At 40.0% G+C, this 144179-nt stretch overlaps 1 protein-coding gene across 1 annotated transcript; it reads left to right on the forward strand.

Annotated features, from left to right (window-relative positions):
- The first annotated feature begins 12919 nt into the window (after nt 1-12919).
- On the forward strand, nt 12920-88284 carry Otoa (otoancorin). Its single transcript, XM_003478198.4, has 28 exons — nt 12920-13010; nt 13355-13383; nt 13476-13506; nt 13624-13651; nt 15072-15159; nt 19393-19524; nt 23301-23536; nt 28671-28774; nt 33087-33187; nt 38082-38221; nt 40291-40414; nt 43679-43894; nt 46452-46619; nt 47396-47536; nt 48938-48996; nt 49153-49270; nt 56398-56471; nt 58918-59053; nt 60029-60219; nt 63771-63864; nt 67229-67358; nt 70168-70355; nt 73326-73481; nt 80013-80155; nt 80441-80577; nt 81098-81195; nt 84229-84424; nt 87596-88284. Exons 1-28 carry the CDS (start codon nt 12920-12922, stop codon nt 87673-87675), a joined length of 3429 nt encoding a protein of 1142 aa, XP_003478246.2. The 3' UTR covers nt 87676-88284.
- The last annotated feature ends 55895 nt before the right edge of the window (nt 88285-144179 follow it).

The raw sequence follows: 144179 nt of genomic DNA on the forward strand, positions 1-144179 counted from the left end.
ATACAACAGTACAAACAGAATAAAGTCAACTAAGATTGTACAGTGAAATTGGTACAGAACTTCACAACAGGTTACCAGGATGACAGTAATAGGCATCACAGTATACTTCGTTATCTTTACAATAGTTGTTCTTTCAATCACGTATATCAAAATGAAATACAGAACATTATAGAACTTATCAAAACAGAATATTGAATAGAGCAATACCATTAATCAGAATACAGTAAAATAATAATAAAAATATTTGCCTTCAAAGAGATGGTAGAAGGAAATCCCTCTTATTTGCTATGGTCAACCTCCCAGGAGATGCTCAGATTTCTGGTTCTCATTTGCTAACGGGGGCGGAGGGGCAGAAGGAGGAGGGTAGGGGAAGTGGGATGCTTGACTCTAGGCCATGCACCAGTAGGTTCACTACTGCTTAGCAGGGAGGCAGGCTGGTTGCTTGGTTTCCCAGCTTTGTAAGTTCCAACATGGCGCAGATCTCAGGAGACACTGGTGGTTCTCCCCCTGGAAGGGCTGCAGTCTGCCACACCGCTGCCACTTACCAGGGAGGCGAGCTTGCTTGGTTTCCCAGCATCCTAAGTTCCAACATGGTGCAGATCTCAGGAGCTGCTGGTGGTTCTCTCCCTGGAAGGGCCGCAGTCATTTTAACTTTTAAAGTAAACATTTTGGAATAATTTTAGATTTATGGAAATTAGCTGTTTTCTCTAACTAGTTTTCTCTAGTGTTACCATTTTATATAACCATGGTACATTTCTCAAAACTAAAAATTGACATTGGTGCATTACTATTAAACTTCAGACTACTATATTAGGGTATTAATAGTTTTTTTTTTTTTCACTTACTACTTGTTTTAGAATCCAGTTCAGGATACCACACTCAATTTAGTTCTATGTTTTAAATTACTAATGTTCATTGAAACAGAGTGCCCATTTCCAACAGCGAATTGATAGAGGTGTTCAATGTAGCAAAATACATGTAACAAAACTGAGCATCTTGACCATTTTTGTTAATATTAAATATATTCATATTGTGCAACTGTTACCAACCCATTCTTCGATCTCACAAAACTGAAACTATACATATTGACTCCATTCTTCCCCCTCTTCCAAGGAACCACATTTCTGCTTTCTATGACTATTTTAGGAACCTCGAATAAGTGGAATCATACGTTGATCTTTGGCCAATTTTACTTAGCATAATGTCCTCAAAGTTCATCCACGTGCGAATTTCTTTTCCTGTTAAGGATGAATAACATTATATTGCATAGACATATTTTCCTTACCCATTTTTCTGATAGCTGCTTGAATTGTTTCAGCTATTGTGACTAACGCTACAGTGAATGCAGGTGTACAAGTATTTTTTTGAGACCCTGTTTTCACTTCTTTTGGGTTGATGCCCAAAAATGGAACTGCTGAGTCATGTGGTAATTGTAGTTTTTTGAGGGACTGCCATGCTGTTTTATTCAATGCCTGCACCATTTTACATCCCCACCAACAGTGCCCATGAGTTCCAATTTCTCTACATCCTTGCCAACACTTGTTTTCTGTTTTAAAATAGTAGTCATCCTAATCGGTGAGGTGTTATCTTGTGGATTTGGTTTACATTTCCCCCATGCATAGTGTATCATTGTTTTTGTAGTACAGTTTATACTGTATTTGGCTTCATTTACTAGTAAAAGTGATTTTTGTAGCTTGCTAGCTATATTGCTATCACTGAAGCAGAATCAGTATTCATTGATAATAAAATACTTTCTTCATGAAATTTGACACTTAAGGAGAATTGGGAGAATATTATTACATAACTAGAACTTAAGATTCTCTTGGGATATTAGAATCAGTGTGCTGTAGTCACATGGATTCAATAATATGTTTTCATTACAAAGTCACTTAAAAGTACTTTTAGTACATGTAAAATGAAAAGTAGAGATTTTTCTCCAAATAAATGAACACATAAAATTGAGGCATCTTATATATCTGCACTTCTTAAGCCCTGGAAAATAAAGAATGGGTACCTTTCATTTTAAAATTTGAGACTCTCTCCATGTTGCTTAGGCTGTCCTCAAACTTCATGATTCTCCCGGCTCAGCCTCCTGATTAGCTGGGATTATAGACATGTGCCACTAAGGCTGACTTCAAATCCTTTTCTTTTCTGTCCTGTTCAGGAGTCAACACAGAACATTGGTTTGCTGATTGACACAGGGTCTTCCTATGTTGCCTGGACTGCTCTTAGACCCCTGAAGTTGCATGATCTCCTCACGTTAGCCACCCTCTTCATGCTCAGCAGAATGAAGCTGGTTTCCCAGTACTTGATTTTTGCTTTCTTTGTATTATTTGTAAGATAAATATGACTGATCATAAAGCCTTGTTGTTTTTTGCACTGCAAAACATGCTCATTGTAGAATAAGTGGGAAATGCAGACAGCCAAAATGGAAACAGAGTTTACCTATCCCATGATTCAATACAACTACTGATGTTTTGGTATTTACCCTTCCAGATTGTCAATGCATATATATCTACCATACATTTATAAAATTTTAAACATGAAAATATATAAAATGGAAAGATAGTTTTGTTTTTCCAAGATGATCATGTGAGACTCACTGGTAACTTACACTCTAAATCCGCACTTGACAAAGGATGGAAGACATTTCCCATCATTTAGAGCTTGACTGGGAATTGAATGATGTTTTTGAGGATGCTCGACACTAGTATTGATAAATAAATATCAGATGGGCAACAAGACACTATAATTATTTCTAAAGAGAATGTTTAACCTTGCTGCTGATTCAGTAATATCAGCATCAGATATTTGAATGTGTTTGGTAAAACATAGAGATTGAGATATTTCATTAAATGGGAAGGATTATAAGAAACTTCTAAAGTCTGCAATTATATTTTCAAGGTGCAAAAACAGGCAGACTCTTACAATGTAAACATACTATTTTAATGCATTTCCTTCCCATTTTACTTTTAAAATAATTTTAATTTTGAATTTTCAGTTAAAAAGGCCAAAAAATTATGTAGTTTTCAAGGAATCACAAGATGCACCTAAACATACATAAAACACAAAACAAAACAACCCAAATGTTAGTCTATAAGCGTGTCAAGATTCTTCCCATTTTAATAAAAAGTCATGAATATATGACTTTTTTGTTTTGAATATAAAAACTATTTCCTTGCTAGATGTGGTAGCACATACCTGTAATCGCATCCCTCAGGAGGCTGAGGTAGGAGGAGCACTGTGAGTTCAAGGCCAGCCTGGGCTACAAAGTGAGTTCAAGACCAACCTGAACTGCATAGTGAGACCCTATCTCAAAAAGACCAAAAACAAACAAACAAACTAAAAAACCTCCTTGTATTTGTATCATATGGTCTTTGTTAAATGATCTTTCAGGGGAGAGGTGCTGGATATTGGATATAGGACTTCACACAAGCTAAGCACACACCCTACCATGACACTCCCAGATTTAAATGACCGTGTTAATGCTGTGTAATCTACAGGTTGATGTGTCAGTTTATTTAACAATTTCCTTGGTGGATCTTTTCCTAACACTCTTTGGACGTGTGTGTACAAGGAATGAACAAAAAATAAGAAGTTAAAAATGTATTATGATGAAAGACACATTGCCATTGATCCCTCCTGAAATACTTTCCTTCCTTGGGACATTGGTATTGCATTTGTCATTGCCACATTCTTAAGCAGTTCTGGAAGTCTTCTTTTGTAAGTTTCTTTACCCCAGGCGTGATGAAAACTACATGAATGTTGCTGCTAAGTGCCATCCAACAGAAAGGCAGGCTGGTCAAAACAGGAAGGTGAGTTCTCATTCACCTGACTCACCGGGTCAGGCTGCACTCTGCAACTTCGGACTTTTCCCAAAGCCAAAATGACCATGAAAAGTAAATGCTTTGACTTGGATCAGGACACCGAGGCAGCTACAACAGTGCAACTAAAGACACAGAAGAGGACTTTCAGAGCTGCTAAGGGAGATGGGATAAATGATTCTAAGGAAAGGGAGTACTTGAGAGGCACTGATGACAATGTGTCTTTTCCCGTAATATATTTTTAAAATTTAAACACACACAATATTCGTCATTCACACCACATATGTACATCTGTTAGAGGACTTGCTAGTTAGTTCCAAGCACATAAAACACACACACACGCACACACACACACGTACACACAGAGGGAGAGAGAGACAGAGAGAGAGACAGAGAGACAGAGAGAGGTAATAATGACCCTTTCTCATCGGGCTTCAGCAATGATCCGTACAGGGCTGATCTCTTATAGCCACAATCTCGCCATTCCTTGATTCCCACCATTTCCAAACGCACCCCGGATTTCACACCATTCATTTCAGTGTCATGAGTATCTTTACAGGATAGGGCACTCTTAGAGCACCACTAATGACCACGCCTTGAAAGACTCTAACCCTAAAATACCCGCTGACTACATTTCTCCAGTTGTCTCGCAGTTCTCTAATGGCTGGTCTGAATCCACACCCTGGCCCCCATGCAGCTGGTTGATGGGTCTTTAGCTCTCCTAAGGCTCCGCCGTGCTGATCAGCAGCGCAGCTCAGCGTGCCGGTCTCTGTCGCTGTTTTGCACGCATGGTTGGAAGCGCCCGGCAGCCTCTCAAGGCTTTTCGGGCTTTTCGCTTGGGGAGGTGCAGGGAGGAGACTGCGGAGATGCAGGCTGACTAGGGGCCCACGGACTAGTGCCCCTGGTTCTCTCAGGGAAGAGCACAGATGTGCAGGGGTAGAGTGTGCACAGTTACTGGAGGGCAGACAAAGTTCGGTAGGAGGCTTGCTGGGCTCCCGGGATGAGGACTTCCAGGGTTACACAATGGTGGTGGAACTTTGAGGAAAGGGATCCGAACCAATTTAGTAAGACTTAATAGTAGCAACAGCAGTGCGAACTGGCAGTTAACACTGCAGAGGAAACAGCAGTAATATCTGCGGCTCACTGAATTCTTGTAAGTGCCAGTACTGGTTTCTTTACGTATTTCACCTATTTTATGATCTTGTGAAGAAGATATGGGAAAAACTGCAGGAAAAGCAAATAGCATGGATGGTGCATGTACTGGATAAATGTATATACTTTCAAAGAGTTCATACAGTGTTTGTGAAGGAGGCACAGTAAGTACCATCTGCATTGTACAGGGGAGGAAATGCAAGCCCAGAGAAGTTAAGGAATTTGCGCAGGAGTGCACAGCCACTAATGTGTGGTCCGAATTAAAGTGATGCTCTTATTCTTGGGGTGGCACTGGCTACCTGGAGCTTCCAACCCAGGGCGGTTTGAGCTGAGAGGTTGGAGAGTAAAGCTAAACTCATTTAGCTTGGAGTTCACTACCTGGCTTAGCTGTGTTGTAGCTGAGTGGCCTGGGGCAGGTCACTGGACCTCTTAGAACTGGTTTCTTATCTGTGAAATACGGATAATGATAACAATTGTAAAGATTCTTCAAAAATTAAGCAGAATGATGCATGCAGAGGAGCATGTCCAACCAGTTATCTATCACTCAGTAAGGGTAGCCAGGATCATGAATACCAGGGAATCCAGCAACTCTGCTTTGGAATTCACTCTCTGCTATTTGCTTGCTATGTGACCTTTTTATGTCCACAGAACTCATTTGTGAAATGAAGAGAAAATAAACCTGTAAGTTTTATGGAAAGAGTAAGTGACAGGGAGAGCTCTGTGCAATGCACAGTCAAATCAGTTCCTTTCGCTGTCCTTCCTCTCCCAGTGAATCCAGAGCCTCCCCTTGGTTTCCTGAGGCTGATGGAAGACAGAAAGGAAGAAAGAAGGAAAGAAGGACTGTGTGTAGTCTCACTGCTAGTGACCGAGATGGGACAAGAGTTCAGGTCTCCTTATCTCTCCCTAGTCCAGGAAGCCACCGTTCCCTTGACTTCTACAACCCTGAGCTGGGTGGTTCCAACACTAAGCATTTGAAATCAAATCCAGATCTAGTTAGATCAAGCTGCTTTCTGCAAGCCAGGCACGTTGCCTATTTTGCATTAATAGCTATGAAACAGTATCTTTTATTTTTGGTGGAAACTCTGCCAGTTAATATTTCTGTATTTGTACTTGTTTGTTCATGATACAGGCTTTCAGGGGAGCTGCTCTGTAGGCAGAGAAAACACTTAGATCTGTACATTATTATTTGTGTGTGTGTGTGTTTACATGGTGGGGTTGGGGGTTCCAGTCTCTCAGCATCTTTGCAAGTTTCATAGAAGAACAAGTGGCAGATCTATATGCTGGTTAATTGTGGTTTAACTGTGACTTTCTGGTTTTAAAATTGAAGGTTCCATGTCCTGGGGAACCCTCAGTCCCAGGAAGCAATCGATCACACCATTCATCTAGATACTTACTGTGTTCATTTCTGATCTGTAGCTATTATTGCTGTTGTCACTTTGGGTTCCTCCCGAAGAGTCCTTGCTTGTCTGATTTCCATGGGGGAGAAGGGTGCTTTTGGTGGGTGAGGGCTAGGGCTGTGGAGAAAACTATCGACCTTGAAATCACCATTGCTCTGCTCGGTGCTTTCAATCCTTTTGGCCTGTCTCCTAAAAGAGAGTGACCCAAAGTGCTTGTAATTAAAATCAAATCTCAAATTGGTGATGGGCTGGGGTTTTTCTGGAAGACGTTATGTGCTGCAGAAAGCCAGGCATTTGTTTGGGTAATTGTAAACCTCTTGTAGAGTTAATAGGGAGAGTGTAGCAATACACACAAGAAACCTCATTGTGTGGGAAACTGGAGGATTATGAATGAGGCCAGTGCCCCAGGGCAGCTGGCCAAAGAAGGCCAAATAAAAGACCTGAGGTTCCCCAAAGCCAAAAAGACCCAACTCAGGAAGTTACTGTTAGTGTGGAGCATAGCAGCTTCAAGGCGCTGTGGGTTGGGGTGCAAAATGGTCTCTAAAGTGCTTTGGTACCTGCTTGACTGCCAGCCTGTTAGAATGTAGTGCCTTTTAGTGCTTGGAAGTTTCAAATTTTTCATACTGTATTTTGATTCTGGATAGTAAAATGCGCATAACTGTTTCCAAAGCTGGCTGCAGAGGTTTCTTTGGTGGGAAAATAATCCATTTTCATAGCACATTAGGCAATGTAGAGGAAATCTGTACTAGAAAATTATGGAATCCCTATAAAATAATTTCAAGAGACTATAGATATATGTTATGGGATTATTTTATTTGTTTGTTAATTTATTTTGAGAAAGGGTCTGGTTTTGCAGTTCAGGATGGCCTTAAACTGTGTAACCAGGCTGGCCTCAAATTTGTGGTACTCCTCCTGCCTCAGCCTTGGAGTGCTGGGATTACAGGTGTGCTTAGCATGGGGTTCATGCCATAGTTCTTGTTAATGCTGAAAGAGATGCAATCACTTAATTGAGGTGTAATTATGTTAAAACTCTCAACTTCTTTGGTTTTCTCCATTCTCAACTTTTTACCTGCTCAGGCCCACATCCTTGGATGCAGCTCTGATTTCTGTCTTCCTTTATTCTCTATATCCAGTCTGTTGGTTCCACGGTTGAGATACCTCCAGAATCCAGCCACTTCTCATTGGCTTCACTGCTGTCTGTGCCAAGTCACTGGCGTGTAGATTTGTCTCCCTGTTGCAGCCATTGTTCCCTGAAGATATTCTCAATGCAGCTGTCAGTGGGCTTAGTCCAGTTAAAACACAAGCCAGAACATTCCAATTCTTGTGTTAACATCCGACCAGGGGCTCCCATGTCTTCTTAAACTCCAAGTGCTCACAGTGGCTCAAAAGGCCGTGCTCCTCTGGCCCTGATTCCCCCCCAACCTCATGTCCCATCTTCTCATCCTTACGCCTTTTACCGAAGTGTAACACTTGGAGTGAGGAGGGGAGAGACCAGCAGCAGCCACCAGGCTTGTGTAAAGGCAACGTGGCATGGAGTTTATTGTGCCTGGGTGCAGGCAGACAGAAAGTGAAAAGACCTTTTGTGGGGAACAAAGAAGAGTGTCTTTTATAGGGATGGCAGGAGGCCAAGGAACATTAGGCTGGAAGGTTTTAGTAACCACCTGTGGTCAAAGTTCCCTGGCTGTCTTGCACCTCAGTGGGCAAAGTGCTTGAAGTGTCTAGTGTAAAGTTTTGGGTGTCTCCAGATGTCCTGGAGCCTGCAAAATTCCGTGTCCTATCTCATCTCCTCCACCACATCCCGTGCTTAGCCTTGACAGCTATGGTGTTGAGCTGAGTTCCTTCTTAGAGTAGTGCTTTTGTGGGCAAGCAGGCTGGGAGAGTGGTCCAGTTGGAGTCTTATGTAAAGAACGTGCAATTATGCGTCTAACATCAAGACCTTTACACTGTTGTTTTTTCTTTTCCTGGAAATTCCTGTAATTTATTCTCTCATCTCCTCAGATCTTCCCTGACCATACTCTACCACAGTCCCCATTCCTTTCCTGTCTCTCTTTCTTCCACCCATAATCTTTTTCTCTGTAGCATTCATCATTCCCTGGTATAATAGAGTTACTTGATTATTATTTCCTGACTGCCTTCAACACACCAGCAGAGAGTTAGTTTTGCAAACTGCTGTATCATCAGAGTATAGAATAATGCCTGATGCACAGTGATAGTCAATATAAGTTTGATGAGTGAATGCATGAAATAATTACATAGATACACACATGAATCATAGCTGTGCCTGGTGCTGTAAGAGAGAAGAATTGGCCTTTTCTTCTGATTAATTGTCTTGTCTTAGAGAATTTAATTTGCATCTCTCAATAACCAGTGGTCTTCAACGTATTTCCATATATTTATTTGCCATTCCACTTCATCTGAGAAGTGTCTATTTCAGATGCCCATTTTTGGATTGGATCTTTAAATTTGGGAGCGTCTGATTTTTTCTTTTGACTCTTTATATGTTCTCGATAGTAGTCCTTTGTCTGATGAACATCCGGAAAATATTTTTTTTCTGATACTGTGGATTGTCTCTTCCCTCTGTTGGTAGTTCTGTTGCTGTACAAAAGCTTTCTAAGATGAAATCCCAGCTGTTGATTTTTTGTGATAGTATCTGTGCAATCAGGGTTTTATTCATAGAGTCTTTGTCTACACTAATGTCTTCCAGAGTTTTACTTATTCTATCTTCCAGAAGATTTAATGTTTCTGTTTTAATATTTAGATTTTTGATGCATTTTGAATTTAGTGTAGTACATGGTGATAGGTATGGGTCCAATTTTAATCTTTGGCATATGAAAAACCAGTTTTTCCAGCACCATTTATTAAATCTGCTGTGATTTTGATGGACTTTTCTTTATAAGTGATTTGTTTCTTTTCTCTAACAGCAGTTACTATTGTTCTTATATTGAATTTCTGGAATCTTGACCACTATATCCCTTGTTGTACATGTTTTTGAGTAGGGCTAATTGGAGCTCTAAATACCTTACTTATCTGAATGTCAGTTCCTTTTCCCTGCTTGGAAAATTTTTGGCCATTACTTCTGGAAACATTATTTTTAATGTCATTTGTGCTATGTCTTGCTTTTTCATTGCTCTGGATCAATCTTATTGTTTTGGTTACTTCTCTCTCATTGTTGAGACAAAATGCCAGACCTCCAAAATTAGGGAAGGAAAAGTGTATTTAGCTTATAGTTTTTGGAGGTTTTGGTCCATACTCAGCTGGCTCCAAGGCAGGATGGCATGGCATGGGGGTGGCCATTCATGGCAATGGCAGGTACCAAAGGTGAGAAGAGCAAATAGGCCAAAAAGAGAGGAGCAAAACTCATTCCCTTCCTTATGTTGTACGCCAGCTACCTACCCCAGTGTGGCTGTGGTGCTCATACCACCAATCCTAGTGCTAGACAATGAACTAATCACAAATGCTAGACTCAGTTGCCTTCAAAAGGCCAGGCCCCCATGACTGCATGAGGCTTTGAGGGGACATCCAAACACAAACTATAACATGTTATTTTTCTTTGCATCACCTAGCAGCAGTTGGATGGATTTTTTATCATCTATTGCTATTTTTTATGGTTCCTTTCTTTTCATGATCACTAACCACAATCATGTCTTCTATATCTGAAATTCTATCTTCAATTGGCTCATTCTGGTGCATATAATTTCAGTGGAATTTTTTTTATCTCCTGGAAAATTTGGATAATCTGTTTTTTGGATTCCATTTCTTTTCTATCTTGGTTGTTCATGATTTCCATCATTTTTCTATGCTCCTATTTTTTTTCTTAAGTCAGTATCTGCTCTAGAGTAACTAAACATATTTTTCATTATGGTCATCATCTGTGTAATAAGTGAAAAATTATGTCTGATTTGATTTTTTTTTCTAGAGCTTATTCTGCTTTGTTTCTTCTGCTGTTACCACTTCAGAGTCCAGGTGAGTGACTTTTGGATTGTTTCACCTCATTGCTGGTTGGCTTTGCCTTTGGTGAGCTGGAAGTCTGAGTTGCATCTTATATAAATGTTTTCTCATATCCTATGTTTTTTAGTTCAGTTCCTGGGTTTCTGTTTACAAATTTCTTATACCACATAGCTTTACTGTTAGTATTTAGAACCCTGAAGAAATAACTACTCAGAGATGTCTTACATGGCTCTTGGGTTTTAAGTCTGTTGCAGTATATCCTGCCTCTTAAATTTACTGGGGATGAGAGGTTGCTGCCTGCTTGGCCCAGCCTCTGGTTCTTTGGCACTAGCCTAAAATATTGCTTATGATTCTTAAGCAATCTCAGTCTTGGTATACAGAAAGAATAATTAGGACAGTTATGTTACCTTGGTTAAAGTAGCATAATCAACAATAACATAGCACCAAACACAGCCTAGAAAATGACATATGTGGTAACTATTAACTTGGCACCTTTCATCAATATGAACTAGATGTGTGGTTATATAACAAAATATAAAACAACCTAGGAAATTTTATACTGTAAATAAGCCCTTAATGTGGTGATTTTATACTCTGGAGAAAATTTAAAAGGAGTTAGGGGAATAAATAGAGAAATAGAAGAAGAGGAAGAGATTAAAAACAAGGCTAGAGTGGGCTTGGTGTGGTAATGTTTATTTGTAATCCCAGCACTTAGTAGGCTGAGGCAGGAGAGCTGCTGTGAGTTCGAGGCCAGTCTGAACTATACAGGGGGATACTGTCTCAAAAAAAAAGTAAAGAAAAGAAAAAGAAAGAAAGAAAAGAAAGAAAGAAAGAAGGAAAAAGAAAGAAAGAAGGCTTGAGGATAAAAGTAGATTATAAATTTTGGGACACTGGTAAAGAATATTGGAGGGAAAGTGAGAAGGAAGAAATAAAAAGAACAGAACAACAAGAATACCCCTCCTCCCCCGGAAATCATGTTCACATTCATAAGAAAACAAAAAGAAACAAAAAAGCACAAAACAAAACATGGAAAGTAAGAAAAAAAGAGAAGCAACTAGTTTTTACAAATGTCTACTCAAGGCGTGTCTCTGCTATCATTGATAGACAAAGTGCGCTGTTTGAGTCCAGATCCAATTTGATTAGTCTCAGTAAACCAGCCATAGCTTTAAGGCGGGGTAGTGGATAATCCCAGGAAGCCTACACCTTTCGTTTTCACTGAAGTTCAGGCTGGGCCCTTGAACTGGGCTCCCTGACTGAAAGGGTTTTGGCCCAGGCCGGATACTGTAGCCGGTAAAGCCTGGAAGCTCCTATCTCCCCCACCCTTAGGAATTACCTCTGGCGCCAAACTAAGACCAATGGGCTACCTGTGCATCCCTAATGCCCCCTTGGGTTCCACCCCAGGCCTAGGCTACTTATGTCCCTCACTCCACGTGTTCCACGGAGAGATCGCTGGCCTGGGGTGGAGATGCCATGCCCCAGGGAGCCGGGAGTGTCTCTCCCCGCATTCTCAAAATAAAGGTCATTTATATTTCATACTTCTTATCTTTTCAGCCCCGCAGGTCCTCCTCCCCCCACAGTTCTATCACGGACCTCCTGCTGAGTTGAGTTCTGCAGCCTCACCTTGACTGGGAGACACTAGAGGGCGCCATCCTGCAGTTGTTCTGAGTTTTGAGCTCAGCTGGCCCCTCTCCAAGGTGGCTATCACCCAACTGACCTCTCCTGGGTGTCTTCTGAACCCAAATAACCCACCAATCAGTGTAATCTGCTGTGTTGACTGCTCCATTCCACAGGAGCGTTTCTCCCTGGTGACCTCTGAGGTTGCCAGTAGTCACCATGTATCTGCAGGTTCAAGCTTTCTCTTCCATGAAATGAATCAGGGCTCAGGGAGAAAGCAGTGCATACTACATTGATTGAAGTCTTTCTCTTCACCTTCCTGTGAGCTTTAGTTCTTCAGATCCTTCCTGCGTGCCAGGGACCCACTTTGATCCTTACTCTCTTCCTCCTGATGCTATATTGCAGCATCTGGACAACCGAGTCTCACAGGGGCTCTTTCTTTGCTGTCCACCCCTCCACCATCATTCTGGAAGGCATATTGTCACTCTAAGTTTTAGCCATTCTAGCGAGCTTTTAGTGGTCTCACTGTGGTTTAATTTGTGTGCTCTTGTAACTAATGCTGTAATAATCCTTTGTGTGATTACTAGACAATTGTATATTTATTTTAAAGAAGTTTACCTTTATATCTTTTCTTTCATTGACTTGCTTTTCTTTTTAATTATAAGGGTTTTTTAATATTCTGGATATAAATCTCATAGGAGATATAAGAGTGTCTGTCTTGTAACCACTCCTCTCCACTGGCATCCGTGGAACAGAGACAGGTGGTAGAATATAAATAGGCCATTGTAGTCATTAAGGAGAGAGATGAATATGTCAGGCTAGGACAGGGGGCTCAATGGAGTAAAGTAGTTGGAATTTTAAAATTATTTTTTAGAAAACTTAAGGAACTCTGGGTATCCATACTCCCTTTTGTCTTTTGAATGTTCTTAACCTTGTAACAAAACAAACCTGAGCCACTTCTACACTTGGATTAACTGCAGGAGAATGTCTCAGGAACCTAGGACACGCTCCCTTTTCCTGGTCCTTTTCCTGAGCCATGGAGTGGCAGGTCAGAAAACTTCAAATTCCAGGCAGGGTAAGTCCTGAGGGAGGAATCCCTCCCACAGTTTCCATGCGTGTTAGGGAATGTAGTGGGGTAGATCAGTTTAGGCCTTCAGGAATTTTGAGGTGTACTCATGTGTGCATTGGTGAATGTGTGTGTGGGCTGGTGGTGAGAAGTGGTAGACGTGTAGGATTTTCAGGGTTATTCTAAAAGTGTTTTTCAAACCGGAGTTTTCTCACATTTGGTGCAGGTAAAATTAAAATTCACTAAACATTTCCTTTATGAGTGACTTTTCGGGGGGCTCTTCTCATGCATATTTGTATTTTTGAAAGTCACACAGTTCAATTCTGATTATACATTCAATGGCTTTCTTACAGATTTGGATCCATTGTTGCAAAAAATGGCGGTGAGTGTTTCATTTACTTCTAATCAAAATTCCCTCCAATGGCACTACTAACTTTTGAATGTTATACCTGATGTTATCTCTTTGCCTTTTAGGAAGAAATAATAGAGGGAAGCTATCTGAATGGTAATGTACCCACTGTGTTCCCACCTTGCATCTTTTACAAATTTCATACAGAATGCAACTGTGATCTCTCTGGAATGGTTCCTTTAAAGTTGTCTTTTCATTTTATTCCCATTGTAGCATTTCTGGATCTTATACAGTTTCAAAGGTAACTTGCCCTAGAGGGGAGGGAAGGGATGGGATAGATTTTGAATAATAATTTTTAAAAGTATGTTAATTGTAGGAAGTAATACATGTTCATTATAGAAAATATCAATCAGTGCACAAGTGTAGAATTGACATTATGGTTTAGGAAACATTCATTCCTTCTCTGCATTAGAGTAAAAGTCAAAAATTTTGCAATGCTTATAACACAGCAGGCACTATTCCCAGTGCTTGGTGCACAGCAACACACGTAATTCACACAAGTGGTCTGCAAGGTAGGTCTGGTTGTTATCTCATTGCACACAATAGTGGAACTGGGGCTCGGGGAGGTTGAATGGAGGCCACACAGCTGGAAAGTGGTGAAGCTGGGATGAGACTTCATCCAGAACCTGGTTCCAGAGCTTGCCTGTTCCTTCCACTGTCCTGCTGTGTGCTGCCCACAGGTCTGTGGTAGGTGCTCAGGATATGACTCCTGGGACCAGGCATGGCTGACATTAACCAAAAATAGGGTTATTTTATCCTATTGTAAATACATAATCCTATTGTAGTAATAGAATTGTTATAACAAAGGAGAAGAAATGGGGCCTTGGAGTCCCATGACAAGGACACTCAGTTATGTTGAAGTGCAAGACCTCTGTGAATGTTTTTCTTCTTAACAGAACTCCTGTTGGTAGTTTTGGTGTATTTTCTCAGGCTGAATTACTTATTTATCCCATTCAATCATGTATTTATATGTAACAAATGTGGGATCACATAAACTTATTTGTAGATCTTGGAGTGTAGCTCAGGGATAGGTGTATGCTTGGCATGGACAAGGTTTTGGGTTCTAATCCCAGCACTAAAATAACAGTGACAACAGCAACAAAAGATTACTTGTACATATTGATTAGGTATTGGGCACTGTTTTGAAGTGCTTTCCATCCACTTTTGAATCCTTGCAATTGTTTGCCATATTTCATAAAAGGGAAATAAAGCACTAGAACAATCTGCAAATTGCCTGAGTCTATGCGGCTAAGAGTTAGAGTCAGGATTCAAATCCAAATTTGGAGCCCATTCTCAATTACACAGCCTGTGGGATATCTCAGCTTCTGCTTTTTACACATAATATAGGGAGGATTACATTTACAATCCAATTTGTTCAACTATAAACAGTCCACCTGGATTGTTATGGGAATCAGAATACTGTGCACGGCTCAGAAATTGATAATCATTTTGAGACAATGGGATCCAAGCAGATTCTTGAATTGGAAATTCCCCCAACCTCTGTTCTAGGTTAATGTGGCTTCTTGTTCCAAGTGCAGAGTTCCTAGCATCTAGGCCATTTTTCTATCCTCTCAGCTAGGACCCTGGGCACACAACTAGTGTAGTGCTCCATGTAGGGGAAGTTGTCATCATAACTTTCTCCCATCTGTCTTTCACTGAAGTGCCCATGGGTGGACGACTGACCTGTCCTACCAAGTCCTGGACTACCTGAATTCCCGGAATGTTGCCTACACCCTTCCCAGCCTGCAGGTGTGTATTGGAGAACCATCTGCACTTTCTACTGTCAGTGCTCATGGATCGCAAACCCAGGGGTCAGGAAAGTGGAAGAAGTATGCCAGGTATAGACACAGTGTGCACTTCCACAAATAAAAATATTCTGTCCATTTTTTCTTGAAAAATAATACAAGATCTTCTGTCTCTCATTTTCTTACTTTTGATGGAGACATGGTATATAGTAAGGCATAGACTAATCTGCTGTAACCAAGAGACCCCAGAGCTGTTGTAATGTGGACTTTAGTTTATTTCTTTTTCATACAACCCTGCAGAGCTAACTGGGAGACCCAGAAAGAAAAGGCAGCTCTCTTTCAAAAGACTACCCAGGAGCCTGAGTGTCTTTTGTCTCTTTTTGATCTGTTATTCTGTAGAACTTGTTACCCCCATGGTGGAAGAAATACATCTGCCCTTCAACCCAGAAGAGGGAGGTGGGAAGAGGAAGTGAAGCATGAGTATCTTTTAGACTGAGGCTGTAACTTGAAAGTTACACAATTCCTTCTGTTCATATTGCATTGGCTTACATGCCATGGTCACAGCTTACTGCAAAGAAGCCATGCACACAACTGAAACTTGAGGACTTCTGTAGATAAAAAGAAGAAAGGAATGTATTTTTCAGTTTTCTATTACTGTGACAAAATATCTGGGATGTATAGTTATAGAGAAAAGAAGTTTATTTAGTTTACAGTTTCAGAGGCTAACAGTCCAGACAGCATAGTGGTGAGAAGTCATTCATCGCACTGAGGGCTCCCTTGGCTGTGTGACCTAACAATGGTGGATTTGAATGTGAGAGGGAGAGGTCACATGTTAAGACAGGAAGCAAGAGCACAATTTAAAGTTCAGGTTCAAACTTATAACAAACCTTTTATAACATGAGAGCTAACCGGCTCCCATATGAACTACATCAATTCCTTCCAAAGTCAGTGACCCTATGACATCCCACTAGGCCCTACCTCTTAAAGGTTTCATCAGCTCTTAGTGCTGCCACACGAGGGGCCACCCTTATAATACATGATGCTTTGTGGGAGGGCGGCCCAGACCACATTCAAACTACAGCCAGGGAAGTGGCTTTCAATCACGGATCCAAGAAGTATTCTTCTTTGCCTCTAACATTAACTATAAAGGAAATAACAAGCATAACAATGTTGATAGGTGGCAGTGGATATCACCCTGAGAGTGCTGAAGACTGTGGTGAAGGACAGATTGGCATAACTGTCAATAGCACACACATTTGAAGAAATAGTATTTAAAAACTATTATCTAGTTTAAATATGCCTCCAGCCACAGTTTTGATGCATTGTCATCTTCTGACTTCCTGGAGTGCCCAGCCCTGTCTGACTGCCTACTAGATTTCTGTTTAGCTGTTTTTAATATCCCCCTTCTAATAGTTTCCTGCCAAGCCTATTTGGCTGGAGGGCTTTAGGTCACAAAGGGCTCCTTGACCAGACACTCCACAAACTTTCAGATCGGGAAGTGTTTATGGCCGGGTGAAGTGACACATGACTACTGCCTGCTGCTTTATCTGAAGACAGCGAAGGCAACTTAGTGAGACTGTCTCAAAATACAATTTAAAAGATGTGGGGATGTATTGCAGTGGGAGAGCATCTGTGGATTCAGTCCCCACTACAGAGACAAAAACCAAAGCAAAACAACAACAATAAAAAACCAAAAGGTACTTGATGCCTCCTGATGACAACACAAGAGAAGTGGGTCCCATCTTTTGGAAACATATATCCAGGCCCTTAGGTTACTTTTATTATGTTCCTACATTGTTCTGTTTCTCGCTATCTCCCTTTCTCAGTCTCTCTTGCAATTAGTGAATTTCCTATATTTGGCTATTTTTGCATTACAGTAATCAGTAACAAAATTATAATACTGCAAAAAATTTCCCCCCCTGAAGAGGTATGCCTAACTGCTGTTAGGGGAGAAGGGATGTAACTTCCATCTAGCTGCTTGAGCTGAGAAGGGTTGGTAGATGGAGTCCACAGTCAGGGGCCTTCTCCAGAGAGCTGATCTAATGGGCCTTGGCAGTTACAGGTTTAGCAATTATGAACTTCCTTTACAAGGCTGATCTAGTGTATCCCTGTAAAAGTAGTCTGGCACATTGGTCACTGGTTCCATCTGCACGGTCACATAGAGTTTGGAAGCCTTAAAGTTGTAGGATCCTGTGAGAAAGGTTCCCTCATGTCCTGGGTTCTCACTGAATTGGGAGGACCAGGGTCAAAATATTGGCTGACTTCTTAGCCCAGTTACCTTTCTAGTTTTAATCTCCAAACACCTTCCAAATATCTTAGCGGGGCCTCCAAGATGATACAGGGAAATGCTAGGTGTCAGATACAATGAATTCATGTTCTCCAAAGTCGAAGAATGAATTCTAAGAGACAATGGGAGTTAAGAGTAAGAAAATTTATTGGGGGAAAGGAATGGAGAATAGAAATAGCTCCTGAGAGATGGGGGCGGGGGTTTGCTGGCATCTGTTTTTATCAGTCACAGCAACCTGAAGAAAATTAACCTTTGCTGCTTTCTCTGCCAGTAATATTTCTCATGAGATGCATCTATTTTGGTAGATATATATGTTGGGTTTCCATTGCCATGATAAAATACCCAGGAAAAGTCAGCTAAAAGAAGCTGTGATTTATTTTGGCTCATGGCTTCAGCGGTTTCAGTCCATTGTCAGCTGGTTCCATTGCTTTTAGTGCTTTTAGGCCTGCAGTGAGGCGTAAACACTGTTGGAGATGGATGTGGTGAAGGAAAGGGGCTCACCTCATTTTAGCCAGAAGGGAAGGATGAGAACCAGAGTAAAGATATACCTTTCAAACGCACACTCTAGTGACCTACATCTTCCAATTATGCTTCACCTCCTAACAGCCCATTCAGCTACACACTCACCAATGGATTAATGTCTTAATCCACTGATGAGGTTGGAGTCCCATGGTCCATTGACCTTCCAAAAGGAAGTAACATGGAACATGGAAGCCTTTTTGAGGGCATTTATTTTATCCAAATCATAACAGTATGTACTATTTCTTCTTCCTATGTACATGCTCATTTATTCATTCACAGTCTACTTAGCATTGGCTTTCTACCAGTCACAGATCTTGACACTGGGACCTTGTTGGAGAACAAAATAATCACGATACTCTCTGTGGGACTTTTATTCTAAGGGGAGAAACAGTAAGTAAGTCATTGGTCTTTCATTCAGATTAGATAAAACTGGCTGTCATTGTTGAGTGCTTATTGTGTGCTAGGCACATACTTTATGCACTTAAACCTCACAACAATCCTACATCATAAATCTTGCTATGATCTCTATTTTTCAACTGAGAAAAATGTAGCCCACAGGTAATGTTGCTGATTTAACAACTAAAAATACAGCATTTTCAGTTAAGTTAGAATTTCAGGTAAAAAAATAAATACATTTAAAAATTTTAAGTATAGTCTGTGCAACTTTTGGGACATACTGGTACTAAAATATGATTTTATATTCAAATTCAAATTTAAATGAGCACCTTGTACTTTACTTTACTTCTCAATCCTACTTAAGTGGCTTACCCAAAGCCACACAGCTAGGAAGTGTCATGGTGGAGATCTGCCTGTGTTGTCTGGCTTTAGTGTGCACTTCTTACCTACAAATACTGTCTTCCTAGAGCACTTCTGTTTTAGGAAGACTTAGAAAAGAATTCCCCTGACAACAGAGGGAATCTCTTTTAGATGATGTTGGTGGTCTCTCTCCTCGCTCTGGAGGCAACGTCATGGACAGTTAGTTTGTTCTTGTACATAAATTTTGCTCCTTGGTTTATAGCTTGATTTAGAACAGCAGCACATCTGGGGTGCTCAATGTCCTGGTGTGAGACCAACCTCAATTACCTGAAGGGACCAAATGGGCAATGTAGTGGGGAAATCAGGCTGGCTAAGTGTATGGTGAGGAAGGAGCCACCCCCTGGCCTATTGGTGGTCATCAGAAAAGGGATGCATACCTAATGCTGCCCAATCTTTGCATTTTCAAGCTGAAGTTGGAAATTTGGATTTTTGAAAGAATTTTCTGACTCTTCATCATTGACAGCTACTTCAAAATTTTGAAATTGGCCACACCAAACCCATTTGCAGACTCTTGGTGTGTGGACTCTGCAGGGAACTAGTGGGAGACAAGCCAAGCAGCTGGCCATGGTGCTGACCAAGCGCTCTGGTCCTTCTGTGTCATCTCATATCCAGGCAGCCATGGAAAATCATCTGCAGCAGCGACTGTACCAGCCGCAGAAGCTACTGGCAGACCTCAGAAGCACTGATGCTCAGCAGTTCCGCACTGCCATGAAATGCCTCTTAGAAGATAAGCAGGATCACTTGGTGAGTTCTCGGCCCCTCTAAGCAGAAGTCAGGGCCAGTTGGTGCTCGCTGAATTGAATCAAATTGAGCTTATCCAGTCCTTTGTCTTTTATTTCTCACTTTCTTCTTCCTTTAACCCACCAGGAACTTAAGGACCTAGGTTTCCTTCCTTCCTTTTTCCACAGTTCAAGTTAAGAGCCTTATAATTTGTATTCTTGTGGCTTCTAGGACATGAGAGGGCATAAAGATCTAATAGTATTTATTTATTTATTTTGAGAAAAGTTCTTACTACATAGCTCAGGATGGCCTTGAACTCACTTTGTAGTTCAGGATGGCCTTGAACTCAAAGCAGTCCTCTGCCTCAGTCTCCCAAATGCTGGGATTACAGGTGTGTACCACCACACTTGGCCTAATAGTTTTGCTTAATAAACATATATGAAAAATTGCAATGCCCCAGTAGATACAGAGATAAAAGACTGCCCCCACTCTCAGGGAGTTTAGTGTCTGGAGTGCAGACAAAAAGCAGAAACAGATCATTTCCACAAAATAAGCTGAGTGACATGACGTCATCACAGAGCAAGCCCTCTGAGACTCAGAGAGTTCTGGGGAGCTTAGCATTTTCTTTACTGCAGGCAGTTTACTATGAAACAGTGTTTTCCAAAAGGAAATGAACCATTTAAACATTTTGACAATTATTGATTGATTGATTACAGTGCAGGGCCTCATGCATGCCGGGCAGGCTCTCCACCATTGAGCTACATACCCATCCCATAATCATGTATGCACTTTAATGTCTGTTATTAAAATATAGGGCTGGGGATTTAGCTCAGTGGTATAAGTGCCTGCCTGGCAAGTGTGAGATTGTTTGATCCCCGGTGCCAAATATCTATATCTATATATCTGTATATCTACATTTTTATATATAAAGGATATATCAAACCAGTTTGGTAGGAATGTAATTTTTGCAGTGAATTAAGATTTTCAAAGAAGGACTCATGTTAGAAAAATATGAGGTATGTCATAGTAAAAGCAGTGAAAAAATATGGCAAAAATGGGCACATGGGCTATCAAAATGATATTGGTTAAAGTTTGTTGAATCTTTAGTGTGTGTGAGGCATTATTCTAATGAAATAATCATCAAACTTTTTTAAGGGACCGGGTAGTACATATTTAAGGGTTTGTAGTTCATACAGTCTCTGTCACACTTATCTCTGTCATTGCAGCATGAAACCTAGATCCTTGGCAATAGATGAATGGGCATGAATGTGTTCCAATAAAACTTTATTTACAAAAGCAGGCAGTGGGCTAATTTTGACCTTTGGGACAAATAGCTTGCTGATCACTGTTCCAAGGATTTAATATGTATAGACTCATTGAATCTTCTTCAGAACCCTTGGAAAGAAGATGAACAGAAATCTTAGTATTTCAGTATTGGGGAAACTAAGACATGGAGAGGCTGATGAAGTAACTCCAGGTGACACATCTTGGAAATAAATCTGAGGTTTGAAAACTGCGCTTCTGACTCTAGCTATAAGCTCTGATGGCACCTGATAAAGCTTGTGGGCTCTTTTTCCAAGTCACATTTTGTTTTTATTTTAGTTTGGGGTTTTTTGGGACAGTTTTTTGTTTGTTCATTTGTTTTTGCATAGTTCAGGTGGATTTACTCCCTGGGTAGCCCAGGCTGGCCTTGAACTCACAGCGATTTTCCTGCCGCAGCCTCTTGAGTGCAGGATTACAGGCATGTGCTGTCATGCCCAGCCAAATAAGGTTTTTTAAAATCTATTAATTAAAATATGAAAGATTACACAGTAAGCCAACTAAATTGAAAACATTGATCAAAATATTTAAAACAAGCACATTTGGGAAGAGTAATTTATGGGATTCTTTAACTCATTAAGTAAAGCAATTTAGCAGCACTTCTAATAACCTCTAGTTTTGAGAAAGTATTGAATGAACAAGATTGCAAGATTTCTGCAATAAATGTAATGCATTTTGAAAGTGACTGTGAGTTTGACTGGTGACTAAGTCAAAGATTCTGCTCCAACTGGGGTTCCTTGCTGCCTGTCTTCATCCCAGAAGGAAATGCTACATGTCAGCTCAGTGTAGGAAAAATGACTATGCAATTTCTTCCAGTCTTCACAGATGCCCTAAGTTCTAGCCACAGGTCCCTGTTTAAGGACCTCTAAGTGCAGTCTTTTGGGGAAGCACTCAGACTGCTGCAGAACTCAGGGACATCTAAGGACACCTGATAACATGAGCCCAGTTGTCTAGCTCAGGCACATGGTGGGACACAGTTATATAACCATGACTTAGCACAGGTAAACACATATGTGCTTGTTTTGGCATTATGAAAGGATGTAAATATGAGATAACAACCTGTATAAGAATTACACAGTAAGGATGCAGGCAGCTCTTGCTCTTGCACTCTTGTGTTCTGCTTCATGCTGCCCCCTGCTGTTGCTGATGTCTTGCACATGTGCATTCTTTTACTCGGGACCTCACCCTCAAAAATCTCCATTGGCCCCTAAGCAGGTGGACAAGTCTTAACTGTTTAGCCACCATTAGCTAATGATGAAATTAGAAGACACTTGGTCAGGATTAAATCATGGGGTTGAGTTCAAATACATACCTAGGATCTCAGTTGTGGGTATGTTTGAGCCTGTTGCGTATTGTTTTGTTTTTGTCACCTGTGATGCTGAGATAATGGTAGCATGGGATGTTGGTCGAGGATTACCAGGTACCAGGCAATTGACATTCATTGTCTTGTTCAAGTCTTTTACAAATCTAGGAGGTGGGTTATGCTTTTATCTCCACTGTATAGAAGAGGAAGCTGAGACCTTTTACAGTTTTCTCAAGAACACACATAGAAAATGTGAGGGCTCTGGAATTTGAACCTAGGAATGCCTGACCCTAGTACCTAAGGAGCTTATCTTAAAGGATTGTCATGAGAATTAAATGAGGTGATGCACATGATCTTTGGCTATTACTGGAGGGTGCATAGGGTGAAGAACAGAGAGATCAATCAGATTGTGACTAAACCTTGTGGCTCACATGATCCATCCTTCATTTGAACTGGCTATTTTTCATTGCCTTCTAGGTAGCAGGTACACCACCATCCACATGGTTTGGGCCTCAGGACTTCCCTGGCTCAACCTTGGATAACAATAGAATCAGATGCCTGTCTGCGCTCTCCCCCCAACCAATTGAATCAGACCTTAAGTAGTGGCATGGAGAGCAGTACTCTTTAAAACTCCCCAGGTGACTCTGATTTGCAGTAAGAATTGAGAACCATGGGTGTAGAGAAAAGGCAGGTTCACAAGCATCTTTAGGAAATCAGAGAAGAACAGAAGAGACTTCATGGAGGTGATGGTTAAGATGAGCCTTAAAGATGAACTGGATTTCAGTAGGAGAAGAGGGAGTGGTGAGAATTTCAGGTAGACTAAGGGCCTCAGGTTTGATGGTCAAGGTGCATCTAGAGAATGAGAAGTTATCTAGGGTAGATGGAGCTGGTAAAGACCTTTGTCCCAAGGTGACAGAAAGTTCTAGAAGATTTCATATCTTGGCACTTTGGGAAACTGAACCAGGAAGATCACAAATTAGAGTCCTAGCCTGGGTAACTTCAGCATTTAATGTAGGCCCCATCTTAAAATATAAGATGAAAAAAGACTGATATTTAAAAGGGCATGGTATTCAACAATGATCCTGAATTGTACCCTGCCACAGTATGTGGTCCCTCCTAGGACTTATGAATGGAAAGGAGACTCACAAAGTGACACTGGTTTCTCTTATTCCTTTAGGACCTGAAGGACATTGTCATTGACTTGAGGCAGATACAGGAACAAGCTTTGCAGAGTCCTGGTGTGAACCGCAGCCTCTTTCTCGTCACACTGGAGAGGTGTTTCCAGCTGCTGAGTTCCCTGGAGTGTGTGGAGATCCTGGGCAGGCTGCTGAGGGGGTCCTCAGGCCATTTTCTCCAGCCAGATGTCACCGAGTGGCTGCCCCAGCGCCTGCATGTGGATGCATTTAGGAACCTGTGAGTGCTTCCTCCCATCCACTTACTTCTGTGCTGTTGCTCCTCAGGGCTGCCATGACCATTCCAGGAGGTGACACCTGGAAGAGAGACCAGATAGGGCACAGGCTGGTATACACTTTCTGGAAAAGCTTACTCTTGGTTCCTCTTGTTGAATAACAGTCACCCGTACCGTATTTTCCTAATGATAATATTTATTTTACCATAACAGTATGTTGTCTCAGTAGCCGCACTGGGGGAATACAGGAAGCGATCTTTGTGTTCACCTATGTGGTGGACGGATGGCAAGGTGTATACATGTGTATCAGTGTAAGCACAGGTGAGTTTTTACCCACTTCACACTCAGTGTTACCTTTCTATGCATTTATAATTTGTTTTATTGAATGTCTTCTTTTGATTTTTCTTGTAGGGTTAGCCCAACTCCAAACAATGTCACAAAAAAATCTGCCCTTTCAACTATTGGAGGTGGTTGAAAGGAGTCATCAGGTGACTCAGCTACAGATGATGACTTGGATTATGGAAGCCAAAGAAGTTGTGACAGTGAGATGGAGCAAGATATGACAGATAGAGAAGTAGGGAATGAAGACTGATTCAGATGAGGAAGAAAACAGTAATGTAAATAAACATTTGACCAGTTGAAACGCTACAAAATGATCACGTACACCTAAATGATCCAACATTAGATGTAGGTTGGAAAATGTTATTAGGTTCCTGTCAGAGGTGAAAACTGTTGGATGGAATATCAACCCTGCAATTCAATGTTGGAAGTTGTTTGTGACAGATAATATGCTACAAGATGCTGTGAAATACACGAATAATGAAATGCAATTTAAACATTCTATACGTATGAATAGTAACACTCAAAACATATGTATCCCGACACCTCACTCTCTGAACTAAAAGCCTGTATAGCAGGACTTTATCATTTTAATCATCAGAATTAAAGGATTTATGGAGAAGTTACAGATGTGGCACTGAAATTTTTAGAACAAAGACACTCAAGAGATTTGGTGTCCTTCAAAATTGTCTATGTTTTGATGACAAAAAAAGCCCACCAAAAAAAGAAAAAATCCGACAGTTTGACTGCTATTCGCTCATTTTTGAAAGCTTTGTTTTGAACTGTTAAACAATTACACACCGTTCAGATCCATGACAGTTGGTGAACAACTTGCATCATTTCATGGTTGTTGCAGCTTTCAGCAATATATGCCAAATAAACTTTCCAAATATAGTATAAAAATATACGCCCTGGTAGGCGGAAAGACATTTCACACCTTGAATTGAGAAATTTATTTTGGAACTTCGCCATCAGGTCTTTATGTAGTAACAAACCATGTGAGGTTATGAACAGACTTCTTGCACCTATTTCAAAAAATAAGGAGAGGGGAAAAAGTACCTGAAATATCATATTTGGTTAACTCGTTACCGATTGATGTTACATTTGCTAACAGTTAACCAGCACAGGAGCTATTCTCAAGAAATCAAGAAATGCAAATTAAAACAACACTGAGATTCCACCTCACTCCAGAAACAATGGCTGCCAGCAAGAAATCAACCAATAACAAATGTTGGCAGGGCTGTGGGGAAAAAGGAACCCAAGGGCTGGGAACTTAGTTCAGTGGTGTTAAGTGCCTGCCTGGCAAGCGTGAGGTCATGAATTTGACCTTGGTACCCCCTCTCTCCAGTAAAGGAACTTATCTCCACTGTTGGTAGGGGTGTAGACTGGTACAACCACTGTGGAAATCAGTGTGGAGATTCCTCAAAAAACTAGGATTGACGGTCCCATTCAATCAAGCTGTTTCCTTTCTGGGTATTTTCCCAGAAGAATTGAAAATATCATGCCACAGTAATATATGTGCACCATATTTATTGCAGCACAGTAGCTAAATCTTGGAAGCAACTCAAATGCCCATCAACCACAGAATATATAAAAAAGATGTGGTATTTTTATACAGTGGAGTATTTCTCAGTGATAAAGAAGAATAAACTTGAGGCTTTTAATGGTAAATGTGTGGCACTTGAAACCATGCTTGTAAGTGAAGTAAATCAGACTTTCATGTATATATATAAATCGTATTGTCTCCCTAGTGTAAAAGAAACCTGAAAGAGTAAATAAGATCTAAAATCTACAATAGATACTGTGAAAATGAAAGGGAAAGTGTTAAAAGAAAACAACAACTGGGATGGGGAAAGGAGAAAAGAAAAAAGGGAAAAGATTATATGTATATATGTATACAAATATATATGTGTGTGTGTATATATATATATATGTATATATATATGACAGATACCTATACTATTAATCTGTTAGTTCACCAAAAAGAACAGTTGTGTTTTCACTGTTATTTGATCATTATTTTATGCTTAAATCTTATAATATGAACAACTGCTTTGAAGATAACAATATGTAATATATTAACTATGTTAACTTTCTATTATTTTGTTTTGAAATTCTAAATGAACAAATAAACAAACAAATAAAAAACAAAGGGGAGATTACCAGAAAAAAATGTTGCAACTTCACAATACAGAAATGTATAGTACAATCTGGATTTCAGAAAGACATAACATGGGCCTTGTAAATGGCAAAGAAAAACAGAGTAATGCTGATACTGTCAGTGTTACACAGTGATGATAAGATTGATTGTGAAGCTGGATGTGGTGCCCACTCAAGCCTATAAACCCAGAAGTCGGGAGCCTGAGGCAGGAGGATCCAGTGATTTCAAGTTCAGCCGGTGCTACATTGTGAGTTCAAGGCTAGACTGGATTACATAGTGATACCTTGTCTCCAAAAACAAAAACAAAAACAAAAACAAAACAAGTCTGGAGCAGAATTCTGTGCACAGACAAGTGAAACATCACAAGAACCTCCTAACAAAACAGCAAGACCAGCAAGATGTCAAGTATGTGCTACAAAAAAAAAAAAAAAAAAAAAAAAAAAGGACAGGAAAACAAAACACATGTGTGCTTAAGTATCAAAGTATTGCTCAGTGAGGGTGAAACCTTAGATGTGCTAATTGAAGTAAAGATTATTTTCATTGTAGACTTATTTGTATTTTTGTTGTGGTTCATATATGAATTTATTTGTTACTTTTTAGATTTGATAAACAGAGTTGATGTTGAAATTTATTCTAAACCATTAGTGTATATTGAAGTTTAGTATTTTATTTTATTGATATTTTATTGTCCTGTTAAGTACACACTGAATGATAAAACTCATAAGATTAAAACAAATAGAAATATTCTATAAATAATAAATGTGAGCGTTATGCACCCCTTAGTGCCCCTTTTCAGGAAATTTAACCTGATGTACTGGGATACAGTCTGTAGAGTTGGGAGACACTGATTAAAACAGATTCAGCCAGGCAACACCCTCACAGCTTTTGCCATCTGTCCTCCGTTTAGACCATGATTTATTTCTTGTTTTTTTGTTTTATCAACTCACCTTTTTTACTTAAAAATATTTATTTTAAAAGTAAATTTGAACTGAGTGAGGTGGTGCACAGTTGTAATCGTAGCATTCTGGAAGGCCGAGGCAGCAGGACTGATCTCGAGCTTGGGCAATCTAGAAACTTAGTGAGACCTTATCTTAGAATAAAAAATAAGGTGGTTGGGGACATAATCAGTGTGATGGGTGAATTGCCAGTAACACACACACGCATTTACACATGCACAGTCACGCATGTAAGTGTAATATTATCATAAATGAGAAATCAGTATCTATTATTTTAAGCAAAAGTGGTAATAGGTTTTTTACTTTGTTTTTTTTTTGTTTTGGAACTGGAAAAAGTAATCATAAAATACATATAGGAAACAAAGTGTCTCTAAATTCTAGATAGATTGGATGCTTACTTACGTATCTTAATCAGTTTGAGTTGCTATCATAAAAATACCATAGTCTTGGTGGCTTAAACAGCAAAACATCTATTTCTCTCAGTTCTGGAGGCTGAGATGTGCAGGAACAAGGTGTGGTAGGTGTGGTGTCACATGAGTACCTGCTTTCTGTTCACAGAAGGCATTTCCTTGCTTTCTTCATGTGGTAGAAGGGGTAAAGAATGCTCTGGACTAGTCTCTCTGGAGTACAGGGGCATTAGTCTCACGAGATTTGACCTAATCTGACCTAAATCTAGGTCTCCTGAACCCTGGTTTGGTGTCTTTCCCACTCTCCCCTGCCATCTCTCTTCTTCTTATAAAGGTGATGCCATTAAGTCCATATTCATTTTTCAGACAAGAAAGCAGGCACAGAGACTAAATAACTCGTGTTAGGTGACACTAATAGGAAATAAAGAGCCAGCATTTTTGCAATTGGGAAGCTTTTTCTTTAATGATGCTAACTTTTTTTTAGATGTACATCTTTCCCCAGTGCTCTTTAAAAAGAATAAAAAAGGGTTGATAAGTGCTGTGACATGCATGAACCTTGAAAACATGCCAAGTGAGAGTGGTGATCTATGCATATATCCCTGTATTTGGGAGGCTGAGGCAGAAAGATGAATTTGGGGCCAGCTTGAGTACATGCACTGTGAATTCAAGGCCAGCCTGGGCTTAATAGCGAAACCTTACCTTAAAGCAAAAACAAAACAAGAACAAAAACTCTAAAAGAAAGAAAACATCATGCCAAGTGCAAGAAGCCAGACACATAATATATTTGTTAATCCTTTTATAGGAAGTATTCAAAATTGGCAAGTCTGTAATAAGAAGTACATTACTGGTTTCTGAGATTTGGGAAGACTGAGGGTGGAGGGTGTGAAAGCCGAAGATACGACATTTCTTTTCGAAGTGCTTAAAGCAGTCTAAACTAGTTAAGGATGATGATTATATAACTTTGAGAAAAAACTGGAAACCACTGAATTGTACACTGTAAGTGGGTAAATTATGGGGTATGTAAATTATATGTCAATGAAGTTGTTTTGTTACAAAAACAAAAAAGGACCAAGAGGTGAGGAAAGGGAGTTTGTATAGACTACTCTTTGCTTAGCTGTGAAGGGGAAGAAGAGAAGCGAGAAAAATAGCTATGGCTAGCAGAGGAGGAGGGAGGGTCTCAGCACAGGATGATTTTTGCCCATTTATCTCTCTGACTCCCCTTTAGAGCAACCCCCACCTGTGGGTTATTAATGGATGCTTCTGTTTGCATTTTCAGATCTGCAGTATTCAAAGATCTCTATGATCAAACCTCAGCTCACGCTCAGAGAGCTGTCTACTCCTGGATGACGGGGATCTTGCGTACATCCTCCAATGCCACTGGTGAGCCTGTGTTGGGGGCACATTTGGGGGAAATGCACACTCAGAATCGATGCATGATCTCTGAAGCAGGGCTTTGATTTCGTCTCTCTTGTAAGTTTTACAGCTGTCCTCCCCAATTCAAGAGAGTTTGATGTGGCTTCTGAATGAAACCCCATTTCACATGCACATGCTTCCTATATTGAAATGTCTGATATTAGGATGTATCTCTATCTTACAGTTAATGATGTGTCCTACTTTTTTAGTGACATCTTAGATTTGGTTAAGAACTGTTGGAATAGGGTCAAAATAAGTATAAAATATATAAAATATAAAAGGTATAAAATATCTACAAAAGGTATAAAACTATCTATATAAAAAGTCTAAAAATATCTGTATTAAACAGAGATGAGATACTTGTTTAGAAAATCTAGACAATAATGCACAGACACTGGGCTCTGAACTTGATGGCAACCAAATTGAAAATAGGTCAGGATTTATTTATTTGACAAATATGTATTAAAAGTCTATGTCTTAGTGTAGTGAAGTTCATAAAAAGAGAACTTGGAATGGTGGTAGAGTTTCAATTTTGTTAAGATGCAGGAAATTCTGGGTATGGATGGAGTGGTGTTCGACAGAGGGGATACACAGTCAACTCTCTGCTTGTGAATTTCACACCTGTGGATTCGACCAACTATGAATGAAAATACTTGAAAAAATTCCATCTGTACTGAATGTGTACAGGTATTTTTTGTCATTATTCCCTAAACATTGCAGCAGAACAACTATTTAAAACATTTTTATTGTGTTCAGTATTATGACCAATTTAGAGATGATTTGGAGGATAGAGGAAAGGTGTGTGGGTTACCTGCAAACACTATACCGTTTAAACAAGTCACTAGAGGAGCTGAGGATTTTGGTGTCTGCAGGAGTCCTGGAACCACACCCCAGTGGATCTGAGGAAGGACTCTATTGAATGCCACCAAAGTGAACAAATTGTATCGAAACACTGAACTTTATGTTATGTATATTTTATCACAGTTAGAAAAACATGGAAAAATATGAATATGTAGATTAGCAATGCAATTTCTTGGATCCTTTCCACTTGTTAAAGGTTTAATGTCAGTCATGTAAATAGATTAAACTTTTAAACACTTAAAAGTGCCCTACTGTGTGTCAGCTGCTGAGATACAGAAGAAAATAAAATATCTGCTGTCGTGCACCTATTGTTTTATTGGGAAGGGTAGATGGAGAAAATTTTTAAATAAGGAGAGAGAGAGGATGAGCAGAGAGAACTAGATGTGAGAAGCTGCTACGAACAGGATTGTCTAAGTGGCTTCCTCAGCACTGAGACATAACACTGACACTCATAACTGAGAGGAGGAGAGGTTTGCTTTGGCTCATGTTTCAGTCCATGGTCAGCGGGTTTCTGGGAGCCAGAGTGACATGCTGGGGGAAGGCTGTGCATGTGATGTGTGTGATGTTGGTCAGGAAGCAGAGTGAGAAGGGAGGGACTAAAAAGGGAGGGAGATACATCCTTTCAGCTCCTGCCCACAGTGACTCAGCTCTGCTGACAAGATGTCACCTCAGAACAGCAAGTCAGTTATAGCGCCCCCATAATCCAGCCACCTCCCAAACTCCTGAGACCTTGGGGGCCATTTTATATCCAAACTATAACAAGAATAAAAGAGATGGCTGCTGCAAGAAGGGTTACTGTTTGAAAGTAGTGCTTGGCAAATACTTTCTGTAAAGGGTATTTAAAAGTTAAATAAATATTTATAGGGTTTGATGTTGCATTTTGAAAGCAGCTGTGGGCGATAGACAACAGGCAGGGCTGTGTTCCAATAAAATGTTTCAATGAAATTTGAAATGAACATAATTTTCATATATAATGTAACATTAGTATTCTTTTGATTTTTCCCCCAACCATTAAAATAATAGGAAAACCCTTTGGCCTATTAGTCTGGTTTTCAATCTATATATATATGATGATTAGCTTGATAAAATCTTAGAAGGTAAATAGGGGCCTGGGATTTAGCTAAGTGACGTAAGTGCCTGCCTGGCAAGCACAGGTTGTAAGTTTGATCCCCAGTCCAAAAAAAAGAGGGTAAATCAATGAATCTGATACTGGGAAAATAAAAAGTGAGTAAAAATTGAGCAGAGGGAAGGGGAAGAGGGAGTTGAAATGTGTTCTGTGCATGTACCAATTCCTTACAGTGAATGTAATCATCTTGTATTGGAAACATACTATAATAAAAATAAAATCCTTACCAACCATAACAAACAAAAAGCCCCATTCTTGTTTTCTAGCCTGTAGAAAAACAGATCATGGACTGTGTTTGGCTCTTGGCTAAAGTTGGCCAACACTGGATTAAGGAATCTCAAGTAGGTGACATTTGAATTAAGACCAAGATGAGATGGAATCAGTCATGTGAAGTTCTAGGGGAAGGACATTCTTGGTTGAGGGGCCAAGAAATACAAAGGCTCTGGGATGGAATGAGCTTAGTGTGTTGAAGAAGCATAAAGGAAGTCAGTAAGGTTCCAGCAAAAGGAATGTCAATTAATACTCTTGCCTGGAATTAAACTTTGAGATTTGTAAACAACATAATAACAAATGTCTTAAGTACGTAGTGAAAATCCCTCTGCCTATAACTGTGGCTGCCAGGAATCTGACTTTCATACTGAGAAACCCTGATAAAGTCACTCAACCTCTACACTTCCCTAAATCTTTATTACACTTCCCTAAGTCTTCCCATGATTTAATTAGGCAAACTTTTTTCTTCTAGAACTCTGCTATGGTAACTTTCATTATTAAACTCAGTGAATTAAAATTCATTCTATTTGAACTTTAAATTGTTTTTTTCTATGATGGTCCTTGAGGTAGTTTGAAATACTTTGGCTACTAAAGATGTCCCAAGCTTGGATACTGTTGGTCTTCAGAAATAGAGTTCATGCTTGATAATTAGTAGAAATATGAACAACTCAGCATGGTTCTTGGGGAATTTTGTAGTTCCTCTTCCCCATTAAATATCCAGAGTCTCATGTGCCCTGCACACATCTGATTCCTGGCTGGGGAGGCACCCAGAGGTTGTTGTGAATCAGCCCATGTGAAGCCAACTTCGCCAGCTCACTGGAGCATCAGACACTGCCCACACCTCCTGAAACATCTCTTGTAAAACAGGTGACTGTTTTACATGCTCTTTTCTCTTCTCCTTTTCTTTTTCCTTTCCTTTCCTTTCCTTTCCTTTCCTTTCCTTTCCTTTCCTTCCCTTCCCTTCCCTTCCTTTCCATTCCCTTCCCTTCTCCTCCTTTCTCTCTCCTTTTCTCCTCTTCCTTTCCCTCCTCTTTCCTTCTTCCTCTCCCTTTTATTCCTCCTCTTTCTCTTTCTCCTCCACCTCTTCTTCTCCCCAACCCCAGGAGAGGGAATTGAACCCAGAGCCTTCACATTAAACTACATTGCCAGGCATTTTGTTTTTTGTTTTGAGACATGTTTGGCTAGATCACTATGTTGCTTCCACTGACCTCTAACTTGCCCTCTCCCTGCCTCGCCTCCTAGAGGCATGTGCCCACCAGAATCTCCCTTTTTCTTTGCCCCAAATGCCATCCAACTCATTTGCAGTTGGGTCTTAGACAAGATTGTTCTTAAAGCCCCACTGATATGTCATAACGGGGAACTTGAAATGCCAGAACAGAATGACAGAGAGGGTCCTCTGGGAATTCTGAGGAGGGAGAGATTATTTCTAGCTAGAAGGCCTTAAGGAAGAGAAAAAGTTTCAGTTTAGTCTTGAAGATAGGACTTGGACACAGGTTAAGGAGTGGCATTTGAGGTGGCCAAGAAGGCCCAAGTGAGCAGAGATTTGGAGAACATTTGTGGTGCATGTGGGAAAGTAAGAATGGTTTGGTTTGGTTCAAGTATAGTAACATGGTGATGAGTATGGTAATCCACTAATGCTTATTACTCAGTGGATTGTAAAGGAGATAGTAATAAAAGCCAAACATATTTCACATTGCCAGATTATTTAATAACTAATTGAACTAATAATAAATGACTACTTTAAAATTTTAACTGTTAAAAAATAATCTGTATATGAAGTTCCAGATAATGCTGATGCTGTTAGTCTGGGGACCATACCATTGGGTAGCAAAGTCTCAGGTCACGAGCATCTATGATTATTGCCTGTGTGTAACATAATATTTCACAGATAGGCACTCAATAAATTGCTGTTAAAAACTTAATGTAAGAATGGACTGACACCAAAGATGCTGCTGGTCATTACAAAGCAGTCTAAAAGCTTTTTATTTAGTCATTCACATGTGTTTTTTTTTTTTTTTGTAGATGACTCTATTTCATGGGTCAGTGCAGAAAACTTATGGATTTTGGGCAGATATATGGTTCACCTATCACTTGAAGAAATTATGAAAATTAGTACTCTAGAAGTAAGTTGCAAAAATATTTTGTACATCCCATTACTAACACAGTCAGGGTAAAATATATTCTGGTGGTTTTTTTTTTTTTTTTTGAGACAGGAACTCATGGTGATTCTTCTGCTTTAGTCTCTCAAGTGCTAGTTATAGGTGTATGCCACCATAGCTTGGCAAGCTGTATTCTAAAATTTCAGCATTTAGGCAGCTGGGAAGCTGGTCGATCAATAAGCAGCAAAGTAAAGAGCCTCTCTGAGAGAAACAGCTCAGATTCTGGAATAAAATATCCTACAGAAGACCAGATGGAAGAAGATGGATCCTCTTGACCCAGGAAGAAACTAAAGGGGAAAGAAAGAAAGAAAGAAAGAAAGAAAGAAAGAAAGAAAGAAAAAAGAAAAATGTGGATGGAAGGCTGAAGCCAGATGCGCTCTTGCTGGAGGAGGTCCCATTATGTACAAAATGCTGCTGGAATCCAAAGATGCATGGTCACAGTGAAGTTGGGGATTGATGAGCCCGGCAGGAAGATGTGGTTGCAGAGGGGAGCATGGAGCGAAGAACAGCTCCAGCTCAGAGATCTGCATTGGCTTGCGGTGAATGCGAGGAACTCAGTCCTTCTGTGGGAGTGGGCGATTGACCAGGTGACATTTTGGAGTCGGGCGGGATAAGCCTGGAACCAGAATTGCAGCAGCTTCAGTCAGCCACTCCTAGCACAGAGCAGATTGGTGAGAATTGTTTGGATTGAGTCCCACCCTTGTGCACAATCCAATAGCCAAGGACGAGGTCTCCCTAAAGCTATCCCTAACTGGCACCCTCTGGGCAGCACACACTAACATGGTGAAGACTCCCAGTGGTTGACCAGCTGAGAAGGGAGGGGCCAGCCTGCTCCACCCCACTTGTACTTCAATGGTCATCAGCAGACTGTGGAGGGCAGCAATCCCTAGCCAGCATGCTTCAGAGTAATCATAGCCAATACAGGAAGTGCCAGGGACCCTCAATATCCACTTATCTGGAAGAAACCAGGAACATGACAAGAGGAAGAAGCAAAAGGAAGTCTCCAGCCCCCAACCAAACAGTACTGGCCCAGGAGAGTAAACACAGAAGAGATCAGGGGTTGCACACTCTGGTTTCTCAAAAAGTAGCATCTGACACAAAAAATTATCTTTGTGACATTATATAAGAACTCAAAACAGAAATACTAATACAAGTAAAGGATGATATAAGAAAAAATAATAAAAGAAATGCTAAGTACCTCTCAGGAAGACACAGATGGAAGAATGGAGGGGCATAGAAAAAGGAGAGAAACTTTCAATGAAGAATATAAAAAAAAATCTAGAAAACATGAGACAGATTCAAAGAGACTACCAGGAAATTAAAAACTCCACTTAAAGCTGGCAAATCTGCTTGAGAGAAACTAAAGATAGACTATCAAACCTTAAAGACAGGTTTGCAACATGTGATCATGAAAGGAAAGATCTCTTAAAAATAACAAAGAACCAGGAAGTAACAATACAAAGGCTAGAAGATGACAAGAGGATCGATAACTTAAGAATAAAAAATGTGAGTGAAGAAGCAGGAGTAAACACAAATGAAATACAAAGGCTATTCACAGAAATAATTAAGGAAAACTTCCCAAGCATAGGAAAAGGAAATGATATTCAGATATATGAGGCATACAGAACTCCAGCCAGCTATAACCAAAATAGATCTACACCCAGACATATAATAATCAAGATCCCAGAAATTCAGCACAAGAACAGAATATTAAAAGCTGTCAGAGAAAAGAAACATAACCTAGAAAGGAAAACTCATCAGAATCACGACAGACTTCTTGACTCAAACCATCCATTCAAGATGAGCTTGGAGTGAAGTATTCCAAGCCCTGAAAGAAAATAACCTCCAACCCAGATTGATGTGCCTGAAAAAACTCTCTCAAAATTAATGGAGAAACAAGATGCTTTCATGACAAAAAGGAACTGGGGGAGTTCATGACCACCAAGTTAACCCTACAAAAAGTCCTGAAAGACATTCGAGAGAGAGAGGAAAAAAGACCGTGGTTTCAAGAACAGCGACAGAGGGGACTCACTGAACAGGGAAGACAGTGGAGTGAAGGGGAAAAGGAGACAACTAACAGCAGAAAAATAGCATGGCAGAGATGAGGCAGAGATGGCCTCGATACGGTAATGAAAAGAAACACAGGCAGAGTAGATCAGGAGAAAGGATCTATCAAGATACTCTAGATAAGAAATATATTTAACCTGAAAGAGGGCTTATGGACTGAAAATGAAAGATGAGAAAATAATGCTCTATGTGACAGGGAATCAGAAAAAAGTGGGGGTATCTTGCCTATCAGCTGCAGATTCGTTGGAAAGACGTAACACTTTTATTCAATGGAGAACTACTCAGCTATAAGGAAGGAAAACCTTGAGGCTCTTGTAGGTAAATGGATTCAACTGGAGACCAAGCTCAGGGTTAAAAAGGTTCAGAACCACTAAGTAAAAAGCTTGTTTGCCTCTTTAATCTAAAAACTAAAGGAGTTAGTGGGATACAAAATGTACCCTGTGAAAACGAAAGGGGAGGAATTGTCTAAATAGGGAAGACAGAGAACACTGTTAATTTTTTATCATGATTTGAAACCCATATTGCTTTCATCACTCTGTTTAGTTTGGTTATATTCTGTTCCAGTTTGTCTACTTGTACTAGATTTGATGGCACAGACAGCTATTCCAAAGATAGCTGGATATAGTATGGTAACAATTTTTAATTTCCTGTTAACTTAATCTGAAACCCTGTATTGCTTTTACTGTCTTGTTTTGACTGATTTTATTTTGATCTGTTTTGTTTGATAGTATTAAGTCTGAGAGTATAGGCAATTACTCTGAAGACAATAAGATTCACTATGATACCCACTCTGGTTTGACTGTTTCCTTTTTTTGAAGTCCTGTAGTGCCTCCAATGTTTTGTTTTTATTGATTTTGTTCTATACTGCTATGTTTAATTTTATTGTACCTGATGATGAGGGCAATTCTATTGACAAATACAAGAGACATTATGGTGACCATTGTAGATCACCTTGTATTGTGGTTTTAAATTATGTACTGTGTCCATCCTTTTGTTTTGAATCACCCAATTTTTTTCCTCATTTGGTTTTATTCTTTTCAAAATAAAAATAAAAAAATAAAATATCAGCATTTAGTCAGCTAGTCAAAATTCCCTGGAAACTGTACCAGTGACTTAGCTTAACATACCTTTACCTTCTAAAGAAAATTCTTGTTAAAAAGCCTCAAGCATGCAGTAAGAGAACTGTGTTCTAGCCTAGGATAGCTAAGAACAGAAGAATTATGGACAACTAGGAGTCTGGTACAGACAACCATGATATAAAGGGAATGCTGACTGTGAGCTGAAAGAATCATTTGAGGGTATTTTTATACTCAAGAAAGGCCAAGGACAATAGCTATGGGGTTTACCGTGCTTGGAAGCACGAACTCAAAACAAAAACCATTGGTATTAATACATTTGTGATGAAGATTGTATTTTTGCAATTTCACGTATGTTACCTAGAAAAATTCAAGAAACAAAATTTTAAGAGAAAAAATTTCATTATGTTCCACTGTGATGGGCATTCCTAAAAGTAACACTAGGCATTGAAGGGTTAATAACTACTTCTATTTGTAGTGACTTCTGGTAATAGCTACTTCAGCAGGAGCAATGGTTGGATTTTGACCCTAGAGTTTACAGTGGAGGAGGAATGTACGTGTCTAAAGTTGACTTCCCAACCAACTGTCTCTCTCTTTCTAAAGTTAACTCAGTGATAACAAAAAACTCCGGGGCACCGAGAAGTTGAAACACCCTTAAAGAATGCTGCCAATACAGAGGTCTTTTCTTTTCTTTTATAAACATATGTGCCATGACTTTTCTTTGGCCAGTGAGAGAAGAATTTGTATCAGATGACTGACTGTTGGAAGACCAGCTGACTCAACAATATCTGGTTATGAAATGAGAAGCACAACTAAATTATTCTCCTTTTTTTAGGAGAGTGGGAGTACTTTAAACATCTTTCAACTTTTAAAACCCTGCGTCCTAACATTAACACTTTTTTCCCTTCCATTTACTCTCCTATCGTTAAGTGATTTTTCAGGAAGTAGATAGTTTGTATTCTTAGAAATCTGAGCTCTTGGAGGAACTCCTAAGATCAAGCATGATTTACAACTTATCATAATCTGAAAATTCAGAAAAGAGTGGGAAAGCCATAGAGCACAAACAGTAAGAAGCAATTTTATGTAGATGAAGAATATGATGCACAACAGAGAGATAACTTCATGAGTTCTTTTAAAAGAGTATATCACAATATACAGCATAAAATCTGTTAGAAATGCAAAGAAAAATTGATGCATCTCAGAGTAGTAGAAGCAATCAATGTGATATCCTTGGACACATAAGAAACAGGAATAAGGGTATAGAGAATCTCAATAGTACATTTAATATCATTGAATATATATGCACTGAATTGTGTATCTTACAAAGAGAATACTTTGTTTCCATCACCATGGAGTTATTTATAAACTTGCTTATCTTCTAAAAAAGTTCTAATTCCTCAAAGAATTAATTCCCTAATTCCTCAAATTTGTGCACTATATTCTCTGACCTCAGTACAACAAATCTAGAAATATAGGTACAAAGATTAGCTTAAAAAGTTTAAACATTAAATATTAAAAATACTTTTAAAAATCACAGCAGGGTAAGAGAGGAAACCAAAGAGAAATTGCAGACCATTAAGAAGTCAATGACAGATATCAGTGGAAAACTGGGTAGTATCACTAAGGGTTTGGGAGAGGACACAGCACAAATCACCAGGATGGGTCCAAAATAGGCTACTTCCGTCCAACTCACTGCTCTTCCCATCTTTGTTCAGATTGGGCTGTTTATCAGCTATGACAATGCCACCAAGCAGTTGGATACAGTCTATGACATCACTCCTGAACTGGCCCATGCATTCCTGGAGAAGATTAGCTTGTCCAGCTTCGACGTGAGGAATATCTCGACCATCCACAGGCAAGAGAGTGAGCCCTGGGCCCTCTGGAATGTCTTCCAAGATGCAGTCCTGACTTGGGAAAGGAAGGGAGGTGGTTGATCCCTCTCTTAATAGTAATGAAGTGGGGCGGGGTGGGGAACGACAACATTTCTGGAGCACCTTCTGTGGGCCAGTCATTTTGTGTCACCTTCTCAAGTGCTACTTTTAGCTCTAAGCATGGAAATGGGCATTTTCAGTACCCAGAACTTGGTCTACTCCAAGGTGAATGTACTATTTACATTAGATTGTATCAAGCCTTGGACATAGCTGATGGATCTCCATTTTCAAGAACTTTCTGTTACTAAACTTTCATCTGGGGAGCCTCTGCATGAAATCAGCTATAGAATTTACTGATAGTATAATGATTCCCCAGAATCATTTCCAGGGAGTTGGGCCAGGAGCAGGCCACTGGAAGGGGTGGGACCACGGGAGCACAGGCAGTGAGGAAAGGGTGGTGAGCAAGCATCTCCTCTCTGTCCCCCGGGGTCTCAATGTCACACTGCTCCCTCCAGCATCCCATATTACCTTAAAAGTTTTCAAGTGAGTTACTTTCAGTGTGTGTATTCATAAAGCTGTTTCACCTTCCCTCATCTCTAGTTATTTCCATCCACTATAAATGAGTTCCACTTTTCTATGGTCACACACACACACACACAAACACACGCAAATAGACTCATGTACATTATTTGACCAATATTTCCTTTCTTTTTTCTTTTTTGCACCGGGGATTGAACTCATCGAACTTTCGGGTAGACACTGAAACCCCTGGCCCTGACCAACATTTCTTAACCCTTTCCCCATCGCAGACCATTCATTCTGCTGCTTCTATGCCATTAAGTTTATTAGACTCTGTATGTAAGTGACATTATGTAGTACTTGTCTTTCTGTGTCTGGCTTATTTCATTTAACATAATTTCCTCTGGGTTCATCCGTAGTGCTGACAATGACAGGCTTCCCTTCTTTTTAAAGGGGGAGTGGTCTTCCCTCAGGGAGCTAAACCACTTTTTAAATCCATCCATCCACTGATAGATATTTAGGTTGATTGCATACACTTGACTCGTGAATAATTATTCGTAATGTGGTCACTGATCACCCTTCACTCCCTGGTCCTGGTTTCTCTCTTGCATACACATCCAGACACATCAGTATCTTTCTAAGATGTTGGGGTCAGGTTGACTGTGGTCAGCGGGGCTGTCTGGCCATGCTAAGCTCAGTAGTTTTCATATTAACTCTAAGAACATTCACTCATGAAGGGGCACTGATGCCCACTGTGAAGCTCACTTACCGTTTGGTATGCTGCTTCTTATTTAACTTTCACGGTTGTCTCCTTCCTTCACTCATATTTATCACGGTGTGCCATGGTGAACAAAGCAAGTCTCCTTTTATTCAGTGTTCAGAGAGGTGGGGCCACCCTGTACGGTAGGACAGAGTGTGTGCTGAGTGCCTGTATGTAGCGCCCTTGCAGAGAAGTTGTTACTTACTGGAGAGCAGATATCTCATAGAACTGTGTTTTCGACTCGAGTTGGCCTGAACCTACATTCTTAACCACTGGGTGCACTGCTCCCAGCTAGGGTTTGAATCCCTCTGTCCTTACATTATTCGGCCTGTCCATATTTCTTTTTTTTTCCTTCTTAAATCTTTGCAACCTGGCAATCTCTCCTTCAAGGTAGATGAATCCTGTATCTCCATGTGAAAAATGAGGAGTTCTCTGTGGCCAGTTCAGCACCATCTTTTACTTACGACTTTTCCCCACCCTGAGGTGAGAGATGGGTTAGTTGTACGGATCTAGATAAAAATCACAGCTCTACTATTAGCCTTAGGCAAGTCATGCCATCCCTCTGAGTCTCAGTTTGCCCTTCTGTGAAATGGGACTGAGGAGAGCTCCTACCTCACAGGGTGTTGTCCTGAGATAGTGCATGTTAAAGGACACAGAACCACACCTGGTGTGTGGCAGCCGCCATGCTCTTGACCCTCTGGATGGGGACTAGGGGTGGGTATGGTTGCAGCCCCAGATGTGAGCCTTCCACCAGCATCTTGTTCTTCCACACAGGCTGGGACTGCTGGTTTGTTTCTACGATGACCTGGAGCTGCTGGATGCCACACTTGCCCAAGTTCTCCTCCATCAGATGATCAAATGCAGCCGCCTGCAGGGCTTCCAGGCCAGGGTTCAGAAGGTGCGGATGGGGTCTGTAGTTCCAGAACTTGGAGATGTTGAGGCAAGACAATCATAAATTTGGGCCCAGCTCAGGCAACTTAGCAAAATCCATTTGAAAATAAAAAATAAAGGGCTGGGATATAGCTCTGTGTGAAGGTCCTGAGTTCAGTCATCAGTACTGAGAAAACAACATGCGTACAGATTGATGTCTTTTGGGTCCTGGCCTCAGTTTTACCAGCCAGAGAAATGGGGAGCACACACTTGCCTGGCCTTGAGAGAAAACATCTAACATTAATTAGGATCTAAGTTCAGCCATAGTAGATGAGATCTGAAATCTTTGGGTGAGCATAACATCAAAAAGGAAGGATGACAAAAAAAAAACAATAGGAACAAATCTTAGGAAGATGAAAATTAAATCAGCTGTGTGCAAATGAGACATATTTAAGGACTGCCTGGGGTCTTTGAATTGAATTGAATTGAACTGATTTTGTGGTAACAGGTTTGAACCCAGGGCCTGCACACTGACTTATATCTCCAGTTCTTTTTGTTTTTTATTTTGAGGCAGGGTCTCTCTAACTGCTAAGTTGCCCAAGCAAGCTCAAACTCACCATCTTCTTGCCTCAGCTGGAAATACAGGTTTGCACACCTTGCCTGGCCACTTGGGCTCTTAACTGTAGATCCGGACTCAAGAGGCCTGGAGCGGGCTGTATGTTCCTCTTCTATCCGGCTTCCAGAGGATGCTGAGCTGCTGGAACAGTGCAGACTGAGCATCGATTCCAGACTTAGCTCCAGATGAGTAACAGCCTCTCTACAGCCTAGGGTGAGGCCTGAGTATGTGTGGTGTAAAGCACCTCAGGCGACGCCATTGCAGCTGGGGTAGAGAGTCTGGATTGGTGGTTTTTTTTTTATTTTTGTCTTTTTCATTTTTATCGGTACCGGGGATCGAACTCACGACCGCCAGCTTGCAAGGCAGGCGCTTATGCCGCTGAGCTAAACCCCCAGCCCCCCCCCCCCTTTTTTTGTACAAGAGATCGAACTCACAACTTTGAGCTTTCCAGATAGGTACTTTGGCCACTGAGCTAAATCCCTGGCCCAGGTGGGTTTTTTTTTTCTCTTTTTAACTTTTCTCTAAAGTTAGTTTTTGCTCATATTGCATATACTTCTGCAAAATTTGCTTTATCCACACCTGAGTTATTTGGTTAAATTCATACCAATCTTATCAGTCCATTCTTTAAAATTCCTGGACTGAATTTCTGGTTGTGACTCTACCGCTGGAATTTGAATTGTTTTCAACATTTCATGTACGAAATCTCCAGCCCTCCAGTGTCTGTATCAGTGATCATTTAAAAATTTCCCTGCCTTAAGTAGACAATGAGGACTCACTTCTCCTCATGTTCTCAGTATTTGATATTATACTCTGAATTAGCATCTCTCACTTACACCAAGTTTTGAAAAATTAGCAAATTCAGGTTCTCTCATTCTCTCTCTCCTCCATCTCTCTTTTTTCTTCCTTTGAAATGTTTTCTGTGGTGCTCCCCTTCATTTGTTGGGAGAGCCACATTGGGAATTGAACCCAGGGTTTTTGTGCTGAGCTACACCCCTAGCTTTTTAAATTTTAATTGGAGTCAGAGTCTGGCTAAGTTGCCCGGGCTGGCTCAAACATGTGATCCTCCTGCCTCAGTCTCCCAGAATGCTGGGGTTACAGACGTGCACTCCATACCCAGGCTCAATATTTTTTTCAACTGAAAAGATGTTATGAAAGTAATATTAAAGAAAAGTTTGATAAAGCCATCAGTAATTCTACTGCAGTTTTTCCACGTATAATCCTAAAATTCCCAAGCACATTTGACAATTTACATCGTGGTCATCTATCTTGGTCTTTATATGTGTGTCTTTGTTTTCAAGGAAAAGAATTTTGCCTCAAATTCAAGCCAAAAATAAGAAAACAAATACATTTTATGGCCACAAGGTGAGGTGAGAGGTGGCAGCTTTGACTGAGAAGAAAGGAGAATGCAGCTAGAGTTGGGGAGCCGGGCTAGTTGGCATCGTCCAGCCCAATAGGTGCACTGGGGTCATTGCGCAGGATTATTAAAAATATGGATTTCTGAGTTGAGTCTGTTTCAGCAAACCTGGGGTGGGATTTGAGAATCTGAATTTCTAACAAGTTCCCAGTGATGCTGCTGCAGCTGGTCGAGGGCCACTCTTTGAGAACCACCGCCCTGGTCCGCTCTTCCTTTTACGGAGGAGGGACCAGCTCCAGGGCAGCTGATCCGCTAGAGTGCCGAAGCCCGGCACCACCACCGTGGTTTCTTCTACTTCACTCTGCTGCCCCCCGGTGGCTGTTTCCATATTGCACAGAACAGTCGGGTGCACCTCTCTGGAATGAATACATTGTTTATACCGGTTTAGGTGTTACATGCACTGTCCCCACTGTTTTCGTATCAAGGCTATGCTGGAGTTCATTGCTTTCCTTATCAGGAGCAGTTGGGAAACACACTTGGCTATAACTGTGCAGACATATTGCAACAAAATAATTAAAATGATCGTAGTTGTATCAGACACAATTTTAAGAATACAGACCAGATAATTGTACTTTTGTTTATATTGCAACCATGTAAAACTGACTTAGAAGGGGATACACCTAATTGCTAACTGTAGTTTTCTCTCCCCTTCTCCCCCCCACCTCTCCTTTTTCCTCTAATCCCCTTCTCTCCTCTCCTCTCCTCTCTATTCCCTCCCTCCTTTCCTTCCTCTCCTCTTTCTGGGTTGGGGATCAAGCCTAGACCCTTTTTTTATTTTAGACAAGTGCTGTACCACTTAGCCACACCCTGGCCCCTTAGTTATTTTTATGAGCTAGGGTTTTCAGAACATTTTAACTTTCTTGTATGGGTGAGAATTATTTTTTCACAGATTACAAATTATCATGAAAAAGCCTTCAGACATTTCATACAAGAAAAATGGTTATATTTATGGATATAGAGTTCAAGGTCACAAAAGGAAAATATATGCTACAAGAATTCGGTGGAGTTATAAGGGAGCAAAATTCTCTCCTGCCATGCTTTAAGGTTGATTTAATAACACATGAATATTTAAATGAAACTCAAACTGAATTTGCAGCGCATTAAAGCCAGCGTGAGAGATGTTTGGGCATGGCAGGAGCTCCATCCTCTCTCTAGGGGCTTTGATGGGGCAGGGTTGGGGGGTGATCCTCCACCCAGAAAGCAAGTGAGGGAACCACTGCCCTGTTTTCTACTAATGCTCATTCCAGTTTGCTCTCCCCTAGCTCAAAGCTGACCTCCTGGACATTGCCACAGAGAACCGGACCCTTAATGAAACCCTGGGCTCTTTGTCAGACGCGGTTGTGGGTTTGCCCTCAAGTCAGCTGGAATCTCTGTCCCCTGAGGCTGTGCAGGCTGCCATCTCTACTCTCAACCAGGTCTCGGGTTGGGCCAAAAGCCAGGTCATCATCTTGTCTGCCAAGTACTTAGCCCATGAAAAGGTCAGTTGGAACTTTGAATTTTTCTAGAATACTCCAAGACTCGAGGGTCAGTGTATTTGTCAGCCCAGGCTACAAAATAACAGAGACTTGAGTGGCTAGAACAACAGAAAATTAGTTCTTACAGTTCTAGAGGCTGGGAAGTCCAGGGTCAAGGTGCTGACAAAATAAGTGTCATTCTGAGGCCTCATTCTTGGCTTGGGGGAGGCCACCATCTTGCCAGTGTACTCACATGACCTTCATGAGGCCAAGTGATCTGGCGTCTCTTCTTATAAGGGCACTGATTCCATGGGCCAGGGCCCCACCCAACTCTAATTACCTCATAACCCATCTAACCTAGTTACTTCCAAAGGTCCAACCACCAAGTACCATCACACAGTGATTAGGGTTTCAACATATGAGTTTTGGGGGACACACAATTTGTCCATAAGAGTCAGTTACATACATATACAGCAGGAGCAGCTGGACAGTACGAAGATCACGTTGAGGAGGACTGCCCGAATTTGAATCCTCACTCTGCCACTTACTAACCGTGGACAATGTACAATTACTTACCTTCACTTTACCCCAGTTTTCTGCTTTGTAAAACGGGGCAGCAATAGCAAGTTGCTGCAGTTTTTTGTATTTTGGCCAACATAAAGATGTTTGACCACCAGGTGGCGTAGTAGTGTGAGGAAGTGCGCTAACAGTCATTGAGTTGCTGATCAACCTGTGGGACTCATTCTATGGTAGTTTTGTTTTTATTTTATTTTATTGGGGCAGAGTCTTGCTTTGTAGTGTAGTCTGGTCTTGAACTCATTATGTATCCCAGGATGGCCTCCAACTGGCAGTGATCCTCCTGTCTTGGCCTCCCCAGTGCTGGGATTATAGGTGTGCATCTGTACACCCAGAAGTTTCTTGCTTATTATTGAGGCTGCTAACATACGCCACAGGGTAAGATCAGAGATGACACTATTCTTTCACTCTTTTTTTTTTTTAATCGGTACTGGGGATCGAGCTCACGACCGCCTGCTTACAAGGCAGGTGCTTATGCCACTGAGCTAAATCCCCAGCCCAGAGATGACACTATTTATTCCAGTCTTGGGGTTTAAAGAAGGGACACTTAAGGCAGAAGTTCCTATTTGGAACAGGAACCTTAGTCTATTCTCTGTCTGCTTGTGGGATAGAAAATATCCCTTCTTTTGCAATAATTTCCCTATGTGGGGAAGAGCTCCAGACTTCAGAGCTCTAGTCCGAAGCATTTTTGTGCCCTGTTCACACATGAAGCCAGGATGCCAAGTGGCTCATAACAATTAGATTAAGACCAGTTTCAATACAACAACAAAAAGGAAATATTTATTAAGCACTTAGTGCATGCCTGCCTCTGCTCTAAATGACTTAATCATTTAATCTTCCTGCCAACACTTTGAGGTAATAGTGTTATCATCTTCAGTTTTCAGGTAATTTATGTGAGACACAGGGAATGTAAGGGGTTGGCACAGCCACATAAAGGACAAAGCTGGGATCGAAACGAGAGTCTGCGTGCTGAACTCCCACACTGTGGCTTCCATGGCATCCTGGCCATTGTCCGCCACCCACTCACCATTTTTGACTGAAGGCCAAGGCTGGCCCATGTCTTCTTCTTTATGGCCTCATGGTGACTGGACTTTGAAGGCCTTGAAGATCTTTCATGTTACTGGGACTTTCCATAGGTCCACCTGCAAATTTTTCTGTGGATTTAACATGAGGAAGCCGAAGGAGGCTGTTTTGTTCTCTAATAGCCTTGGAAAAAGTAGTTTGTCTCTTCTCTAGTGTCCAGTTATTTCTACCAAAGGATGAGAACAGTTGACTCAAAAGTTAAGCACTTTAAAAGTTTTGCTGTTCTTGGTGACAAAAGACTATTCATGCCTCAGAGAATAACTGAATGAAACCACTCAACTATTTTTTTGTAGGACCAAGTTTTGACCCTGATTATATGGAAAACCACCTAGCAGTTTTACTGTAAGGGAGAGAGGAGAAACAAGCATAATTTCTGAAAGGACAGACAGCTTCAATCATACTCATTTGTAACTATTGGACTTGTAGTCTTTGTTTTAACCACCTGGAGATAGAGGAGTGTGAGGCCTTTTCTTGTAGATTTCTGTTAGGTTACAGAAATGGGGGACATGGGAGGCTGGATAAACTGAGAATCCGTGTTCCACCTAAAGAGGTGGCTGCTGTTTAGCCCTTATGAACTGTAGCTAGGTGGAAATGTGAACCTTGTGTTCCCTGATGTTTAGATTTCTTTTTTAAAAACAGGAACTCAAATGTGGACTTTTATGGGAGTTCCTTCTCATAAAAGAAATTAATCTAAAAAGTAAATATAGTTTTTAAATGTTATCAGTTCAAATTAAACACACTCAGACCCACTGGGCCTCAAGGGCACCATTTCTTAATATGTATACTATGGGTTTGAATGACACAGTAATGCCCCCAGCAGATCCCTTAACGTGTGCCTGATACCCGACATGCAGACAGGCCCAGTAGGTCTGGGAGGCAAAAGACCCAAAGCCAGGCTCACCCTTGTGCCGTCCTTTGCCAGGTGCTGTCCTTCCACAGTGTAAGTCAAATGGGGGCGCTGCTGGCAGGGGTTGGAACCCAGGCCTTCTACAACATGGACCGCAAGGACCTTGTGCAGGTCCTGAGAAGCACAGTCTCCCAGCACATGTCGGATCTGTCACCTGCCCAGCAGCACGGTGTTCTCAGCAAGGTGAGAGGAAGACGTCTGGTCCTTGGCCACCCGGTGGCTCACCGTGAGTGTGAGATGGGGCTTTTGTGAGTGGACTGGAACACTGAGCTGTTTGTCCACAGGTGTGGGTATCTCAGTTACCGGTGTACTGAGTTGTTCTGAACCCCAAAAATGCCTTCTCCTGAACACTAATCTTTCCTTTTCTCAGACAGAACATTTGACCCTGCCATAGTTCTTCCCAGACAGACCCTGTCTTTCCTCCAACCAGTCTAATTTGGAGGCTTTTTTTGAACAAGATTTCATGATCTAATAACTTTAAATTAAAAAAAAAACTTGTTTGTCAAGTCTAAAATGAACCTGAAGTTTTCAGAGTATTTCTGAAAGGCCCCTTCCAGAGTCCAGAGTCAGGCCTATGTGCCATTCTCGCTTGGCAGTGGGACTCTTAGGCATCTTCTCTTGAGTCTGCTGGGTCTGATTGCAAAAACAGTTAAGAAACCAATGCCAAGGGCTTTAGCCTGCACATAAGCTCCTTGTGGACAGTAGGAGCAGGTGTGGTTAGAACAGTGTGGGTTTTGAGTAACACGACTTCAGCTTGAATCTCATGTATTGGCTTTCAACCAAGCACTTTTTAGCCTTAATTTCTCCACCTCAGCATGAAGGCAACAATATTGTCTTCCTCATGGAGTTGCCGAGTAGATCTGATGGAGTTTATTGCCTGTGGAGCAGTGCCAGTTCTTACCCAAATCTCCAAGCAGCTTTTATAAGGTTCTCACTGTCTTTCTTCTCACTTGGGACAGCTGAATGAAGCCAGAGACACGGCCCCGGGCATTGTGGAGTTGCAAGGGGCTCTCTTCAAGGAAGTGTCTCTCTTTGATTTAAGGAGAGAACTCCGATTCAACTCCTCAGTCCTGAAGGAAAAGGAGCTTCGGAGGAGCCAGGTACCAGCAGGATCTGCTCAGATCAGTCCTGTCTTTCTGTTTTCTGGGAATGCTTTAGGGTTAATTTGGTAAGACTAATTTTTTTTTTCTGTGTGATTCTACCCAGAAAGCAGAATAGCCTAGTGTTAAGAAGTGAGACAAGAGCTAGCATGAATTCTGGCTCCTATTTGTTAGCTTTGGGGAAACTGTTTCTCTGTGCAAAGTGGGGCTAATTTCTGGTGAGGATTGCTGAATCATGGCACCTGACCGGGCACAGCGTGCTATGCTAGTGGTCACGCTAGCACTGAGGTGGCTTGTGGAGACTGATACCTGGCCATAGAGCTTTCCTGTCCAGTTCGTCTATTCCATTTCATTCACTCCTCAAATGTTTATTGAGCACCTAATAATTACATGCCTCGTGTTGCTCATGGTTCTGGAAAGGCAGATATGAACTAAACAGACCCTCCCCCGAATCTCTCTCTTTTCCAGAGAGTCTGGCTCAGGCATCTCACATGGTTGGATGATATTACAATGGTTGATAGCGTGTAACAAACCACCACAAAATTCAGCGGCAAGAGCAATTATTTTACTCTGAAAAATGTACTCTGCTGGCAATGACTTTTAGATATTTTTGTCCTGGCAATTGAATTGATGGAGCTGCCATTTCTTGAGATGGGGAAGATCTTGAGAGGATCCCTGAACCTGACCTTGGGCCCTAGAAAATCTCCAGGGTCACACACAGAGTGCCCAGAGATTCCCTGCAGCCCTCCTCCTCTTACCTGGGCCTTTGTGATATTTGAAGGCCCTCTGCTGCCATGTTACAAAAGCTTCTGTCTAGTGCTAGCTCATAATTTACTCCGTTCGGGGAATTATGTTCAAAGTTTCAAAGTCTATAAAATAGATGAATGTCGTACTTGATTGCATCTGCAAGTTAGGTATTCTGTAAAATTACGCTCCTTAAAACAAATGAGTCCCCTGTCGCCCATGTATTGTTCTCCTAGAGTGCTCATCTGGGAGGGCTTGCGGGAGCGCACTGCAGCAGGCTTCCCCTTATTGATGGCTCTTCCAATCCTGGGCTATTCAGCTGCTTTGGCTTTGGACGCCTGTGCTCATGACTAGCAGGCAGGCCTGCAGAGCCCAGCGGCTTCTTAAAACTCTAGCTCTGCTGCTCTTGGCTTTGCTCCTATTCGTCCTGTACAATTGTAGAAAATGGTCTGGAATATAACCACATGACCTCTAGGATTGCTCTAACACCAGTTCTAATAGTCATGGCCACTTAGCAAGCATTTAGTTCTGAGCTAATAACATACTTTGTTCAGCTTGTTTCCACATCTGTAAAATGGGATCATAGAGCACCTTCCCTAGGCGCCTCATGGTGGTGGTGGGGCTTCATCTGCTTTGACGACCTCTCTCTTCCCTCAGGCCTTGTTTCTGTATGAATTTCTGTCAAAGGTGACTGGACGGCCTGAGGAACTCCTGAGGTAGGAGCACATGTCTTGGTGCCAGGCTGAAGAGCCTTGTGGAGGGAGAGCGGGACAGTCCTACGTGTACCTATGTCAGAATGAACCTGCTTTCTCTTCTTCCTTTCCTCTCTCCTCCCTACCCCTTCTGCTCCCCATCCTGGCTTTGTTTCCTAGTGCTGGGCAGCTGATCAAAGGCGTGACGTGCTCCCACATTGATGCCATGGATGCCAACTCCTTCCTGGCCCATTTCCGGTATTTTGAGAACAATCTCTCTCTGCTTTCACCAGATCAGGTATCACTGAAGCTTCTTCCTGCTTCTAAATCTCACTCCTCACCTGTTGGGCCTGGATTGATTGTGGTGTCTGAAGATATCTGTGCCAGAGTTACTCAGCTTCGAGCAATGATTTGACATCAGATATTGAACAGAGTTGTCTCCCTTTCTTTTTAAAGTCTCGATGGACTTACATCTCTACAGCCAAAGTTTGAACAAGTTGGGGTTTTCACACTCATACGTGAACCTTAGAAACGTGTCTGTAAGGCATACTGTCTGGATGTTCCTAGTATGTCCTCCTGGGATGGAAGGTCACCCCTCACTGATGCTCCTGTCCTTTTCCAAGGGTTGCTGAGAATGAAAACAATTCTCTAAGAGCATTTTCTTTCTTTTTTATTTTCTAAATGGTTCCACAGACACTTTAGCCCTTTGTGGAAACTAGAGGCTGCAACTGACTTTTTATAGTAGACCAGTTAGTATAAAACAAGCCTTCGGGACAGTGTTTGGGGGTTCACTGTCAACTGTTGGCTGTAGAGTGTCTTGAGAGGGAGGCAGGTAAACACCTGGGGCCTCTTGTGATTCAGACCCAGATTACAAAATCCATACAGAGAATTCTGTCCACAGTCCCCCGGGACGCCTGGCCTACAATCCTTTGAAATCCTTTAATGGGGTCGGTAGGGGGCGCTCGGGAGGAGGAGTCCTGGACAAGCATGCGGGAGTGGGGGGTGGGATGGGAGGAGGTGAGGTCCAGCATCCGCGCGTGCAAGGACAAGGATGGGGGCCCCAGGAGGGCGCCCTGAACATTCCGGGGACTCACAGCCTTTGTGGGAATTTTGCATTGGATACATTCCACATTTTTTGAGAACTACCGTCTTTTTTTCTCACCTCTTCACTTTGGAACGGTCGGTAGATGTCTTTTTGCAATAAAACGGGACTTTATTGTTCTGAATTCAAGAACACTACTGAAACACCTTCATGTATGGAAGGCCTGTGGATGATTATGAATGACAGCCTTACTGAATAGGGCTTTGTAATTAGGACAGCGAAACGACTCTGTCTCTATCCAGAGGTAGTCCTAGCATACTACTATTGCATACACACAGGAGTTATGAATTTATTTGGGGTAGACACTAAGGCCTGCTGGAAGGCACCAGAATGGGGTTTTCTGGTGACACTGAGAGCTGTGAAGGATTGGAAGCTCTGATTATTTTTACGTGCTTGTGATTTTTATCTTAAATGGACTAATGATGGGATTGCTCTTCATCTACATGCAGACTTGTGTTGGAGTCAATTAGGAGGTGTAATTACTGTGCTGTGCCACATTTTTGATCATGGAGAGACCACTCCTGTGATGTGTACGCCACCTCTCTGATAAAGCTTTGCATTGCCATTGCAGGTGCTTCAGATGGATATTTTAACTGTGATTCTCAGGACCTCCAACAATTACGGAAGACATTCTACTGCCAGTATATACATATAATTTTATTTTTTTACACAGATAGCCTCATTGTTTCCCATGTATGTTATGGGTACACCGATCAAAGCAGATGTCAGAAGATCATTTGTATGAATGCGGTTTCAGTTATTCTCTGTTTTTTTTTTTTTTTTTTTTGTCTTTTTCATTTTTATCGGTACCAGGGATCGAACTCATGACTGCCTGCTTGCAAGGCAGGCGCTTATGCTGCTGAGCTAAATCCCCAGCCCCCAGTTATTCTCTGTTTTAATTTGATGTTTGGAAATACAGTGTCCTTGTCTTGCTATTATTCTTTGTTAATGACATGGGTAATAATTCTAGAGAGAGGTAAGATCTATAGATTGGAAGTATCTGAACTCAGCTTTTGACTAATTCAAGGTTGCAGTTGGTGGCTTGGTATAACCATGTCAAAATTTCTGACATCTAAAATCGTAGGTGTTCGGACCAACTTAACCTGAAATCTTATAGGAACCAAACATATGGAATACAAATTTTAATACCTTATTGTACACATGTGCTCCTAAATCTTACTTCATGGAACAAGTGACTCCACTGAGATACACAAAGATGCTATTGCTTCCAGTTGTTTTAATGATTACTTATTATCTTAGTTATTTTCCCCTTGTTGCTGAGACAAAATACTTGATGCCCAAAATTAGGGAAGGAAAGATTTGTTTAGATCACAGTTTGTGGAGGTTTCAGTCCGTATTCAGCTGGTTCCAAGGCAGGATGGCATGGTTAAGGGGCAGCGGTTCATGGCAGTGGCAAGCAGCAAGAGCAAAAAGGCCAAAAGAAAAGTGCCTGCTTCCTTCTCTCCCTTATGCTGTATGCATGCTACCTGCCCCTGGGTGGGTACAACACTCACACTGCTAATCCCAGTGCTAGACAACAAGCCAATCACAAATGCTAGATTCAGCCAGCTCCATGACTGTGTGAGGCATTGAGGGGCCATCCAAACACAAACCATAGCACTTCTTTTATCCTTAAAAAGAGTATTTGTGACATTTTATGCGCCATATCTGTAAACACTTATTTAAGAAGCAGCTCCTTAAACACAGCGAGGTGGCTTTTCACACACTGTAGTTGTTAGCATTTGCATCCCTTGCTGTTTTGATTTTGAGGCTGACGCCATTTTTGACACCATATATACATTGATGGCTTCTGGCATCTGTTCTTTGACTCACTTTTTCAGAGTTAATTTAGAGAGTGTTATCTTTGGCATTCTAACAGTGAGGTCAATACAAAGTTTTGCAAATCTCCATTATCAATGGAGCATAATGGGACATTTTACCAATTTGCTTCCAAAAGCACTTATAGAGTGGATCAAATGCAATATCAGACTAGATAGTGTTTTCGGGGGAGCCATGTGGACAATAGTGTGCCTCAAACTGTCCACGCTGCGCTGATGGTGAGCCAGTGCTCAAAAGGATGTAGACTTGAGGACTGAACGGAAATAGTTGAGAATATGCAAAAGCGAGAGATAAGAGCTGGAGTTACATGTGAATGATTCTGTTTTAGAAGAAGCATGGTATATTTGGAGCACTAAGCCTGATTGCAGCATCCTGGGAATCTGGGATGTGAAAGACCCTCGCAGTGCAACCATGCCCTTGTTTGGCAGCAACCTGCTCTCGAATGCAATGCCTTCCTTCACCACTGTTTCAAAACGTGGTACAGAGAACTGAAAATTAAGCGAGAAACACATTATTTCAGTACTTTTAATGCAAAGAAGGTGCTGCAAAGAAGGCATTAAAGACACAGGCTCAACATTCATTAAAATCTCAGATTTTAATAACAGATGCTTAAAATAAGAGACTAAGAATGGCTTAAAGTTTTTCTGATTACTAAGAGCAGATTTATTTTTCTCCATTGAATATCAGCCTTGTTAAGCTTGTCACAGGTAATTTTGCTTACACTAGGAAAGATCTATAATTTTCACTGTTTTTAAAGATCCTTTCTAGGGAAGGTGTTTTTAAAAGCAGCTTATTTTGTAATGTTTTGGGTCTCTAGAAATTTGCTTATCCAACAAATTAAGTATTTCACCTTGATTAGTCCTCAACCTAAGTTCAACAGGTATTAACTTGTCTTTAGAACTCAGTGGTTTTCTCTGAATATCTGGATAAAATGAAAACTGGTAGCTAGAAACAGCATGGTACTGGCAAAAAACAGACCTGAAGATCAATGGAACAGACTAGAAGATGCAGAAACAACTCCAGACACACTCAGTTACCTTATCTTTGACAGAGGAGCCAGGCACATTTGCTGGAAGAAAGATAGCCTCTTTAATAAATGATGCGGAAAAAACTGGTTTTCTACATGCTAAAGACTAAAACTAGACCCCTACACTAATCTATTCACTAAACTAAAATCGAAATGGATCAAAGACCTAAATATTAAAACAGAAACACTTAATCTGCTGAATGATTAAATAGGTAGAACTCTTGAAGATATTGGTAGAGGAAAAGATTCATGAATAAAATCCTTATCATATAGGATCTATCACAAAGAATCAATAACTGGGATCTCATTTTATTTAAAAGCTTTTTCGCAGCAAGAGAAACCACCAACAGAATGAAGAGACAACTCACAGTGTGGGAAAAAATTTATAGCAGCTGATCCTCAGACAAAGGGCTGCTATCTGAACTAAATAATTAAAAAAATAAGGCCTCCTAAATTAAAAGACCCAATCCAGAAATGGGCATCTGAAAAGAATGGGCATCTTTTATAGGATGAAGAAGTGGATACAACAAATAAATATATGAATAAATGTTCAACATCACTGGTTATTCAAGAGATGCAAATTAAAACAAAAGTGAGATTCCATTTCATTCCAGAAAGAATGGCATTATCAAGAAATCAACCAATAACAAATGTTCTTGAGGCTGTAGGGAAAAAGAAACCCTTTTCTACAGTTGGCAGGAGTGTAGACTGGTGTAAACACTGTGAAAATCAGTGTGGAGATTTCTAGAAAAACTAAAACTAGAGGTCCAGCTCAATCCAGCTATTCCCCTTCTTGGTATCTTCTTGAAAGAATTAAAAGCATTATATCACAGGTATATATGTATACTCATGTTTATAACAGCACAGTTTGTAATAGCTAACAGCCCAAATGCCCATCAACTGATGAATGGATAAAGAAGATGTATTTTTTTAATATAATGGAATACTACTCAGCCATAAAGAAAGCTAAACTTGAGACATTTCTAGGTCAAGACACCTTGAGACCACACTCTTGAGTGAACATGTAAATACCACATTGTTTTTCTGGAATGAGGAACCCGGACTATAAATAAGTACTAAAATATAGAATAGATATTGTGAAATAGGAAGAAAATGTTCAAATGGGGAGGAGAACTAGGGAGGGAAAAAGGAAGGAAGGGAAAAGGAAAAAATGAGAAAAGAAGGGAAAATGGGAACAAAGCTTTTGTAAATAGAGGGGCAAGAAGGACTTTAGAGGAGGGTGAGAAAAAAGAAGCGTCAAGTTGTATCACATATAGATATAAATTCTCTATGATGACTGTGATCATTGCCTAAACCTAAATGAACCAATAAACTTAATTGATTAAAAAAGAAAGGAAAATCAGTTAAAATCATGATGTTACTAGATGCTAAATCTTGAATCAAGCAAAGGCCTTTCTATTTAATGGCCCTGGGATTTTTGGACATAGCCTTTGTTTCTAGTCAACATTTTGTAATACATATGTTAAGTCCTCATTATGTTTGATTTTGGATAAGAAAGCTCATGACTTATGAATCTTTTCTCTCAGTAAAACCTACCTAACATTAATACTTTGAAAAATGATATTTGTCTTGAAGCTATAGTAGCCAAATATAGACTAGTACTTATTCTTTTTCTTTGCCAGGCAAATACTAAATATGCTGAATCTGTAATATTTTAGTATATCTTTAAGTTAATTGTTTTGGAGTTTTTAGACTTATACTTCCTTTAAAGCCTTGGCCCTCTATCCATGGGGTTACAAAATACTTTAATTCCATTAAGTTAGTTCACTTATAGTAGACAGGCAATCATATACAGAAAAAGAGTGAAGTTATGTTTTAAACCTCTACAGTTGTAAAATGTTCTAGTATAGGATGCAAAAGAGCTAAGAAAGAATGCTGCATTTTATTTATTTTTCAAATAATTTGTCTTGGTGTAAGCAAAGAAGAAATTTGTAAAATTAGACAAACACACTTTGGATGGTGTTTTCATAGGGAATATTTTAAAGAAGCTGGCAGGATTCAACAAAAAAGAATGAGCTGTATTAACTCATAAACTATTCCAAATGCAAAAATAAATAAGTAAAGAGATTAAAAGAATATGCAAAGTTTTAATACAGCTCAGGCATTTCTTTGGATTATTTATTCTACAAGTGCTTCTCAGATTTGAGCTTGTATCAGCGAGGCTTATTAAACACAAATTGAAAGTCTAGGGGTGTCGCTCAGGGTAGAGCTCTTGCCTAGTGCTTGCCTAATGTGTAAGGCAAGGTTCTCCCCCCAGCATGGCCAAAAGCAAAACAAACACAAACTATGGATTGCAGGCTCCAATCTCAGAGTTTCCTATAAATTAGGTCTGGGGTGAGGCCTAAGAGTTTTCTTTTTTTCTTTTTTAGGCACTGGGGACTGAACCCAGGGCTTTGTGCATGCTAAGGAAGCATTCTACCATAGAACCACACCCCTGGATAGCAGAATTTGCATTTCTAATTAGTTACCTGGTGAGAGTCATCAAACTACATTAAAAATCCTGCCCAGGCAGGGAAGTCAATAACTGAGTAAATGAATGGAGGTCAGACCCACTTTGAGGAAGACCTGCATGTTAGAGTGGGAGCAGTTTCCCCAAACAGGTGCTGCTTAGAGTCCCAGTGGTCAGAACCTTCAAATACCAGTTAATTAGATAATTTATCTGTATTGTTTGCATTTTACCCAGAATATATAATCATTATGTGAAATAATATGGAGAAAGTAAAAATTCCCCCAATTTCTCTAGAGCAGTGGTTCTCAACAGGAGACCTCTTGGGGACCTTTTGAGTATGTCTGGAGACACTTGGTTGTCACAACTGGGGTGTGGATGTGGACGGATGCTACTGGCATCTAGGGGATGGCAGCTGGGGATGCTGCTGAGCATCCTGCAATGCACAGAACAGCTCTCACTGCAGAGGTATTTGATCTAAAAAGTTGGCAGTCCTGAGACTGAGTGTCCCTCTTCCATAGGTCTATACAGGGAGATCTTAGAGTTCTTTTTCTTGCAATGTACAAAGATATTTACATGGGAGGTAAAAAGTACAAATGAGGGGCCAGGGATATAGCTCAGCAGTGCAGCACCTGTCTGGCAAGCAAGGCCCTGAGTTAAAAAAAATACAAATGAGTTTATATCATCCACTGTGTAGCATTCCATTGCCTGCATATGCTATAGCTTACTGAACTAATCTCCTCCTGCTGGACATTCATGTTATATCTCACTTGTAAACAAAACTGTGATGATTGTCACACTTAAACTTTTGTGTTCATCTTTATTGTCTCTGTTTCCTCATCTGTAATGTGAGCACAGTAGCAGCACTCATGCCATAGAATGATAAGTGAATATCTAAAAAGCATTTAGTATGGAGCTTAGCACACAGATGGTGGCCATCTGTGTTTGCTATTATTATTGAACTAAATTCTAAAAGCACTTATCTTTCAGGTTAATTGTTTGGCGTCGAAATACTGGGATGTTTCCAGGTCTTCTATGCCACTGTTCCTCTTGGTCACACTTCCGTAAGTGATCCTGGGCCCCTCTCTTCTGGCTTGGCAGTAGGATGGGTGGGATCACCTGAACCAAAGTGATTCTTTGTTGCTGTGTTTTCCAGAGGATCCAGGGGCAGAGTGGAGAGTGCCACACACAGCTAAGCCCCAAGTAGATTACATGCCTTTTTGAACTCTCTTGCTTTTTCTTTTATTTAAAAACCAAAGGCAAAGTAACCCTTGCCTGAACGATTACCAGTGAAGCAAGTCTCATTTAGGTTGGCTTTTGAGGTAGGCCTGATAGAGGGGACTTTCTGCTTCTCAGTCATGGTCAGGACGCTGTTTATCTTTTCTTCTTTCTGCCTCTTTTTGCTATTATAGTCTTAGTTCATTCAAAAATATGTAATTGGGTACTTACTGTGTGCTAGTTCTGAGAGAGAGCTGAATTTCCCCCTTACAGTCTTTGGGGAGAGAGACAAGCATGAAGCTAATTATAGTATCAAATTGATATTTTGTTGAAACTGACAGAACCTGATTCAGATGACTCAGGGATACAAAGGAATTTTTGGTTCTGGTAGCTGGAAATTCCCAGAGCAGGAGTAATTCAGGCATGGCTGGATCCAGGGACTCAAAAAACGTCATCTGTCTCTTGGGCCAGCTTTCTTCTGTTGGCTTCACTATCAGGCAGGTCGCTTCTCTCCTATGCCCCTTGGAAGACCCAAAGTTACATTTTCTGAGTGTCATATTCAGGGAAAAGAGAAAGACTTTTTCTTCTCTTCATTCTTAATGAAAGTTTTGGGTTTGACTTTCACTGGTCTTAATCGGGCCAGTTTGGCCTTCTTGAGTCAGTCAATGGGAGGATGAGTAATTTTGACTGGAGCTGGAAGTGAAACTGGCCACACCTCAAATCACAAAGATTAGAGGGAAAGGATTGGTTTTCCTAGATCCCCCAGTCTGCTACTGTGACAATGGGGAACAGGAAGTGGGCATGCAAAAGGGAGTATTGTTTTTGGGCTGGAGAGTCAAGAGGGCCTGAAGGAAGAGATGGGGTAGAGATTTAGACGGACACTCCAGGGAGAATCATGGGGACATCTGATCCAGTGGTGGAAGAGGCCATCAAACTACATGGTGCATATCTGCAAAGCAGGTGCAGGGAAAAGGCCATAAAAGAGGGGCATCAAGTCATGGGGGGCTTTGTGTGATACCCTGATGTGTTCCACTTATGTTTTGGGTGCAGTGGTCATGTTTATGTTTTAGAAAAGTCATCACCATCATCCAGGCAGAAAACAGGGGCTGTGTGGAAGGAAGAAGATGATGGAAGCTGATTTCAGTAGCCCAGATATACACATGGGTGGCTCCGCCCCCTCATGTCTCTACACAGATAGTCCTGGCTTAGAATGCGCCCTTTTGATTACCCCATCATCATTCTCTGTATGGCAAAGCCGTTGTATTTTCTCCCTTACATTTGTCATTCACTGAAATAATCTGTCATTTCAGTTTACCCTGTTTGGCTTCTGTGTTTCTTCTCCCTCCTAAAACTAAGCACCAAGAAGCCAGGGAGAACTTATGTCTTGTCGTTGCTATGTCTGGGTATGAATGCAGGGCCTGGTTGCAATAAACACTGTAGATATTTGCTGAATGAATGAGGAAACAGAGAAGACTTTTACTGGAAATGGAGAGATGAGAACAGACTAGATTAATATTAGGGAACAATGACAGTTTGGAAGTAAAGCGGAAACAGATCCAGAAGCAACATAGAGGAGAAAGAATATGTTTGAAGGAAGATATTCAATCTGGTTTCGGAACAGTTAAGTGGCTAGGATGAATACTCCATGTGGATCTTGGCAACCTTTGTTTCATTTTTGCCTTTCAAGGAGAAAACTTTAATTTCATCCTAATAAGAGAAATTATATAATAGGAAAATATTTTACTGAATAGTGTTGAGCTTTGGTGAGTCAAAAATCATTGTAAGATCCTTCCCTGACCCCATCAAACCCACAGTCAAAGGTTTAGGAGAGGACTCTGGGCTGGAAGGAGACACAATTGGGGATCATTTCTCTTATTCTTCTCACTTTTTGTTTCTATTTTTTACTTTCCATTTTATTCTATTTCCCCTTTCTCTATCTCTTCCTTCAACTAGTCCATCAGTCATCATGTTTATGGAGGATGCAGCCTCTGATCAGTATTGCTGAGGCTTAGAAGAGGAGCATTTTGGGAAGTTCGCTTCCTGCCTCTAGAAAAGAAGTACCGTAGGAAGTTTGTTTCCCTCCCCATAAGAGAAGCACGATGAGCGGAGACTTGCACCAGGCCACAAGGAGCCACAGCATCACTGGGGAGAACACACATTACTAGGGAGAACACATATTTGAAGCATTTGAATCGTTCTTGTGATGAACTCTTGTGTGTGGGACCCTGATTTCAGGAGCAAATGCAGAGCAACCACTCTCTTCCTCTTCTCAGTCTCCCTTTCCCTCTCCAGGGCACGCTTCCTGGCTTCTGTCCCAGCCTCCAAGTGTGCGCCCTTTCTGATCAGCCTGGGGAAGAATCAGTTGGACTCCTTGGTTTTAGATTCTTACAAAAAGAATTTGGTTCTCAGGAAGGTGCTGAAGTGCCTGGTAAGGAAATGTCATAAATGACACTTTCACTTAGGTCCCTTCCCCTTGTGATATCTGTGCCTACCTAGGGAGCCTTTGAGAGGATCTGCCTGGGATCTCGAGCCTGCTGTGCTGCTAAGAAATCTAACTCCGGGCTTTAAAACCACTGGTTGGAACCATTTTAAGCCATTGGTTCTGCAGACTGCTGTCCAAGGTCCTGAATGGGAAAGGCTACCCTGGAGGACTGGGAAAAAAGCAAGGCTTACAGAGTCTGAGTTCTAGGCATGCTTTAGGAAAGTCACTTCCCTTCCCTGAGTCTCAGTCTTGTCATCTATAAGATGGGTGCCTCCTGGAGTTCTGGAGGGCATAAAGTGGACAGTGCTTAAGGCAATATCCTGGGGTCAGGCTGCCTGGGGAGCTGTCTTTAAAAATTGGATGATATTAGTGCTTACCTCTGACAGTTAGTAGGAACATTGAATGTATCAAGACCTGTGGACACTTAAGGCAGTGGCTGGAACATAGCACACAATAAACATAAGGTATTTTTGCCATTTAGAGGAAGAACTTTGAAAGCTTTTAAGCTCCATACAAACTTTCAAGTGTTGTTTTTTTTAAATACGTTATGCTAATTTTATGATGCTTGTTAAACTCTGGAGAGTCCCTAGAGCTGTGACAATAACAGCTCTTATCTCCTGAGTGCTCAGGATGTGCCCAGCTAGGTTTTCTCAGATTTCTGAGGTCACTGTCCCTGGGGAAAATCAGGCTCTTCTCTATCTCTGGTGGTCCATGTGGGAATCTTTAAGAAGTTTGGGGCAGGAAGTATTTTTCTTTTCCTTTTTCTTTTTTATTGGTACCAGGGATCGAACTCACGACTGCTTGCTTGCAAGGCAGGCACTTATGCCGCTGAGCTAAATTCCCAGCGGCAGGAAGTATTTTTAAGGAGTCATGTCCTCAAGCCCTGATAGATGTCTCATAAGCTTCATTTGTTGGTTTCAGGGCAATTCCATGGCTGATGAGTACATTGTGGACATCGTGGGAAAACTGCTCTGTCATTTACCAGCAACCTTTATTGAAAGAGGAATCTCCCCCAGGGCTTGGGCCACCGCTTTGCCTGGCCTCAGAGCTTGCCCAGACCTCAGCCCGGAACAGAAGGCTGCAGTGAGGCTCCGGCTCCTGGAGCAGTGTGGGTGAGAGGGCTGGGGCTCAGCTTTGTGGGGCTGAGCATGCTGGGTGAGGGGGAACTAAAGCTGACTCTCCTGCCGTGTCATCAGAGATAGTTTCTAGTGTAGGATATGATCAGATGCATACACCTATTCTGGAAATGTGTACTTCCTTTTTTTGGCTTCAGATTCCCTGTGAAGTGGGAACAATTGTAGCTGCCAGCAGGTCTTACATGGTTGCCACTGACATCCAGCATATGGGAAGGGAAAGAGTTTTGAAAATATGGCACATTAAAATGTGAGGTTTGGTATTGCTTTAGGAAGTCTTTCATTTGATGATTGCTAACCTCAAACCTGTCTTCTGGGTCTGATATTCTGTTCCCACACTGACTGATTCTGTTTCATATAATTTCAATAGAATTTTTAAGCTCATTGGATATCTGCTCAAATCTCTTTCATGGAATCTAGTTTTTTCCTATGTTGGGTATTTATCACTTTTGTAAGCTCCTGTCTTATTTTATCTTTGTCTATTCTATATTCACTAACCAGGTCCTTATTATGTTCACCATCTTTTTAATTATTAAAAAAAGTGAAAGTATTACTGATTTGTGTTTTTCTAGAGCTTCATTCATCTTTGTTACAATTTTTGATGATACCAATTCAGAAAGTTCAGCTGGGTGGCTTTTGATTTCTTCTGCTTTAATACTCCCTGGATTTGCCTTGGGCAAGCTGGAGGTCTGGGGTTGCATCTTGGTTCTATGTCTTCTTCTTTTTCTATGTTTTGACATTTATTTTTGTGTTGATTCTTGTGAATTGCTCATGGTAGGCAGCTTTATTACTAGTATCAAGATCTCCTTAGGAAATGACTACTTTTCAGAGATGTCTTGTAGGTGCATCTGCACTTTGGCTTTTGAGTCTGGCTCAAGATCTTGCCTGTTCAATTTATTAGAGATGAGAAGTTGCTGCCTAATTGGCCCAGTACCAGTTCTTTGGTGCTGGACAATGGTATTGGTTATGGCCTCCAGACAATCTCTGTATTGACATATAGGGGGAACAACTGATCACAATCACTATGTCACCTTGGCTAAAGTAGCACAATCAGTAATGACAATAGCATCAAACACAGCCTTAAAAGTGACAGCGATAACTATTAACTTGCCACATTTAACTATATGTATAAGGTTTTATGTATAGTTACGTAAAAAGTCTAAGACAAATCAGAAAGTTATATACATTAATATCTTCTTGATAGGACAGTTTTACCCCTGGGAGAACATTTAAAATGGATAAGTGGAAAAAATAGAGAAATAAAAGAAGAGAAAGAGATTAGAAGCAAAGATGAAGGACAAAGAAAGATTACCCAGCTTTGGGAAACTGGTGAAGAAAAATGGGGGGAAAGAAAGAAGGAAAAAAATCCCCCCAAACCAAGAACTAAGTAAAACAAAAAAAAAAAAACCCTCTAGAAACAAAGTTGACACTCGTGAAAAAACAAAAACAATAACAACAACAAAACAAATGCAAAGAGAAAGAGAAAAAGATTTCTCTGTGATTTCAAGCCTGTAGTTAATCTTCTGGGGTCTACAGTTTTGTGGTGGTGTTCAGCTTAGGTTGTGTCTCCACCGTTATGGTACACAAAGGAGGCGGACAGAGTTCGGCTCCATGCTGGATGCTCCTGGCAAGCCTGCAGCAGGATTAGGATGGGGTACCAATTCTGTTGGTTTCAACTCCACAGAAGTTCAGGCTGATTCTGGCCAATGGTTGTGAGGCTGGGGCCTGAGGTGTTCAGCCGACAGCACTCGGGGTGTCTCTTGCTGGCCTGACCTCAGCCCTTGACCCTGGATGTCTCCCATGGTTGTGGTTTACCCAGTCATGGGAGCCCTGAGAGGAAGCCACCCATAGCTGCTCCAAGTCCCAGGTTCAGTTGGCCCCTCCCTAAAATGGCTTCCTGCCAAGAAGAAAATGCTGGGCTGGAATGATTTACCAGCTGTTGTAGTTTACAGCATCTGCTGCTCTGTTCCACTGGGGCGTTTCTTCACGGAGGCCTCTGGTGTCATCTGCCTTCACCATGTCTAGATTTGAATCTCTCTCAGGTCGCAAGCAGGAGTCAGGGAGAAAGTACAGTTTGCCTCTTCTCTTTTTCTGTGTTGAGGTCCATCTCCTCATGTTTCCTGTGGGTTCCAATTCTTCCTTCAAATCCTTTCTGGGTCCTGGGGATCTACCTCTCTTCTTTTCTTCTCCAAGCTGTTATATTCCAGTTTCTGGATTCCTAATCTTGAGGATGCTGACCACTTTTTATTGTTTTAAAGAGTAGTTTTGGGTTCTTTATAACAAAATTGAGAAGAAGGTACAGAATTCCCATATATCACTTGTCCCAAAATATCTATAGTTTTTCCATTGTCAAAATCTCCCAGCAGAGTGAGACACTTATTCCAATTGATGAATTGACATTATTTTCATTATATTACCATTGAGACTCAGTCAGTAGTTTACATTCGGGGTCACTTATGATATTGTGCACTTTATGGGTTTGGATAAATGTATAAAGCATATTCACCATTAAATGTCATTCAGAGTGGTTTTACTGCTCTAAGAATCTCCTTGATACATATATTTATTCCTTACTCCTCCTACTCTCTGATCACCACTGATAATTTTGCATTTCCCAGAATGTCATGTCACTGGAAGCATATAGTGCATAGGCTTTTAAAGATTTGCTTCTTTCATTTGGTATTGTGTATTTAAGTTTTTCCTCCACATCTTTTAATGGCTTGGTAGGTCATTTTGCTTTGGTGCTTATTAATATTCTTCTGTCTGGGTGTGCCACAGTTTTGTACAGATCTACTGCTGAAGAACATCTTGGTTGCTTCTGGATTTTGACCATTCTACATAAAGTAGCTGTAAACATTCATGTCAAATTTTTGTGTGAATGTAAGTTTTCATCTCTTTTGGGTAAAAACCAAAGTGTGCACTTGCTGGATCTTGTAAGAATGCATTTAGTTTAAGAAGCCATCTTACTGTCTTCCTGGGTTAGTGCTGTTATCCTGCCAAACTTAAAAGAAAAATTTTGTTTTTGTAAGAGAAGACAAAATTAAAAAGGAAAAAAGTCTATCATTACTCTTAAGGAAGGAAAGGAAGGAAACAGTGTGATATAAGTTGCAGAAACTTGACAATGCAACTCAAACTTACAAAAGTAGAAATTTATTGAATTAAAAAATGAAATATAATGGAAAACTGAATGGTGTTGACTTCATGCATGGCTGGAGTCAAAATCTCAAATATTCCTCAGCTCAGAGTTCTTTTGAGTGGCCTTTATTTTCCCCACTTGGCACAGGATTGGTCTCTAATGTCCTCCTTACTGGGAGAGATCTCAGAAAAATTAGGCCCCTTTGATAGTTCCATTGGATGTCTTTGGTCAGGCTGTGTGCCCATGTTTTTTAAGTCAGAAAAATGAATCCCTGATAGCCTTTCAAGATATTGAGAATGATCTGTTCTTAAAAGTAAAAATGCTAGGGTACAAGGACAAAAGAACTCCACCACTGCATGGATATTTTATGCTATTGTCGGTTATCTCCTCTTAGACCTCCACAGAACTGGACAGCAGAGACTGTGAAGGACTTGGGACCATTTCTCATACTCTTCTCAGGAGATGAACTACGTTCTGTTGCCACAAAGGTACTTCTATGCCTCCTTTTATGAAGATTGAAGATTGAAAGTACGGTCAGTTGTATTCCTTGAGAGCTACAGTCTGTGGTTCTGAAAGCTTCTTCCTTGCCTGAGATATGTACAGCTTCATTTCAGGTTGCCCAGGGATCAGAAACAAGCGAGTGAGGCAGGAGCTAAATGAACTCTGGACTGCCGCCTTGGTCTTTCAAGCAGTTATGAAGTCTGGGAACTGTCACTTAGCTTTTATTTTATTTTTTGGGTACCAGAATCAAAGTCAAGACCTCATACTTGCCAGGAGGGTGCGGTGCCATTGAACTAAATCCCTGGACCCTGATTTTATTTATTTATTTTTTCAAGACAGGGCCTTATATTGCTAGATTGTGGCTGACCTTGGACTTGTGTATACCTTGAACTTGTATAATTCTAGGCCGATTTATATCTCCTCATGTCTTAAGCATTTTTGTTTATTTGTTTGTTTTCAAGTTGGGGTCTCTCCAGGCTGATGTTAAACTCCTAGGTTTAAGTGATCCTCTTGCCTCAATCTTCTGAGTATCTGGGACTCAGATGTGTGCCACTGCACCTGCTTTCATTCAAAGTCTTAGAGCCACCAGTTCCATATGATCATGCACATGTATGCCCAGGTTGTGTAATTGTGGTGCAAACAACAGGAAACAGCTTTACTGAACATCAGATTTGGGCAGAGCATTGTGCTTGGAGTGATGCTCCATGATTTAGAAAGCCTAAGCCAGGAGACATGCAAGCCAAGCAAAAATTTACCCTCCTTCTTCTGTGTAACAAAGCCACACGGTTTCACTGGTATCTAGCAAAGAGTCTTTGTTTCCGCCTGCCTGGTCTGTGGGTCACTGGGGCAGCCATAAGTCTCCATAAGTCTGTCTCTAGAGCCCTTGATGTGTCTTTTCATAGAGAAGGTCTAAAGCTCCTGAAAATGGAGTGGAAAAGTATAATTGGAAAAATGGCTCACTGTCACTTTGACAACATGCCAGGGGCCAAAGCAAGTCACATGAGTAAACCTCTATGGGACGAGAAGTAGCTTCTTTTCATAAAGCTGGAGGATGGAAAAGGAGTGAATCCACACACTGCCCATCCTGTACAGAAATGTATGTACATTACACCTCTTAGCGGGGCTCTCCAGTAAACACACATGGCTCCAGGGCACGTGTGTGTCATGTACTTGTCAACCCATCTTCTGAGAATTTAAACATATAGTCATGAGCAGTAGATATATAATAAATATTATATGCTGGTCTAATCTTTTAAAAAACCAACTTCAGGGATGGGATGGCACACACCTGTGATACCAGCACTCTTGGAGGTTGAGGCAGAAAGATCATGTGTTGAAGCCCAGCATGGGCAATGTATTGAGAACTCACCTCAAAATAAAAAATCATACTAGGCTTGGTGATTTAGCTCAGTGTGAAGGACATGGTTTCAATATCAAGTTTTGGATCGAACTCATGACCATGTGCTTGCAAGGCAGGCACTTAGGCCACTGAGCTAAATCCCCAGCCCAATATGAAGTATTGAAAAAAAAAGGAAAATTCTAAAACTTCTATATGATCTTGTATAAACATGATGAGATTTCAAAAAACGTGGCATAGAATTTAAAAATTTCCTGAGTTACAAAGAATATGCACAACAGGACACTAAGTATGTGAGAAAGTACTAGCTAAATTAATTTTAAGCACATGGAAACCAGTGTATATAAAGAAAAATTTAAAAATTCAGGAGAATGGTTAATACCAAATTCAGCATTGCAGTTACTTCTGGGGAAAGGGAGCAGAAAAGTGAGGGGAGGACCGATCAATTATATCTGTGATGTTTTATTTCATAAGCTGGATTATGGGTCCATGGGAGTTTTGTTGTATTATTCTCTATACTCTTTTCTTATGATTTGAATGTTTAATAAAACAAGTAATATATGCTCCTGGATAAAAAAAATCCCAACTGCTCCAAAGGCTACAGCATGAAAAGAGTCCCTCCCACCCAGATTTCTAGCTCCCCAGCCTCCCTCCTCAGAGGTGATCACTGTTCTGTTTCTTCTGTATCTTTTCAGAAAAATCCTACTCACTTAAACAATGACCCCCTTTAAAAATACAAAATTGAAAATACCAGTCACTCTGCTACGTACTTTGCATTTTTAGAAGTTAACCGCAGTCATGTCTTGTTTAGTGGTGGGGATGAATCCTGAGCGAAGCATCATTAGGTGATTTTGTCACCATGCAAACATCATAGAATGTTTTTACACATGCTAACATCATGAGGTGATGTAATCTCCGGGGCTACTGCTGTATATGGAGCTTGCATTGATGGAAAGCATTGTTAATTGATACTTGATAGTCCTTTTAGATGACAAGCAGTGCAATAATTTGTTTATACCAGCAGCACCACAAACACGTGGGTAACGTGTTGCATTAGGATGACGATGGTGTCACTAGGAACCAGGGATTTTTTTGAGCTCCATTAGCATTTTATGGGACCAGCACTGTGACTATCATTGACTGTAAGGTCATTATGCAGCTCACAGCTGTGTTTTAGAGCTGCTGATCGGCCTGAGATACCCATGAGAATCAACTAAAGAGACTCTGCTGTGGATTTCTATGGTCTCCAACTCAGACCAACTGATGCAATCTCTGGAGGCAGGTCCTGGATAGAATCTCTGGAGGCAGATTTCCTAGGTGATTCTGAAATCCAGCCAGAGCCCCTGAAAATTAGACTAGAAAAAACTATGTGAGCTTTCTTTCTGGAAAATCTGGGACACAGTGGTGCATGACAGGGTGAACACTTGATTCATTTCCAGGCTCATGGATGGGGTTCTCAGTAATACCCTAAGTCTCAACTAAGTGTATTAATTCCAGATGAGAACTGACACCTTCTCTAGGGCAACCAAAGCTTCTAATGCCAATCTCTATCTGAAACCTGAAGCTAACCCTTTCCTGCTTCTTTTTATGGTAAATATTAAATTAAAAACTTTAGAATAGCACCAAGCCAACAAGAGGTAGACAAATAACATTTTTGTAGGTATTATCAGACACAATGCACCATTTACCCAGTCTCACAGAAAAGTGAGTGTATGTCTCCTACATTTCAGTCAATGTAAAGTATTATGGCTTTATTTTTGATCTATCTGATCAGTGAAAATGACATATACTTATTTAGCATTTAATGGATTATTGTGGCAATCATTTTATAGGATTCTTTATAGAGACCACATTAGTTGGGGTAGGGATTAAATTAATATGGGAAGCTGCAATGAAGAAAAAATCCAGAGGCAGTAAGTGGTGTTACTGTGGAAATTCTGATTTAAAATGTGTGTAATGTGCTTTGATTATGATCTGCTCCTCTTACCCCACAGTTTCCTGATACTCTTCAACAAACTGCTTCTCAGATGATTGGGAAACAGCTTCCTAAAGAGTTCCTCTGGACTGTCCTTGAATCTGTTCGGAATAGCAGTGTTGAGAATCCTCACTTTCATCCCATCCCTGGTGAGTGTTGCTGGGATATCTGATCTCATGCCAGGGTGGTAGTGTTCTTGGTTGAGTCCTGACATTAAAAAGCCTCTTTGCTCAAGGGAAAAATGAAGTATTGAGGAAGAAATATAATGATGAAAATCCACAGGCCAAAGAAAAACACCTTTGTAAAGAGATTTGGAATCATATTTTACATTTTTTACTGAGGCTGTAGGTTTAATGGATGAATATATGTAACAAGCATTTAAATAGGATTGTCTTAAAGGACTGACATAGTTTAGCAGCTAAATATTGCAAATATGGGGGCCCAAGTCTGTCACTTACTTACTACTATTGTGTGACTTTGCAGTAGTGTTTTAACTTTTCTGTACTTCAGTTTTCATCCTCTGTAAAGCAGGAAAAAAGAAAACCCTATAACTCACTGGGTTATTTTGAGGATTAGTAGGCTTAAACCTACAAACATATCCACAGTGGTGTATGGCATGTAGAAAACATTCAAGAAGTGCTAGATATTTTCATTATCCTTACTGTGTTCTATGTGCAGACTTGTGCCAGCCACGAGGAAACAGTTAATCAGACCTAATAAGAATTGTAGAAGTCACTGTTAACAATCAGTGATTGCTTGCTTTCATCCATTCAGCAAATATTTATTGAGCCTCTATTATAAATGACATAAAGAGAAAAAAAAATCCCTGCTCCTCATGAGCTCACTTTTAAATGAGGCATAGCCAAACGATAAATTCCATACATAAACAAAATATATAGTACATTGTACGATGCTGGATGTCAAGAAGGAAAATACAGCTGAGAAAGGCAGCTGAGAGCCTCTGATGGGGGATCATGATGAGAAAAGAGCGTCATCAGGAAAGGTCTCATGGTGGTGGTGATGTGTGAATGAAGCCCCATGGAGTGTGGGCCATATGGACACTTGGGGTTAGAGCCTTCCAAGCAGAGAGAGCACAGTGTCTTTGTTATTTTCTTGTCTCTGGTACGAAATACCTGACATCCATAAGTTAAAGGGTGAGAGGTTTATTTTGGCTCACAGTTTGTAGAGGTTTCAGTCCATAGCAGGCTGGCTCCGAGGCAGGATGCCATGGCAGAGGGAAAGTTCATGGTGTGGCATTCAAGGGAGGAGGAATATATAACCATAGTGATCCACCTCTTCCCATCAGCCTCCACTTTCCAATATCATACTCAGCTATAAATCCATCAGGGAACTAATCCAGTACCGAACACCCATGATCCAGTCACCTCAAAATCTCACGTATGAATGCATCTTATATATCACATTTCATCTTCATCACTGCCCAATAAGATGAGCACTACGATCTTTTCATTTTCTTGAGGAGGGAAACTGGGGCTTAGAGAGATTAAAGGTTGTGGGAAGAGTCACAGAGCTGGTATATGGCAGTCCTTGGACCTATGTCCAAAGCTGGTGGTATTTACCACTGGCTCAGTTGCCCATAAAGCCTAGCAGTTCAGGTGTCCCTGTATTGTTCTTCCTGTGTGCATGCAGGACACAAAAACAAGACATTTCTCACTCAGGGGAAGAAGCTCTGTTGAACATAATGAATTTTTATTAGTTGGTGCTGGGTGTCATCTGCTGCTCTGTTTTTAGTCATTAATGCATCAACAGGATCACTACTTGGTTTTATTTTAGTTAATGCACATACATGTGCTCCTTCACTTTACAAATATTTGCCGAACACCTACTGCGCACCATATTCTCCCCTAAGCCCTGGACATCCAGAGTACTACGACCAAGCTCCTGCTGTATTGTCACTGATCCTGGGGAATCAGGAAGGATGTCTTTAATTTTCTGCAAGTGGGTTGTGATAAAGATGTTTAGGCCCTAGTTTTGCCTCTTGATTAGAACCCAGTGAGTTAGCACTGAAGACACAGTGAGAAGGGAGTGGTCACAGAGCTTGGGAAATGCCCTGGCCTCAGATTGTGCTTGTGAGTCAGTCCATATCAGTCATGGTCAGCTACTAAAATGAAAAAAAAAAAAAATCCAGGGCTGCTCTTAAAGAGCCTTGAGTTTCCTTGGAGCCAGAAATGATGCTATTTTATTTGAATTTTGGTGGGTAACTGTTCAGACAAGCCTCAATTTATTCAAATACTAAAGTGGGTGGGTTTTTCCTGTGGCCCAGGAAAATGCAATAGGCCCTTTCCTCTTCTTTGTTGGAGCAGGGAGGCTATAACCTCCACTGTGACTTCTGTGGACAAGAAATCATTCTCTCAGTTGGATAGGAGAGGTTTTTCCTCTGGAACCATTAATGCTGGATTGGAAACTCAAATGTTTAAGGGGCCAGGCAGACATCAAATAATAATAACAATAATAATAATAACGGCAAATAATTACTAAGTGCTTACTGTATGCCTGGCATTGTTCTAAGTGTTTTCTATATTGACAGTGTTTTCAATTTTCTTTATCATCATACAAGGTGATTTTTATGCCTATTTTAGAGACAAGGAAATGAAAGCACAGAGGGCTAAATGCTCTGGATTTGAACCCAAAGTCATGCCTGTTTGCCACAAGTGATTATCCTTAAGGAGTTTGTAATTAAGTTAGTGTTGTGAAGCTCCTTCATTTGCATGTGGCTATGCAAAAACCTGGCATTTACGTGAGTTTTGTTACCAGGTAGTTAACAAAAATGTCAGAAGTGGAGTTTGAATTGGCCCTCAGGTCTGTGCCTCAACTCCTGTGCTATCCTGCCTCTTGAGAATCAGTCTGACTGGTAAAGGATTTTATTTAATAAAACTGACATTCCTTTAAATGCTCTTTCCACTGTTCCTCCTCTGCATTCCTTCATTCTGGATGGAGGTTGCCATGGAGTCCCTGCTCCTTCTTCCAATGACATCTTTAAGTTGGCTGAAGCCAATGCCTGCTGGACTCCTGAGGCTCTCCTCTGCATGGGAGAAGACACATTCATTAGGAACGTGGAGCTGCTGGGGGCTGTCAAGAGTTTCAGTTGGCCTCAGCTAATGGCCCTGAAGGAGAAGGCGATCCAGGTAAAGCTTACCTTTGGAAGGAAGCATCAATCAGAAAAAGCAATAAACAAAACCAAAACTCAGCCCTAGAATCTCTGTGCATGTAGCCCTCCTCAAGGAAATTACATGTACCTTATTTGGTTGAAATGTCACTGCCTGAGCTTAACGATATAGTTGTGAGCTCCTAATCTGAGAAGTGGAATTATCTCCTGCCTCTTAGGACAGTGGCAGAAAATGGATTGAAATGTGTATTGGCCTCCTGTAATCAGAAAATCAAGTTCGGTGCATATTCTGACTTAACCTGCTTCCTGGAATTCTGCCTTTCCTTTCTTTGCTTAGAGTACCCTAATTCCTGCCAACAGAATTTGTTCAGTATCTATTGCAAATTTATCTGAAAACTGCAGGAAAAAGTAAAATGACAACTGGAAATATTTTGCCATCTTTAAAAAGTTCCCAATGAATGGGTCATTTTAGATGTTGGGATATTTGTGGAAGATCTGATAACCTTCGTGGGGTTAAAAATTAAGTTGCTTAAAACTGTGTGTCTTAGTTACTTTCCTCTTGTTACTGAGAAAAAATACCTGACACCCAAAATAAAGGAAGGAAAGGTTTATGTAGCTCACAGTTTGTGGAGGTTTCATTCCATAATCAGCTGGCTCCAAGGTAGGGTGGCTTGCCTGGGGAGCAACAGTTCATGGCAGCAGAAAATAGCAAAAGCGGTAAGAGTAAAAATGGAGGAGAGAGAGAAAGAGAGAGCAAGCCTCTCCCTCCCTTATATTGAATGCAGGTTCCCCTCACCAGAGCAGGTGTAGGACTCACACTCATAACTCACAATCACAAGTGATTCATGGTCCCAGCCTTGGACCATGAATCAATTACAAACTATTCTAGAAGCTCATCCCCATGACTGCATGAAGCTGTGGGGGGGACATCTAGACACAAACCATAACACTATATGTAGAACTGTATGATTCGACAAGTAATCCAAGCTTATTGAAGAAAAGTCAGAAAATAATAAAATAATACCAATCTTTTACCCAGAACTAAGCATTTAAAAAATTTTGGTATGTTCACCTGAAACCTCACAGACTTCTGTGTGTGTGTATAAAATATAGAGTTCATACATGTATGTCACATTGATGGTCATTCCTTATTGCCTATGGAGAAATGACTCCTGGATCCCTACAAATACCAAAATCCATGAATGCTGAAGTTCTTTATATAAAATGATGTAGTACTTACATATAACTCACAATATCTCATAACATGTAAATGCTATGTAAATATTTGTTATACATGTTGTTTAGGGAATACTGACAAGAAACATGCTTTTCAAATTCAATATAGATACAATTTTTTTGGTGTGGTGCTGGGGATCAAATCCAGATCCTGGTGCATGACAGACAGCCACTCTACCCCTGAACTACAATTCCAGCCCCAGATATCGTTCTTTTGGGGATATGGTTGATCCATGATGGTTGAATTTGAAGTTTTCAGAATATGCAGATAAGGAGAATTGACAGAATTCACATATGTATGTCACCAAAAAAGTTATCATGCACACAGTTCAATAACTTGCCATCTACATCCAACGTTAATTTTTTAAAATATCAAAATGATAAATCATTTTTATATTTTTTGCTTTTTTTTAGCCAAGTGTAAGGTTCTTAGACTGTGGTACATCTTTGTATATATGTCTTTGGGTGCTTGTTTCATAATTTTCTTAGGCTAAGTTCCCAGAAGAAGAATTTTTGGGTAAAAGAGTAAAAATCTATAAAATCTTTTTGATACCCATAGACAAATTTCCCTCTTAAAACCAAGTATCCATTTATATTCTCAGCAACAACAAATGAAGGTATCCTTTACCTCATGTCTTTACAGTTTCATAAATGATCATTCGTTTTACTCTTTGTCAATATGATGGACCAATATGGTCTTAATTATTATTTTAAGAATTATTTTAATTATTTTTATATACATGTATATGAACATTACATATACATACACATATACATATGTTGTTACTTTCAACAGCACAATGTTTACATATGTGTGTCTTATTTATTTTACTAATAGGTATGGCCTCAAGTTGCATCCATTTATAAAAGTCTCCAGTTTATCATTCTTTATGGCTGAGTAGTACTCCATCTTAGAAAAATACTGCATATTTCTAATCTTTCCTCGGTAGATGGGCATTTAGGTTGTTTCCAAGATCTAATATTACAAATAATTTAATTATTTTAAATCAGAAATTCATTAATTATAATTGAGAACTAACTTTTTAAATGTTTGTTTCTTTAGACAAATGTCTTTTTTTCTTAATGATTTGTAAGATAGTTATATATTAAGGAGACTTACCTGATGTCTTTGTTATTTTGTTTTTTCAGCACTGAGGATTAAATGAAGGGCCTGGCACATGCTAGGCTATCACTCTACCACACCCCCAGACTTTTTTATATTTTACTTTGAAACAAGATGTCACTAAGTTGTCCACGGTAGCCTCAAACTCATGACCATCCTTTCTCATCCTCCTCAATAACTGGGATTACAGGCTTGTGCTATTATTCCAAGTCCTGTGTCTGTTTTAAATACTGTTTTATCTTGTTTCAGCTGCTATAAGAAAATACCTTATAGCAGGTAATGTATAAACAATGGAAGTTTACTTTACACGGTTTTAGGAGCTGAGAAGCCCAAGACCAAGATGCTGGTAGACTGATTACCTGGAGAGGGCTTGTTTCTCATAGATGGCACTCTCTTGCAGCATCTTTATACAGCGAAACAGGACAAGAGCTTTTGAAAGTTTCTTGTATAAGGGCACCTATGCCACTGAAGAGGGTAGAGCACTCATAACTTAATCACCTCTCAAAGGCTCCACCTTCTATACCATCACATGGTGAACTAGCTTGCAATGCATGAATTTTGAGAGAGATATAAACTCTCCGACTATAGGAAATGGTGTCACTAACATTCTGTTATTATCCTCACATAAAGGTTTGGAACTCACCTTCCTGCTGGAGAGGACACCATGTTGTCTCCCTGGGGCGAATTGCTCTGGCTCTTAACGAGACTGAGCTGACACAGCTGGACCTCAGCTCCATAGACACTGTAGCTTCTCTGAGCCAGCAGACAGAGTGGACCTTAGCACAGGTAGGTAGATACTACTGGGTCTTTTAAATATTCTCATTTTCTCTGAATTTTGCTTATATCTTTCTTGTTTATATTGAGAGCACTTATAATGGCATTCACATCCTTGCTACTAATTCAATTATTGTTATTTTTGAATCTCTTTCTACTAATCTTTTTTCTCCTAGTTATGAGTCATATTTTCTTGCTTATTCGAAAGCCTAGTTACCTTTTTTTTTGTCTTTTTGAGATAGGGTCTTGCTGTGCAGTTCAGACTGGCCTTGAACTCACTTTGTAGCCCTGGCTGGTTTTGAACTTACAACAATCCTCCTGCCTCAGTCTCCCAAGTGCTGGGATTAAAGGTGTGCACCATCACACCCTGCTAAATCTAGTAATTTTGACTAGTTGATGGGCATTACGAATTTTACACTGATGATTTTTTTTATTTAGTTATATTCCTTTAAAGAATGTTGGGTTTTGTGCTGGTCTGTATTTAATTACATTATTTCCTTTTTGAGCTTTCTTAGGGAAAGTCCAGAGCAACCTTTATTTTGTGGCTAATGTATCTCCATTATCGGGACATGTTTCATCCAAAGATCCTGCTTCATACACCATGTATTTCAAGATCTCTCCACTCTGGCTTGTGGAGATGTGAGCTTCTTTCCATCTCCATGTGTAAGCTATGGGAACTGATTAACCTGTTGCCTTCTGATATCTCTCTTGCCTCTGTGGAGTTTCAGTAAAAACTTTGTGGAGTTACTTGTGCACATCAGGACTCAATACCCAAGCAGACATCTTTGCAGATTTCTACAACTCTTGCTATATAGTTTCTTCCTCCCTCATACTTGCCACACAAACAGTAGGTGTCATGGCCTTCTGCATGCTCTCTGTCTCTGTCTCTCTATCTGTCTCTCTCTCTCTCTGACTCTCTCTCTGTCTCTGTCTCTCAGTTATTTATAGAAAAATGTAGATTGTCTCTTCTCTGAGGCTGCTTATGTGGAAAGAAAACACTCGAAGAGTTTGATTTCATTTCCTTTGGGGCCACCTGTGAGATTTATACTAGCTTAGAATAGAGCTTGGGCACAGAAATTGTATCTATAAAATATGACTAGGACATATTTTTTCTTTAAAAATATGGTTAGACATACATGTTTTATCACATAGGAAATATTTGTTGAATAAATGAATGCTGAAACATTCTCATTCCAGAGGGGTCAGTGGGAGTAGTTGCTATTTTTTGAGTATCGAGGTGAAGTCATGTTGAAGAATAGTTTGCTAGGTTGTGTGTGTGTGTGTGTGTGTGTGTGTGTGTGTGTGTGTGTGTGTGAAATTTTGCCCTTGGATCTGTGTCATCAACTCAGCTAGATCACTGGGCTTCTTTGGTCCTCCTAGAAATCGTCTCTAGGCAGTGAGCAAGGGCACTTTCTGAGCTCATCTTATTTGTTTTCCTTCTTTCAAGATCACTGTCCTGTGCCCCCTGTTGTCCAATATCTGAATGTAGTAGTTTCATATTTTGTTCAGTTATTATAGTTGTATTTTTTGTATGATTGCTCCCCCCTACCTCCAAGTTATTTTAGTTGTTTGTGGTAGTAGAAAAATTCCTGTGATGGCTAATACTTTATGGCCTAAAGAAATGGTTTTCCCAAGAATTTTAATAGTTTTCATTGGAAGAGATGTTTAGGGTGTCTAATCCCCTGGGTTCTGGAGAGGGAAGTCCTAACTCCTTCATGTTACCTTCATTCAAAGAGACTTCACCCTCAGTGGTCATTTTCAGTAATAGTCTTGCATATTATCTAAATAGAAACTTTACAGAAATGTATTTTTCTTCACCTGTGTTTTACAAAGCTGCATCTTTAATTCCAACAATGTGAGTGCCTTTGAACGACCCTCAGGTTAGGGGTAGAATATACTGGTTGGACAGGTGTGTCGGCTAGTACAGTCTCTCTGCCCAGCATTACGTGAACTGAGAGTGAGGAAGGGCATGTGGATTGATTAAATAACCCCTAAAAGATGTCTATGTAATGGTTTGTATCTGGATGTTCCCCCAAAGCTACATGTGGTCATGGGGGGACCACCTTTTTGGTGGTTGAATCTAGAGTTTGTGATTGATTCATGCATAATGCTAGGATTAAGGGTGTGAGTGCTACACCCCCTGTGCCATGTGCCACCTTGCTTTGGAGTCAGCCACTTACGGACTGAAATGCTACAAACTGTGAGTGAAATATCCCTTTTCCCCTTTAATTTTTGGTGTCTGATATTTCATCTCAGCAATGAGAGAACTGTAAGTAAGACAGTCTACATCTGTGACCCATAAAATATAATATGTTGTCTTATGGGACTTTGCAGATGAGATTTATTTAAGGATCTTGAGGTGGAAAAGACACCCTGGATCATCCTGGCTCCAGCATGATTACAAGGGTTCTTGTAAGAGACAGTTAAGAGCACCACAGCTACACAAGGTGATGTGACAGTGAAAGCAGAAGGAAACAAGAGATAAGGAGTTGCTTTGCAGTTGGTTTTCAAGATGGAGGAGGAAGCCTCTAGGAGCTAGAAAATGAAATGTCTTTGGAACTTCCAGAAAAAAAGTGCCTTGCCTGATTTATTTTCGGGCTTAGGGTCTCCAGAACTTTAAATGAATATGTATTTTAAGCCACTAAGTTTGCAGTAATTTGTTATAGCAGCAGTAGAAGACTAATACTGAATAATTCTTGGAAGTAAAAGTGTGGTGATATTAGTAAACTTATAGACATTGGGTGCTGGGCAGGCAAAACCAATGTTTTTCCCCTACTCTTATGGGCTTTTTGTAATCAAGGTTTTCATATTCCACAACTCTTCAGTGTCATCATTTAGGTGGAACACAGTGTGAAGGGTACTCCCTTGAGCTGGGTGACATGGAGATCCTGGCCATGGATTGGATGAAATAATAAAATAAAGTACTTTGGGTAATGTCTGATACAGAAAGATCAATAAAAATCAGTTGGTTTTTTCATTTTCATCATCATCATCGTCATCATCACCATCATCATACTTCATCCTTCCCCCTTCTGGATTAGTTTCTTCATCTGCAAGATGAGAGGGTTAAATCCAGAAATCTAGAATTGTTTCCATTTCAGCATTCTACAATCCCGTGGTTCTGTATCTCTAAAACTGGCTTTGACTAGTTTAAGAAGTGCCACATCACACATCCGATATTAAAATCATTCTATTTGCAGTCTGAGGGAAACAGAAAAATATATCCAACTTAGAAACTAGAGTGTCTCTTTCCCTTTGCACCAATTTTAATTCCCATGGATGGCAGCGAGATTTATCAGTATGTTCGAAGAGGATATGAAAACCTAACATTTGCATATATCATTTGCAGTCAGTTCCTCAACTTTAGCTCCCAATCAAACCCTTAAATGCATTTTTCTAGATTAATAGTCAGACCTGGAGGAACTATATTAACAGATAGTTCAGCTTAAAAACCAATATAAGAGGAAAAAACTATTACAGAAGCCAGAGGGATGAAGAGAGAGATTGAAATCTTACAGTTCCTCATTTTTCAGTGGTTAATATTGCCTATAAAGTGTTGGTATTAATTGTCTTGGAATCATTACATATACGCTGGTCCAGTCATTCAGTGAAACATTTTGACTTATCACCCTGCAGGCTGAGCTTGCATTTTCTGGGTTCCAGAGGCGAGGACAATTTAATACCACATCTTCAAAGCAATTTTGTTTGAATTGTACTTTTGCACTTTCATTTTAAAGTGGGAATGCCTCATACTTGGGGAGAACAAATTGCAATGAGTCAACTAGTGAAAGTTGATTGTGAAGACTTAATAAGAAAAATTCAAAATCTATCTTGAATCTTCATTTTTTCCCTAGCCAAACACCTTCACTATAAGAGTACAAATTCTTGATTCTGATTGTCTGAGCTTTGATCCTAGAACCAGTATTTTCTAGCAATGTGCTATGGCTTATTTAACCTCTCTCTCTGCCTCAGTTGCTTGTCTGTGAAAGAAGATTAATATTGCTTAACATTAATACTTATATTAATACTTAGGATTGTGACATTAGATAATACAAAGTTGTTCAAATAGTTCCGGCACACAGAAAGCATTCAGTGTTAGCTATTATTGTTTTGTATGTACATTATGTGTTAGTTGAAGATATTTACATCTTAGAAGAGCATTACTGAAATCCCCTATAGTAGCTGTGAGTTTAGTAATCACTGAAGGAAATTTAATAAAGAAACTGATCAGTCAGTTTACAGAATCATGGGAAATCTCCCTGGGGTCAATTCATTATGTGAAGGCAGCAAAGTGATGCTATTTCAAAGGAATACATATTGCCCATAACTTCTCTGCGTCACTCACTCAGATGTTCATTCATTCATTTATTCATTCATTTAAAAAGTCCTTACTGGATTCTCACAGTGTGGCAGGTATTACGGTAGATGGTTGGGGCAAAATGGTGAACTCTTGATGAGGATCTTGTTTGTGGGGAGTTTACTGGTAATACAGACAAAAATGTCAGTGACGAAGATGAACATGCTTAAAAAATTGTGGTAGGTGATAAATAAAATGGACCAGATACTCATGGGGAAAGTGGGGAAGGAGATTGTTTGAGCTGATGGAGCCCAGGGCATAGTCTTCTCTGAAAAGGTAGTGCTTCAGTGAACCCAAGGGATGGAAAGGCTACAGCTGCATGAACTTTGAAACCTTTCACAACGTTTCTTTACACTTTTCTTAACACTGTGGTGATCCATATTGTGTGATGGGAATGACTAACATTAAAAAGTGAAGGGAACCTGATTATATTATTGTGACCTTTCTCCCACGAAGGGGATGCTCATTCTTGGAAGTCTCTTTCTCTTCCTTGCCTTGTGATTTTCTGTAATTCTTTTCACCTGCTCCAGTGAATACCAAATGAGTTAGACTTAATTATAAAGCTCATCTCCAAGGGAGTGGTTTGGATCCTTCTTCAGGTCAACACAGGTAAATCAAGTGAATCAAGGCTCAATAATGTAGCAGCAGACTAGTTTGTACAAAAGAATCAATTTATCAATTCCCCATAATAGAAAAGTTTAACTTTAGAGTTCAGGAATAGCTCAACCCAGGAGCTTCAGCACTATTGTTGGGAGTCTAGTTCTTACCAACTTGGGGGGTCCTCTGCTTTCTTTTGTATTGGGGTGAGGCTTTCAATGTAGTAAAAGGTCTTTCCATCTAGCAGTTCTGCATTTAACTCATTCCAAGGATCGATGTGTGTATCCTTCTGAATTAAATCCAACCTCTCTCTTAATTGATCTGATCAATTAAGATGGTTCTGGCTGAATCACATGTCTACTCCAAGACCAATCACTGCATCCAGTTCAAACACAACTTGGTTGGACAGGACTAGGCTGTATCACTATATCTCTGCAGTTAACTCAGACTGAATTACATGAAATAAGAATATAGGAGGGCGATGGATTAACTAATGGTCAATTTGGAATACCCAATTGAACCAAGCCAGTTGTTCTGGGTGTGGAAGACCTACATGAGGATTTTTGCCAACAGCATAAAAGGAGAACTGGAGGGGAAGAGGGTGCATTGTTGATTCTCCTGGAGAAGCATGTTGCACTGGCTTTCCTGATATGAACTCAATTGTTCTCATCACTGGAGGGCCTCAGGTTCTCACTGTCACTGAAGATGGCTGCTGTTCTCTCTGGGGGAGCTCTGGTCCTTACTTTGAGGGCTGCTTCCTGACTCTAGTGCAGTTCCCTCAGCCTCATGGCACAGATCCTTCACTCTGATGGTGCAGACTTTCCAGCTTCCCCTGACTGTTGGGCCTTCCCAGTGCAGATCCTTGGTACAGACTTGCATGAGACATTGTTGTGGGCTTAGGCCTCCAGCTGGCCTCTGCAGCACATTGATATAGGATCCAGAGCCTCAGCTGGATTCTTTGGGTCTCTAGTCTGTGGACAGATGTTTTTCACTCCTCTGCATTTGACTTTTTGTGTGGATAATAGAAAATAACCCTATAAATTATGTGTCCTGTGTTAAATCTATTTCCTTGCATACCCTAAGTACAACAGGAGTGGTCCTCCAGGTACTCATGAATAATTAACAGCCACTATGCTGAATATCAGGGATCTTACATATCACTGCTCTTCAGTCAAAGCTCATTGGAGATATGCCTCTGTGATTTTTAACATCAAAGCATTTTATGTACTACTCTCTGGAATAGAAAGAGTGAAAGCAAGTATATTTCTGTAGAAAACAGAAAGAAATATTCATTCTAGCTGAGCAGGACAGGAAAAAGTTCTTTAAGAAGGTGATATTTGAATTGAACCAAAACATAAACAGATGGCTAAGCTGTAACACTTTGGAGCACAGAAGGGCATTTTGGATAGAGGGGCTGGCTTGAGCAAAGGCAGAAACAGGAAACTATTGGCTATTTTTGGAAAGTTGTGGAAACAGAGACTGGAAATATTTGGGTTTTGATACAGAAGAACATGAATGTCCAAAGTAACTGAAAATGATAAAAGTTTCTAAAGGAAATAAACAAGAAGCCATTTCTTATTATTTTATAGGCTAAATCCATCCTTCAAGGGTTCCTACAGGATTCAGGGTATAGCATTCAAGATCTGAAGAGCTTTCATTTGGTAGGACTTGGTGCCACTTTGTGTGCTTTGAATGTCACCGAAATCCCACTTATAAAGATCTCAGAATTCAGGTAACCAAAATACTAGTGTGCAGAATGACAAATGATCTGCCCATCCATTCATCCATCCATGCATCCATCTGTTATCCATCCATCCATCCATCCATCCATCCATCCATCCATTCATCCATACATCCAGTGTTCCCCATTTTCTGATGCTTTGGCTCTTTCTGGGCTAGAATAGTGAGTGGGATTAGCTAGATCTTGTCCCAGTGCTGGTCCTATTTATCTTCTGCACATTGGTTTTTGCCTGGAGATTTCCCCAAACTCATACTGTATCCTTCTCTTTCTAACAAGGATGGTGGTTTCCAGAATTGGGAAATTACTCTGTAGTAACCATGTCTTAGCTGAGTTTAAGAAGAAGGCAGAAGTTGTGTTTGGGAAGCCCACTGAATGGACCAGCTGTGTCTTACAGGAGCTTGGGACCATTGCAGGTAAGAGACCTGTGCAGCATACCTTTCACTCCTTTTCAAACTTGAATCTAGTAATAAAACTAAAAAAATAAAATTAAATAAAATAATAATCCTTGGCTACATGTGAGCGTCAATGGAGTTACTGTAGTCTAGACTTGAAGTTGTAGAGTAGGGTCTGTAAATGTGCTTTCAAAATAAGATTTCCTGGAGATTCTTGTGCATACTGCAGTTTGAAAAGCACTGGTATAGAATGTGATTTAATTGGCCTCTAAATAGATTTATACACAATCTTAAAGTGTGTAAATTGAAGCTCCTTCTGGGCATACATTTCACTGTAGGAGGCCAATCAAAGCTAATGTGACCCACATATTTTTCTGAGTTGATTAAGGAACTTGATTCCCTAGTGTGATTTTCTGGGCCTTTTGTAAAGAATGATGATTGTTCAGGACACGCAGATCTGTACATTATACAGCACCATTAATAAAACAAGTAGAGTTCCAATGGCTTGAACTAAACCCTCATAATTCCTTTTTCTCCCCAGCTGGATTAACTAAGGCAGAGCTCCAAATACTCGACAAGGAATTGATGCTGTATTTTCGGCCATCAGCAATAAAATGTCTTCCTGATGAGATCTTCAAAGTAGGTGCTCAGATCTTCAAGGAGAATTGGGAGCTTGACCCTGTTTCAGATCACATAACTAAATGGGTAACAGGCCTTGGATTCTTGGGGCTTGTCACCAGGCTTCTGGTAGTAGAACCAGAAGATATCTGTATGCCCACAGTGGATCATTACAAAATAATTTTATGGGTTTGAAAAAGTTTTAAAAAGGTGTTTATGTTTTAATTGGGTTTATTTTTATGGTCACTTTCTCTTGATAGCAAGAGATGCTGATTTCCTACTTATGATGATGTGGTAGGTTCATAAGTCCTTCTATAAAGCCCTTAGGGACAGATAAACTCAAAATTCAGATTTTTTTAATTTTAAAAGGATTGCCTTGTGCATGTATTATGTATCTTAACACCTCCAGTACTGTCTGAAGTAATTGTAAGCAAATGCATTACAATTTTTGTGAAGAAATCTGCGACAAGTCACACTAATTGGAATAAACTAAAAATAGCCTCACACCAATTCAGGTCAAATTTTGCTAGTAAATAAATTTGTCTTAAACTTTCGTGAAAAAAACCCAGTTTTTGGACATCAGATTTGCAGATAATAGATTTTGGAGCTTTATAACATTTCCTTTCAAATAAAAATATTATGGTTGATTTAAAGAAAAGTGTTAGGTAAATCACAATAGGACAGGTGATTAATTGGTGTGGAAAAATTGAAAGAGTGAAAATGGATAAGTTGAAGCACGTGAAGCAGGAAGCTCATTGAGAGACCCTTGCTTCCTGTCAATGTGCAGGAGTGGGAATGTTTGGTTGGGACAGTCTGCTCTAATGTGGAGTGACACTGGTGTCATTGCTTTCTGAGCGATGTTGGAACACATTCTATCCGCCACATCTGGGTAAGGCATTTTAACTGGCGATGCCACATCGCTGGTTATTTCAAAACTGACAACGGATCGAGAACCATTTCAGCACCCTGGACAGTTCCCAACACAGCTTAGGTGCAGTAGCTGGGAGTACAGAACAGTTCTCAAGACTGTTGCACCAATTCCTGTTTCCCTTTTGAGGCATTCTGCATGGGAGAGGCAGCTTGGTTCTGGCATTTTTCTAAGCACGTATTCTTGGTCACATTTTCAGAACAATTGTGGCTGTTTCATTGTTGAGGTATTATCTAGTCCCAAACTGCCTATTGATAACCTACAATATTTTAGGCTCTGGCTTAGGGGTACTGGGGATCTACAGAGTCACACAGTTACTTCTGGGGCCAGAAAGATAAAGGAATGTAGCCAGGTGGGTGGGGACTACGTTGAATGGGAGATCCCTGTTAAAATGAGGAGGCTGTTTCTCATTTCTGGCACGTTAGTGTGGTGTGATTATGAAGGCCTAGTGTTTCTATACCTTATTTTTAAATAGAAGCTGCCAGGAACCTTCATTTTCATATGAAATCTTTTGATAATTAAATGTTGGCAGCCAATCTGAATTCATTTTTGAAAACACAGTAGGCCTAGAGATTCAATCTGGCCTGTGGGTCATAGGTCAACTTTGGAAAGATTGTTTATTTTTGTAATACAGACTCTGTGTTAATGGTATATAAAGCCTTTCTCTCTCTCTCCCTCTCTCTCTGTCTCTCTCTGTCTCTCTTTCTCTGTCCCTCTCCCACTATCTCTCTGAGATGAGGAGGAGGTGATGCTATGATTTGGACGACAGGTAAGCTAGGCAGAAAGAAAAGAACAAAATTCTAGGCAGAAGGAAGTGCCTGAAGGACAGGGCTCCTGGGAACTGTAGACACAGATGCTCATTCTTCTTTTTTGTCTTTTTTTTTTTTATTGGTACCGGGGATCGAACTCATGACTGCCTGCTTGCAAGCAGGCACTTATGCCACTGAGCTAAATCCCCAGCCCTGAGATGCTCATTCTTTTGGAGTGAGGTCCTCAGGGGTGAAGCTAGGGAGCTCTGGGTAGAACTTGAAGGGGGCATTGATATATTCAGGAACTTGAATTATGTCTTTGGGAGAAGCATCTAGCTAGACAAGAGAGAAGAGGGTGACTGAGAGAAGGAGAATGGATAGGATTATAAACAGCATTTCTCAGATTTAAGGGCAGGACTAAAAACAATTAGAGTGAGGTCAGCTGCCCTTCTATAAGAGCAGAATTCTGTCACCTCATCTTGTTCCACTCCCACAGGAGCTAGTCACCACGTCCTTTGAAGCTGGTTGACCTCAGAAAACATCTGAGGTCCAGATGATTTCAAAGACAGTGTACTCAGCAGAATTTTCCACTTCTCTGGTGGGAGACATCCCCATTAGGTTATGCGCTTTTCTTCTTCCGAATCTCAGTGGAATTTATGGCATGGTGTTCAGGTAGTCATGCTGATGAGTCAGAATTGGCATGAGAGATGAATTCTCTGAGCCATCTAACAGGTAACCCAAGAACTCAGAGATGCTATGTAACTTGTCCAAGACCACGCAGCTAGTATGTGGCAGAGCTGTGACTCAGGGTCAGATCCGTGGCATTCAGGCCCGTGCCTTCTTTCCTACATAAGTATTTTCTCAGGTGGGGAACTTGGAACATTGGTGAGATATCTTTCATGGATTAAACAATATTGTCACAGAGTGAGAAAATTATGATCCTCTTTTCAACTGTCCTTTACTACAGCATAGTTCCAGGATAAAGTCTTAATTTGGAGCGTCAATGTTTTAAAGTAACTTTAACCATTTAAGTTCCTCTATCCTTTCTTTTTTAAAACATGAGGGATCCAAATATTACTAGTCAACAGACCTAGTAGGAATTCAAATATATTTTTAAAACTTCTATTTAATGCTTACTTATGGCAAGTCTTGCTGCTTTGCCATGTTTAAAAATTTCTGTTTTTTTTCATATATATATATATATATATGTTGTATATTTGGGTAGTGAAAGAATGATCTGGTGTTAGGGAAGCATCTTACAGGCACACAGATGGCACTAGGAGAAGGCAAGGCTGTGTAGATTCTGAGAAGATGGTCAAGGCTTGGGAAATCCAGGGAGGGTCCGTCCTGACGGCTTGCCCCCTTTCCCTGCTGCAGGAGCTGTCCGCGGAGCAGATCCTCTCCTTGGGCCCTGAGAACGCGGCTGCCGTTACCCACGCCCAGAGCCGGCTGCTCAGCGCGCCACAGCTGCAGAGCCTCCAGCGGGCACGAGATGGCGCCAAGCTTCACTCCTGGCAGGACGTGCCCGAGAGCTCCGGCCCTACTCAGACTGCGGCCTCCGAGTCTCCCCCGGGTGAGAGGAGCCAAGCCTGTCTGGGGTCCCACCCCACCTCTCTTCCCTGTCCCTTGGTTTACCTGCAGGACTTGGGGCAGGAGGTTACTAAATTCAGAACGGGCTGTCTATAGTCCTTAGGGATCTGTGCTCAGACTCAGATAACCTCAAAGCCCCTAGCAAGCTTCCCTTAAGTGAATCCCAACTCTAGCAGCACTTTAAAGTCACCTGGGAGAATGTTGAAAAATTCCATTTCGCTGAAATCCATTGAAGCAGAATCTCTCAGGATTAAATTCATTTCAGTGGGTCCTTTGTATCCACCTCCTTACTGTCCAGTATTTATTAATCCAACCAATATATATCGGACCAATATTTTAGTTACATTTTTCATTACTGGGCAAAATACCCGACACCCAGAGTTAAAGGAAGAAAGTTTTATTTAGCTCATAGTTTGTAGAAGTCAGTCCACAATCAGCTGGCTCCATAATCCGCTGACTCCAAGGCAGGATGGCAATGGCACAGGGGCAACTGTTCATAGTGGTTAAAAACAGCAAAATCAACAGGTAGGGGAGTGTAACAAGCCTCCCTCTGCCCCTTTTATCTTATTCAGATGGCTGGGATTAGGACAGTGCCAATCCAATCAGTGAACTGATCCAGCAATCACCCCTCCTTAATCCCAGCCCCCTTAATCCCAGAATTAAATTACAAATCAATCACATACTGTAGATTCAGCTACCTCCTAAAAAACCCCATCTAAAAATGCAAGAGGCTGTGAGGGGGACCTCTAGACACAAACCATAACAGACAAATATATGCCTGTAAATCTTTGGTCAGGTTGGGGACACAGAGATGAATAAAACAGGTGAAACCTCAGGGTAAAATGAAGAAGTTGATTTTATATATGATAAGAAGCCCTTTAAGGTGGCATATGCCTGTAATCTCATCACTCTGGGAAACTGAGGCAAAAGGATCACAGGTTTGAGCCCAGCCTGGGAAATTTAGCAATTTAGTGAGATACTGTCTCAAAATAAGGAAACTAAAAGAAGTCTTGGGATGTAGTTCAGTGCAGAGGCCCTAGGTTCTATCCCCAATACTGTAAGCAATCAAACAAAGGAACAAAAAACTGGATGAAGCTGAGAAGGGGAGTGTAGTAGTGACCCAGGCTGAGCATGATAGGGGCATGTTGTTGGGGGGACCCTCCCCTGGGAGTGGCACTCTACTGGTGGGTACAGCTTCCTTGTCCTTTTCTCCTCATTCCCTATAATTCTCTCACACCTTGGGGACTCCTGTCTCCATTGAGCACCACCTTTGGAGAGACCACTTGAATCAACCCTGCTATTTCCTGTCCTCATTGAGCTCCATGGAGCATGGGGTGAGGGGAAACTCACATACCCAGGTGGCCGTGGAGGCACATGGCCGAGGAGCACAGGCTCCAGGTAACACAGCTGGAAACGTACGTGGGCAGGATTGAGGAAGAAGGACCAGCTCATGGCAACCACTGGAGACTGGTGCTGTCTTGGCCGAGGTACTAGGTGTGGAGATGGACTCTGCTAAGTGGATTGTGCCCAAGTACAGGGAGCAGCCTGTGAAAACCCCCAGAGAAGAAAGAAAACGTGGTACTTAACTGAAACCTCTACCTGTCCTTCTTTCCCTGGACCTGATCATCATTCTCTGTCAACAGACTCCCCTCCCCATTCACTTCTTTGTACTGAGGATGAGAATTTGGGGGGATTCTAGATTTCTGCAGCCCCGGTAGCCAGAGGTTGCATTCATGAATAGGAGCCACATAGCCTTTGGTAATTATTATTTTGATAAACTTTGCATTGAAATATAATGTGCGTATCTTTAGAAATTACTTGTAAAGGTTATGGTATTTCGTATGAATAGAATAATACAATAGATAATACACATGGTTTAAGGTATATAAAATCTGAAAATCTATGTAATGAAATTTCCCTCTGTCTCTTTTCTCTTGGCCATCCAGTTCCCTTCCCCAGAGCAACCAGTGTTACCAGCTTCTAGTGTATTTTTCCAGAGATATTCTGTGCACAAACTACAAAATCAAATCCCTGCACTTTTACAAAGGCTTATTATATACCTTGTTCTGTACCCTCCACTTTTTTAACCTAATATTACACCTCCATACCTAATATTATACCTTCCATACTCATCCACAGGAGCTGTGCAAATGTTAGTTTTGTGGCTGTGCCATAACAATATCTAACCAAATCTGTATAAAAGGACATTTCTATTTTTTTTCCTGTTGTAAACTATGCAGCAGCCAATGGCCCTGAATAACTTGCACCTGTTAAGTCTGTCTAGGATAAACTTGTCAAAGCGGGATTGCTGGCTCAGGGATACACATATTTATAATTTTGATAGGCGTTGTCAAATCCCATGCAGAGATGTGGGTACCAGTTTTCCCTTGAACCAGCAGTGTCAGAAAGTGATGAAGGCAGGATCCTAGATGCCCTTTTCCCACTCATTCCCCTGGGCCTGCACAGTAGCTGACATTGGGTGAATCTTTCTAGCATGCCAGACTCTTCATCTCTTGTTTCCTAAACTTGTTTAATTATCATGATCACCCAAGAGTGATGCTTAAAGTGCAAATTTCAGGGCCTCACTGCAGACCTGCTGAATCAGAAGCTCCAGGGAAGCACCCTGATGCTTACATTTTTGTTTGTTTTTTGGCAGAGGTGGCAGAACTGGGATGTGAATCCAGAACCTTTGCACTGAGCTACACCCCCAGTGCTTATATTTTTTATTTTGAGACAGGGTCTTGCTAAATTCTCTAGGATAGGCTGGAACTTGCCATCCTCCTGTCTGTGTCTTCCAGATTGTTGGGATTACAGGTCTTTGGCTACATTTGTATTTAGAGCAGGTCTAAGACATGCTGATTCACACAATATCATTTCATTTGACTTTCCCCTTCTCTGTTCTTTTGGAGCTATTATTTCCGCTTAAGAGATGTATGCATAAAGGTGCAAAGCTGAGAGGTCCCAGAGAGAGAGGCTGAGAGGGAAGGAGGGAGAGAGAGAGACAGACAGACATAGAGACAGAGAGACAGCCAGACAGAGAGAGAGAGAGAGAGAGAGAGAGAGAGAGAGAGAGAGAGAGATTCAAAGAGGTGAGCACATTTCCAAGCTCTGCGGGGTGCAGAAACCTCATGTGTTGTCTTGTGTTTGCTTTCAGGAGTGCCACTCTCCAAGGATCTTTGGATTGGCTGCCCCCTGCTGCTTCTAATAGCCCAAACCTGGTGGAGAGTGGCCTGAATGTTCAGCCCTTTGCTGTCTTGAGCAATTGGTCAAGGTGTGTAAGGACAGAGGATGCTTCTGACTGTGGCAGACCCTTATCTGGACTCAGAGCTCAACTAAGGGCAGTGAGACCCTGGAGCCTTGACATTTAAAAGGCACCAAAAGGAAAAATAATTATTTAAAAGGATCTTGCAAGTTCTTAAGTCAGCCTGTCTTCCTAGCAGGGTGCCTTTTTTTCTGTCCTGTTTTAGCCTCCTTTGTTTTCTGCTTGGAGTTTGAAAAGCTGGAGGAGGGCAAGGTGTTTTCTGTTAAGAGCATGAAGATCTTACAAGTTACTGGCCTCCCTTGCTCTCTCCAGAGAACTAGAGGTGGGTGCAAGAAAAGATACCCTTTTAGCCAGCGTCGGATCTCATTTCTACTCTGGCTTAATTTCACTTCCTTGGTGCTATAGGCTGCATTGAATTTCTCCTTCTTCGATGCTTAGCAGAGCTGAAATAAATGAATCCCTCGACAGAAACCAATATTCTTGCCTGATTACTGCGACTAATTGATGTTTTGGTGGGCATTGCACCGCTTGGAAATTAAAACATTTAACATGGCTCAATGTTAAATCAATTATTAAATACATTTTCCAGATGCTTTTTATTTCCTTGGGAATCAGCTGGATGAATGACTGTGAAAGTTAAACTTTCAAAATCATCTCTTTTTGGTGGAGGTGGTGGCTCTCCTGGCTTTAAATTGCTCTGGGCTTTAAGGAAATAAAAATACATTGGATAAGACACTGATGTGATTGTGGCACAGCCCAACCACTCAGCCCCTGCCCCAGTCTTTCCGGGATGAAGTTACTTCTGCTAACTGCCAGGTTGCCCTGGCAGGAAGTCAGACCTCAGAAAAGGAGATGACAGTAAGTGCGTTCATCAGCTCTCAGGAGCCACGCCTTCTTGAAGCTTCTAGAAGCTTCTAGCCACACCTTCTAGAGGCTTCTAGTCCAAAGCTGCCTGTCACGACCTTCCTCAGGTGATAAGTTAAGCATACCTGGTTCTCCTCACTGCACGTCCACATTTAACTCCTCACCTGGAAACGAGGAGGAAAGCTTGTGTGAGTTCTCCTAAATCTGTGGTATTGCGTAAGAGGCAGGTAGATTTTACAAAGCATGAGTTGGAGAAACTGGTGGATTTGCAGATAGATGTCTCTTGTAGTAATGATAGAAAATTAAAACTGCCATGTGGATGGTAGAGGCCAATTGGTTTTAGGGTCTGGTTTGCTTTTCTTTTATTCTGGTGGGGGAGAGGCTGGCAAGGTTGTTTTTTAGGGATAGAATATTTTTCTTGTTATAGACATCAGCAGCCTCTCTTGTCACCAGGTCGGACCAGCTCCTGGGAGAAGGACACTGGGTGAGAACTTGTCTGTGCTGAGACTCATCAGAAAGGCTGAGGCACTCACTCATGTTCCTGCTCTTAATGGCTTTGGGTTAGCAGGTTTTTAAAAACTGAATTAACCTTTATTTATTTATTTAGAGAAAAGCAAAACAGAAAAAAGGGTAAAAACTACAGAATTTCAAAAAGCAATAACAGTAAGAAATCTCTAGTTGATATATTACATATTGTTATCTTAGAAATAGTTGTTCAGGTTACAAAATCAAAGCATAAAAAGTGGACATCAAACAATGACAGTAAAAACTATTCGGTTTAGTGAACTAATAAAAACTTAGTAGTATGGTTATCTATCTTGCACACATAAACATATGTATAGTTATATCCTTGAAAATACCTTCCTCCCTTTCATTATTACAGTATCTGTTATACATTTTGGATCTTACTACTGTGGGTTATGTTGAACAACTAAAGGTAAACAATAACAAAAACAACTCTCCTCTGAGTCAGACTTCATGTGGCTAACTTTCTAACTTCATGGCATTCAAGTCTCATCTTCTCCTTTAGTCAGAGGGTTCTCTCTCTCTCTCTCTCTCTCTCTCTCTCTCTCTCTCTCTCTCTCTCTCTCTCTGGCACTGTGACTTGAACCCAGGCCCTTGTATATGCTAGGGAAGCTCTCTACCATTGAATCATAAACTAGCCTTTTGAACATTGCTTTCTGGTTTACTTCCTGGTCATCCCTCCCACCTGGAATAATCATTTCTTCCATGACAGAGGGAAGACTGTGTCTGACTATTAAGAGGACTTCAACTGTAAATTAGATCATTTCATTATTACCAGAACCCTACTAGGTGGGTATTGTGATGATTCCCCTTTCCCAGAGAGGACTGACCCTAGAAGGGTTAAAAAAACTCTGGTCTAGGACCTCCCACACAGTACAGATTTGAATCCTGACTTCTTTATTTCTGCACTGTACCATCTCCAACCTGGTTACCTTTAACTCTCTAATAAGTTAGATCAGAGAGAGATTCTGTAAATCTCTTCACTTCCTTCTCTGGCGGGAGGCCAGCTTGCCTCACAGCACATATAATTGGTGATTGCCTCAGGCAGGAAGACAAATCTAGCTCATGCCCTGCAGGACCCCTGGGGTCTCAGGTTGAAATGCTTAGTCCCTTGCATGCAGGGAAGTGGCAGGTCACACTGGCAGGTGCTGTCCCCTTCACCTTTCAATGTCAGTCTTCCCTGTGGGTGCACAGCCTCCAGCCCTCCCAGCTTCCCAGATGGATGCAGGGATCAAGGTCATTTGCACAAAGGTTCCACTGTGCTTCTGGTCATAACTCTGATTGGGCAGGGCCGTGTCATTCTGGCTATGAAACTTTTTGACTATCATCCGGCAAGTTCTTTTGCAGAAGTCTCACCTTTAGGCCTAGTTTGAATGCTGAGCCTGGCTAGATGGGGGCTGGAAGTCTTCCTGCAAATTCAGCCTTCCCTTTGGTGAACTTGGAGTTCAGTTATTCTCTGTTGTCCTGGCATCCAGGGGTTCAGTGCACCTGCTGGTGATGGTTTACTCTGCCAAAGGATGCACCACTCCACTCTCACTCTTGTTTTCACTCTCTGTGTCTCTCTTTCTCTCTGTACTTGGATCTCCTGAAGAATCACCATGGAAGAGAGGTACAATTTGCTATTAAATGCTTTGGCATTTATTTCACCTTAAAAGTTCTTAGCCCACTCTGGCCTTTTTTTTTTTTTTTTTTGGACGGGTCTTGCTGTGTGTGTAGTTCAAGCTGGCCTTGAGTTCATGATGTAGCCCAGGCTGGCCTTAAACTCAAGGTGATCATCTTGCCTCAGCCTCTCAAGTGCTGGGATTTTAGGCATGAACCACTCACTTTGCCTCTTTAGAGGCCTTTAAAAATATCTGTCTGCCTACAAAATATACAGCCGGCTTATATAGATCATGTATATGAGTCACAGAAAAGTTAAGTATTGCAGAATTCCCAAGCCACACAGTGTCTGGCTGGGAGAGCTATAAAGTGTGTATCTTTTATTATTAATATATATTTATTATAATATGTATATGTATGGTTCCAAACACAAGTTTTAAAAATGCTTGCATGATATGAATTAACCTTCATAAATAATTGCATCTTCATGTGGAGGAATGTGTGGAGCAAACCTGAACTCAACCTGCACCTTGGAGCCAAGCTGAGCTCCGTGGAGCCTCAGCCAATACGAAGCAAGAAATAAACACTTATGAAAATCCCCTGAGAAGTTGGTGTGGTTACTGCAGCAAATACATTGTGTTGTCACCATGCTATCCTTGCATAGTACTGGTTTTAGTCCATTGATGGGAAGATGATGTGTTAATCTCTTGTATTACATTTCCTGTCACCTGCTGGGTATGCTAGGCTTGTTAAGCTCCTCTGCACTCAAAAGGGCCATGGGACTTTAGAGCTGATAATGGACTTTGATTTCTTTCTCTCACTTATTTCCCATCTTTCCAATCAGGGTTACTAATTGAAGGAAAATTTGGGTAGAATTCATACTCCCAACATGGTTATTTCACCTACTTTCCCATGAACTTTGTATCTAATGATTCACTGAACCACGTCACCTGGAATACTCTGTTCCAGCAGCCATTTCTTCTGGCTCCACAGCTTAGCTGCACTCTCTGGTATTAGCAGGGTCCTTTTTACCTGGAGTCTTCCGGAATTTCCAGGTCGTGTATTACCACATGGTTCTTGCATTGGCCTAACCTTAAGAAAAGACATTCAGGTTTAGGAAGTCATCTGGTCTTCCTCTTGGGATGTGGTCATGTTGTGCACTCATTCTAGAAGACTCTTTGAAATGACTGAGGTCAGCAAGTCTCCCTGAGCTGCCCTCTGGGTATCCATATCATCTTTACCTTCTCTCTGCTATGTCAAGTCTAAAGAGACCCCGCTGTCCGCCATGCTCCTCTGTGACCTTCTCTGGCATCTTGGGGCAGGGAACCAGAGACACTGATGAGCAGCGTGTATTCCTACTGATGCTCAAGCAAGCTGTGGGACCTGTCATACTGGAAAAGGTGGTGTTGGAGGAATGGACAAGCCTGTTCACCAGCACATATCCCATCAGAAAATAAGCTTCTATGGCCAGGAAATTTCTCTATCTTGTTCACTGTCACTGCCAAAAGCTGTTAGTAGGCTGGGTTATGATTGGTGTTCCTTACGTAGTTGTTAAAACCTATTTTTGTGTGAAAACCTGTTTTTTTTTTCCTTGCACTAAACTGAACTCAGTAGGGATTTTAATCAGACAAAGGTTGAGAATCACTCCAGAAGGGGGATGATAAAGGATTGCAATGTGTTTGTTTTGCAGAAATGTATGGGGAACTGACTTTTCTGCCAGGCCCTGTGCTGGATGAACAGATCAAGTGGGCCCTAAAACTCTGTCCTCATGGAACTTGCATTGTGCTAGAGTGTGGCAGAAGCAGACAATAAATGCACACACAAATCTATGAAGCATGATAAAAAAAACTATGGCGAATGTTAATTAAGATATTATTACAGTAAAAGACACATTGCCATAGGTAAAGTGATCACAAGGCTGGGGCGAAGGAAGGGCAAGGGGAAGAGGTGAGAGAAGAGGCTGGAGGGGTAACAAGCTAGGTTAGCAGGGTCTGTGGGCATTATGGGGCTTTGTCTTGTGGGTCTGAATGAGATAAAGTAGGAGGAGGTGGAACATCCCTGGGCTCTTTGCCCTTCACAGCTGCCTTCCCATGACATAAGTGCAATTTAGCAAAAGTAACAGTGGCTGCTGGAATTACCTTTGGTCTCACATTCTCTTTGTATGGCGTTGCTACTGTTAGTTGTCCTGGTGCCTCTTGGAAAAGCTTATACCATTGCAGATTGAGGAACATTTTCCTAGAAGATTCAATTTGGCCTTTTGTTCCCTGGCTTTTCTGTGTATCCTAAATATAAGGAGACACTTCATCCTTAAGACTGTATCCTCACCTCCATGTTCTAAATTCCAGACACCAGATCTCCTCTCCTTCCCCATACCAGGACCTTAAGCTGACAGGGCTCACCACGCTTCACCCATAGGTCCATCAGGGCCCCCTCATGTCACTGCCAAGCGCAGGAATAGGGTCTGGATTTGGACTTAGCTGAATCCAGGGACTCTAGGATTGTTACTTGGATTCATTTGCTCCTATTTGCTAACTATTAACATTGCATTTTTTCAGAACTGACTTCTTTCCTCTTCTCATGCTGTCCTTCAGCTTGAGGCTTACAGCCTGACATTTCAGCAACATCAAGAGAAAGAGAGGGGTGAGGGGAGAAGAAAGGAGGAGAGGAAAGGGGAGAAGAGAGGAGAGGTGAGAAAAGAGGAGAAAGAGAAGAGAGAAGACAAAGAGGAGAAAGAAAAAGAGAGAGCGGAGAAGGAGGGAGGGAGGGATGGATAGAGCGAAAGAGCAGGAGCTCTCTGAGAAATGCCATCTTGAAATGATGAGAAGAGAATCTGTGCAAAGAAATGGAATTAAATGAACAAAGAAAAATGCAGATAAGAAATTATATCAGAAAAACAGGGTAGGTGAAAAAATTGGGAGCCTGGATCAAATCATACCTACATGTTCATCCCTGTACCATTTGGTCACACAAACAGATTTAGTTTGGCTCTTCTGCTATTCACAAGTAGTTGAGCTGGCTTCTGTATTTTATCTCTCTCCCCCTCTTCTTTTTCTCTCTCCCTGTCTTCCTCCTCCTTTTCTTCCTTTTTTGTGATATTGGGTGTTGAATCCAGGGTCTTTGCATGGAGCTACATCCTCAAATTTTTTCTCATTAAATTGCCTAGATTGGGCTCAGCTTCACAATTCTTCTGCTTTAGCCCCCCGAGTATTGGTATTACATGCATGTGCCCCATGCCTGGATGTTTATTTTCTTTAGTTATGGGGTGCCCCCAATAATTGTTATTGTGGATGCAACTGATCACAAACTGCCCAGGTTCTTTGTAGTCAGAACAAACAAGGTATGGGCCTATCAGCTTCATGGGGTCTTAACACCAATCTTTACCCTAAAGTTGGGTCTGGTGCACCTCAGTATTTCATGGGTTACAGAGAATTACACTAATTTTTGAAAATTTTCTTTACATTAATGACAAAAAGTAGAAAGTAGCTGAGTCCCCTGGTGAGCCAGACAAACAAGCTGCTAAGCAGGTCCTTTCTCTCATTAGGAGAGGGGTTTCACCTGGTATCAGCCTCTTGCTGATTGGATAAATGAACGCATTGCAGTCACTGGGCAGTTCCTTTCTCCCATCAGGTGAGAGGACTCTGCCTGAGTTCAGCTTTTTGCTTTCTGACTCTTCATTTCTTGGTCCTCCACCTTCCTTCCCTGGAATTTCAAGAGCTGCACTGGACACAGCAACAAAATAGTGTGCAAAGCTTTTGCCTAGAGCCCTGGGCTTATTCTGGAGAGGACTTTAATCAGGGGAAGGAGGTTTGCTCCTCCCACCCTCTTGGGACCTCCCTTGTTAAGAATTGGGTCTCAGGGATCTGAGTCAGATTTGACTTAGTCCAAGGTCCTTGCTTTGGATGCCAGTCGGCTTGTTCCACTGGGCTGACTTCCTGTCTCCCGAGAGCAGCCAATGTCATCTTCTGCTTATCTTCACACAGGACAAGAGTTCTCGGGGAGGAGCCTCTAGTTCTAGTATGTTTGAATTTGCTCACATCACAGCCAGTTCTCAGGAAGTCTGATTTTTCTGTGCAGCATCCAGCAGCCCTCACATAGATGTAGGGGTCTTTTGTCCTTGCTGGCATCTGGTCAGGAATTTAGCATCTGTGACTGTTGCTGTAATCAACACTCATACTGGTCTTATCAAGTATTTAGTTATAGAACTGAAAAAATAGAAATGAAGAGAAGATCCATAATAATGCTGAACGCTAACATTGAAACCTGGGAACTCACTGTTAAAGATCTTTACTTTCCACTGCCCTGCAGGCCTGCTACTCTCAAAGTATCCTAGTGGTATGCACAAAGACCTTCTCTACTGAGCCTGGCCTGTACTGTACTTCCCAATAATGCCATTAGTTTTGGGTAGGAGTATAGTAGAAATTTTCCTCTGTGATTTCAGTCACCTGTGATCCAAAAATATGAAATGGAAAATTCCAAAAATAAGCAATTCATAGGTTTTGAGTTGTGTGCTGTTCCAGATGGCATGATGAAATCTGTCTCATTCAACCCCACCCAGAATGTGATCATCCCTTTGTCCAGTGTATACATGCTGTATGTGCTATGCCCCTGTTACTTACTTAGCAGCTTTGTCATGGTACCAAAGTGCTTGTGTGCAAGCAACCTTATTTTCCTTAGTAATGCCCCAAGCATGAGAGTAGTGATGTTGACAATTCAGATATGCCAGAGAGAACCTGTGAGGTGTTTCCTTTAAGTGAAAACATGAAATAAGATGAGGGAGAACATTCACATAATTTATTTATGTATATTCTTATAATTGTTCTATTTGGTTATTAATATTGTTAATCTCTTTCTGGGCCTAACTTAAAAACTTTACTGTAAGTATATACATATAGGGAAAAATGTAGTACATGTATGTTTTAGTGCTATCAGTGGTTTGAAGTATCCACTGAGGGTCTTGAAATGTGCCCCTGAGGACAAGGGAAAAGGATACTTAGCTTTTTTCAGGAGCTCCAGTGTACTGGGGAATGTTTTATTGGCAGAGGTAATGGTATTGTTGAACCTGGGGACTTCTGGGGGTTAGGATCTAAATATGCCCTAAAGTTCATGAGTGAAGGCTTGGTCCCCTGATGATGGCACTGTTGGAAGATGGTGCAAAGTTTCAGAACTTGGACTAGGGAAAGGATGTTAGGTCACTGGGGGAATGGTCTTGAATGGGACATTTGAACTCCTACTCCCTCTCTCTTGGTTTCCTTGCCACCATGACGTGAGCAACTTTGTTCTGCCATGTGCTCCCCACTGTGATGTTCTGCCTCACTACAAGCTAGAAGCAACCACCTCAAACAACCATGAACTGAGCTCTCTGTAACCATGAGCCAATGTGAGCCTTTTCCCCTTATAAACTGCGTATCTCAGGGGTCTTGTTATATACTGGAAAACTGACAAACGGAGGATTTTGATCCTCCTAAACCCACTGCCAGGGACACCTTTTCCTTTCCAGAGAAAACTTTCATAGCTTTTAAGCTATTTTGTGTTTCTCCATATGAATTTAAAATTCTAGTTTCTGAGAGCTTAGATAGCCTTATTTCCAGGAGAATACTTATAAATTATGTCCTTATATCAAGTTGTCTGGCTTTTTGTTTATGCTTTGAATACCCTCTGCCTTTGACCGCAAATCTACTCTGTGCTCTTCTCAGCTCCGTTTGCCCTGAGAATGTTGTTAAGCTACTTTGTCTCTGGGTCTAGCTGTGATTGGCCAGTGGAAACACAGCAGGAGGTTGGAGGGTGGAAAAAGAGGTCAGGGTTCTTATTCTCCCCTGCTTCCTTCACCCCAGACTGAAAATTGGCTGTAATTTTCTTTCTCCTTGAAGGCCACAGATTCCTGTTGGGAGACTTTTTCTTAAAGCTAAACTCTCTGAGTCCCAGGAATCTTTTTCCCCTTTGCTTTCAGAGCTGGTGGGTAAGAGCTCCCAGTAGTTCATAATTGCAGAGTATTTCATATCCCTTGTTTCCTCTTAACCCTGCCTACACTTTTGGAAATAGTCTCTTCCCTAAACTGTTCTCAATTACCCAATCTGAGTGTGCCATTCATTTCTTGACGGGAACTGACTTGTGGGTTTCACACGTATAGTATCAAAGAATGCACTCCTGAAGGTTATAAGAATTCATAGAAAAATTTCCCCAAACCCCTTTCAGTTAAGGTGATACTTCACCTCAATATAACCTGAAATGTGTTAATTAATGCTGCCTATTTTATCTGATGAAGGTTTTCGCTGATGTCATGAAGATGCATGTCTCTTACTTTTGCCGTGGGGCAGCTGGGGTCTGCTCCTGTAATTAATGACTCTAGACGCAATTCTCAAATTAATCTGGTTGTCAGCTGAGATGACCCAGCTAGTGAGGAGCAACTAATTCCATGGCCAAGGGAAACCAAAACCTCATCAGGATTTCTTCAAATTACTGTCTTTGGGGACCTCTTGATGACATGTTGTTTATGCACTGCATTGTCTTGGGTATAAAGCATCTCAAATCATCCATTCATACGAAAGCACTGGTGGATAGTTACATAGGCAGCCCCTAAGGTAGTGTCAAAATATTATCAGCTCCTGGTATTCATGCTTTCCCTGAATATACGCTGGATCTAGTGACTTGCTTTTAATTAAAAGGATACAGAAGATATGGTAGAATGTCACTTTTGAGATTAAGTTACCAAAGTCTGGGACTTCTGTCTTGCTAGCACACAGTTTGTCTTAGCCTCTTGCTTGCTCTGATAAATTAAGGTGCTGTGTTCTGAGCTGCCCTATGGTAAGGTCACATGGCAAACAGCTTAGGGCAGCCTTTGACAATACCTTGTGAGAAACTGAATCTTGTCAATGACTGCATGAGGTCAAGCTTGGAAAACCCTGAGGCGCAGGGCATAGATAACCTATGATCAAAGTACTGATCCATAGAAACAGTAACATAACACATACATACTGTTTTGGGCTGCTAAGTCTGAGATGATTTGTTATGCAGCAATAGATAGCTAATAAGCAGTGTAAATTTTACCAATGATCCCAGTGGTGAGACCAAAGAGGAATTTACCTTGTGCACAACACAACAAATAACTAAAGAAAAACTCTGATGGATTTTTATGCGTCCTCAACTCCCTCCATGGGGAAGAATCTTCTCTTTTGTTCTTGTTTTCTGTTAGTATTCATTTTTGCCATGTTTGGCTTCATTGAAGATTTCTTTGAGTTTTCAATTCTTTGTCCACTTGGCAGGGAAATTTACTCCTAACTTCTACTCCCAACTTTTTCACAGACTCCTGAAGGTGTTCGGCAGGGGAAAAAACCCCAATCCCCTGTTTACACAGCCCACTTTTCTTGGGCATTAGGACAGGTTCTAAACAGGTAATATATTCGTTATATAAGTCGCTTAGCTTTTCTAGAATATATTGCTACTCAATAGCTTAAAGTTGGTAAGAAATGCATACAAACAAAATTTTAATCTAGCAGAGAAGATGCCCTAATGATGTTCAAATCAAGTTATCATGTCACATATAAAAGAGAAGTATATCCCACAGGAGGAAAGCTTTTAAAGTTCTCAGGCTTTTTGACATCTCAACCACAGTGTTAGATAAGAAGGGTACTACAGAAATATAGTTAGCAGCATTGCTGGAAAATGTAATTTAGAAATGAATTCAAGGATACATATCCATTGAACTTGATGAATTCATTTTAGAGATCAAGACTGTGAAATCTTTGCAGTGGAAGTATAGAGGTTTAGATGTGGTTTGTTCATCCAGGCAAACCCTGGGCGAGCTCAGATTCTGTTAAAATACCCAACACAGCAAGAAAGATAAATGTAGGTGTTTATATCAGAGTTTCAAACATTTGCTCCAATAAGTTAGAAAAATGCAGTGAAGTAATTATAGTAATGGGTAAAAAAGGAAAAACTAGGGAAAACACCAGGAGCACGAGCTGTATAAAAATACACCAGCGTGTAGCTATTTCTGACTGCTTCACCCAGTGTGAGCCACTGTCAGCTCTCTGGATTCTTGCAAGAATGTCCGACCTGTTTTTCCTTTTCCAGATTGCATGTTTCTAAAGTTTAGATCTGTAATGTTCTGCAAAGGCTGGTGTGGGAAGGCTTAGCCCCAGTTTGGCACTATTAGGGTTGGTGAATGCTTCAAGAGGCGGTCCAGAGGGGAACTTCTGACCACTGGAGGGCGCCCCTTTGCAGGGGAGTCCGGGCCTCTGTTCCTTCTGCACTCTCCTGGGACTGAGAGGGAAGGGCTTTCTTCTCCACCGGATCTTGGAATAATGTGTTGCCTCAATATAGGCCCTAAAGCTGGGGGTCAGTTATTTGTGGAGTGAAACTTCCAAAACTTTCTAATTATCCCGAATATTTTGTCACAATACTGGAAAGCTGGCTAACATACCCCCTCCTAGGGTCTATTTCAGTGTAAAACCAGAATGCTATTTTAAAAAATAAGTCAAGGCATTATTAATAGTGGTTACAAGTGCAAGCACTCCAAATGAATAAATAAAGTGTTATGTATCCATACAGTGGAATATTATTTAACAAACAAAAAAGAATGAAGTATAAGTTGTCATTTAAAGAGACAAAAGTTAGAATGATGGTTTCTACTTGCTGAAGAGAGTGGGTAATGGGAGTTATTTCTCAATGGGTACAAAAATTTCAGTTTTTAAAGGATGAAAAGAGAGCGAACAAGAAGTCACCAAGAAGCAAGCCCTCCCTGTGAATCAGCGCCATGTGCGGACTGCCACTGCTGGTGAGATAGACCCCAGCCCTTTCTGGTATATGGGCTGGCAAACAAGAAGAGCCAACGCCACCCCCAATAAGTGACTGGCTGATCTAGAGCACAGGCTGAGATCATAGCTACTGAGGGGAAATGCACTGTGATGCTGTGGCATTTGGTGTTTCACTGACTTTGCAGGTCTAGGGCCAGTGGTCTGATCATGGTTCAGGGGACCATGGGTAGTGGTGTGGCATCTGTGAGAGATCTCTCTCTGAAGGTGGTAGCCACTGTTAATTCTCTATTACCTTGTTTTGAAGTCCTGTATCTTTGTTTTTTGGGTTGGGTTTTGTTCTGTTTTGTTTGATTTTGTTATAGCTGATGGCATGGGCACCTATTTCAAAGACAGCAAGATATATTATGGTAGTCATTTTGGATTTACTATTGTCTTGTTTTGAAGTCCTTTATTGCATTAGTTATTTTTCTTTTATTCATTCTATTCTGCTTTGTTTTCTTTGGTTTTTACTATGTCTGAAGGTATCTGCAGCTATTTTGAAGACAACAAGAGGCGTTATGGTAACCATTGTTGATTTTGCATTATTTTGAAGTCCTTTGTCATTTATACTGGTTGATTTTGATTGACTTTATTCTGTGTTATTTTTCTTGGTTTTATTCTTTTAAAAATAAAATTAAAAAATAAAAGATGAAAAGAGTTCTGGAGCTGGACAGATGGTGCTAATTGTTAAACAATATGAACATATTTGATATCACTGAACTGAACCATACAAAATGGTGAAGACTGTTTAAGAAAAAGTGAAGCACGTATTCATACGGTCACAGGGGTGGATCCTGAAAACCTTATGCTGAGTGAAGGAGGCTGAGCATGCAATAGGCATATTGTGTGGTTTCACTGATATGAAATGTTCAGAATTCACATATCTACAGAGATAAAAAGGAGATTAGCAGCAGATTAAGGCTGGGAAGAGTTGGGAAAAATGAGGAGTGACTGGTAATGGAAACAGAATTTCTTTTGGGGCTGTTGAGAATGTTCTAAAATAGATTGTGGTGATGGTTGCCCTAGTCTGTGAATATGCTGCAAACCACTGAATTCTAAAACTTGAAGTGGGGTATATGAATTATAGTTCATTTATGGTATATGAATTATGGTATATATATTTATGGTATATGAATTATAGCTCATTTAAAGCTACTAAAAAGCAAGTATATAAGAAAAAACTTGCATTTTGGGGGAGTTATTTTATTAGCCAAGCCCTATCTTAAGTATGATATACTCAGTTTGACTGCTGTGCATTGAAGAGTAAATATCCTCAACACCCAGCAACGCAGATAGTCATTTCAAAGATCAGAGCTGACAGGTCAAAGAAGTATGGTCAGTCTCCTGTATCTGTGGGCTCTACATCTGCAGATTCTACCAACCATGAGTTGAAGATACTTTTTAAAAAACTGTATCTGTCTTGAACATGTACAGAACCCCTTACCATTATTCTCTATGAAATTTAGTATGACATTGTATTAGTCAATGCTTACTAGAGTAAGATGTGCAAAACTTACTAAATAGAGGAGTGCAAAACATCTGTCTGTGTGCTAGGGACTCAAAGAATCTAGCCAAGGTCCTGGATCCCATGGCAGTGTGCCACACAAGTCCAGCCGAAGGCCCAGAACAAGGTCTTCCATAAGTGCAGTCAGAGGCCTAGAGCCTACAGCAATGACTCATGCAAGTCTGTATTAAGGATCTGCACCAGGAAGACTCAAAGACCAATGGTGGAAACTAGAAAGTCTGCACCAGTGAGGTAAAGGATCTGTGCCAAAAGACTGAAGGGTCTGCACTGGAGCCAGGAAGTGACATTCAAGGCAAAGACCAGAGCTCCCCTAAAGAGAACGGTAGCTGTCCCTGGGAACACAGGATCCGAGCTCTTCCTGTGACATGAACATCAGGAAAACTAGCTCTGACAAGTTTCTCCAGAAATATCAACAGCACGCAATCTTTCTTTCCTGTTCTCATTTTATGTAGTTGGCAACAATCCTCAGGTGTGTCTTCTATACCTGGAACCATGCTGACTCAATCTAAGTGTTCCCACTTAAACCGATCATTAGTTAACCCACCACAGAGATTTACATCATATTACATAATTTAGAGATGATTTAAAGTATACAAGATGGGGCTGGAGATATAGCCAGCAATGCAGCACCTGTCTGGCGAGTACAAGGTCATGAGTCTGATCCCGGTGCCCATCCGCCAACAAAGAAGTATACAAGAGGATGTGCATAGGTTACATGCAAATACTATATAGCATTTTATAAATGGCACTTGAGTATATTCAGATCCTGGTGTCCACAGGGTATATTGGAACCAGTTCCCTTTAGGTACTGAAAGACAACTATGTGTTCCTTCAAGACAAATGAAGCAAGCAGTCTTTAGCTTGGAACCTCCCACAGATTGTTCATGTTATTCGGAGTCAAGGCTAATGTTCTTACAGTCACTACAGGACCACTTCATTCTGCCCCCACCTGCTGTGCGTCTGCACTGACCTCTGACTTTCTGCACCTGCACTGGTCACCTGTTTGTCTCCCAGACCCAGACCTGCATTTGCCCCAAAGGCTTGTCCTCCCTGGCTGTCCTCTCTGCCTTCAAGGCCCCTTCACTGGATTGCCTCAGGGCTTGCTACCTACATCTCCTTTAGGCCTTGGCTCTAGTGTCACTTCTGGGCCACCTCCCTAACCGCCCCATATGAAAGTGTATTCTTGATGCTTTTTGTTTTCTTCTCTCCTTTATTCTTCCCCATAGCACACCTGACCTATTGCAGTTTCCATTTTTGGTTTTCCCCCCCATTCCCATCCCAAAATGTAAGTTCTATAAGGCAGGAATTTGTCTGTTTTGTTCATGATGTCTGCGCAGTACGCAGAACAGTAGGTGACACAAAATATGACTGAAAAATATAACCCTTAAATTTAAAAATTTATTATAATGAAAGACACATCCCCTTCTCCTTCCAAAAGTCCCTATCACTTCAAGCACACTTTCCCCATCATTCTTGCCAATTTGTGAAGGAGACCTGAAAGTCCTCTTCTGTGTGTGTCTTTAGTTGTGCTGTCCTGACTGCCTTGAGATCCTAAATCATCTCAAATGTTTACCTTTCACGATCATTTTGACTTGGGGTAAGACCCAGAAATTTCACTGTGCTACTTCCAGTGAATAAGGTGGGTGAAAACACAGTGGTATTTCTATGAACCTGCCTTTCTTTTGGATGGCACCAGAGAGGATAGTCACCTAGTTTTGATCACATATGGTAAAGATGCTCATGAAAGAGAAATTCCAGAACTACTTCTGGAAAGAAGAGAAAATGGGATGTGTGTTTGAGGTGAGGGGGAGTATTTTGAGTATGACTAATGGCAATATGTCTTTTATCATAGTAAATTAAAAAACATGTAAACATTCACTGTATATTTTGATCACATCTCAGTATGTGCCCAGTAGATATTGGTTGAGTAGATGAGTAAAAAGCTATTATGTGTTCAAGGAATCATTGTGTGTTGCATAAGACAATATTATCAAGAAGACAGCAGCAACCTACAAACAAAGTAAGCAATGACACATAAATTTCCAAATTGATTAAGATGGGTTCCTTTTACATTGCTTACTCTTATCTTATAAAAATAAAGACAAACATATTCTTGCTTGTATAATTGCCCTTTGTTTTTCATTCAATATCTCAGGCAATTGCCTGGAGAATTGTTAAAGATCATTTAATAAGTGAGTCTTTGTGCAACTTCTCCCAGGGATAGGAGATACAGAGTTGTCTATGTAAGAATCAACTAGAAACCAAAGTCAGCATCTGTATTTGATGATGGTGGTTTGGCCCAATGGACTGGAGCTTCTATTGGAAACATGGTGTTTTTCTCTACGGACAGCATTTTGATCTCTCTAGTATGTATTTCCTGATCATAGTGACTGCTTATAAATTGACAGTGTAACAGTTTTTCCCTTTGAGGTACTTCTAGCAGTCCTCAAAGTAAATTCTTTATGTACAATCTGTCCTGTATTTTAAATCAAACCCTGCAAAATTGTACCCTCCAACATCAGTAAAATTTTGCTCAACCATGATACAGTACAATGGAAAGTTGATTTTCAGTTACTGACCCTGAAGTTCTTTGGCATTCATTTGAACAACAGACTACTTTGTGCATTTATCTGTAGTGGAATACTTTCTTCATCTCTGAAATCATATCCAGTGCTTTGCAAAATATGATTTGGGTTGCCTATGATGAGGAATATCTGTACTTTCATCTCTCTGTAAAAGAAGAATCAGAAAGCATGTCTTGTACTTTTAATATGAAGGACTAGAAATTGAGAATTGAAAATAAGGGAGAAAACTGAGAGACAGTGGTAGAAATGGAGTGGATCTGTGGTGAGCTACGGACAAAAGCCCACTTCTACCTACAGGCTTGAATGTGGATTGCCTTAGGAGATGGCCAAGAGGGGGGTCATGTCCAAGTCCAGAGCTGGAACTTAAGTTCCCTTTAGTGAATTCCAAAGCAATACCATTTCTTTTTAGATGAACTTTAAAAAGTGACTCCCTGGATGGAGTGAATGAACATCCAAAGAATTCATTCCCCAAGGTTGAGGGTCTCTGGACTAGGAGAGATGGTTTAACCATAGCATGGGTTAGATTTGTGGCCTCACTCATCACCTTGGCTGGGTGCCTTTGTGCAGTGTACACTCAGACCAACTGTGCTTGGAGATCCTAAGGGTATCCAGTATTCTTTATTACAGAATTCAGCAACTCAGCCCAGGGAAGAATTTTTAAATTTGATTGAAGTTAAGGTAAATTTACATCTGGTGTATAAGGAATGCTATGGTTGGTGAAAGAAGTTATGTGGGATTTGTAATATCTGCCTGAATCAGGGTCTATTAGAAGTTTGATTTGAGATTTATTTAACTGACAACCATTACATTATTTAACTGATTGAATGGGGGCTTGTGTGACATCTCAATAGAATTTGATTGTATATATGTATACTGTAAGGCTGATTTTGAAACTGACAGTTGAATATATGTAAGAGGGGCCAACTTGGTTTGAAATATCTTTTTTACTCTCTCTGGTTTACCAGTAACTGTGAGTTGATTTATCCCTAAAATAGTTCAAAGTCTTTTTCTGTTTTAGCTCTGGGAATAATGTTTTTCTTTATTTCAAAGATGTAATATTTCTTCTAACAGTACAGAAAGATAACAAAGATAAGAACCTTCAGGGCTCTTTGAAGACAAAATGGTATTCTGATTTGGATATTCATTAGAGTGAGGGGATAAATCTCTAAATCTGAGCTTTGTGATTTTAGATTTGTTTGTTTAATGGGTTTCTTTGTTTAATCTTCAGGTGCATGCATGATAATTTTGAAGAGCTGAGAGATGGACAAATCCTAATTGGTTTATAAGTTTTTCAAAGGCATTTGAAAACTTGTTTCAGGTTTGGGTAAGCTTATTTTTCACACTCTCAGGTGGAGGCAGAGAGGATTGCTCTCCTCCCTCCACAGCTGGGAAGATTTTTCATAATAAATTCTTCAAACTCAGAAAAGGAGGGCAAAGGATTCCAGGAGGAGTCAGGATACTGGCTGGGGATCCTGAGATAGGACTTGTTTGCTACAAGAGATTACTGATTTAAGAGTAGATTATTTTATCTCACTTTTGCTCAATGTTGTGAGAATTAAGAAAGATAATGGATGTTGTAAAGTATCAAGAAATGTCCTATCAATGTTAGCTGCCTTTTAAATTCTTGTTATCTGCAGGTGGACTTGGGGAACTTTGGGTCAATGGTTATGGGAGGACAGATATGTGGTCCACTGTGTCTCAGTGAACTTTGCAGGACTGAGGCTGTGGAAGGTGGAGAAGATCCTAGAACTGGATGGTTTGGTGGGTGCCTTGGGATAAGAGATGACCTTTTGTCACTGGATCTGAGACTATCACCCCTTCTCGGGCTTCTAAGATAATGACTTAAAAACTTGGACTCTGCCAGTGGAGGTATTTTTATATACTATTGTATTATGTTTACCTGGCTTTTCATGTAACTTATTTTCTATTTTTGCAGTTTGATGAGTCATAAAGTACAATCATGTATCATTTAATGACAGTGATGCATTATGAGAAAAACATCACGAGGTTATTTTTTCTACTGTGGGAACATCATAGAATGTAGTTACACAAACTAAGGTGGCTATGGCATTGCTAGGCAATTTAATCTTATGGAATCATTATCATGTGTGATCCATTGTTGACAGGAACATAGTTATTAGGTACACGAATGTATTTTGTTCTTCCTCAAGGCATGTAGACATATTACGAACACAGAGTGTTTTAAAGGTGGGTTGTCATAATTTTTAAAATTGCATTAGATTTTAAATTTATAACCACTTATTTGGAAACAGTTTAAGACTCACAAGAGTAACAAAAATAGTACAAAAATTTTCTCTATACCTGTAATTTGCTTCTGGCAATGATATCTACATAACCCTACTACGTTGTCAAATTGGTGTTGGCATAATACTATCTAGTTGATTTAAAACTCTATTCATTAATTCCTTAACTGATCTAACCTGGGAGTTATTTAGAAGCAGCTAATGCAGATCTTGAATTTCTTGGCCTAAGAGGTTGCAATTAGGCTCTTTGAAAATATCTGACAGTTCACACTGTAGAGATTTCTATGACATCTCTTTGTGGTGATTGATTTGCTTCATTGTGGTGACGTTTTAAAGAACCATACATGAAATAATGAGAATGAATCATAATAAGATACCTACTTTTTGAGGGGTGGGTATTCTTTATTTTTTTGAGCAAGTTCACTAGCAACTATGATGGAGACCATAAAAACCATGTCTAGTTGACCATGTTGCAGTCAAAATACAGGAGTAGGCTGATAAGTAGACCACAGTATGTAAAAGACCTACCTTTGCTCAGCATTGTGGAAGAAAGTCAGTGACTGGGAGACTTATGGCCTGAGGAAGGCTAACCTCAGTCTTGCAAAAATGGAAGCGAGAGGAAATTTGGATGTGGGGTTAGTGCAAGGGCAAAGATGTGACGAAACATGGTCCATCTGATGACAAACCAGGTTACACGACAAAGAGGAAAATATGGGACAAAGAGGGATCATAAAAAGAATGTGGCTTTTCAGCACTGACTGTCAATGCTTCCTGTGCATCATCCTCTTTCAGCAGCACAGTGTCCTTCAGGGTAAGTAGTAGTGTTCTTACATCATGAGGAGACTGAGACTTGGTGATACTATGATGGTGTGTGTTTAGTTGTTCATTCGGCAGTTTGGATGCATTCATCCACTTCTTATCCTCCTGCACTTGAGTTTTCTTTCCAAGTATTGTTTCTCCAACTTCTGACTCACCTTTTTTCTACCTCCTCTCATCCCACTTGGCTTCTATGATGGTTCAGTTGTCTACACTGCAGCCTGCCTAATCTCGCCGCTTCCTCTTTGCCTTCTGCCCAGTCTGTTCTAAAACCTCCAAGAAATACATCTCTGATAAAGCTGTTGTGCTCACTGAAATGTCAAGGCTCCCTTATAGTCACTATAAAATTCAAAATTCTTTTATAAATTTATTTTTTATTAAAGTATGTTTGTGATACATAGTAATTACATTCATTTTGGGGAATTAGTACACAAATACATTTGCGTCTTGATAATTTTTACTCCCCTTTTACCCCTCACTGTATCAATTACAGTTCACTAGAGAAATAGATTTAGTAGCAGATCCTTACATGTGATATATAAAGGATTTACCAGGCAGGCTTACAATGGTCGCCCGCAGAATCCAGGGTGGAAGAGTACAGAAGGGCCATGTGCATGCTGTAGAGCGGAGGATTTGGTCCGAAGTCGAAGGCCTGGAGCTCCCTGCAGAGTCCCACGTGAGTCCCTGCCAGGAAGCTGGAGACTGCACTGGAAGCCTGGAGACGATGTCCAAGGGCCACGGTGAAGGCTGGAGCTCCTTCCTCCGAAAGAGCAAAGGCGAGATTTCCTTCTTTCCCCATGATGTTCCATCCAGGCTGCAGCTGGTGGTTGGTACCACCCACACCCAGGTGGTCTCCCCTCTCCAGCAAGTCGATCAGCCAGACACACCCAGAACTGCGCTGAACTCATCCTACAGGCGTTTTTAGTCAAACTGATGCCACAGTTAACATTACACCCACTTTCCCCTCTGCTCCCTTTCCTACATCCCCTTCACATCTCCAAAATTATTCCTCCTTGTTTTTTTAAACCATTTTCCCTTTATTTTGGCTTTCAAATTATTTATATTTTCAGTTTTTCTTATAAGGGAAACTATATGATATTTAGTCTTCTGTGTCTAATTTATTTCACTTAGTATGACCATATGATCTCAAGATCCATTCGTTCTCTACACACGACTCAAATATGTCCTTTTTTATGGCTGAGTAGTGCTCCACTGTGTATATATACCACATTTTCAGTGCAAATCAAAACAACTCTGAGATTCCAAAGTTTGTGACAATCTACAAGACCCAGCGTGATCTGATCTCTGCAGGGTCCCTGGTCATATCTTCTTCACCATCTTTGGTCAATGTACTCCAGGATGCTGTCTTTGTTTTATTTCTTTACATCTACATCTCCTTCTTCAGAGTTGTCACTCACACTGCTGCTTAAAATACTTTCCCTTCCACTTTGCACCAGTGAAATTGCTAATCTTTCAGTTCTCACCTTGAGAATCACTTTAACTTTCCAAATTAAAGTAAGTCGCATAATTTTCTTTGGAACATTGCACAATATGTAACCATATGTTTGTGTGATTATTTATCATCTATATATCCCTACTGGATCATAAGCTCCATGTGGTCAAGGCTGTATTTTTATTGCTTACTACCACATTGGCAGGGCCTGATGAAGTACTTCCACATAAATAGACACTCAGAAAATATTTGTGGAACAAATGGCCAAACAGAGGAACAAATGAATGTCACGGGATTGTTGAAAATTCTGGTTATGAGGATTTTTAACATCACTGTTCATTTACTTTCTTAAAGAGCAGTAAGTGTCAAGCTGTACTTTCTCCTGGAAGGAATAAGAACTGGAAGCAAAGTCTTGAGGTTGGTGACATGTGACGTGTGACAAATCGATGCAACTCAAAGGCCCTGTGTTGTGACAGGACAGTGGCTCTGCGTTTGCAGCAGTGAACTTGACCACAGAGGGGCTGAGTGCCCTGCCAACCACAACTAGCAATTGAGTAGTGAGCAGCCGTGTCAATCTTAAAAGCCTAAGATATTCTTAGACGCTTATTTTTATAATCAGTTTTATTATGGAGTTGCTAAAATGGGCTCAAACCATATGTCTCCCCATCGAGCAAAGTCTGAGCACTGACATCAAAAAACCAAACACTGGCAGAAATATTGAAAATCTACTTTTATGGTTTTTGAAGCAAAGCCCTAGTATTTTTTGCAACTCTGAAGAAGTCAGGGCTTGGGGCAGTCCAATGAGAAGTTCAATCAAAGACACAGTTAAAATGTCTCTTTGTTCAAGGTCAGTTTAGAATGAACAGAAAACATATGTATAATAACAGAAAACCTGGCAGAGCCTTAAGTTGTAGAAAATGTTGAAATTATTTTGGGTCAAAAAGAGACAGCCAAGTTGAAAAAGGTGCACTTACTGAGTGACACCATCAAATAGGTTCAAAAGATGTACTTGAACGATTGGCGGAGAGACGTGGAGGTGGTTAGTCCTCCGTATTCTCACAAGAAGTGAGATGGCTGTTATCCAGATTTAAAATAATGAAGTCTGTGAAGGCATGCTAATTTGCCCAGTGCTGAATGGTCTAGCAGCTGGTGAAGGAATTTTTAGTAAGTTATACTTGTCTCCTTTTCTAGAAAGTTTTGATATTTGCCATTTGTTTCCAGATATTTATTGTGTCTGCATTTTTGAAGTACTCTGACCCTGAGATAGATATACAGACAGACACAGAGAGCATCAGACCTGATGTACTCTGTCGATACACCTTGATAAAGTCCCAGTTTTCTGAAATCGAATGATCCATACAGCAGTATCTTACTAATGCCAATCCTGCAGGGAATATTTTCATTTATTCTTCCCAGTGACAATTTATTCACACATAAGAACAACTAAATGGCACCTTTAATGATGTTTTTAAAAGAAAGAGTGTAATTATATGCTCATGGTAAATGTATACTCAACATCAAAAGTACTCTGTGAAAAGTAAGCCTTTCTTCTGACCAGAGAGCAGAGTATTGTTGTTTTTCCCTTCAGAGAGGCTGCACAGCTGTCTGCACACAGGCACAGGACTGTACCTCCCCTTCAATCAGCACAATAGCAATACCTTGTATTCTTTATTTCCAAAGACAATTCAGGTGAAATTTCCACAAAATTAACTATTCTAAAGTGCACAATTCAGTGGCATGTAGGAAAGTAATATATCATGCCACCTCTGTCTAGTTCCAAAACTGTTCTGTTCTTTATTATTTTTTCTCACATCTGCTATGTTTTGGATAATTGTCCTCCAAAAGTTCGTGTGTTAAATGTTCTACCTCCAGGGAGGCCTTATTGAGGGATGGTGCAGCGTTTGGGAGGTGGGAACTTATGGGAGGAAGCTGGGTAATTGGAGTGCGCCCTTGAAAGAATCCAGTCTTTGAACCGTGCTCTGCTTCTAGCTCATATGGTGAGGGGTTTGTCAGTGCCACACATATTTCATAACAGCCTACTGATACAAAATATATCATGAAGAGTTTTCCACATTAGTACGCAGATTTAACTTCTTTTCTTTTCTCTCTGTCTCCATCTGTCTTTCCTCTCTCCTGTACTGGGATTTGAACTCAGAGTCTTTGCATCAGGCTACATCCTCAGTTCTTTCTCTGTCTCTGTCTCTCTTTCTCTCTGTCTCTCTTATCTTTTTAAGATGGCTTTATTATATGCAGTTTATCAGGGCCTTGGGCTCACTTTGTAGCCAAGGCTGATCTTGAACTCACAATGATCCTCCTGACTCAGTCTCTCAATCTACTTTTTAAAACTTTTTTTTTAAATTTAAAGAGGATAAAACAGAATAAAACCAATCAAAACAACCAGTGTAAAAGATATAGGACTTCAAAACATTATGAAATCAACAATAGTTATCATACTGCGTTTAATGTCCTCAAAATAGTTGCAGATAACTTTGGACATAGTAAAAATCAAACAGAATGAAATAGAATAGAAGTAATAAAAACAGAACAGTGAATGCAATAAAGGACTTCAAAACAACCTTATAGTAAATCCAAAATTGCTACCATAATAAATCTTGCTATCTTTGAAATAGCTGCTCCTGCTATTGGATTTGACATAATCAAAACAAAAGAGAATAAAACCCAATCCAACAAAACAATGGAAATGATATAGGACTTCCAAAACAAGACCATAGGGAACCAACAATGGCTACAACCCTCAGAAGGATCTCCTAGATGTCACACTACATACCACTATCCTCTGAACCGTGATGAGACCACTGGCCATAGACCAGCAATGTTAGTGAAACACCAAAGCACCACAGGCATCCAATTGCATTTCACCTCCATTACTATCATCACAGCCTTTGTTTCTCCAGATAAGCCTGTCTTTTATGATGAGGAGTGGGTGTTGGTACTTCTTGTTTGCCAGCCTGCGTGTCAGAAGGAGCTGGGGTCTGTCTGTTCCAGTCTGGTGGCAGCCCATGCAAGGTGCTGGTTCCCAGACTGGGCTTGCTTGCTGGTGTGGCTTTGTTCTCTCTACCCCTGTGCCAATCTATTTTTTGTCAGAGTCTTGCTAAATTTCCCCAGCTGAGCCTGAACTTGCAAATCTCCAGCTTCAGTCTCCAAGGATGTTGGGAATACAGGTAGACCTGTCCCTCCCCCATGCCTAGTTTGGATTTATTTTATCACTATTATGGGTGATCCTTGTGCCAGACCTGGAGATGAGTTGCTCAGCTCTTACTTTTGGAAAAGTCTTGATGTCCATTTTGAGGAGTGGAGTGCTGACTACTGTTAAGCTGTTAGGGTTTTTAGGGGCTTAGCTGTGGAATCATGGTCATGCTGTTCAAAGGTGGCACCCAGCCAAGGACTGAACAAGGTGGTTGGATCAGTGCCTATCTATTTGCCTAACAAGCAATCACAGTAAGTATAAATTAAATATATAAAAATCTACGGGAGTATTTTGAGGGAGATTAATGACAGTATGTCTTCTTTAAAATAAAATTTTAAAACAGTCACTGTCGCTTTTGATCACATAGTATCCAGCCCTCTATGGATTAATAGTAGAGTTGTCAAGAGACAACACAGTGACCATGGTAGAACTCCTTGTACAGAGGTTTTATATGTCTTTTTTGTTTTATGTATTTATAGGAATATGTTTTGTTTCTCCCTGTAATATAGAAAGAATAGAAATACATGTTAAGACTCATGCATGTGTAGAACCTATAAACCGTTTACGAGAACTGATCTTATGACACATGATGAAATGAACAGATACTTTGAAGAAAAAGAGACACTACAGTACCCAGTGCTGATCCCGTAGTGTCATGATGTGAAATCCAGCAATACTATTATTCTTTGTTTGGGATGATTTTAGCCTGCTTTGGTTTGTTTAATCTCAATATAAATGAAGATATGGATAACTTCATGTATGTTTAAGTGTATAGGATTGATAACCATATTACTAAGTTTTTGTTGGATAGTTGAACAGAACTATTTGCAGTCTTGCTGTTTGAATTCCCACTTTATATGTTCCACTTTTGTATCTTGAACCATTATTTGCAAGAGGACAATATGTAAAAATCAACCAGTGATTTCTTACTGATTATTTTTTATTTGAAAGTATGTATCATTTCTACCCATTTTCTGTTTTTAGTCTTTCTTTAAATAAAAATTAAAAAAAATACTAGAGTTGTTTCTAACCTTCTGTTATTATAGATAGTGCTGAACTAAACCTTTGAACACGTGTCTTTACACACATGCATAAGAATATCTACAGGACAGATTTTATTTTTAAAAATTTTTTAAAAGAGAAAAATACAACAAAAATTTAAAACAAGATAAAAGAGTTATCAATGGTTAATACATTGTGTATTTTTATCTTCAAGTAGTTACTCAGACTATAAGACATACCCATTAAATTGTCCAAACAGTATTAGCACAAGCTTTTCTTGTGATGAACTAAGTGAAATCATTAGTGTAGTTATCTAAACTATCTTGTGTTTATATACATACACACACACACACACAAATGTGTTGTACACATTGTTTTGAACAATGTCTTCCCATTTCCCATTTTGGATCTTAGTTATTCTCTCAGCTTCTTACTCTGAGGTGATAATACTGTGCTTACACACGTAAGTCTGATTTGTTTCACTTGTGAGTACCGTCTTGAGCTGCATCCACTAACCTGTAAGTCTCAAGTTTAAAGGATAGATTTCTTAAGTTTGAATTGTGGCTCAGTTTAAATTATGCATTTAAAATTTGGATATATATTTTCTACTCATCCCCTTCTCCCAAGAGATTGCCCAGTTTACAGTCCCAGGTATCAGGGGAGAGAGATTTGTTTTATTTGCACCCTAACCAGAAGAGTGTATTATCACATTTAAAAAGTTCCCAATTTTATAAGTGAGAAAATAAATATTACATCATAATTATTTTAATTTTCTTTTATTATGAGTGAGGTTGAATCTATTTTCAACTGCTTAAAAACACTGGCAAGCAAATTAAAATAGTGTTTCATATTAATATAAGCAAAGTATAAACAGTTTATATTAGAGTTTTAAAGATATGACACTTTAAAGGGAACTTATGCTTGTAGAGTGCTAGTTTGTGCTCAATGTCAGGCATCTTTGGATTCAAATGCTCTTTTTTTGTGCTCTTAAGCAAACTGGGATAAAAAAGTTTGAGAAACCATATATATTGATCTGAAGGAGATTTTCTTAAAATTCAGGATAACTGGTGTCTAAGTGTACAAGGAGTTTCCTGAATACCAGTTTGTTTACTTTTAGACATTAGGAATATTTTAATTTATATATAATGAGTTAAAATAATCATTGGCTAAGTTGTCATGATTAGCAATCAGAATTCTCTCTTTGGCCTTTTCACGACAAGGTTTCACTATGCAGTTCAGGGTGGCCTTGAACTCACTTTTTGCCCAGACTGGCCTCAAACTTTCAGTGATCCTCCTGCCTCAGCCTCCTAAGTGCTGGAGTTACAGGCATGTGCCACCACCCTGGCTATCGTCAGAATATTTTAGATCCTACTATGTGTTTTATTCCATCAACCTCAGCATTAGAGGGGTTATGAGAGAAAATATATTTTCTACCTTCTGAATGGGCCTTAAGAGGAACCAGGGCAACACACACTAAGCTTCCATTTTAAGTTTAACAACTGTGGAAAAAGAACCATTTGGCAATTGTCAATGACAAGAACAAGGTGGGGTTGTGTAGAAAAGAGTACTGTGAGATTTTGAACTCTGGTTGCAGACTAATGCTGGTGAAGTTGACGATCTACAGCTATCCCATTTGGATGATGCTCTGAGACTTAGTGTACTTCCTGACACCCTAGGAACTGGAGACATAGTCAGATGTATTGGTTAGGCTAATAGGCTAAGCCTTGTAACAAAGATGGCCTAAAATACAATATTTCAAAAAACTAAGTAAGTCTTGTTTGTATTTTATATCGTAGTTAAGGGAGGTCCAGAGTAGATAAGCAGTTTGATTTCATGAACTCTTCTAGAGACTTGAGTGGCTTCTGTTTTGGTGCTTAGCTGTCCCTTTGAATTTTTCTTCTATTCCCAAGATTGAAACTAACTCACCAACAACACATCTATATTCCAACTTATAGGAAGGTTAATAGAAAGGAAGGTGGGGAACAGCAAGTGTCTTTTTAGAGAAATAGGGGAGAGGCTGAAACATCATTTGCACTCGCATTCTGTTGGCAAAAATTTGGTCACACAGACACACCTAGTTGCAAGGAAATTTAAGAAGTGAGATTCCAGTAGTGGTATCATATGCCCTCTTAAATTCCTACGAGGGAAGTATCCAAGGTGAAATTGAAAAACACTGTGTGTTTATTTCAATAAAAGGTACATTGCCAGTAATCCCCCTTGAAATACTCTTCCTTGCTTCAAACACATGCATCTCATTGTTCTTGTCGTGCTCTGAAGCAGTTCTGTGAATCCTCTTTGGGGAGCGTCTTTCATTGCATTGTCATGACTGCCTCATTGTCCTGAGTCAATTCAAAACACTCACGTTAGCAATCAGTTTGATTCTGGAGACGAGACAATGGGTGCACAGTGCTAGATCTGGTGAAAAAGTAGATGCCTGTCTTTATGTTGAATGACAGTGGTAGCATTTGCCATAGTTTTGAACACACCTCTTAAAGACACTCAAGAAAAACAATTTCCAGAGCTGCTTCAGGAAGTACCAAGATGAACAGAATAAGTGTACTTGAAGTGAGAGGGAAGATTTTGAAGGTAGTTAATGCCAATATGTTTCACTGTAATTTTTAAATTTAAACATTCACCATAGTTTTCATTCTCCTTTTGTAAATGGAAGTAGAGGGGATAGAGGGCTACTAGGCATTTCTGCCATGTGGATTAGAGCCTGGCAGAATCACTTCCCAGAAAGACAGTAATTATGCATTTGTCCTCAGTAACATTCATGCCAGGCTTCTTGAACTGATACCTGGACTGAGCAAAATGGCAGGAAGGGAAGCCACCATTTTCTTCCATGATTCTTCAAAGGGGCCTCTTTTCTTTCTTTAAGAATCTGGTATCAAGGATGCTCAGTTTTCTAAGTTGGAAGTCATTCAGTCAACTCAAGAGATAATGAACGGAGCACATGGCCCATGCCAGGCATTGTATGTGCTGGGTACAGAGAGGATCTCATGGAGATTCCAGATTAAACAAAGAACCCCATATCTATGCATATGAAAGGATACATTTTATATTTGGATTTTTACAAATGAAGATGACTATTATAATGGAAAAGAAAAAACAAAGACAGAAAGAGTATAGAGCCATGGAAGATATGAAGTATAGTTATATTTTATGTTAGACCTTGAGGGAAGTCTTAGAGAAAGTAACATTTAAACTGATAACTAAAAATTTGGAGTTGGTTGGTGAAACAGAGGAGGAAAAGAGTGGTCTTTGTCGATGGCTTTAGTGTGGGTAGGCTGCTATAGCAAAATATCATAGAAGGTGGCTTATAAAAAACAGAGATTTACTTCTCATAATTCTAAAGGCTGAAGAAATTCAGGATCAAAGCAAAGTCAGATTCATGTATAGTGAGGGCCTACTTCCAAAATGACTGTATTTTTATCACATCTTAACACACAAAGGGTCAAATGACCCTGCAGGGGCCAGTTTTATAGGGACATTCATTGCATTCATGAGAGCTTCACCATCACAATTTGACAACCTTTCAAAGCCCCATGTCCTAATACCATCACCTTGGGGGTAAAGATTTCAACACATGAACTGGTGTGTGTGTGTGTGTGTGTGTATGTGTGTGTGTGTATGTGTAGCACAGATGTTCTATAACAACCCAGAACTGGTGTATGAAAATCAAAGTGCCTTGAGACCAAAAGAAGAGACAGATCCAGGATTTCACAGAGTCCAATCTATTGTGGATTTACTGACAAGAATGTGGTTTTGGGTGGCAGCAAGACCAGTTGGATCCTTGCAACTCAGTCCATAAAGAAGTGCTCATAAAGTGATCATGACAAAGGTGACTTTACTCAAACTGAAACATACCTGGTTTATCTCAAGCCAGTATCAAAGAATTCAGGTATATTCCTGGCACTGATAGGGCCAGGATTCAGTTGTGAAGCTCTACATATCACTCTAATGATTTTGTTAATTTACAATACACTAGGAAACTATGTGGGGAAAACCAACCAGCAATAACTCAGGGCCAATCATGGCAATTACAGCTCAATATGGCTGCAGTTGTGTCAAGCTGAATCCCAGTAACAGACCATTGGGAAAGAAGAATGAAATACATGGCTGGAAAGAGAGGCAGGGAAAGTTTCCCCACAGCATTGTAGGCCTATTTGTATCACTTAACTATTGTTGCATATCAAACTCCCCTAAATGTAGTGGTTTAAGATAACAGTCACTTACGAGTTCATGACTTTGTAGGTTGGCAGTTTAGGCTGGACTCATTTGGGAGTTTTTGTGATCTAGGCTGTTTCCTTTCATGCACCTGTAGCCAGCTGTGGATCAGCAGGTGTTTTTGCATCTGAGGGTGGAGTGTCAGCTGCTGGGGCACCTTGGCCCTCCTCCCTGTGGTCTCTTATTCTCCACTGAGTTAACTCAGGCAGGCTTGTCCCATGGTGGCAGGATTCTAAGAAAGAGTGATGTACACAAGCCTCTTGAGATCTATGCTCAGGACTGAGATTGTTTGCTCCATTTTGATCCATTCTGTACACCACAGTATGTCCCCAACCCATTCAGGATGAGAACATAGACACTAGCTCTTGATGGGGAAAGCTCCGAAATGATTTTATAAACAGCGGGACATAAGGAGGTGAACACTTGAGAATATTTTTGCAACCAAGTAAAGAATTTGTGACTAGACATCACTGATTTATTTATTTATTTTTGAGACAAGGTTTTGTTATATGGTTTAGGCTGGCTTTGAACTCACTGTGTAGCCAGGTTGGCCTTGAAATCATGGTAATCTCCTGCATCAGCCTGTTCGGTGCTGAAATTACAGGCACATCACACCCAGTTTTTTTGGTTGTTATTTAGGTGGTGCTGGTGATTGAACCAGGACCTTTACACTAAGCTACAGCCTTAGTACAGCCTTTTAATTTTCTACTTAATTACGGAGTCCCAGTAAATAACTAAGTTGGCCAGGCTGGGCTCAAATTTGCAATCCTCCTACCTCAGCCTCGCAGAATATTGTACAGTGCCACCATGTCCAACTTTACAGGAGATTTAAAAACAGGAATTAGCAGTAAGGGGGACATGGCTGAGGTCATTTGTGCTGCATAGTGGAGCAAACTTTCAAGAATTTGTCTTTGCCATTTGGTTGTGAGCTCTTTGTGTGGCATCTTTTCCTAAGGCTAGACATAGCGCCTGTTTGCAAACTCACCCCTCTTGGTGGGAAATAGAATCTAAAGCTCTATTTTCTTCACTGCTAGGTTTCCCAATGAGGTGCTGTTGAGGGGGGTTTCACACAGACAGCTTCACTTGTTTGGAGTTGCGAAGCTAATACCATCACCACAAGCTGAGCTGCGAAGAATCCCAGACTTGTCTAAATTACAATTTGTTTGTTGGGCCTTAAGGGGGTCTGGGAAGCCTGTTCCAAATTCTCTCACACAACACAGAAGCATATTTTCCCAAACTGGCATTTCTCTTCTGAGCATCTTTTACGGAAGTGTTTTGCCAAGAACGGAGTGCTGATTGTTAAGCTATTGCTTATTAGTCCATCCTTCAGACTCTGCTGCGTGATGCTGGGCCTGAGGCACTGGGTACCACTTTTCTCCCTGGCCAACTGATGCTCTGTCAAAATTGGGGGAGTAGAAGGACAGAAGATGAGGTTCTTATTTGCTTGCTTTTCCACTCTGGGAGTAACAGTGATTCTTTCTCCTGGTAGGGGGAGGTGAGGATTTACCAACTGAGTCCTAGGTTTCACTCTCTTCCTTTATACTCCCAGAACCCCTCCTTGGAAGCTCCTCAGAGACAGTGGCATTGCCAGGGCATTGTCTGTGTCACTGAGACACTGCAGGCTCAGTGTGGGAGAGGTTTTTCTCCCAAGTTTCTAATAACTTCCTGTTCTTCCTTTTGCTCCTCCAGGGTAGCAACTGCTTTGTGCAAACACTATCTCTGTGTTAATTCAAATGTTCATTTTTCATTTTTTGTCTTTCTATAATGTTTAAAAAATTCTAATAAAGTAAACTTGTGCAGATTCTGTTGTGCTACTTAAAGTTTGACTGTCATATATGATATTTAAAATTGTTTTAAATGATACTAAGTTGAATATTAAAAATTTGAAAGATGAATCAACTAACCAGCCTTCCTGGTAAGCTGTACAAGCTGCATGCGTTCCAGGGAAAGAAAAGACAGCACCTCCCCGTGAGCATACCAGTGATCAGGCTGAGAATCAAACACTACCTACCCCCAACCCTCCACCCCCGCTTAGCAACCGGATGGCTTGGAGGAAAGCCCGAGTTGATAGCAACTGAATACATAAAGCAACTAACTGCTTGCATTGTTTGGTTGATTTTGTAGGCCTGGGGTCAGCAGTCTAAGTATCTCTTGGGAGGATGACGGTATGCAATATGGCAAATATGGAGGATTTCATTCTATCTTGTCTTTGAAGTCCAGTGTTCTCACTGTTTTGTTTTGTTCTGATTAATTGTTTCACTTTATTCAATGTTCTATTTTGATTGGTTTTATAGTGTTTTGCTTTTGGTTTTATTTTGCTGTACTTGATGGAATGGACAACTATTGCGAAGATAACAAGATACACTACGGTAGCTATTATTGTTTACCTTGTATCCTGCTCTGAAGTTTTGTACCAATATTGCTGCATTGTCTTGATTGGCTTTGTTCTGTCTTGTCTTGTTGGATTTTACTCTTTTTAAAATTAAAAAAAAAATTTGAAAGGGCAATTATTTAGTGTAATGCATATTATGAAAAATATAAATAACAAACCATACTCATTATTTCTTGTATGTGATTGCTTAACATTTAAAAAATATAAACTAAGTCAACTTATCAATAATAATAGGCAAATAATAGGAGAAGTAGGTCACATTTGAAATAGTGAATGTGATACATAAATGGAGTTTTGAAAGCTGTCAAGGTATGTTCACTCTTTGTATCACTTTACTAAGAGGACCCTAAGTGGTCCTGAGAACTCTAATGTCATCTCTTCTTGCTTTAGTAATAAGGAGTGAAGTAGTTTCTTTTGTTCTAAGCAATCCTAGGTAGGAGAGAGCCAGCCTACACTATCTGGAGGGGGCATTAATCTTTCAAGTAAGAGTCTTCACAAGAAGTTACGAAGGCAGCCCAGCCGAATGAGGGTCCCCAATGGAAACTGAGCACCTGAAATGTGACTACTGGATTATGTGAAAATGAGGTTAAAGAAGAACAGTCTAGTAAATGGAGATTCGGTGTTGGATGGACATCTCTGAAAAGGCAGAGTCGGAGCCATGTCCCGCCATGAGTGACGCTCAGCGTCAGAGGCTTTATTTAATTTTACTGTTGAGAGAAAAGTTGACCTCAGTGAGCTACAGACAGAAGAAAGGAGGGGGTTATGAAGAACTATTTCACTCATACCTAGACGTGACAGCAAAAACTTTTCAATTTAGACATTCAATCCTTCACAGAGATTTCTTAATCTTCAGAGAGAGTCTGATGTGCTAAAATTTTCTGGTTGAATGTTTTCCTTTAGGAAACAATCCTTTAGGAACAGAGGTCCAGAGTTAGAGGCAAAGCAATTCAGAACCACAATTTTTCTAAGATAGCGAACAGTTCCACTTGAAATGATCAATATGATAAAGAAAAATATGGTTCCTTGGTCTCTGCACCAATTTTAATCATTTTGGAATGTTTTTCTATACAATGCCTTAAAAAGTACTGGCCTTGATATTTTTTGATGGGTAGTTCTGAACGTCTCGCCACCAAAACTTTTAAAAAAGGTTTTTAAAAATCACTTAAATTTGGCAAGTGTAGAGAGGATGCATATCAAGGAAACTTTATTGGTTTTGATTTCTCACTTATTTTTGATTTGTTTCTTCTCCCTGCCCTTGTGTCTAATGAGTTCTCAGGTCCCATATACTGGGGCCATTCATTCATTCTTCCATTCAACAAATGTTCATTGAGTACCCAATAGATGAAACCTTATCCCTTAACTTGGAAATATTCATCCTCGCTTTATCAATATTTTTATTAGCATTCTTTAGTACTTTTTAGACAGAGTTGCCATTTGCACAGGAAATGACCTGCGTTGTTTAGCCTCAAGGATATCCCTTCTATCAATACATTGTCTCCCTAGCATAAATAAAGGTAACTGTCGGATTTATATATGTTCAGTCATTTAAGTGGGGAAATAAAAATGACACCAGTTTCCTTTTTATTAAACACATAATGTTCTAGGCATTTTTCTGGTCATCTAATAGAGATTACAAGGATCCTTGTACCCAAAATCTGGCTCAGATATCAGGACTGAGGATGCTACACACACTAAAAGGAATGTAAGGGGATTATTGAGACTTCCTGGGGGAAAATAAGGCAGAATCCCAAAATGGACGGAGAGAACACAGACTGCCTTAACATTAACAGTGGCTGGAGTGGAGCTAGGGTGAAGGGAGTTTGTGTAGTGTGAACTTCCTGCTATTACAACAGAAGGCCACCCAGGTTTACCCGACAGCTTGCCTTTAAGCTTCAGACATACTTAGCATAGTGTAGAATTCTCTTTCTTTTTAAGGATGAATAATATTCCATTTTTATGGTTCTACTCTATTTTGTTTATCCATTCATCAGTTGATGGATATTTGCATTGTTTCCACATTTCAGCTATTATGAGTTATGCTGCTATGAATGTTGATGTACTAATGTCTGTTTAAGATCACTTTTTCAATTCTTTTGGATTATATACTCGAAATTAGAAGTGCTAGATCATATGGAATACTTTTTATAGCAATTTTCCTTTGATGTTGAAACAATGACTAAAATATTGTGTTTCATTTAGCTGAGTTTGAACTTATTTATTTAAGCCATGGTGGTTTTCTCCAATGCTTATACCCTGAGGCTGATAAAAGAGAGAAGTTTCATTGAGTGACTCACTCAACAGGGCAGCATTGTGTATTTTGAGAAGTAAAACGAATGCCTTACACTCATATAAGCAGTGTCTAGGTGAGGATTTGTACTAGAGTTCTAGTGCATATAGAGAATTGTGTGACCTTGGTTTGTATTTTGGGTATCTGTGAGACAAGAGATTCATGGAGTTCTTTACGCAAAGGGAGAAAGCTTGGATAAGAAATTGTTTTTTTCCATTGGCCAAACTACTGGCTTGGGTCTATGAGTCTGTAAAAGTGTGCAAATAAAGCCAATTATTATCCTGTGTTAAGATGACTTTCTGAAGTTCAGCCAGTTGTGCTGACCTGCTTTTTCAGGAACATCTTGGTTAAGGAAGGAAAGCAGGAGATTTTTAGCAAGCTCCATGTTGGATGTGGTTATGATCTTGTCAGCAAAGATGGTGTGTAATGGCAGGGTTGCTGCAATTCCCTTAGAAAGATACATTGTGTCCCTTACAAAGATAACTGTGACCCTTTGCTGGGGAAGAGGAAGTGCAGTTCAGAGGCTACTAAAACAGGCTTAGTACAGAAGATATTTAGCTAAATCTATGTTTGCAAGATATTTATCAGTTGCTGATTGGATGAAGTCAGTATTTTAAATGGTGGTTACTGAGATGGCAGAAAGGTAAGCATCAGAGAAAACAGGCTCTCCAATATTTGGAATCCAGATGCTGGAATGTAGAAATGTGAGGAGGAGAAAGAGGAGAGAAGTGAGTTCCAGGGGACCAGGAAAGATTTGAAGCAAGAATGAGAATCTACATGGAAAGTGAAGAGAAGGCTCCCAATACAGAAGAGGGAGGTAGCACTTGGTGCTCTCCTCCTGAGCCCTGGCTCATGGGATGGAAGGAGAGGCTCAGACTCGTAGTGCATGTTGACTATTGGAGACCTCAGAGGCCCCAAGGAAAAATGCACCAATGGAATGGAGCAGTGGACACTGTAGACTGCAGTGGCTGAGGAGTTATTTGGGTTCAGATCCCACCCCACACACCAGGACAGGGCAATTAACCAGGAGCCATTTTGGAACTGGACCAACAGAAGTGCTTCATGTTGCTTCATCTATGGCTCCAAGTGTTAGGGAGGCCAAACAGAGTCCAAGCCTGTAGGAGATCAGAGCTAATTTCAAGCCAACAGGGAGGCAAGTTCAAGCTAGCAGGAAACATTTGATGTGTTGCAGGCTGAAAGACTCAGATCCCAGCCTCACAACCAGAGATCAGAAGCAGCCTGACCTTTAATGGAATTTAAGGTTCGCTGGGATTGTCTGCTACTGTCATAATTCTATTTCTGGATTAGTGGGATCAGTTAACATGGATCTGGGCTCTGCTCGTCTCTTGTCAAATCAGTGGCAGCAGAGACACACTCTGGAGTGAATGTATTTTTTCTGCTTTTCTTCCTTTCTTTGCTTTTGAAGAAAAAAAATTTTTGTTTTTTTTTCTCTTTTTTTGATCTTGTTTTTATACAAGTGCAAACAATGTTTCTCATTTTTTTAGTGCTGTTCTTGTTTCTGTTCCTTCTTTCTTTCCCTCCTATCTCTTCACCAGTTCTCAAAGTTTACATAATCTTCCTTTGTCCTCCAGTTTTGCTTCTAATCCCTTTTTCTTCTCTTCTCTATTTTCTCCCTTAACCTTTTAAAATTTTCTCCCCTGAGGGTAAAGTTGCCATATCAAGGGGATATTTAATTATACAATTTTATGGTTTGTATTAGATTTCGTTATATAACTGCAAATCCTGTTCATATGGCTAAAGGAGCAAATTAATAGATACCTGTTTGTCATTTCATGCTCTTGTTACTAAGGCTTGTACTACTTTAGCCAAGATGATATAATCATTCTACTCAGCTGTTCTTCCTTATATGACAAACTGAGATTTCCCAAACAACATCAGGGCCAAAAAACAAAGGGATAGCAATTTCTCACTGTCAGAAAATTGAAAAGGTAGGCTCTTGCAACAGACTCAAAACTTAAAAGCCAGTTACACCTGGAAGACATCTCTGAGAAGTAGTTATTTCTTAAGGGTTCTCTATACTATTGATAAAGACACTACCAGAAACAATTTACAAGCATCAATACAGGAATTAAGTAAAAAAAAATAGAAAATGAGAGAACATGAAAATAAAGTGCATCCCCAATCTTCCAGCTCACCAAAGGCAAACCCAGGAGGCAACAAGGTGGAACAATTAAAAAACCACTCACCTAGACTCTCTGAAGTGGAATCAGCAGAATAACAAAGCAAATAAATGAGACTTTAGAGAAAAATATCAATCACTTCTCAGATAACTTTAGAGATGATGCCTATTACGAAGGGCATGATTAATGAATCTAGAGAAGATGTAATAAAAAAGAAGTTTAGAAAAATGATGGAAATCATGAATGCCCAACATAGGAAAGAAATGGAATCCATGAAACAGAGTCAATCATATATCTAAGAGATTAAAAATTCTATTGAAAGTATATGCACCAGAATTAACCAATGTGAGGTCAGAATATCAAAATTAGAAGTTAGGCTTGCAGTTAGTGATCATGAAAAGATAGATTTCTTAAAAATAGCAAGAGACCATGAATATCATCCAATGGCAGCTAGATGATGCACAGAAGAGTAGCATACGATTGATCAGAGTCAATGAAAAAGCAACAGATACAACAGAAAGTGACTTGTAAAAGTCACAGAAAGTGACTTGCAAAAGTTGTTCACAGAAGTAATGGCAGAAAACTTCCCTGGCAGTGAAAAAGAATTTGACATAGAGAATTCCATTCAACTATGATTAAAAAAATCTGCCCTAAGGTATATAACAATCAGGGCTCCATAAATTCAGCACAAGAACAGATATTAAAAGCTGTTAGAGAAAAGAAACAAATCATGTATAAGGAAAAGCCCATTAGAATCACAACAGACTTTTCAACACAAACCCTTAAGGCAAGAAGAGCTTGGAGTGAAGCCCTTCAAGTTATGAAAAATGAAAAAACCTCTAACTAGATTGAAGTACCTTGAAAAACTATTTTTCAAAACTGATGGAGAAATAAGATACTTCCATAACAAAGAACACCTGAAGAAACTCATGACCACCAAACCAGCACTCCAAAATGTTCTTAAGAACATTCTAGAAGGAGGTAATAAGGACTACAATTCCATGAACCCCAGCAGGATGAATCTGCCTGGCAAGGCAAGTAACTAAACAGAGGAGAAAGAAAGAGAATGAACAACAAGAAACTAATATGACAAGGAAAAGTCAATACGTAACAGTTATAACCATCAGTGTAAATAGTCTCAACTCACCAGTCAAAAGAAACAGACTGACAAAATGAGTCAAGAAACAAGATCCAACAATAAGCTGCATACAAAAAACCACATTTAACTCAAAAAGAAGTTCACAGATTGAGAGTCAAGGGCTGAAAAAAATATTCCACATGACAGGAGCCCATAAAGGGTTAGCTACTCTATTTGTTGACACAGTGTATTTAAAGCCAAGACCGATCAAGAGAGACAAGGTCACATGTGCATCTGGTTTATTTCATGTATGAGTATGATCTCTAGTTGTGTCCATTTACCTATAAAAATCTCATTTATTCTTTAGTTTTAAATTTTTTATTTTTAAGAGAATAAAACCAAACAAAATAAAACAGAATAAAGCCAATCAAAACAAAACAGTGAAAGTGATACAGGGCTTCAAAACAAGATAATAGGAAATCAGCAATGGCTGCCATAGTGTTTCTTGTTATTCTCAAAATAGTGGTGAATACTATCAGGTAAATTAAAATCAAATCACATAATACAGAAGAAAATCAATAAAAACAAAATAGTGAAAGCTATTTAGGACTTCAAAACAAGATAATGGGAAATCAAGAATGGCTATCATTAATGCCTCTTGTTATTTTCAAAATAGTTCCCCATAACATCAGACCTAATAAAATCAAATTAATTTAGAACAGAATAAAACAAGTCAAAACAACACAGGGAAAGTGATATAGGACTTCAAAACAAGATAATAGAAAATTAATAATGGCTATCATAAAATATGTTATCTTTGAAATTGCTGCCTATGACATAAATATAATGAAATCAAACAAAAAAACCCAGAATAAAACCAAACAAAATAAAACAATGAAAATGATACAGGACTTTAAAACAAAACAGTAGGGAATTAACAATGGCTACCACCTTCTTTTTTTATGTTTTCTCCTCTTTCATTTTAACAATATCTGTTGTACATTTTGGATCCCACTAACTTCTTCAGTTTTTTATGCTAGTGAGATAACATGATGTTCACTCATGTGAGTCTGAACTATTCCACCCAAGAGCATGATTACAAGTTGCATCCATTTACCTACAATAATAGATTTCCATTGTATAAAAAGGTCACATGTTATCCATTCTGCAGTTGATGGGCAAGCTATCCTTACTATTTTCTTGTTCCTGTCAGATGGAGCACTGTTTTCTCTCCTTTGACTTTCAATTTATGAATTTCCTTTTGAGCTAATGTGTTTCTTGTGTACTGCACATTGATGGATCTTGTTTCTTGATCCACTCTGCCTGTGTTTCTTTTTATTGGTGAATTGAGGCCATATACATTAATGGTTATGTTCAATGTAAACTGGTTCATCTTTTTCATGCTTTTATCCTGCAGCTGGCTTCCTGATTTCCCCCTGCTCTTTCTATCGCCTGCCCTACTCAGTGATCCCACTCTGCTGCTATTCCTGGGACTGGGGTCATTTTTATCTCTCTCTATAATATTCTTTAGTACTCTTATAGAATTGGTTTGGTGGTCATGAATTTCTTCAGTTGTTCTTTGTCATGGAGGTATCTTATTTCTTCATTAATTTTGAAAGGTAGTTTTGTAAGGTACATCAATATGGTGGGAAGTTCTTTTTTTTAATTTTATTTAAAAGGAAAAAGAGAAAAACACAAAACAAAACAAAGCGGTGTAAGGGTACACGTAATACAGAACTACAAAAAAAAAAAGTAAGAAATCACCTGTTAATAGATTACATATTATCATCTTAGAAATAGTTGCTCAAATCACAGTATCAAAGAATACAAAGTGGACATTCAAACAGTGAGACTGCAAACAGCTGTGTTCAATGATCCAAAAACATTAATATAGTCAGCTATTTAACACCCCTAAACACACTTGCTGTTATATCCGTTAGAGCTCTTTTTTTCCCCCTCTCTTTTTTACAACAAAATTTACACATTTTGGATTTTATTACTCCTTAGTTCTTATTACTTTTTTTGGGGGGAGAGAATAAAGTCAAATATGGCAAAACAAAGCTGTCAGTCAAAACCAAGGATAGACATAGCACATGATGTAAAACAGAGTACAAGGTTATAAACAATGGTTATCAACAATGTCTCTTGTTTCCTTAAAAAGAATTGTCTATCTCATTAGATATTATAAAGTTGAACAAAACAGTAGAGAACAAGACCAATAAAACTTAGGCATTGTAAACATTACAGGACTTCCAAAGGAGACAATAGTCAAACCAGAATGGGCATCTTAGTGAATCTTATTGCCTTCAAAGTAGTTGCCTATACCCTCAAACTTGATACTATCATACAGAATGGAACAGAGTCTAATGAGTCAAAACAAGATTGTGGGAGTATTACAGGACTTCAAAACAAGTTAATAGGAAATCAAAAAAAGTTACTATTATATATCCTGCTAATTTTTTAAATTTTTCCCCTTAATTAAAACAAACATAAGAAATAACTAAATAATTTTTTTAAAGAATAAGGGAGAGATTGAGATAAAACAGGACATAACAATATAACAATACAGGTCAAATCATGACTGTTTCAGCAACCTAGTGCTTCACCACCAAATAACCCGACTTAATAGTAGTTACCATAGTGTCTGTTTTTTTCCTTGAAATATTTGGATAAAACTTCATATACTATAGCTTCAAATATTTCCATATCAAGAAGCCCAGAATAAAGCCTTTCCAATTAATAAGTGAAAACTTTATAAGGCTTCAAGGCCACATAATGGGGAATCATGATTACCACATATTTTATATGGTTGGAAGTTCTTTACTTTTCTTTTCTTTTTGGTACTGAGGATCAAACTAACTACCTTGCACTTGTCAGACAAGTGCTTGAGCTATTGAGCTAAATCTTCGGCCCCTCCAAGCTCTTCTTGACTTGATGATTTGTGTTGAGAAGTCTGCTGTGATTCTGATGGATTTTCCTTTATACATAATCTATTTCTTTTCTCTAACAGCCTTTAATATTCTGTTCTTGTGCTGAATTTCTGAGATCTTGATTATCGTATGTCTGGGTGTAGATTTACTTTGGTTATGGCTAGTTGGAGTTCTATATGACTGACTTATCTGTATGTCAGGTCCTTTTCACACGCTTGGGTAGTTCTCTGCTATTACTTCTGTAAATAGTCTCTTTTTTCATATCTTTTGACTCCTGCTTTTTCACTGACACCTTAAATTATTTTTATTTGCATTGTATTGTAACCATTGAATTGTTTTTTAAAATTTTATTTAAAGGCTAAACAAAACATAAAATAAATAGAAATAATACATACTTTCAAAGAAAAAAATAAACAGTAAGAAATCACTAGTTGATGATTACGTGTTGTCCTCTTACAAATAGTTGTTCAAGATACAAAAGTGAAACATACAAAGTGGGGATTCAAACAGTGAGACTGCAAACAGTTTTGTCCAACTATCCAACAAAAACTTAGTAATATGGTTATCAATCCTACACACTTAAACATACATGCAGTTATCCATATCTTCATTTATGTTGAGATTAAACAAACCATAGTAGGCAAAAATCACTCTAAACAAAGAATAATATTATTGCTGGATTTCACATCATGACACTGCGGGATCAGCACTGGTACTGTACTGTCTCTTTTTCTTCAAAGTATTTGTTCATTTCATCATGCATTATAAGATTAGTTCTCATAAACTGTTTATAGGTTCTACGCATGCATGAGTCCTTTTTTATTTTAAAGAGGGTAAGATTAAACATAACAAAACAGAACAAAACAGATCATAAGGAAACAAATTTTATGAAACATGGATTTCAAAGCAAGTTCACTGGAGATCTTTACTGTCTCTAGTTTTCTTCCAAGTAGTTGTCCCCATCTTCACATACATTGAATACATACTGAACATTATAGTACTAATCTAATCATAACAGGATGATGAAGGCTTTTTAGGTCTTCAAGATCTGACATTGGGGAAGTCAATAATGACTGCCATAATGTCTCTCATTCTCTTTGAAGTAGCTGTCCTTACTTTTACGTATGCTGAAATTGAACATAAGAGACTAGACTAAAATCACTCTGAACAGTGAATAATAGTATTGCTAGATTTTGTATCATAATACTACAGAAGTAGCACTGGGTATCTTAGTGTCTCTTCTTCTTCAGAGTATCTGTTCATTACATCGTGTACTATATAATCTGTTCCCGGAAACTTTTTAGAAATTCTCCCCATGTGTGAATCTCTACATGTATATCTATCCTTTCTGTATTGTAGGGAAAAACAGATCAAAACAAGACAGCAAAACAAATTCCTAGAAAAACATGAAATGAAAAAGACATATAAAACCACAATATTAGGTAATCTACAGTAGTTACTATGCTTTCTCTTGTTATTTTCAATAGAATTGTCCACATCATCAGACATAATATAATTGAACATAGCATTACATAGCTATTTTAATAAAAACACAACTTTGGAGACATTGTAGGACTTCAAAAGCAGTTACTAATCAAACTGGTATGGGTATCTTACTACATCTTGTCATCTTCAGAGTAGTTACCTCTACTCTTAGACTTTATACTATCAAGCATACCAAATTCAAATAAAATCAGTCAAGGCAAAACAGTGGTCTCACAAACCAGCTTCAAATAAGATCAGTTATAGTAAAACAATGTAAGTAATACAGGGCTTCAGTTTAAGTTAATAGGAAATTACCTATTAAGGATAGTTACCGTGGTACAGCCTACTATTTTTGGGATAGCTGTCTGTGCTCTCAAATCTAGTATGAGAAAACAGACTGGAACAAAATAAAATCAAACTAAACAGAGCAATAAGACTACTGTGGCCTTTAAATCCTGATACAATATTAACAATGTCCTCTTCTTTGCTTTTTTAGGCAATTCCTCACCTTTCCCTTTCTCAGGATGTTTTGTATAGTTTGGGTCCCACTAGCTCCTTTAGTTTTTAGATTAGGGGGTCAACCCATTATCTATCTGAGTGATGCTGAACCTTTTTATCCCTGAGCTTGATCTTGAGCTGTACTCCTTTATTTACTAAAGCCACAAGATTTTCCTTCCTTTTAGCTGTGTACAGCTGTCTACACTGCACAAAAGTGTCATAGCTTTCCAATCTATCTGTGGCTGCTGGACAAGCTGTCCCTATTTCTCTCTGGTTCCCCGTTACACAGAGCATTGTTTTCTCATCTTTGACTCTCAGTTTATTAATCCTCTTTCAGGTTGAATATATTTCCTATTTAGAGCATCTTGATGGACCCTGCCTCCTAATCTACTCTGCCTGTGTTTCTTTTTGTTAGTGTATCAAGGCTATCTATATTAGAGATTATAGCCCATCTTTTCTGCCTCATCTCTGCATTCTATTTTTCTATTATTCATCCACTTTTCTCTTGCATTTCACTGTCTCCTCCATTCACTGAGGTTCTCTGCCACTGTTGCTGGAATCCTGGTATTATTTTCTCTCTCTCTAGAAGGTCCTTTAGTATTTTTTGTAGGGTTGGTCTGGTGGCCATGAACTCCCACAGTTCCTCCTTGTCTTGGAAACATCTTATTTCTCCATTAATTTTGAGAGAGAGGTTTTCAGGGTTGGAGGTCATTTTCTTTCAGGGCTTGGACTATTTCCCCCCAGGCTCTTCTTGATTTGACAGCTTGTGTTGATAAATCTGTCATTATTTTGATGATTTTTTCCTTTGTAGTGTATCTGCTTCTTTTCTCTGACCACTTTTAATATAATGTTCTTGTGGTGGATTTCTGGGATCTTGATTATTATATGTCTGGGTGTAGATCTGTTTTGGTTGTAGTTGGTTGGAGTTCTGTATGCCTCATTTATCTGGATATCATTTCTTTTTCCTATGCTTGGGAAGTTTTTCTTAAGTATTTCTGTTAGTAGCCTTTGTAATTCATTTGTAGTTACTCCTGCTTCTTCGCTCATGTTTTTTATTCTTAAGTTATAGATCCTTTTGTCATCTTCTAGCCTTTGAATTGTTACTTCCTGGTTCCTTGGTATCTTTAATAGGTCTTTTCTTTCATGATCACACACTGTAAACTTCTCTTTAAATTTCAAAAGGCTAACTTTAGTTTTTGTCAAGGCATTTTGCCAGCTTTCAATGGAGATTTTAATTTCCTTGTAATCTCTTTGGATCTGTTTCATGTATTCTATTCATGAAATTCTCCTAGATTTTGTTTATATTCTTTACCAAAGGTTTCTCCTTTTCTGGGTTCCTCCATTCTTCCATCTGTGTCTTCTTGAGAGGGTCTTAGCATTTGTTTTACTAATCTTTTTATATCTTGCCTCACTTGGATTAGAATTTCAGTTTTAAGTTCATCTATGAGGTCACAAAGGTATTTCTTTATGTCCACTGATGTTGTGGCCAATATTGCATGTTTGTTGCACTGGTTCTTTTCTGTATTTACCTCTCCTAGGCTTCTTTTCCCAGCGTCAGTGGCTGGAGGTTTTTTCTTATTTCTTTCTCTTGTCATGTTTCTGGTTTTTTTCAGATAGGTGTGTGGTGGAGGTCTTAGGCCCTCTCCGTATTGCTTATGGTTTTTCTGAAGCGTAGTGACTGGGGTTTTGCTGCCCTCTCCAATTTGCTGTTATCCAAGGTGCATGCAGGGACTGTGGGCTAACCACTCTTCTCTGAGCTAGTCAACTAGCAAGTGCCTTCAGCAACTTAGGCTGTACTGTGGCTGATGTCACAGTTTCATCCCTGACTATTGGGTCCCAACCAGGGGTGTGACTCAGCCCAAGCAGATCCCACCAGTCCTCTCTGAGCCAGGGGTGGCTGACTGATGTCACCGTGGGACTCTGCCCCACTCCAAGATGTCTTCCAGCCGGGCTCACTTGCCATGGGGCCCAATTTCCAGTACTCACCGAGAATTAATGCAGCTCTTTACCTTGACTCCACTCCATGCTGTGCCATGTCCTCCCGCCAAGGGCCTGGGACTCACCAATTCCTGTTATAGGCGGCTGTGGCTTCAGCATGACCTTGAATCGTCTGACTCCATGGTAGGCCCAGCACAGCACGGGAAGGGTCTCAGTGAGTGTGTCTGGCTCCAGCCCTCCACCTGCATTTTTCCTTCCTCTTCCTATTTTTCTTTTTCCTTCAGTTTCCTTCTGGGTTTCTAGAATCCTTCTCCACTCATCCAACCCTCTCGATGTTGTTAAATTCCAGCACCTGGGCTGTTTTTCCCAGAGATGCTCTCTACCCAGCTACCTAGCATGCTGCCCTCTTCTTGTCTCAATCATTGAATTGTTATCTCCTGGTTCCTTTTTATTTTTAAGAGATCTTTTCTTTCACAATCACTAGTTGTAATCTTGTATTCAAGATCTGAAGGTCTGTCTTCAGATTCATTCAATCTGTTTTTCCAGCTTTTAATGGAGTATTAATTTCCTGGATATCTCTTTGAATATGTTTCATGCAGTTTAATTCTTTCCTATGTTGTTCATTCAAAGTTTCCATCATTTTCCTATGCTCTTTTTAAAATCTATGTACTCTTTAGATATGCTCAGCAATTCTGTCACTCTGATTGTTGTTTCTCCTTTTACCTGAGATTATTTCTGACCTAATTTCTTTTATAGCCTCATGAAGTTGTTTCTTGAATTAATTGTTAGCATTTCAGAAATTTCAGGTGTGCAACTTTGATTTCATCAGTATCTACTGGACTTGTTCTGTACGGGTTAGAGAACTGAGATTGCATTTTGATCCTTTGTCTTGACATTATCCTGGGTTCCTTTTGAAAAGCTGGTTGTGGGGTCCCAGGTGCTACTCATGTTGGCTGTCCATTCACAGTGTAGGTCAAGCACCTGGGTTTTTCTGAACCCAAGTTCCCAGGAAGGTGGGCTGGCATGGGGTGGGCTTTTCCAGACCCATGGATAGACTGAGACTTCCTCAATGAGGCTGCCTATTCCTTCAGTCTATGCAGCTACAATGGGGCTTTCTGGACAATGGCAGGTGTACAAGGGTATTTCCAGTTGCTTCTCCCAGCCATGCAGGCACCCTGGCAAGTGAGCATTCCTGATGGTGGTCAGTAGGCTTGCAGGCAATAGTTTTCAATGTAGAGGTCTTTTACATCCTTTGTTGCATTGATTCCTAGGTATTTCATTGGTTTTTAAAAATTTTTTTTGTGAAAGATTTTGTTTCCCTAATTTCTCTTTCAGTGAGTTTCTTACTCATGTACAGGAAGGCTATTTATTTTTGGATGTCAACTTTGTATCCAGCTATGCTATTGGATTTTCTTAATAAATCTATCAGATTTTAAAGTGGAGTTTTTGGGGTCTTCTATGTCATCTGCAAATAATGATAGTTTAACTTCTGGTTTTTCTATCTTTATTCTTTTTATCTCTTTTTCTTGTCTAATTTCTTCAGCTAAAGTTTCCAGGACTATGTTGAATAAGAGTGGAGACAGTGGACATCCTTTCTTTTCCTAATTTTAGAAAAAAAAGCCTTAAGTTTTATCCATTTAGTATGATGCTGGCTGTTGGTTTGTCATAGATAGCTTTTCAAAGATTGAGATAAAGACCATTTATTCTAATTTTCTGTGGAGTTTTCTTAAAAATTTTATTTTGAAGGTAGTAAAAATACAGAAGAACAAGACAGATCAAAGCCAATCAAGACAATGCAGTGAAATTGGTATAGAACCTCACAGTAGGATACTGGGATGGTAGTAATAGGTACAACAGTATATTTCCTTATCTTCACAATAATTGCCAAGTCAATTAGGTATAGTGAAATCAAACAAAAAAAGAGAACATTATAAAACCAATTGAAAGAGAGTATTGAATAGAGCAAAACAAACATAACAAAACAAAACAGTGAAAACAACCTTTGCCTTCAAACAGAAGATAGAAGGAAATCCCCCATATTTGCTATATTGCATGTGGTAATCCTCCCAAGAGATGCTGAGACATCTATCTTCAGTTGCTATGGGGAGGGAGTTATTTGTGCACCAGTAGGCTCACTGGAGCCGCTGGTTCTCCTCCTGGTCCATGCCAGGGGTGCTTACCAAGAGGGCAGGTGAATATGCTGCCTAAGTCCCACCATGGCTGGATCTCGGGAGTGCTGGTCTTCCTTGTGGCCTGTGTCAAGGGCGCCTTACCAAGAAGGCAGGCAAATAAACTGCCTGGGTTCCACCATGGCCAGATCTCAAGAGTGCTGGTTCTGGAGTTTTTTAAAATCAAGAATGTTTATTGGACTTTGTCAAAGGCTTTTTCTGCATCTATTGAGATGATCATATGATTTTTGTCCTTGGCTATGTTAGTATGATTTGTGTAAGTTGAACCATTCCTGCATATCTGGGATGAATCCCATGTGGTCATAGTGTATAATCTTGATGATTAGTTGCATTCTGTTTTCGGGTATCTTATTAAGGATTTTTGCACCTATATTCAGTAGGGAGATTGGCCTGTAATTCTCTAAGTTGAGTCTTACTCTAGTTTTGGTATCAGGGTAATGCTTGCTTCTAGGGATGAGTTTGGGAGTATTGTTTAACTTTCAATTTCATAAGAGTTTGAGAAATAGTAGTGTTAGGTCTTTTCTAAATTTCTTGTAGAATTCAGCAGTGTCTCTAATGCATTACTTTCTTCTGTGATCTGTGTAACTTCTTCCTTCATACAAGCTTTTGGCTTAACCTGCCTTTCTTTTTCTAGAAGTTTGAGTTTCAACATTAAATTGTTTAATTGCATTTGCTCTGTTTTCCTGATATGAGTATTTACTGCTATAAATTTCCCTCTTAGGACTGCTTTCATCATGTCCCATAAGTTCTGGCATGTTGTCATTATCATTTAATTGTGGAAACCGTCTAATTTCTTCTTTAACTTCATCTGTTGTCATCAGTGTTTCAGGAGGGTGCTATTTAATTTCAAAGTGTTTACGATGTTTCTGTGGTTTCTTTGCCATTGATTTCCAATTTCATTGCACTATGGCTTGATAGTATGTATGGGATAATTTTAATTCCTTTGCTTTTACTTAAGCATGTTCTATGAATGATCATGTGATTCATTTTAGAGACTGTCTCATGTGCATCTGAGAAGAATGTGTATTCTGATGTCATGGCATGGAACATTATGTAGACAACTACTAAGTCCATTTGTTCAAAAGTTTGAGTCAGCTCTAATATTTCACTGTTGATATTTTTGTGTAGTTGATCTTTTTGTGACAGTGTGGTATTGAGACCTCCCAAAATAAGTGTATTAGTTCTTATTTAATTTTTTATGCTTTCCTAGTATACTAATTGGGTACACTAATTATATCAGATTGCTATCTCTTCCTCTTGGGAATCATATTTTCTTTATAAGGATATAGTGACTTTCTTTATCTCTCTTAATCAGTATTGTCTTGAAATTCACTTTGTCTGCTACCTCTGCTTTTTTCTGGCTTCCTGTTATGTGGAGTATTGTTTTCCATCTTTTGATTTTCAATCTACGAATTTTTTTGAATTAAATGTGTTTTCTTTGCAGCATATTGTTACATCTTTCTTCTTGATCCATTCTGCCTGTGTGTTTTTTGATTGGTGAATTGAGACCATTAACACTGATGGTTATAACTGATACATATTGACTTACCCTTGTCATGTTATTTTCTTTTTAAATTTTATTTTAAAGAGAATAAAACAGAAGAGGACAGAACAAAGTGGATCAGAACAAAACAACATGAGCAACACAGCACTTCACAACAACTTGTCATGGTAGTTTCCTCTTGTTGGCTCCCTCTCCCTCTGTTTAATTCTTTGTTTTGCCTAGTAGATTCCTTTTGTTGGGTTTCATGGAGATATAGTCCGGGTTATATCTTGCTAGAATGTCCTTCAAAATATTTTGGAATGCTGATTTGGTGGTCATAAATTTCTTCAGATGTTTTCTGTCAAGGTGGTATCTTATTTCTCCATTAGTTTTGTGAGATACATCACTCTGGGTTTAAGGTTGTTTTCCTTTAGAAGTTGAAATACTTCAGCCCACATTCTCCTTGAGTTGAGGGTCTGTGCCGAGAAGTTGGCTGTTGTCTTAGTTACTTTTTACTCATCACTGAGACAAAATATTGATGCCCAAAGTTGGGAAAGGAAAGGTTTATTTCTTACAGTTTTTGGAGGTTTTAGTCCATACTCAATTGGCTCCATGGCAGGGTGGTATGATGGGGCCACAGTTCACGGTGACTGCAAGGCAGAAACTGACAAGAGAGACACACACCTTTTTCCTACCATTACATTGTATGCTGGCTCCACCCCTATGTGGGTGTAGCACTGACACCATCAATCCAAGCTCTAGACATTGAACCAATCACAAATGCATAATGCAAATGCATAAGGCCTGGGGGCCACCGACATAAACCATGGCAGCTGTGATTTTGTTGGGCTTTCTTTTGTAGGCAATTTTTTTCCTTTCCCTTACAGTTTTTAAGATTTTATTGTTGTGTTGAAATTCTGCAATCTTGACTATGATATGTCTGGCAGTAGATTTTTTTGATGACTAATTGGAGTTCTATATGCCTCACTTATATGTACATCAAATTATTTTTCTCTACCAGGGAAGTGGTCTGTCATGACATCTGTGAACAGTTTTTTATATCACATATGCTATCTTCTGCTTTTTTACTGACTCTAATCAATCTTAAGTTGTTCTTCTTTACCTCATCTAGCCGCTGCTGGATTGATTTCTCATGGTCCCTTTTCATTTTTATTTTATTTTATTTAGTTTTGGTACCAGGGGTCAAACTCGGGACCTTGTGCTTACCAGATAAGTGCTTGAACCACCGAGCTAAATCCCTGGCCTTTACTTTTTATTTTTAAAGAAATATTTCTTTTCATGATTTCTAACTGCAAGCACATTTTCTATATCTGAGATCCTGTTCTCATGTCGACTTATTCTGCTATGAATACATTCAATGGAATTTTTATTCTCCTGGCTATCTGCTTGAATCTACCTAATGGATTCCATTTCTTTCCTATGCTGAACATTCCTGGCTTCTAGAATTTTCTTAAGTGCTTCTATTTTTTGTCTATATCTGTTCTAGAGTTACCCATCATGGTTTTCCTTGTGGACAAAATCCCTGTGAATCAGTGATGGGGGGATAGCCAGACCAGCCTTTCCCTGTGAGTCAGAGCCATTTACTGACATAAAGAGGAAAGAACAAGGATTCCCCAAGAAGCAAGCCCTTCCTGTGAGCCAGTGCCATGCATGGGCCACCACTGGCAGGGGACAGCTGGACCCTGGTCTCTTCCAGTGCATGGGCTAGCAAGCAAAAAGAGCTACCCCCGCTTCCCCCTTCCATGGCAACATAAGTGAGTGGCTGATCTGGAGAAATACAGGCTGCAATGATAGCTACTGAGGTGAAATGCAATTTGATGTTTGTGGTGTTTTGGTGTTTCATTGACTTTTCAGGTCTAGGGCCAGTGGTCTGATTACCTATTCAGAGGATAACAGTATGCAGTGTAGCATCTAGAGAGGATCTCCTTCTGAAGGTGATAGCACTGTTAGTTCCCTATTATCTTGTTTTAAGTCCTGTGTCATTTTCACTTTTTGGTTGGGTTGAGTTATTCTGTTTTGTTTTGTTTGATTTTGTCATAGCTAATGACATGGGCTATTTCAAAGATAACAAGATATATTATGGTAGCCATTTTTGATTTACTGTTGTCTTGTTTTGAAGACCTTTGTTGTATTCATTGTTTTTTTTATTGGTTCTATTCAGGGTTTTTTTATTTTTACTATGTCTGAAGGTATCTGCAGCTAATTTTGAAGACAATAAGAGGCATTATGGTAATTATTATTGATATCGTATTTTTTGAAGTCCTGTATCACTTACACTGGTTTGTTTTGATTGATTTTATTGTTTTATTTTCCTTGATTCTATACTTTTTAAAATAAAGTAAAAACAATCTCTACAGTCATTTGAGAAATTATTTCTGCTTTGATTTTCTGTACAGCCTCACTCTCTAAAGCTTTATTGTTACCATTTCAGAGAGGCCAGGTTGGTGGTTTGTAGATTGTCTCACCTGATTGCCTTGAGTTGCCTTTGGTGAGCTGGATATCCAGGGTTGCATCTCACTTAAGCATCTTGTTATTTTTTTTAAAGCTTAATTCCAGGGGTGATGCTTGCAAATTTCCTATTTAGAATCCTTAGGAAATAATTAGTTCTCTGAGGTAGTTTCTAGGTGTAGTTGGTTTTGGCATTTTGAGTCTGTTGTAAGATGCGATTTCTAAAATTTGTTGGGAATAAGAAGTTTCCAGTTTGGCCTAGATCCTGATTCTCTAGCACTCTGTTACAGTATTTTCTGTGACTCTTATTCAGCCTCAGTCTTGGAATATCAGGAAGAAAACATTGTTTAGACCAGTTTTCACAACACAGCCTAGAAAATGACAAACTGTGCCAACCATTAATTTGCCACTTTTAACCATAGGAAGTAGATTTGTGGTTATATAACAAAACCTAAAAGAAATAAAAAGTTATATGCAGTATAGAAGTCCTTAATGTGCCAATTTTGCCTTTAGGAGTTAAAACTTAAAGTAGGTTAGGGGAAATAGAGAAATGCAATAAGAGGAAGAGATCAGAAATAACCCTTGAGGACTGAAGGGGACCACATTAACTTTGAGAAACTGGTGAAGACTGGAAGAGAATGAAGAGAAAATGAAGAGATAAAATGAAGAGCTGCAGAGATCCATAAGCACAAAGAAGTTAGAAACCATGTTCATACTCATAAAAACATGATAAAACAATGAAGGTGAAAAAAAAACAAATAAAATAAACAATAAATAAAAGTAAAACCATAACAACAACAAAGGATAAATGGGGGGGATACACTTTCAGGTTTGTCTTTGTTGTCACTGGTCCCAATCCATGCCAAACTATTACAGCAAACCAGCAGTAGTTTTTTGGAAGAATAGTGGATAATCTCAGTGAGCCTACACTTTTTGACCAGGACCAGACTTATTCAACCTGCAGCCATTCGAGCACCTTCTGCACACCTGAGCCCAGCTGGGCAGCCACTAGATGGATCTGGCAGCACATCTGATTTCTGAGCTCAGTTGGTCCCTCTCCTAGATGGCTTCAGGCCAAATGCTGTCTCACGTGGAATAACTGAGCCCTCAGCACTCACCACCAGCTAGTGCAGTCCTTCACATCTGCTGTTCCCCTCCATTGCTACATCTCTCTGTGGAGGGCTCTGGAACCACCAACCACTGCTGTGTGTCCACAGATTTAAACAGCTTTTCTTGCGCAGTGAGTCCTGCCTCAGGGAGAAGGTAATACCAGATGTTCCCTTCTTCTCTGTTGGTTTTTCTCTCCACTCTCAGTGGGCTTCAATTCATACTTCAGATTTTTCTGGGTCCAGGGGACCCACTTCCTTCCTTCTCTTCTTCCTCACATTGCGATAGTCCAGCATCTGCATGGCGATTCTCAGGGAGGCTCTTTCTCTGCTGCTTAGCCCTCCACATTGCCCAGACTTAAACTTGCGATCTTTTTTTCCTCAGCATCCCAGACTTCTGGAGTTACAGGAGTGTGCCACCAGACTCAGTATACATTGAATCTTAATAAATATCCTAATGGGTCAGTAAGGCCAGTGGGGTCTCCCTTTTGATAAGCCAGTTATAAGTATAAAACTCTGAATTTATCTTTATTGAATGTTGGATCAGACAACCCATGCCTTGTAATGGAATATTTTATGGCAATGTGTTTTTGACTATAGGGATTTAGGCAAGACTATATTTCTGAGGATTTAAAAACATACCTATTAGCTGCTGGTGACAGAATTCAGGAACTTCCACATGCTTTATCCCTGGGCTACACCCCAAACCCTCCTCTTCTATTTTAATGTCATTAACTCTCATAAAATTATGGGGAATACCTTGCTTATCTTGCTTATGGTTAGTGGGATCTCCAAGGATAACTAAAATTTGGGATTTAATATTGATTAAGGACATGAAATTTTGCCAAGAAGTTCATCTCAGTAGATACAAAAGTTAGTCCAGAATCTTCACTGTAAGCTACAAAAGTGAATCTGTCCCTTTTCATCTTTTTATATCATAATTTTTAAAGTGAATTTTGTATTCCTAATTGGGCCAAATTGTGGACCAATCTTTCAGTATTTTTGTTGTTCTTCTGTTTAAATATTACTACTGTTATTGATGTGGTTAATGGATGACCTTTAAAGAAAAAGTTGCTACCTTGCTTACATTTAGTAATCTTTTCCTCCACACAGCCTCAAATTAATATGGTCAGGATTAGGAACCTCCCTTTTGTAATGGTTGGCTTACTGAGTTTGAAAACTCAGGATTTAAACTGAGTTTAATCTAACCCTGTGACTGTGTCATGGGAGTATCGTGGATATTTTTTCCTATAACTATGAAGATGAAGATCTTTACTTCAACAGAGGCACAGGTTGCAGCAGGAGCAGAACTATTTTGTGGGGGCCTCATTAGCCATGTGCTTTTGGGAGTATTACTTTAACATGTTCTTTCATAAAAGGGCCACCCAATGAGTATGCATGTTGCACAAAGTATCAGTTTTTCCCTCAAACACTCCATAAAATGGGGGTTTTATGCCTCAAGTCTGCTTGAGGCATACCATGCATGGTAATGGAGTCATTACCCTCAATCTAGTGGTGGTTGTGGCATGTCCTGGAATTGAGGCATGTAGTTCAATATGAGATGCAAACATGGCTCCAGCCAAAGGCACACAACCCAAGGCCACTTAAAGGAAGATCCCAGCCTATCCTCTTGTTTTTAGCACTAATTATTGAAACTGCTGATTTAGGTTGGCTAAATATATGAGGAGGCTTGGAAGAACTCAGCAAATGCAGTGTACAGCAGTTCAGCTCAAAGCACAAATTAGCCAGCAGGCAACAGCCCAACTCACAGTGCATGCCAGCCAGCAACAGCTCCCAACACAGAGCTGCCAGCAAGCGCAGAGGCAGTCTGCAAGCCAAGACAGGAGAATAACTCCCAGGGATAGTGGTCAGTGCCTGGATACATTGCTCACAGCAGGAATTGTTGTGGTTACTCTGAAGAAGTAGGATGGATATATCATCCCAAATTTACACATCCCCACACACCCACATGAGTATGACAAAGTATAGCACTCACATGCTGGAGCTTTTAGGACAGAATGGGGAAGCTATCCTAAGCAGGTCCAGTATGGCTTGAAGGAGCAAGGGCTGGTTTGGTTCCATGGTGATACAGGCTAGAGCTGGAGTGAGACTTCTGGGTACAAACAGGACTCACATGGTATTGAACTTCTTGCCACACCAGGCTTTCTCATCAGTGTGCTCAGACATGGGCAGAAAGATGAAGAGAAGATGACACTTGAAATTTGGAGTTAAGCATCAAATTGGATTCAGACGCCACTACAGATACATTATCTCCTTTCATTTTCCATTTTCCTGATGAGGAAATAGCCTTAGAAACATTTAAATAAGTCACTTAACTATTAAAGTAATAAAATAATGGAGCTGGGAATCCAATTCAGGTCCATTTGACTTTCATAACTGTTTCCAAGATCACTAAGCTACATCACTTCTCAGGAGGAATAGAAGGGGCCCATCCATGTTCTTACAGTCTGGGATCTACAAGTTTGCAAAGGGGACATCAGTTATTCAGTACATGCCCCCTACCAATAAATGAGTTAGGTGACATCAAAGCATAAAAGCAGGAGGAAGAGTGGAAAATATGAAGCACTATAAGCTTGAAATACATGTTAACTATAGATTCGTGTCTCTTGGTCTAGTTGGCCAGAATATCTCATTACAGTGCTATTTGGTTATTCTGGCATAAACTTACTGTTACAGCATACTGTGGACTACAGTCAATTAACAAACTTTCTAAATGAGGAACTGGAGAGGGGAGGGATAGAGAAGAGGCCTTTGAATGAATAGTAAGTGGCTTGTGAATCAGACACATATGTGCATACATTTTTCTTCTACTTTTTCTGTTACTTTGAAGTTCTTTTATTTTTTAATTAAATATTAATTAAGTTTATTGGCAAGTTTAGGTATATACAATGACCACATTCATCAGAGAGGATTTGAACCTGTACATATATTTCTCGCATGTTGATTTGTCTTTTATTTTTTCACATCCCCCTCCCTTCCCTTCAATCTCTTTTGCTTTTCTTATTTACAAAGCGTTGTTTCCATTTTATCCTTTTTTCATTTTTTCTTTTCCTTTCTTTCCTTTCCCATTCTCCCCAGTCTCTCTTTTGAACAATTTCTTCCCATTTCACCATGTTTCTTTTACAATTTGGTTCTTATTTACTTTTAGTTTCTCACACCAGTGAGACAATGCAATATTTACAGGTGTGTCCGAATTATTTCACTTAATAGTATGGTTTTGAGATCTAGCCATTTAGCAATAAATGTCTCGAGTTTATCCTTTATTTCAGAGTAGTACTCTATATATGACAGACAAAGGACTAATATCTAGAACATATAAATTACTGAAAAAAAATCATATCTCCTAAATTAAAAAACAGTACAAAAATGGGCATCTGAGATGAATACACACTTCTCAGATGAAGAAGTAGAAATGAAAAATAAATATATGAAAAAAACCACTAATTATCTGAGAAATGTAAGTGAAAACGATGTTGAGATTCCATCTCACTCTGGAAAGAATAGCTTTTGTCAAAAAGCAACTAATAACAAATATTGGCAGGGATATGGAGAGCCTACAGTCCTACCCACTGTTGGTAGGAGTGTAGGTTGGTTAAAACACTGTGGAAATCAGTGAGGTGATTCCTCAAAAAGCTAGAATTAGAGGTTCCATTTGACCCAGATATTCCCCTTCTTGGTATCTTTCCAAAATAATTTAAAACATCATACCGTAGTGATATGTGTGCACCCATGTTTATAACAGCACAGTTTGTAATAGGTAGATTTTGGGAACATCCCAAATGCCCATCAGCTGGTAAATGGATAAAAAAGATGTGTTTTTTATATAATGAAGTTATTCCATCATAAAATAAAAACGTTGCGACTTATATATTGCTCGTTTCACTTTAGTTAATGAACATAATGGGATGCTAAAGCCACAGTGTTTCTTGGAATGCAAATGACTTGTCAATGGGTGTATAAACCAAGCAAAGTGAAGAAGCGATTTCCGTCTTGGCATCCCAGTACAGTATCTTGCAGTATAGGTCTGTTTCTTAAGATGAAGCTTGTATGTGGAAAGGAAGAAACCACCTGAATGTGTCTTGGTCCCGGCTCCAAAGATGTATCTTGCAAGAGCCTAAGACTTTGTCCCTCATGTTGTCAGACAACAGAATACCAGTACATTAGGGACGCCTTGGAAAATACAGTACCCTAGCAATGATCAAGTTGGTTTATGCCTTGCAGTGGAGACATCAATAAAGTAATGCCTTTATGAAATAAACTTCACTAGTGTGAAAGATGAACATTTTCCCCTGATGTTTTAAAGCAGGAATTGTAGTAATTTTTCTTTCCTTCAGTCTGCAACTTTGTGGAACTGCTAACACCTTTCAGTGCAGAACTACTTTCATCCGTTATGTGCCTTCTGACACCTTCAAAAGAAACATTTTCTTTTGGTGGGTCCCTTTGGAAACATCTATGACTGAAAAGTTAATTTTTTTAAGGCAGAACTTTCCCTGGGAAAAATGTCTGGGTATGGAAGGCCGTGTCTGGCGTGCTGTGCAACACATATGGCTTCCTTGCCTTGCTGGAGACTCGTTCACACTTTATTACTTTCTACAGCTGGCATGGAGCCTCGGCCAAAATCCTGAAAGGAGTCTTGTCTAGTGCCGTGAAAGCTGGCCTTTTGAGGAGCTTTTGTCACAGAATGAATGCTGACTATTATGATCCTCTTGTTTATATGTAAGCATACTGCCAGAAAACAAATCCCCAAGTTCTTGATTGAATAAAGGGCAGAATTTTCACTTTTGTGAGAAGCTAAACAACTCCTTCTCAGAACAATTTGGCTGGAATTCTTTCACTACGAGACTTCCTTAGAAAAATGTTATTGGTCATTTGAATGATACAAATATTTCCATCCAAGGTCCTTTGGTGGCCATGAAGCTTGTTACAGAAAATCCATGAGCTTCTCTGGCCAAATTGTTATCCTGCAGAGGGACAGGTCTTAAAACTACAAAACTGAAAGTACTTCTGCAGAGTGGAGTTGAGGATGACAGAGGCTTATAAATTTTTGGTGTGCCAAATCTGAAGACACCTCGAGACATTTACTCTCAGACCACCTTTGAATCTATGCATAGGTTTATAAATTTTTCGCTCATTGAATCAGCTTCATTAACTTCAGAACAAAAGAAAACAGACAACATAAGTTTAATTTTTAAACTCTTGGGGGCTTTGATATTTTTACATAATTCTACTCTCACACAATAAAATAAGCAATGGGAATGTACATTTTGTCTTTTCGTATCTATTTTTTTGGGTTCTGAGTTTTAAATCTTTAGTAGCATTCAAATGAAAATTTGAAATTGATTTGGTATTGATATTAGAGACTGCTCCACAATTACAATCTTTTATTCAAGGCAAGCAATGTAGTGTTTTCATTAAAATGTGATTTTGAGATTAATGAAAAATTTGTTTTATTTACAATTTTGTATCTAGTCCCTCTAGAATAAGTTATAAAATAATGAAACCAACGTTTTTAAAAATAGATTGCCTTTAATTTCTATTTATGAGCAGGACATGCATTTTCAATGTGGAACATTTTAAAAGCAAAAGTTTTGGTGTGTCT

Source organism: Cavia porcellus, unplaced genomic scaffold, assembly GCF_034190915.1.
Source record: "Cavia porcellus strain 051 isolate PalLab524CR breed Dunkin Hartley unplaced genomic scaffold, mCavPor4.1 scaffold_16, whole genome shotgun sequence".
Lineage (NCBI taxonomy): Eukaryota > Metazoa > Chordata > Mammalia > Rodentia > Caviidae > Cavia > Cavia porcellus.

Coding starts and splice junctions, on each gene's coding strand:
- Otoa (XM_003478198.4), top strand. CDS start 12,920: ATGTCTCAGGAACCTAGGACACGCTCCCTTTTCCTGGTCCTTTTCCTG. Junction 43,895..46,451: donor AGTACTTAGCCCATGAAAAG/GTCAGTTGGAAC, acceptor GTCCTTTGCCAG/GTGCTGTCCTTCCACAGTGT. Junction 63,865..67,228: donor TACGTTCTGTTGCCACAAAG/GTACTTCTATGC, acceptor CTTACCCCACAG/TTTCCTGATACTCTTCAACA.